Raw genomic sequence first — 144,179 nt, forward strand, 5'->3', positions numbered from 1 at the left:
ATAATAGGAAGAATGATTAGGATGAAAATAATAATAAGAAATGACACATAGCATAACCAAAAGTAGGTTTACTTTTTTCATTGATGGATCTAGGAACTAATCAATGAACTAATGTTCTCTAGAGATGGAAGCCCTTTAGTAGGTCCAATGACATTTAACTAAACTTGAAAGAGAAGTTAGTGCTATCATAGTAATGCCTTTATGGATGATTCTAAAATGAACCAGGTTAAAAAGTTAAAAACTCTTATATCTAAGCCCTCCTAGGTGGTAAAAATGACAATATCCACTACAACGATTTAGGCCCATAGGTGATCATATTGACACATTTTCTGAACTTTTTGAAAAAAAAAAATTAATGTGGTAGATAATATTATAGTGTCAAAAAATTTAGGTATTTACAAAACTGGCCTAAAGCCTTGTGGCTAGAAAATTCTCTCCAAGAGCCTAAAGGCTATCTTATAGTAGTGCACCTTCTTCTTCAAAATTCCAAAGACTACTAGGGAATCAATCCTAACAGTCCAAAATAGATCGGTTTTTTACCACTTTTTTTCTTTCTTCATGCCTACTCTATTTCTATTCAACCAAGTGTGATTCATGGTCACCGCCCTATCACATTCCAAATCTTTAGTGTTTCCTCATCTAACATACCCTACACTCTAAAAAGAATTGTCTTCATCTTCACATCATCATTTAGACATGCTTGTTTAACCCAATCCTTTATCTTCTTCCACAGTTCCATAGCCTCTTTGCAAGTCCCAAAAACATGCTTGACTGACTCATTTTGAACACAACACAATGGTTGCATGTGCCCACTTCTTGCATCCACTTACCCAATCTATCCCTTGTGGGTAATTGCATAGCCATCACCTTCCACAATAGCAAAATCAATTGAAACTTGGAGGAGAAGACTAGTCAAAGCATAGAAATCAACCCTCAATAGGAAATTTTTAAAAAAACTTTTGAGTGTGTCTAACGTCATGCTTAAGCACCCATCAAGGGACCAACGTCCATTGTCATGCATATTTCACAAAAGACAAACATAATTTTACATAAGCTTTTATCCGCAATACTACTACAATTTGCACATTACTTTAAATATGAATTTATATGTGCTATGGTTGTATTTTCACGCGTATATAAATACATATATACACATGCTATATACTAGCAAAAAAAAACCCATAGAATTATTGATTACAGAACTATGGCTCTAGCCCACAACTCCAATCAACAACTCCCTTTTTTTTGTTCCTTTTTGCATGCTCATTGGACATTGTTTTTTCAATACTTATGCCTACACTATAACAAAATCAAAGAAGAGACATTGGCAGTTGATGCGATTTTATATTTACATTTGTAAACCTGTGAAAAATAATGTTCAAGTTTGTGAGGCTAGTCAAGACCCTGGATAAAAACAAACAAGAGGGGAGAGAGATGAAGCACTCAAGATTGCACACACACAAAAGCAATATAGAGAGATAGTACTGAAATATTCATCTTCTTCTTTCTTCTTCTTCAACACAAAAGAACTAATTCTACAACATGATAAAAGACTAGTATGAAAGTACCACAACATATGTACATGCAATCACTAAGTGTGAATCCACTTGGAAAAAGGAGGTATCACAATAAATGTGCCATAACCAAGGATGGACTACGTGGGTGTAGTCCAAATGTAGAATCAATGGCATATCTTCATGTCAATCACCTAACACACCAATGGATAGTATTATGTCACAACACCAAGGCACATAGTGGATGCCAACTCATGTAGAGCTCAATATCTCAACACTTCCCCTCAAGTTCAATATGAGCTCGTGAAATTCAAGCATAGTCCTGAAGCGTCGAAGCTTCTCAGTTCCCAAACTTGTGAAAAAAACACTTCGTCTTGAGAAGGGGTTCCTGGTAACTCCCTTCTGAATGCAAAAAAATTCAAAGCAAATCACAAAACATCACTCTCAAGCTCTCATTTGTCTCCCTTTCTCCTTTTCTCATTTGTCTTTGTCTCTCTCTCCCTCTCTCTCTTTATATTTTATTTAGTAATTAACTTATAAATTATTAATAGTTAATGTATTAACTAAGTAATAAATTAAGTAGTACATATGTATATGTACCTCTTTTTTTATGTGTATGTGTGCGTGTGTGTGTGTGTATCTGTTTGTGTGTGGAGTCAAAAAAGAAAGAGAGAATATATATATAGATACAACTTTTTAATGAGAGAAAACAAAAGATAGGAAAGTTTTAAAATAATGCTTGATGAGAGAGAAGAGATTAAAATATAATTACTAGCTAAGAATATTATATTATGTGTGTATTTATTATATATTTTAATGTGAGACATAGTATATTGATACTTTATGAATGAACTATATGGAAATGTTTGGATATTATGAACAAAAAATAGTCCTTTCTTTTGGAATTCTTTTCTCATAACGTAGAAAACTAACAACTAATATCACTATAATGGCTATTATCTTTGCATTACGTATTTGAAAAAATAAAAACCTTATCAAATACTTAAAATTTTTTATTATTGAGAGCTAAATTTTGGGACCCGTTTTTGAAGCACTGGAGCCCATTTTCAAAGCAAAAAAGTGGCCAAAGGTGTCAAATGCCAAATTTTCATGCAAAATTGAATGGTTGTGGATAGATGAGCTAGAGTTTTCTTAGATGGAGTTTGATACCAAGAGCCCAACACAAGTCTTGGTTCGTCGATCGGAGTTCGTTTGACCCCCCATTTAATTCCCTCAAGGTTTCGTATTATGAAGCAACTACATGATTTGAGAGCTGAAAAGTGCATAGCGGGTCCCAATTTTATACATTTTGACGTCATGAAGCCACCTGATTAGACAGATCTCGAATCCGAGCTTGTTTGCCCCTCCAAAAGTGAAAAATCCACTTCGGTTGCAGTGTGAACACAAAGAGATGAACTAGATATTTTAAATATTAAAATCTTAATCTTAATTAATGAAAGAAAACTCAAAATTTGAGTCATGAGGAGGGAGGGGGCACAAATTTCTTTTGCACCCATTTTTTGGGAGATCCATGCCTCTCTAATGCTGGGATTGATCACCGACTGCACATTCTTGATCTACTCCCTCAGGGCTTTGTTTTGGTCATAAGCACGTTGATTTTCATGGAGGGAATCAAAATTTTGATTTTTAGCATTTCTATCTCCTCTCTCCTCTAAGGGGCTGATCACACGCAAAAAATCAAGAAGGAAGGGGGATGAAGGAATCTTGTCTGGCATGGACCGAATTGCTCCAGGATCAAAAGGAGGATGAGAGGCAATGTCCAACACTATTGGGGAACTGATCATGGGTCCGTTGACTACCCAAAACTATTTCATAAAAACACGCAACACGCAAATAAGCGGTATGCTCATTTTTTACAAATTAAATTGCATTGTTTTGATGTTTGATGGATTTAATGATGTGCGCATGGAAAGAAAATTTTTATGAATCATGTTTGAAGTATGTTTGAGGGTTGTACATGATAAAATGTAGAACCCGTAGTCATACATAGTCATAATTAATAATTTAAAATCCAAAATGCATCTTAAATGAGAAAAAATGAGGGTTTTTTTCGTTGTTTTGGGTTGGGGAATGAAGTTCATATAGGATTAAAACTAAAAAAAACTAGTGTTCAATCAAAATGATCAGTCAAGACACATAAATAAAAAAATACCACATTTTTATGAACAAATAGATGGAAAAAATAGAGAAAATAAGGAAAAAATAGTTTTTTGCACCTAAAAATTTAGAAAAAAATAAAATTTATGTTTGTGAGCATATAACAAGGTTGGAGCATGAGGATCAAGCCTCCAAGCCTCAGTCAAACCTTGTTTCTATGTTAGAGTATGTTTTTATCGATTTTGCATAGAAATTTGCATAAAAATGAACGTTATACCTATCCAACGAATGCAAAACCTAAACTACAGGAAAAAAGAGGATTTGTGAAAGTGGTTAGTTGCTGAAAATGATTCAAATTCTGATCTATTTGTCTATGCATAACATATAGGACAGTCTACATTTGAGTTAAGGAGACTAATAGCACAAAGAAATTTGGTGATAGTCTCTATCAACAGTGCACGTATGATTAGTTGGAAAATAATTGAAGGGTTTTTTTTACACTTCACCTAGCTGGTTTCCAATGATAAAATGCTTGAGCACAATGGTCATCCACACTTGCATTGAGCATAGCATGGTATCAAACCTAGACGCATTGCAATTGTTTTCCAAACGTTGACTTACGTGGAGTGTGTGAGGAAACCCAAGCTGTAGGCTAGACGATCGAATCTTTGGAAAATTGTCAAGTGAGGAAATTAATCTTGGAACATTTAAAATAAATGACAGTGGAGTGTGTCCATATGTGCTTTATGTTAGAGGAGTGCATCGAGGGGTCAATCCTCTCGGTGTAGGAGAGCTGCAGTGGGGCTATAGCATTCAATCGGAGGGGTTCCTTCTTTATGTTTGTATTATGTTGGTGTACTACACCAAGATGTGTGGGATCTCCCTCTAAGGAGTAAGAAAGGGCAATCATTGGACTACATTCTACTACAAACATGATATTTATAGTAGTGATTAGGGCAGCCTGTCCCTTGGACACTCCTAGCCATTGTCGTGCCACTACGCGGACACGGTGTGAAAAACTCTAGAGTGAATCATCATCCGACTTTCTTATTAATGTAGAGAGTCAATGTGATTTGAGTCATTGGTGCTAGTGTTTGTGGCATGGATTATCCAAAAATACTAGATTTTTGGATAATTTTACCCTATTTTTTATCTTATTTATTGTAAAAATCTAAAAAAGTTAGAAAAACTTCTAGATTAGGATGGCATGCAAAAAGCAAGTTACTTTTTCAACCAATTATTGGATTTTTCATAAAAAAGAAAGATGGGTGAAATCGCGCGCATCGCGATTGCTGTTGACATGCTAAAAACTGCACTTTGAACTGGAAGAAGAAGAAGGAGTGATCCCTGATCAGGTGTCCTAGGTTTTTTACCCCCTTTCGAAGCCAATGGAGCCATCAGATTTGGGTTTTGAGTGTAGCAAAGAAGGAGCTGTTATTTTGATGCACGTTTTTGTTCAAAGAAGGAGCTCTAGGAGATCTAATGCCTGGAGATTATTTCTGAGTAGTGCAAGACAAAGGATTTCAGGTTCTGTCAATACATATTGATTCAATTCATTGTGCTTTATCTTTGTCGTGTTTACCTCTTCTCTATTCTTTTTCTTCTCTTCCGTCTCCTATCTCTACTTCCTCCTACCTCTGATCCCCGGTGGATTTGACCTTTCGACAAAAACCCCTTTGACATTGGTGAACCAGACATGAAAGGTCATCAGAAGAAGGAAATACAAGATGGGAGAACCTTTGAACATAATCTCTAGTGATGTTTTGCAACAGTTGGTGCAAAATATAATATGCTTATATAGGTACAACAATAACAACATGTGATGCAAGTTCTGCTCAAACAGAAAGTGTTGTGATGAATGCGCTGCAAGCAGTTGAGTTTGACATGAAGTTATTCAATGGCAAGAATGTGTCTGCATATGTACATACCTATGGTCAAAATATGGAATTCTTTGGGGTGGCTCAACTTGCATGGAGCCACTATTTTGTACATGTTACTGTACATGAACTGAAAGTGCGGATTACTGAATTATACATGCAAGATACTAACTGGGTAGCTTTCAAGAAGACACTCAAGGAAGAATTTTACATTGAAGATACCAGTTTGATTATGCGCAAGAATTTTCAGGAGTGGGTTTTACAACCTAATAAGGGTCTTGTGGCTACAGAATTGTAAAGAGAATTTGAAAGTCAATTTGAGTAGTTGGATCTTGCAGAACAACAAGCTCTTGCAAGTCAAAAAATTGAATTGTTTCTACAAGTAGCAGATCTTGAGCTTCAAGAGAAGCTTGATGATTTTCTAGAGGATCAAACTACAGAGACAGGTCTTAAAACAGAGTGGAGACATGTCAATGAAGCTGTTAATGCATTGGTGAAAAAGCAAAGAAGAATAAAAAGATTGCATACATCTAGCTTGTCCACTATTATGGGCAAAACAGTTGATGTATTCAGTAAGCCATCCACTTATGTGGCTAATCCTATGATTACACCTGATGTTCCCAATGTTAGGGAAAAAGATATATTAGATGAATTGGTCAAAGGCATGTGGGATCTTCAGTTGAAGGTTGTAAAATTGGATGAAAAAGGACAAGAGGAAAGGGGATGGGTAGCAGCCCTTAAGCCAGGAAAAAGATGTATGTTGTGTGATAGTTTATAGCATCAGAGAAAGGATTGTGCTACCTATTAGGAGGTCTTGGCATGACAACTCATCTTTTGGAAAGATGTCGAGATCCATGCACAAGAAATGGGATTGCCTCTTGCTTTGAATTTTGGAAAGGGAGGTATGTAGAAGTTGTTGGAAGACTTGGCTATTCGAAATGCTTATGCGGTGATACATGCTTCTACTTTTGGTCTACAGTCGGATAGAATGCATGGCCAAGTGATGGTTGGTCCAAAGGCTAAAATATGGACACATGCTTTGCATAAAGCTGAAAAGAAAAAAGTTATTGATAGTGAAATATCTCATGTAGGGTAAGAAATTGGTGATATAACTAGTTGGGAATCACCGATAGATGCATATTTAGAAAAAGGGCAAAACATGGAGGTACTTGTGGAAGAGAAAGAGAAGAGATGAAGATAATGTAGGGATATATAAGGAAGTGACAAGAAGAAGTGTGGATTTGTCTAAAGCTGCAAATCAGCCACCTCCCGAGCATGATATGGAAGAGATTGAGCAGGAGCAAAAACATGATAGCAAGCAAGAGGGCAAACAGTTGGGATATAAGTTGCAGTTTGATATTGAGATAACCACAGATACCTTGGAAGATCATGTACTGGAAGATTCAGCCATTACACATATAGATTTTCTTAATGCATCTGAAGAGGTTTGTGAAGATAATATTTTACTTGATATAGGGACTCAAACAGAGATTAGTGACTTGTTGGATGCACATGATTTGCAAGATGATACAGTTATTGTTTCTGAAACTTCATGAGCTCGAGGATTTGCATTTACAAGATGTTAGATGTAATGCTTTACAGTTGGAAAATGTTTTGGATGCTTTGACAGAGGCCTTGATTGACAATTCTAAGATGCTTCAAGATATGGATTGTTTCACTATTTTTGGTGATGGCAATGGACTTTGAAAGAGTAGGCATGTTGCTATGTATTTGTTGATGGGTGTATTGATAGCATATATATGGAGATTCAACAACCTCAAGTGTATGATATGCACCCAAGGCCTTATAACCCTAGAGAGGGTACTAAGTATGGCTCAAGAGTTGTACAAATGCAAAGTATTTTGATATATGATCCATGGGGATGCTTTCTTATATGCATGATAAGCAACAAGTTGACATTATGGGTGTTTGACCTGGGTGGTGCATCAGTGGCACATACCGGACGATGTGCAGATTCAGCGAGGGTGGATGTCATACCACTATGTGGATACGGTGTGAAAATCTCTGGAGTGCATCATCATCCGACTTTCTTATTAATGTAGAGAGTCAATGTGATATGAGTCATTAGTGCTAGTGTCTGTGGCATGGATTATCCAAAAATACTAGATCTTTGGATAATTTTAGCATATTTTTGATATTATATATTGTAAAAATCCGAAAAAGTTAGAAAAACTTCTAGATTAGGATGTTATGCAAAAAGCAAGTTGCCTTTTCAGCCAGTTATTGGATTGCTTTGACAGAGGCCTTGATTGACAATTCTAAGATGCTTCAAGTTATGGATTGTTTCACTATTTTCGGTGATGGTGAGAATGTGTTGAATGCAAGTGAGACTCAATTTATGTTGGATGAGGAGCAAAAAGTCTATCAGAAGCAACTTCCCACACGATGGACTTTGAAAGAGCAGGCATGTTGCTATGTATTTGCTGATGGGTGTATTGATAGCATGTATATGGAGATTCAACAACCTCAAGTGTATGATATGCACCCAAGGCCTTATGACCCTAGAGGGGGTACTAAGTATGGATCAACGACAATGCATTTAAATTAGAATCACCCCAACATTGGAAAATCCATAATACTTTTCATATCAGTTTACTACGACCTTTTAGAGGCCAATTACCTATCCACCATGTATATGAAAACCCTCCTTTGTTAGAAGAAGAAACTGAAATCCTTGAACTTAAAACTATTCTAGACACTGACTTTATGACCACTAGAATTGGCCGTAGATATTTGGTTAAGTTAAAAAATCATCCTGTTAAAGAGGCCCTGATGCCAGGAGGCATATTTCATGGTGGATTTCGTGCCACGGTGGATTCCGTGAGGTTTTACAGTGGATTCCGTAGACTTTGTTGACTGGGGCTCATACACAAAGTGGATTCTTTGTGCGAGAAGTTGATGGGGACGCCTATCCTTTTCGGGCGTTTCATTAATTTAGTGTGTACATGGGTGATTCCATAGCGGGTGATTCCACAAAATGCATATTAAATTAATAAGCGTTTATGAGTTTAGAGTGCGCACTCGTAATAAATTAAGATTAGGATTGATTTCTAACCAGTTGATTTATTTATGTAGGTGAAGACTGCTAGGTATTCACTTTTGTCGGTTTAATTGTATTATTTTACTAACGATTGTGAATGCTTCAGTTGATGTGTAGAGATAACAGCAGTGGCGAAGGAAAGCATTGGAGGATAGCGAATATTCGATTTATCACTTATATTTTGATGGGCGCATACCTTAGGCATGGCGCCTATATTTTGTCGTGCCTATTTATTGAGGCGTTGGATATTTATTTATTATTTTGTATGCGCATGGGCGCACGATTATGTTATTTGTACTTGGACATTGTATTGGGTACGCTTGACTCTTTGGGCACCGCCCATTAGCTTTATTTCTATTTTGTGCTAAAGCAAACTCAAAAGCTAAAAGCTTGCTATTTTGTAATTTGGGCTATTATTTGAGCTTGAAGATGATTAATACATAAAATACATGCTTTGTGGAGCGCTCACACAAGGCATGGGGGGAGATTGCACCCAATTGGTCTCTTGTTCATGTTGTGCATGCTTTTTACCTTGAGTTTTGTGCAAAAAGTAGAGTTCTTTTGTTCTTGGGGACCTTCCGGCATTCACTACGCGAGCGTACATCATCCGATCTGCGCACCAGTGGTATCAGAGCGAAGCTGAGATCGAGAGCTTCCAATCGCTACCCATCTTGTGCGAAGGCGGAGCTCCTGGAACGATCGAGCTCTACGGACAATCTCATCGCGAACGGTCGATACGGGTGGATTCCTGGCGATCAAGAACCTCTGTTTCCATCTTCAGATCGCGAAGGACCGGCCTGCAACAGCAGAGGACCACTCCTACATCCTCTTCTCTAAGTCATGGTTATACAGAGATAAGTCTCAAAAATTTCATAATCTTCATAAGCTTAATAAGCTTAGTTTAAGCTTAAAAAGCTTAAACTATTCAATTCGTTAATTCGGCGCCTCAGAGGATGATTGCGAAATTTCCGCCGGGCGAAAACCCCCCCCCCCCCCCCCCACCCCAAAAAATTCGTCGTTTCCATCCATACAAGCTATAAGCTAAGTCTCCTAAGTTTCCAATCACACAAAATCTCCCAAGTTCTGCAAGTCTACAAAGTTCAAATTCTGCAAGTCTGCTAAATCACTCAAGTTCTACAAGTCCTGGTACTCTGCAAGTCACATAAGTCTGCAACTCTGCAAGTCAGACAAGTCACCTGAAGTCAGAACTGACTTCTGTTCAAAACTCATAGAAGGGATGTTCCTGCGCAGAAACTCTGAACTGCAAAGTTGTTCATTGGAAGGTACTGTTCGCATACGCGGGTTTGCTGAACCATTTTCAGCACACGTAGAAGGTCAAAACACAGATTTTTCAAAGATTACAAATCTTACAATAGCCAAAGACGAAGATTGTGAAAGCCACACACAAAAATATATAAGCCTTGTACACCCGATCTTGAGCTACGCTTATCCCGCTAATTGGATTTTGAGAGTGTGAGGTCTTTTGAAGTTTTGCAGGATGACAGAACCACATATGGATGATTTAATGGATGAAGGCGATCTTCCTGAACCTACGATGGAGCAAAAGCTGGACTTAATTATGATGCAGTTGGATGAAGAACGACGAGCTAGGCAAGCATTACAAGTTCAATTGGCTAATTTACAAAGATCGACTACCGACAAAGAGGAACCACAATCTGAAGACCTTATTCGACGTACCATCGACGCGACTCTCGAAGCTCAATCCATCCGCAAGGAAACAAAGATACGTAAAAGAAATTTCAAATTTCGTACTTTCAATGGCACCCGAGATGGAAAAACTGTTCTTGCATTCATCAGTCAGTTTGATGATTACTTTCATGAGGAAACATATGCAAAAAAAGATAAAATCAAGTATGTCACTAATCATTTAGTGGATAGAGCATCTCTTTGGTGGACCGTGGTTCGTAAAAGTATAGATTGTCCCACTACCTGGGAGAATTTCAAGAAGAAGTTTATGCAGAATTTCCTTCCTCCACAATTTCATGAAAAAGCCATTAAGCAATGGGACCTTCTTCAGCAACGAGATCGTGAGCCTATTCCTCAGTACACCGAACACTTTTGGAATGCATTACTCCAGTTACACATGCTTGAAGACGTACCTGAAGCGACACACAAGCGCAAGTATATGTCTCGACTACTTGGGCATTACTATGCTGAAGTCGATATGTTCAAGCCTGCAACTCTTGAAGATGCAATTTCATTAGCTCATGACACTGAAGACAAGCTTCGAGGAAGAGACAAGCATCCACAGCAATTCCAAACCAATGCTAACTATGGATCTAAGTAATTCAACTCAAATTTTAGAAGATTTAATCAAGGTCGTTTTCCTTCATCATCTTTCCGTAAAACTTGGGCAAAACCACTTGCTTTACCATCGAATACCAATCAAAACCACAAGCCAATTCCACAGCCAAATCCTAATATCCCTAGACTTCCTGCCATTGCAAAAAATGTAACCAAAGCCAAACCTATAGTATGTTATAAATGCCACCAACTTGGACATCTAGCAGCAAATTGCCAATCGAAGAAGCCACCTGTCCATATCAACTACCTTGGAGCAATGGAAGATGACGAACATGAAGAAATGCCTGATTTCACGGAAGATGAAGACGACATTATCCCTCCTTCGAATACTTTACCAGGTATGCCAAACCCACATTCTTTATTGACAATGAAATGTTTAGTGCATGGAAAGGAAAAGATTATTTTGCATGATGATGGTAGTACTCATGATTTTATTTCTGCAAAGCTAGTAAAAGAATTGAAATTACAAACTGTACCTACGCATTATCGCATTAAAGTAGCATTCTTAGGCACTAGGTATAATGGAACACAGGAAGTGCATGATTTAGAAATTCAAATTGGTGAATACACTAAAAGAAGAAATTTTCTAGTTGTACCATATTCAATTTCAAGGAAAACATATTACATTGTATGGTATGCATGCATCTAATGCTTTTCCACTGCTTTCGCATACTCAAGCTAAACGTGCATTACGCAAAAGTAGCAAATCTTATCCCATTTGGGTGAATGAACTGCAAATTAAAGAAAATCATATGCACCCTAGGCATAAAGAATTTCTTGCACACTTTAAAGACTGTTTTGCAGAAGATCTACCACCTGGTTTACCTCCTTCACATCTAGAAGACCATAAAATAGATTTGATTCCTGGTACACAACCACCTTGTAAAGCACCATATAGGCATAACCAGATAGAGCAAAAAGAAATTCAAAATCAAGTTGAGGAATTACTAAATAGAGGATTGATTAGACCTAGTAGTTCTCCATTTGGTGCACCTGTTTTGTTAGTAAAGAAGAAAAATAATACCTATCGTATGTGCATTGACTATCGTGCTTTAAATAAGATCACAGTAAAGAATAGATATCCAATTCCTAGAGTCGATGACCTCATGGATAAACTGCAAGGTTCTGCCATATTTAGTAAAATAGACCTTAAATCTGGTTATCATCAGGTGAGATTAGATAAGTCAGACATATTCAAGACTGCATTTAGGACACAATTTGGTCATTATGAATTTTTAGTGATGCCTTTTGGATTGACTAATGCACCTGCTACATTTAGTAGAATGATGAATCGTATATTTTTAAAATAGCAGCATTGTGTTATTGTATTCTTTGATGATATTTTAGTGTTTAGCCAAAATGAGAAAGAACATTATGAATATTTGTCCTTGGTTTTTAAGTTATTAAAAGATAATCAAGTGTATGCTAATCCGGAAAAGAGTGAGTTCTTTAAAACAGAAATTGAATATTTAGGTCATATCGTATCATCAGATGGTATTAAGGTTGACCCTAAGAAAATAGAAGCAATATTGAATTGGCCTATACCTAAAAATGTGCATGAGTTACGATCATTCCTAGGTCTTGCTAGTTTCTACAGGAAGTTTGTGCGTAATTTTTCATTACTTGCTTTGCCTCTGACTAAACATTTAAAGAAAGGTATTGTTTATCATTGGTCCGATAATCAACAGAAATCCTTTGACTTATTGAAACATGCATTAACCCATGCTCCTGTATTACAACTGCCTGATTTTAATAGACCATTCTTTTTAGTAGTGACTGATGCTAGCGGATCTGGAATAGGAGCCATACTTATACAGGACAATCATCCTATAGCCTATTCTAGTTGTAAACCGAAACCCTCCGAACTTAAATATTCCACATATGACAAAGAATTATTAGCTGTAGTATAGGCTTTAAGACAATGGAAACACAACTTAATGGGTTCTGAATTTATGATTAAGACCGATCAACAAAGTATTAGACATTTACTTAGCCAACCTCAAATATCTAACCGACATATTAAATGGACAGCATTTATTCAGAGTTTTCATCAGATTATCCAATATCAACTCGGTAAAGAAAATGTAGTGGCCGATGCATTAAGTAGAAGACCCACCATTCATAATATTTTTGTTATCATTTGATTCTTTAATTCCTACGAAAGATACTTATCATCAGGACATTACTTTTCATGCTGATTGGAATAAATTAGTTAGCAATAACTAGATTCCTATTGATTCACTGTCTTATAATGATGGATTCATGTTTTATGAAAAGAGATTATATGTTACAGTTCCATTCAGATCTTTTGTTTTAAATGAGATTCATTGTCCTCCATATCAAGGTCATAGAGGTATCATATCTACTTTACGTACATTAACTGAAGATTTTTATTGGCCACATATGGACACTGATGTATCTAACTTTGTTTCTGAATGTTTAGTTTGTCAAAGAGTTAAGAGACATCATGGTAAACAGTATGGATTACTTATGCCTTTATCTATTCCATCGAGACCATGGGAACAAATTTCTATGGATTTTATTACTGGTTTACCTAATACTAAAGCTAACTATGATATGATTTGGACAGTAGTAGACAGGTTTAGTAAACAAGCATATTTCATTCCATGTAAGAAAACTTTAACAGCATCATAGGCAGCACAATTGTTTTTGAAAACTGTTTTCACTAACCATGGATTACCAAAAGTTATTATTTTTTATCGTGATTCTAGATTTTGTAACAACTTTTGGATTACTTTGTTTGCTAACCTAGGCACAAAAATTGATTTCTCATCTGCATTTCATCCTGAAACTAATGGACAAACAGAAGCCACTAACAGTACTATTCTAGATCTTTTACGTGCTTACACTATTTCTAAACCACAGACATGGGACACACATTTGCATTTATTACAGTTTGCATATAACAATACACCACACATATCTACAAAGAAAGCACCGTTTGAAGTGATTTATGGTTATAGATTGTCTACACCTGTTGCATCTTTATCAAATAGAATTCAGAGTGCTGATGATCTTGCTAGTATACATGCTACTATTTTTGATGAGGTTAAAGACATGATTGCCAAAGCCCAGCAATCATATACCAAACAAGCCAATAAAAAAAGACAAGCAATGAATTTCAAAGTTGATGACTATCTTTGGTTGAGAATAGAAAAACGTAGATTATAAAGTGTAGATAGACACCCAGTTGTGAAATTAGCACCTAGATTCTATGGACCATTTAAGATCACTCATAAAATTAATGACAATGCATTCAAGTTAGAATTACCACCTCACTGGAAAATTCACAACACATTTCACATTAGTTTATTACGACCCTTTAGAGGCCAATTACCTGTACACCCTGTTTATGAAAACCCACCTTTGTTAGAGGAAGAGACTGAAATATTTGAACCTGAAGCTATCATAGATACTGACTTTATGACCATTAGAACTGGCCGAAGATATTCTAGATATCTAGTCAAGTTTAAGAACCATCCTGTAAAAGAAGCCCAATGGATGCACGCTAGAGACTTAAATGCTTTCCCCACTCTGCTAGCTCCACATTGAGCTAATAGCAATTGAGGTCAATTGCTATCCCACCCTGGGGGTATGATGCCAGGAGGCATATTTCACGGTGGATTCCGTGCCACGGTGGATTCCATAGACTTTGTTGACCGGGGCTCATACACAAAGTGGATTCTTTGTGCGAGAAGTTGATGGGGACGCCTATCCTTTTCGAGCATTTCATTAATTTAGTGTGTACATGGGTGATTCCGCAAAATGCATATTAAATTAATAAACGTTTATGAGTTTAGAGTGCGCACTCGTAATAAATTAAGGTTAGGATTGATTTCTAACCAGTTGATTTATTTATGTAGCTGAAGACTGCTAGATATTCACTTTTGTCGGTTTAATTGTATTATTTTACTAATGATTGTGAATGCTTCAGTTGATGTGTAGAGATAGCAGCAGTGGCGGAGGAAAGCATTGGAGGATAGCGAGTATTTGATTTATCACTTATATTTTGATGGGCGCATACCTTAGGCATGGCGCCTATATTTTGTCGCGCCTATTTATTGAGGCATTGGATATTTATTTATTATTTTGTATGCGCATGGGCGCACGATTATGTTATTTGTACTTGGACATTGTATTGGATACGCCTGACTCTTTGGGCACCGCCCATTAGCTTTATTTCTATTTTGTGCTAAAGCAAACTCAAAAGCTAAAAGCTTGCTATTTTGTAATTTGGGCTATTATTTGAGCTTGAAGATGATTAATACATAAAATATATGCTTTGTGGAGCGCTCACACAAGGCATGGGGGGAGATTGCACCCAATTGGTCTCTTGTGCATGTCGTGCATGCTTTTTACCTTGAGTTTTGTGCAAAAAGTAGAGTTCTTTTGTTCTTGGGGACCTTCCGGCATTCACTACGCGAGCGTACAACATCCGATCTGCGCACCAGGCCCAATGGATGCATGCTCGCGACCTAAGTGCTTACCCCTCACTGCTCGCTCCACATTGAGCTAATAGTAATTTGAGGACAATTTGCTATCCCACCCCAGGGTTATGATGCCAAGAGGCATTCCACAGTGGATTTCGTGAGGTTTTGCGGTGGATTCCATAAAACTATATTTATTTGTCGGGGCTCGTACACAAGGTGGATTTCTTGTTCGAGAAGTTGATGGGAACGCTTGTCCTTTTCGGGCGTCATGTTAATTTAATGTGCACGTGGGTGATTCCATAGTCGGTGATTTCACAAAATACATATTTAAATTAATAGATGTTTATGAGTTTAGAGTACACTCGTATTTAATTAAGGTTAGGACAAAGTTCCAACCTATTTGATTATTTTGTAGCTGAAGACTACTAGATATTCACTTTTGTGGGTTTTATCTTATTATTTTCTAACAATTGTGAATGCTTCTATTGATGAGTAGAGTAGGCATTGGTGGTGTTGGGAAGCAATGGGCAATGGCGTGTATTCAGATTACCTATAAGAAATTATCATTTTTGATGGGCGTGTGCCTTATAATTAAAGGCGTGGTGTTAATATTTATTTAGGCACACTTATTTATTAAAGCACTTGACAAACATTTATTATTTTTTATGCACATAGATGCTCGGTTAAAATATTTAATTATTAGATATTGTATTTGGGCACAACCCGATTTTTGGGATGCCCAATTGCTTTATTCTTTATTTGGACAAAAGCAAATACAAAAGCCAAAAAGCATGCTAATTGTAAATTGGGCTATTTTTGAGCTTGGAGATTAATAAATTTATAAATGCACGCCTTGTGAAACGCTCACAAAGGCATGGGGGGAGATTGTGCTCAATTTGTCTTTTTGTCTCATGTAGTGCAAATCTTTCTTCTTACTTTATGAGTTTTTGTAGAGTTCTTTTTCTTGGGGACCTTCCGACGTTCACTATACGCGCATACAACATCCGATTTGTGCATCATACACAATGCAACTTTATGAGTGCTATGCATACATAGCTTCGAATGCATTTTATGTAAATATATATTCCTTAAAATTATACTTTCCAATAATTAGGAACTCTTAAAGTTCCATAAGAAAATATGATAATTTATAACCTATTCTTGTGTGCCAAATATGGCAACATCTTTTCCATATATTATTTTTAGGTTTGCTTTGGTGATCCCAAAGTAAGGAGAAACCTACCCAACCTATGTGGCATAAGGGTAAGCTAAGCCAAAGGAAGGAGAAGACTTCCAAACCTATACATCAGGGTGGTGCTCTCTCTCTCTTCTCTCTCTCTCCATGTATTGAAGGGTAATGTTTTTGCTAACATCAACACACTAACATTCACATGACTCCAAACCTCATCCAAGCAAAATTTGATACATGATCTATGTGTGTGTGTGTGAGTGCTACCATAAGTACACATATGAGCAAGAATTGAAAGTTTGTCTAATTGATGTAGCCTTATTTTGCCAAGCTGAAGGAGATTATCTGTCTCTTTCTCTCTCTATGCATGCAATCATCGAGACTTGGCATTAAGTAGTAGTAAAAAAAAGGGTAGGTGAGGCAAGTGAGCTTGGTTGGTAGCCTTTGGAGCACCCAGTAGTCCAGTGGCATGACGAGCCTTGCAGGCGGATGGCTCATAGAGAGAGAGAGAGATTTATTAATATAAAACCATAATAAATTAATATTATTGTTAAGTTTAACATATTAATGTGTATAACATATTAATGCAATTTAATATTCATGTGTTAGTCTTAATTACATCTTAGTCAACATTGAATAATGATGATCAAGAGCACGGATAAGAATTATAGTGGTGATGGTTCTCATGAGGAGAATCTTTATTAGAGGATATTGATTGAAGGATGTCATGGTATTAGTTATCAACAAATTATCAAGTTGATCCTCGAACATGTAATTGGCTATGCTATTAATATCCATGTATTTGAAGGTCCTATTTACAAGTTAGTCATGGTATTGGAGGTCTATATGAAAAGGCATTCAATGGTCTTTCAATATACATAGCATAGATATAATGACATCTGGCCCTTTCCTCGAATGTTTCCAAATCAAAGAGTTCAATAGCTTGAACTTTTTTAATGTCAAGAGTACACAAGGCATGACTTATAAGAGTTTAAAAGGTACATGTAAGATTTGGAAGGATAGGAGTCTCTTAGGGATCTCTTAGTGCATCAAGAGCTCAAACTATTTAGACAAGAGTGTCCATACGTTGGGCTATGATAGGGGCAAATTGCTCTACATGCTCAAAAAGCTTTCATACCATAGTGATTGACACCAATTATAAGTTGTTATATACATAAAAAGGGTTAAGGTCAAAGTGTAGGAATGCATAGTTAATGGCCCAATTGAAAACCATGATTACTAATGAAGAATCTTTCAATATTTAATCATACATCTTGGCTAAGTGTATGTGGGAGGAAGAATACATGAGATTTACTGTTGTATACATGCACATTCACTTTTGAATTGAGAAGTACATTCATAACTTATACTTGAGTCTCTTATGTTGGTGCGAAACACCGAGAGAACATTAACACAAAACGTATGCAAAATCTGCCTAGTTTACCTTTTAACAAGGATGGGCATTGGAATAATCTTATCTTATCTTAATATTCTACAATTTGTTTTGCTAGGACAAGAAAAAACCATGTTCTTTTTGTTATTATTCTTTAGCTACACGTGTCTACCTAGTTTTTGTTTGAACGCTTTCTCATAGTTTCGTTCATTAGGCGCTCCGCGCCTAGGTTTGCTCCTTCGCGCTGGGGCGGGCGCGATTTTTGGGGGGGGGCGGGACGGGTGCTGAGGTGGGGGTCTGCCACGTGGCACCTGGCCCCCACCTTTCCTTAACTAATAGTATAGATATGCTACCCCTCCTATCACCGTAGATGGCTATGGTCATTTTCGTTTATACCCCAACCAACTCATAAGCTACACCGTATTTCAAAAGCACACAAGTGAAAACTGTGAGCAGGTTGTCTTCGTTCTTGTCTGTCTTCTCTTGATGCAATTCATCGTCATCGTCTTCGTGCTGCCGGTAAAGAAAGTGCCGAGCCGCCTAGTCGTTGCACTGTGTAAGTGTAGCTAAGCAACCTGCAGTCTGCCATTTATTATGTTTGAATGCATTTTCTGAATGTATTCGTAACTCCCAAAGCGCTGCCGTTGTGCAAGGTTCGGTTGTTTTCTGTCTCCATCACAGGATTTTTCCATGCGTAAACTTCATTGCATCAGAAAAATAAACGGGCCGTTCTTAATGCACAGAAACAGGAAATTGTGTCCAAGAACATGATCACTTAGGGGGCGTAGAATGCTTTTCCCTGTGATTACGGGGTTTTTACTCTGGAAGAAAAGATACTAATTTTAAGCTACCTTTAAAATTTCATGGCTGCTTTTGCTGGCTGCCATTTTATGAAACTGATTTATCTTTGTTGCATGTAATGATATCGAGGATTATGTTGTTCGCTCATATGTAATAATAATAGCTTTTCGAATGACATCTATTGTTTCTAGTGGTATGTCAGGAACATTCATATGTCTGGATTTTGTTAGCAAGGGGGTATTGTTTCTACTGGTATATCAGAGACAATCATACGTTTGGACTTTTTTAACAACCTCCTTGCAACATGGTCCTTTTGTTAATATGTCAAGCTCCACATTGAGTGACCTGTGGCTGGTCGGTTAAAGGAAGGGGGCATCTCTTGGTGTAGTTTACATTGCCCTAGCATCAGAAGTTAGAACACTAGGAATAACAGAGAGTGCACAGAGATTTTAAACAAATTATGCTTAGAGAATTTAATGATACGATGCGCTGAGTAAATAAGTAAGGTAATGAATACAATGAAGGAGTGGAAGGAGTCAATTCCAATGTAGTGGGAGCTGAGAGGGAGGTTAACTGCAGAGGCTACAATGAATGCTCAAGGAGTGGAAGGAGCCAATTCCAATGTAGTGGGAGCTGAGAGGGAGGTTAACAGTAGACGCTAAAGAAAGGCCTACTCAGGCCATTGCCACTTGATGGTGTAGGCTGAGGGGCTTTAAAACATGATGATGCTGCAAATCAATAGGAGTGTGTCGTATTTGGTTGGATATTTTGTTTTGAGTCTTGAAACACTTTAAGCTATGATGATCTGTTTTTATAAGGAATTCATTGCCTAAAAGATGATGGTTCAATATCTTCAAAGCATGAATCACAGCTAAGGGTAACAATCAGGTTGCCAAATAATAGTAGGACAGTTGGCCCTGGGAAATCTTGGCAGTGTGGGGTGGAGTTGAAGGCCGATGGTGATGGGTTGAGGATGACGGTGATGGGAGCTGGAGTAGTTTGGGAGGGAAGTTTGATAGAAAAGGGATGAAGAATGATTGAGTAATTGGGGTCTTTTTACAGGACCCTTTGAGCCAATTGTCTTACCAAAACTTTTGAGGCGTATTTCAATTCAAATTGTAGATGGGCTAGTATTTGAGAACTAATTTTGGCCTAATTCTTTGTAGCTTTAACATGCTAGACTCATAAAGTAGTTGCATCACAATATGGGAAGGGAATTTAAGTAAGTAACCACCTCTAACATGTGATTATTGGCCATTGCCGTGAGTAGCCATGTAAGTCAAGATGGCTCAAGTAGTCCTCTAGAGTTAAAATAGACTTTTGGCAATACTTTGCATGTTTGATTGTCAAGAGAGTATTATGAGTAGAACCATTCTAGAAAGATTCTACGTCCAGGGAGGATGCTATGAAATTGAAGCACACTCCTGAGTTATTGGGGCCTTGTGGCACATAAGGGCCCAATTAGAGAGATGGATTATCTATTGTTCAGTTCATACCTCATGGTTATAGAAAGCCTTATTCTCTCCAACCTGTTTGAGGTTTGCCGAGTATTGTGATGAGCTAGCAGCCTTGTGTATCCTGCATTAGTGGGAAGCGAACTCGTGATGCTATTCCCGGCAAGGTTTCGAGGCATTCTTTAGCACCCTTGGAGCTTGTTTCTATACCAATCTTTGTGGACCGATGAGGTCGGAACCCCTTTGAGGGAGCTTGTATTTTATGCTAATTGTAGATGATTACAGCAGGATGGCATGGGCTAGTTCCTTGAAGTTGAAGTCGGAGGCTTTCTTCAACTTTAAGGATTGGTTGCTCTTTGAGGAGAATCGATTGGGCCGAAAACTGAAGACCTTACGATTGGAGAATTTGTTTCTAATGAGCTTGCTTGTTTTTGTATAGATCGTGGTATTCACCAAGAGTCTGCCAATACAAACATCCCTTTGGAGAATGGCATATTGGAGTGGAAAAATTGCAGTGTGATTGAAATCGCCTATACCATGATCGAGCATTGTCGGATATCTCAGTGTCTATGGGTTGAGGCTATGGCTCCTGTAGTTCACATCCTTAATCAATACCCTACTTCTGTTTTTGGTATGAACTCTTATGAGACGTAGTTTGGGTCTAAGCTAGATATTTTTTATTTCAGGGTTTTTGGGTGTGATGCCTATGTTCACATCCTGAAGACACAATGTGATAAATTTGAAGCAGCTTCCAAACGATAGGTGTTTATTGGCTATAGCTCGCAGTCTCAAGGCTACCGATCGTATGATCTTGTTAAACGGGATGTCTACACAAGCTGTGATGTTCGGTTCGTGGAAGTTCCAACTTCAAAGGGGGGTGAGGAACACCTTGTTTTTGGAGATCTCGGTGATAGCCAAGCGCCTGCGACTGTTCCTTTGGAGCTTGTGCCTCTTGAGGACTCTTCTTTGGATGAGGAGCTTAGTTCTTAGCCATCGGACTCACTGATTGTGCCCTAGCCATTGGTGGACCTTTCAGAAACTTCAGTAGATGGTGAGCGACGAGGCGAGATCTGGCCTCCTTCCCGTTGGGCTCATGACACTCTTCGTGATGCAAGGATTGAGGGGGTCCCTAAGGAGTGGTAGCCACCGTAGGATGGCCCGCGACATTCTCGGAGGAATGAGGCATACCACACCGAGCTTGTGTATACGATTTAGTGTTTGATGACTCGTGTCATGCAAGATTGGGAGCCCACCTCCGTGAAGGAGGTTGTACAACATGATCATTGGGGAAAAGCAATGGAGCAGGAGCTAGAGTCAATTGAGAGGAATGTCACTTGGTATTTTGTGCCAAAGCCTCCTCATAAGATCATTGGAGTTAAATGGGTCTTCAAGTCCAAGTATCGCAGTGATGGCACGTTTGTCAGAAGTGGAGCAGTTAATGGAAGCGTAAACATATGCTGTAATAAACTGTTGAACACAAGACAAAAGAGAAAATAAAACAATGCAGATGAGAACTCCTATATATGCTTAGAAAACGGAATCCTTATATAAAAAATGAGACAATCACATACAACAATGAATCGTTGGTTGTGTGGGCATTGGCATTGACTGCTCTCTCCACGAGACCTCTAGGTAGTGAATTGATAGACTGAGGAGGAGGAGCCCAAAATATATAGGCATGAATAATGCCATAAAATATGCCGGGTCAGTTAGCATTAATGCTGGCTGATTGGCAGCAATAAATGCTATAAAGCATTGAAAGGAAAGTGGAACCCAGGAGGAAGAAGCTTGGCGGTGAGAGCTATGGTGGATGGAGAGCAAGAGCCAAGAGAGAGAGACTCAAAAGTGGGAACTCCAACAACCATAATGTGTGGTCGGGCCTTTCTTTATTCAAATTGTCACTAAAAGAATAAAGAATAAGTGATTGTGACGCGCGCCCGCCACCTGCAGTGTGCAGTGGTGGCGGGTACTGTCAGTGTAGTAATATACAGGCGGCTAGGTAGAGGCGCCTTTATCCCCAATAACCTTCCACTTAAAGGCGAATCTGCCCTAGTGAGAGAAAAAAGAAAAGACAGTACAACATGTACACATGTACAATAGGATGAGAAAAAAGACGTCATCTCATCCAATGCCCATCAATCTCTTGAGGAAGGCAAAACGCTTGGTAGTGAGGCTCTTCTTGAGCGAGTCTGCAGGATTCTTCTCACTCGGAATCTTGACAAGGTCAACAGACTTGTCCTCAACGACTTCGCAAATGAAGTGATACCTCATCTCAATATGTTTCGTCTTCGCATGGAAGACCGGATTTTTGGCCAGGTGAATGGCACTCATAGAATCTGAATGCAGTGTAGGTATAGCATCTGTCATACCAAGGTCAACAATCAAACGGCCTAACCAGATAGCCTCCTTGCAAGCCTTTGTGGCTGCAATATACTCAACCTCTGTAGTAGAAAGGGCCGTACACTTTTGCGCCTCGGACATCCAAGAGATAGCCCCTCCAGCATAAGTGAACACATAGCCAGAAGTGGACTTCCTACTATCTGCATGTCCTGCATAATCAGAGTCAGTGTTGTCAGAGTGCAGCAGTGCGGAAGCGTAGGACTGAGAGAGAGAGAACGCAGAGAGAGAAGAGAGAGAAAGAGACAGTGGAAGATGAAGATCTGCTGTATAAAGTGTGCTGAATACAAAGATATGCAGATATATACACGGGTGCAGTGCGCTGGATTGCGTGTCTCCACCTCGACGATGCAACCTCCTGTTCACCTTGAAGTCCGCTGCAGTTTGCACTGTCTCCTGTCTGAAATCTGCGAACAGAGACGGAATCTGCGCGTGTCACCGGTCTGTAATCTGCGAGCAGAGAAGTGTCTGAGACTGTTGGAGATGTCGGCTATTTATAGCCAGAAATCTGGGAAAAGAGGGCGCCAGAAAACTGCCTGTTGGCTGCATTAAATGCAGCCGACTGCCTGCACAGGTCGGACTGCCACGTGGCAGTCCGACTGTGCAGTTCGACTGCATACTGCGGCTGCCAGTCCGACTGCACTGGCCTGACCTGCCTGGCTGTGCTCTAACACCCCCTCTCAAAGCCTGGGCAGGGCAGAAGCCTGAGGGATCTGGAATGTCTCCGAAGTAGAGCCTGGGGAAGTGCCTTCGTAAACAAATCCGCAAGATTGTCCTCCGTCTTGCAGTTCTCCACAGTGATGGTCTCATCCAGAAGCTTCTCTCTGATGAAGTGGTACTCGATCTCTATGTGCTTCGTCCGGGCATGAAAAACAGGGTTCTGTGCCAAGGCAATGCAACTCTCATTGTCACATTGCAGCAAAGTAGGACGAGTCTGGGGGCACCCAAGCTTCTCCAATAATCTCCGAAGCCACACAGCCTCACATGTGGTGGAAGACGCGGCTGGATACTCCGCCTCAGTAGACGAAAGGGCTACCGTGGGCTGCTTCTTGCTACTCCATGAGATCACACCTGCACCCAAGGTAAAACAGTAACTTGTAGTAGACCGCCTGTGGTCCACATCACCGGCCCAATCCGAGTCGCTTCAACCTGCAAGTACAAGATTTGAACCAGCTGTCCCTGCGGGGTAATGAATCCCTAAATCAGACGTCCCCTCAAATACCGAAGTATCCTCTAAGCAGCCTGCCAATGCACCGTCTTAGGTTCACTCATGAACCCTGCCAAGAGCCCAACAGCAAAACAAAGATCAACCCTAGTGTTGAGAAGCCAAATCAAGGACCCAATCAACTGACGATAGCGGGAAGCATCCGCCATAGGAGAAGCTGAATGGAAAGTGGCCTTCCAGTTCGGATCCATAGGAGTAGAAAGGGCCCGACAATCCTCCATCTCAAAAGACACCAAGAGCTCCTGTAGATATCGCTGTTGAGAGATGAAGATCCCCCTCTGAGACTGATAAATCTCATGGCCCAAAAAGAAATGGAGTAGACCCAAGTCCGTCATCTCGAACGTCCGATGTAAAGCTGACTTCGTCTCTTGGACCTGTTGTGCATCATCACATGTGACAATCAAATCATCAACATATAAGACAAAAAGCACACAACCATCCTCGGAAGTGTGAACATAAAGCGGCGGATCGGCCTTGGAACGCCGATATCCCAACTTAGACTGGAGGAACGAATCGATCTTCTCGTTCCATGCACGCGGAGCCTGCTTGAGGCCATACAAGGCCTTTTTCAACTTGTAGACTTTCCCATCTGAAGATCCAAAGCCAGGAGGCTGCTCAACATAGATCTCCTCCTTCAAATCACCATTGAGGAAGGCCGACTTCACATCCAATTGGTAAACAGGCCATCTCTTATGGCCAACCAAGGCAAGAACAACTCTAATGGTCGCCATACGAGCTGTGGGGGCAAAAGTATCATGACAATCAATCCCGGGGCATTGTGCAAAACCTTTAGCAACAAGGCGAGCCTTGTGCTTATCCAAAGAACCATCGCTAAGGTATTTGGTCTTAAAGACCCACTTGACGCCAATCACCTTCTTATTCGGGGGGCGGGGCACGAGTGACCAAGTGCCATTCCTCTCAATAGCCTCCAACTCGGCTTCCATAGCTTTCTTCCATGGTGCGGACTGTAAAGCCTCCTTCACGGAGGTGGGCTCTCGATCCTGTATAACACGGGTCATCAAACAATAGTTAGAGCATACAAGCTCCGTTGAATGTGCCTGGTGCCGCCGTGATTGCCGCGGACCATCCTGCGGTCCCCACTCCTCAGGAACCCCCTCGATCCCTGAATCACGGAGTGTGTCACGGGCCCATCGAGGAGGAGGCCGAACCTCCCCTCGTCTCTCTCCATCAGCAAAAGACTCTGGAATATCCACCGGTGGTAACTCCACAGGGGTGTCCGGTGGAATAGTAGACTCTGTGTCAGAAACAGAATCATAATCAAAAGGCACGGGCTCCAGTGGAACTGTAGAAGGAGCCCAACTCTCCCTTGGATCTCCAAGAACGGGATGCTTCTCACCCGTTGATATGGCCGGAACCTCCACAAACCGCACATCGCGGCTAGTGTACACATCCTGCTTGACGGGATCATACAATCGATAGCCTTGGGACTGGGAGCTGTAGCCAACAAATACCTGTCTTCGGAAAGCTGCTTCAAATTTATCACGGTGAGCCTTGGGAATGTGAACATAGGCATCACACCCAAAAACCCTAAAGTAAGAAACATCTGGCTTCGTCCCAAAGTAAGCCTCAAACGGGGTCATCCCTTCCACGGCCGAAGTAGGGGATCGATTAAGGATGTGAACTGCAGTAGCCACAGCCTCGGCCCACAGAACCTGAGGGGTCTGTCGGTGCTCCATCATAGTGTGCGCCATCTCGATCACACTGCGGTTCTTCCATTCAAGAATGCCATTTTCTTGAGGAGTGTTGGTATTGGCAAACACCTAGTGAATTCCTTTATCTGCACAAAACCGAGCAAACTCATTAGAAACAAATTCACCGCCCTTGTCGGAGCGCAAGGTCTTCAATTTCCGGCCCGGTTGGTTCTCCTCAAAGAGGAGCCAATCCTTGAAGTGTGAGAAAGCTTCTGACTTTAATGCCAAAAAACAGGCCCATGTCATCCTGCTGTAGTCATCTACGATCAGCATGAAGTACGAGCTCCCACGCAAGGACTCATTCCTCATAGGGCCACATAGATCCGTAGAGACAAGCTCCATCGGTGAAGTAGACCGCCGCGAAGCTGTGTGGGGAATGTCATCCCTATGCTGCTTCCCCCGAATGCAGGAGACACATGGCTGCTGGCTCACCACTATATCCGGCAACCCTCTAACAAGCTGTCCATGTGACGCCCTCCGAAGATAATCATAGTTCAGGTGACCAAACCGAGCATGCCATAACTCTGACTGTGACTGAGAGGTAAGAAGAAGAGTAGAGAGGGCGGTGGAAGACTTCAATTTATAAATGCCGTTCTCCTCATATCCGGATGATAGAACCTTCCTCGATCCACGATCAAGGACTCGCACCGTAGTACTGTCAAACTCCACCAAAAGGCCAAGGGAGCAAATCTTATGAACTGATAGGAGATGATACCCTACGCTTGGTACATGCAAAACCTCTGAGGTATGGGCACCACCTCGTCCATCTGGAATAAGCTGCATCTTACCCCGACCTGCAATAGATACTGAAGAGCTATCTCCAATGAGAATCTGCCCACGCGAGGGTCGCAACTGGGCAACACCATCTGATGAAGGAGTCATGTGCCGGGAGGCACCACTATCAACGATCCACTCTCGAGCCTGGGGAGCCGTCATCGCAGCATCAGAAGCATTTGGTGAAGCGTCCTCAATGACAGCTAGATGAAGAAATGCAGCTGATGAGGGTGCAGCCACCGCTCCAGAATCCTTGGTGTCCTTCTTGTCTTTGTCAGGGCAATCCTTCTTCCAATGGCTAGTCTTTCCGCAAATATGGCATGTGGATTCTTTGTCCTTGTCCTTCTTGGACTTGTTATCCCCCTTCTTCTTCTTTTGGTCCTTCCCCTTCTTCTGAGAAGCTTGACCTGTCAGCGCCTCCGACTTGGAAGCATTCTGTCCCTTTAGCTGTTCCTCTTGGTCCAAGACCATAGGAACCAACTCTTCCCACCGAAGAGTAGACTCTCGCCCCGAAGCAATAAGGGTAGAGTAAAATGTACCGAATCGTGGCGGCAACTGGGACAATAGTGTGATCGCCATGTCTTCGGAGGAAATCGGCTTCCCCGCATTCTGAACCTGCATCTGAAGCTGCCTTAGCTTGTTAATGTGCTCCCACAGCGAAGAAGACTTGTTTACGGACAAGGTCCGCATCTGTACCTCCAAAGAAACCCGCTTCATAAGGGTCATCCGATTGTACATCTGATCAAGCTCCAGCCATATCTCCCGAGCCACTGTCAAGTGCTCGATGTGAGCGATCACGGCTGTAGTACATGATAGAAAGAGAAAGGAACGAATCCTGGCATTCAGTTTGTCCCAATGAGACTGAGCCTTGGCCAACTCTGCACGAGCATCGGAAGAGAGTTTGGACTCATCTCTTACCGAGGGCCGGTCGATCTCTTCCTGTACCAGCTCCGCCAAATCATAGGACTCAAGGATGGCCAACATCATAACGCGCCAAATGCGGTAGTTGTCGCCGTCGAGCTTCTGATCTGCAAGAAGAGCTGGTAAGACAGGCACCTTCCGGTCCATAATCGACTGGAACTCCAAGTCAATCTCTGTAGACATCTTCACCTGTAATGCCTTCACAAACGCAAAAGCAGCCCCCTCTGATTGTGAAAACTCAGCCTGCTAAGGCTCTTCCGCGTCCTGAACCTTCTTCATCCGCCGGAGGCGATGAAAAAGCAAAACCTGCACTTGTAGGCTGAAAACTCAAACTTCCTCCGCATCAAACAGCAGTAAACAGCAGCAAATCCACCACCTGGACTCCTTTCCTGTACGCCCACACTTGCTTCAGCCTTGTTCCAAGGCGCAGCCCTCCTGTCTGCCCTCAAACGCAAAAAACGCAAATTTGTGTCGCGATAGAAACTCCTCTTCAGGTTGATTCTGCGCTCAGTCAGCCCTCTAACACTGCTCTGATACCATGTCAGAGTGCAGCGGTGCGGAAGCGTAGGACTGAGAGAGAGAGAACGCAGAGAGAGAAGAGAGAGAAAGAGACAGTGGAAGATGAAGATCTGCTGTATAAAGTGTGCTGAATACAAAGATATGCAGATATATACACGGGCGCAGTGCGCTGGACTGCGTGTCTCCACCTCGACGATGCAACATGCTGTTCACCGCGAAGTCCGCTGCAGTCTGCACTGTCTCCTATAGCTGTCCCTGCTAAAAGTATGCCATCCACATAGAGTACCAAAATCTGTAAAGAACCGTCACGGGCTTTCTTCGTGTACAAGCACGGATCCATAGCACTGCAGCTGTAGCCGTGTGACTGCATGAATGCGTTAAACTTATGGTACTATTCCCTAGGTGCTTGCTTCAAGCCATATAGACTCTTCTTTAGCTTGCACACTAGGTGTTCCCTGCCAGGGTCTGCAAAGCCCTTAGACTGCTCCATGTAAATCTCATCATACAAGTCCCCATGTTAAAAAGCCGTCTTGATATCCATTTGGTAGAAGTCCAAGTCAAGCTGTGTAACCAAGGCCAAGATTAAGCGTAGGGTGGTCATCTTGACCACAGGAGAAAAGACTTCATCGAAGTCAACACCATGCTTCTGCTTAAAACCCTTAGCAACCAATCGAGCCTTGTATGCCGGCTTGGGGTGTCCAGGGGTACTTTTCAGCTTGTACACCTACTTGCATGGCAAAGCGTCTTACCCTAAGGCAAGGAAACCAAATCCCAAGTCTGATTCTTATGCAATGAGTTAAGCTCAGATTGCATAGCCCTCTCCCAAGAGTGACAATCACCCTTGTGCATAGCCTCATCATAAGTGAGAGGCTTTCGTGCATTTGTAACCAGTATATAATCCATAGAGGGCGTAAAACGGTTAGGAGGTCATTTATCTCTAGTAGAATGCCTCAACCCAGGCTCTGCTGCTTGACCGACATCCTGTCTAACATCAGTATGTCTAACATTTGGGCCATGAGCATTAGGTGATGTTGCATGTTGTCTAGCGGGCCGTGGAGCGGGCTGAACGGGAGCAGGTAGCTCCTCTTGAAAGATAACTCTGCATACCTCAATCACTTTCTCAGGCTGCATATGCATTTTGTCCTCATGAAAGATGACATCATGGCTTCGGATCACTTTCTGCGCTTGCAGATCCCATAGACGGTAACCCATCTCTCCTACATCTCCATAGCCAATGAAAATGCATTTGACACTTTTAGGATCCATCTTATTGCGTTTGTCCTTGGGCACATGGTAGAATGCCTCACATCCAAAGACACGCAAATGATCATAAGAGGGGGGCTTGCTTGCCCATACCTCCTCTGCAACTTGAAAGTCAATGCCACTGTTAGGCGACCTATTAATGAGATGTACTGCAATAGTAACTGCCTCGGCCCAAAAGTGCTGCGGTAAGCCAGCCTAGCTAAGCATGCTACGGACCCTTTCCTGAATGGTCCTATTCATGCGTTCAGCCATACCATTCTGGGGAAGGGTGTAAGGGGCGGTCAACTGACGCTTAATACCCCGCTCATCACAAAACTGCTTAAAAGCACGTGATACATACTCACCCCCATTATCTGACCTTAGGCATTTTAGTCTTTTCCCAGACTGGTTCTTTGCCAATGCACGCCAACGCTGAAATGTGTCTAAGACATTGAATTTTCTCTTTATGGGATAAGCCCAAACCTTACGTGAGTAATTATCTATGAAAGTAACAAAGTACTTTGCCCTACCAAGTGACTGACAGGGCATGGGTCCACATACATCTGAGTGTACAAGAGCCAAGGGCTCACCCATGCGTTTCTTACTAGACTTTTTATGTGTATTTTTAGTCTGCTTGCCATACAAACAATGATTACAAGAATCAAAATGCGAAGAGTCAAAAGGCGGAAGATACTACAAAGCATGGAGCATTTTCATTCCTTTAAGAGACATATGTCCCAAACGAGCATGCCAAAGGGATACATGGGGAATAGAACCCATAGACAAAACATGATCCAATGTAGCTCTAGATACAAGTAAGGGATAGAGGCTATCAGACTTGGCACCTCTTGCAAGCACAAGCTTGCCGCGAGTAATTTTCCATGCAAAGTCTCCAAAAGATACAAAATACCGTGCATCATCAAGCTGTCCAGCTGACATAAGGCTGCGAGTCAACGCAGGTACATGGCGTACATCATGCAAAACAAATGAACTACCAGAAGGAAGTTGTAGCCTAACATCTCCAATGCCCACAATATCAAGAGACCTTTCATTACCAAGACGCACAAAACCAAACATGGTACGATAGGTATGAAACCAATCTCTATAGAGTGTCACATGAAAGGACGCACTTGAATCCAAGAGCCAGCACTACGCATACGTAGAATGTATCTCAGAAGCTTATAAGGCATCGTATGAAGAAGCTTTAAGTATATAATCATCATTTGAATCAGTGGCTTGTATAACATTAACCTCTTCTATCTTCACACTGGACTTTGCAGTTACAATATTGCGCTCAGAAGACTTTTCCTGTACTTTTTCTTTTCCCTTTTCCTTGCTCTTATCATCGCGCATTTTATGGCACTACGGCCTAATATGTCCTGCTTTCCCACAATAATGACAGGTAAGATTAGACTTCCGTCCGCGAGACTTACTACGACCTCGTGACTTGGACCTGGACTTCTAAGAGTCCCTGCTCTTATGATCATTATCATGCTTGCCATGTCTGCCACCTCTAATGGTCAATGCATGTGAAGAGCAGGAAGCATCATTGTCTCTCCTGTTGATTTCCTCAGTCAATAAAGTACTCTCAATATCTTTGATTTTCAGCCCATCAAGCTTGTTCGTGCATATGGCCGTATGAAAGACATCCCATGATTCAGACAAGGTGGCAAGTAGAAATAACCGGTGCAAGTTGTCTTTGAACTCAATACTCTGTGACAACAGACTCTTCATGATTGCATTAAACTGATTGAAATGAGATGATAGGGATGTCCCCTCCTTCATGCGAAGGTCCATTAACTGCTTCAGCCAATACATCTGTGACGCAGGACTCTGCTGCGCATAGAGCTTTTGAATCTTCTCCTATAAATCCTATGTACTCTGATTCTCATCTTCAACAACATTATGATGGACCTCTTCTGAGAGTGACAAGATAATGGTAGACTTGTATAGCTCATCAACTTCCATCCAAACATCATCATCCATATCCTCGGGTTTAACACCCTTGAAACGCAAGGGTTTAATCTGCAATTTCTGCACCAAAACCTGTCATATTTGGGACTTTCAATACCCATAGTTGGTATCATCCAACTTGGCAATGTTAAAGACAGCTTTGTCTTTTAGATGACCAGCCACACTGTCCCAAATCAAAGCAAAAAAACAAAATTGTAGGTTGCCGTAATTTGCAGAAAATGTACTAAAATCACCGTTAAAACTGGCTGAAAGAATGGATATCACCAAGAGAAGCACCTGTCCACCAAATATGACCAAGATAACATCAAATAGTAAGCATTACCCTCATAGAAGTGCTCAAAATCTGCAGATTTTAGCTTGCTGTAATAAATGACAGCAGTATATAAAGCTGTCCCAAAATGAAGCAATCACTAATACATATGTCACTGCAATTGCCAGGTAACAAGATACATCCAATAGTGAGTGTCAAGGGGCAAGAAGGTACCAAGAATTGTCAAACCAACAACCTGTCAGGTAAGAGACATCTCATAGGTCTAGAAGTCATGCATGTAATGGGTCTCGGGGTAAGAGAAGAGACCAAGCACAAGCACAACTGAGAGAGCAAGAAGCTCAATGCATAACCATCCAAGATTCATACAAAACTGACAAACCTGTGATAGAGATAGGTGCTTGTCCCAATAGGCGTATCAAATCAGCCCACTACAGACTGACTGCAGACATAAAGCTCTCAAGAGAGCAAATGCATGTAACTGTCCCACAAGCTCAAGCTCAAGTGTAAGTAAAACTGTGTGTACATCCGAATATGCCAAGAGGCTCCCACTGGAAGTAAAGTCAGATGCAAAGAGAGCAAGCAACGCTCTAATACATCGAATACATAGCATCAGACATGCCAAATCCTAGTAGGGTACATCCAGAACATAAATCCCAAGCTATCTCAGACCCGTAAAGCATAAGCCTGAAAGCATTCAAAGAGCATGTAATTGACAGCCAAATGTAATGCCCAGTAGATCCAAAATGCTCAAATACATTTGAAGATGAAGCTCCAAGTAACTGTCAAGCATGGGCAAACCAAGTGGCATCCATATCTAACCAAAGCATAAATGCAAGAAGCCTAAATGTCAAGCAGTGACAATAGGCATAAACCAGTTTCAAGTATGCCAACTGAAGCGAAATGCTAGTGATGACGACCAAGGCGGAGCCTATTCCAAGCTCAAAAGCATTCCGGAACCAAGAAGAAGCATTTGACAACCTCTAAATACATCGTTATAATCATTCAAACCTCCAGTAAGCACCTCGTATCCATGAACCAATGCATACACTAAGTAAATGAGCTTCAGTCCATTGTATTACAGCAAATAATTTACTGATAAATGAAGCTCAAACGGTGCTCAAATCTGCTCCAAATTAGTCCCAAAGCATAGACATAGCATCCCATAACATCCGGGCATCACCGGGCATCAATAGGCATCAAACGGGCAATGCCAAGAAGCATCAAATAGTAAATGTCAAGTGCTGCCTTGTTTTGACAATCTTGGGACTGTGTATACAGCAATGGCTGAAGGGGGAAGCACTCGAATCGATCATCGGGAGCCAAGGATTAATGCCGGGGAGCTGAACAATGATCGGGAAGGTTGCCAAGAGTACCGGGAAGCAGAGGAAGAGCAGGGAAATGCCAGGAGTAGGTCAGCCCAGCCCCCTAAAAATGCGCCGAAATTTGCGTTGGCTGTTCTTGGGGGCTGGGGGGTTTTCAACAGTCCTCGGGGCACTTGGCAATGTCAAGGGGCTCCAATGCAGCCCGGGAAGAAGCGATGAAGGTCCGGAAGCTCGGGGAGGAGGCGAGAGATCAAAACATACCTGCAAATGAAGGTGCCATGGCTGCCATTGAAGCTCGGGTTGAAGCTCTTCAAATCCAGGTTGAAGAGAATGCCGGGCAAGCTCTAATGCCTTTGCTCTGATACCAGTTGAAAGGGAAGTGGAACCCAGGAGGAAGAAGCTTGGCGGTGAGAGCTATGGTGGATGGAGAGCAAGAGCCAAGAGAGAGAGAGACTCAAAAGTGGGAACTCCAACAACCACAATGTGTGGCCGGGCCTTCCTTTATTCAAACTGTCACTAAAAGAATAAAGAAGAAGTGATTGTGACGGGCGCTCGCCACCTGCAGTGTGAAGTGGCGGGTACTGTCAGTGTAGTAATACACGGGCGGCTACACAATAAAAATGCGTAAAATATCTACATAATATGCCCAGCTCACAATGCATGCTCAGACTCACTCATGAGTTGATATGCTCTGCTAACACCCTCTCTCAGATCATGGGTGATGTGATACAATACAATGAGAATGATAAATGACTCATCATAGTCCATACAACATAGAATCACCAAGTAGAACCATGGGTACCTAGGCAGTGGGTGATTAAGCCACCACCAAGGTGCCTCGGAGAAAACCTGATGTCGATGTCGATCGTACCGGCTCTTGAAGATAGAGAAGATCATAGCAGCTCTCAATGTTTGTCAATACTGACTTTGATGTAGCACACGTAACCATCTTGTCACCAATGCCACATCGCATAAATGACCATGGATCCCCCTTCTTTGGCCAGGTCACCACAATGTCCCCTCACATGAGCTCTTGATGAAAGCTACTCTCTCTCGGTCAAATAACCAGCCTATCATGAATCAAGCCTAGCTCTAGGATTTGAACCTACTAGACTTGAATCAATGTATCAGGGAAGTTCCTCTCTCTGTGGATCCTGTGCATTTGTATAGATATATAGATGAGGTGCGGCTACCCCATCTCACCACCCTCTCACACACCCTCTCTGGCACTGGAGAGTCCTGAGGGATGACTTCATCACCACCATTAGAAAGCAACTGAGAAAGGGGCCACCAAGTCTTTCCCATGATCCGATGAAGAGGATCCATTTCGCGCCTTGAACTTCACCTTGGTTGGAGGATCTAAGTCAGAATTTTTTGAGGCAGATGATAACTCGTCGGAGGAGTCTACATCGCGCTTTGTCTTCTGCTCCTTTTTCTTCTTGGAAGTCGCTAACTCTTTGCAATCCTTGTGTAAATGACATTTTTTTCCACAATGGTAACACTGGGTCTTTGACTTTTTCTTCTTCAAACCCCTTTTTGAAGTTGCAAGAGCTCACTAGAACCTGATGAAAGCCTCCCTTGTAATCGCAATGATGCCTCATGTGCAAGTAGCATCGAGGTCATATGTGTAAAACTGACAGGAGTCAATGATGTCCGCATCCTCAAAGCATTCGCTACTCGATCAAACATTGAAAGAGTTTGGAGAGTACGAGTCCAATAAGATGAGCTTTTAGAAGGGTAGACTGTAGTTGTTGAAGCTGGTCTTGGATGTGGGTCACATGAAGTAGAAAAGATTGGATAGTATCTTTGGCCTCGAATGAAATTTGCTGGAGCTGGCCAGAAAGAGTAACTGTCCTCATGGTGGAAGGTGTTGCGTACATCAGTTGTGACTTCGTCCATACTACAGAAGATGTCCTATGCAGGAGATAACCGCCGGTAGGACTTCTTTGGAAATACACCAAAGCAAGGCCGAGTAAGCACAAGCATCGTTCGAATCCCATGTAAGCACCGCTTCCTCATGGTTGTCTTCATCAAAACCAACTGGAACATCAGAAGGCCACTGAGGATGGTCTATAGCATCGCAAACCACGTACTGTAACCACTTCTGTACAAACCAAGCCTTCATCACACTCCATGTGAGATAATTAGGTCTATGTAACTTGTCATTAGTGGATGTGCACGGAGGGGCCATTTGTATAGGATTTAGAAGAGAAGTAGAGAAAAAAAGGTATTTGGAGAGGGAACATAGCCAAACCACAAGCACAAATTGCGGAAAATGAGAGTTCACATGCAGTATTTACCAAAATCTGACCAAAACAAGAAGAAATCTGCTGCAAAAAAGTAAAAAATCAGTTAGAAACTGCCTTAAACAGCAAAACCGGCCTGAAAATGCAGTTGCCTAGCCAGGAGGAGATGCAAAAACACCAAAACGCAGGCTGGAAGTGACAGGTAGGCAATAGAGGGGTTGACACAGGCTATACAGATGCTGATGTCAGCAAAAAACACAGGTAAAACATGCCACTTGGTTGAAGCATCAGTCGCCTGATTAGGATTGGTCAAAACAGTCCTAAAATCAACAAAGAAAATACAGCAGGAGCATAGAACTTGAAACTTGATACCATGTCAGAAGTGAGATGTATTCTCGGGAAATGGAATCCATATATCAGACACGACAGTCGCATACAACAGCGAGTCATTGGTTGCATGGGCATTGGCACCAGCTCCTCCTCTTCGTGGGACCTCCAATTGGTGAACTGACAAACTGAGGAGGAGTAGCCCAGAATATATAGGCATGAATAATGCCATAAAATATGTCAGGTCGGCCAGCAATAAATGCTATAAAGCATAAAATGCTACACAATAAAAATGCCTGAAATATCTACAGAATGTGCCCAGCCCACAATACATGCTTAGACTCACACGAGTTGACATACTTTGCTAACAATGTTGGACAAGCACAAGGCCCATCTTGTTGCTAAAGGTTTTGCATAGCTCCTAGGCATTGATTCCCATGTTACTTTTGCCCCTACAACTTGGATGGCTACTATTCGTGCAGTTATTGCCTTGGCTAGTCATAAGAGATGGTTGGTCTATCAATTGGATGTGAAATTTGCCTTCTTGAATGGGGAGTTGAAGGAGGAGATCTATGTTGAGTAGTCTCCAGGCTTCGGTTCTTTTGATGGTAAGGTGTGCAGGTTGAGGAAGGCTCTCAATGACCTTAAGCAGGCTCCTTGTGCTTGGAATGAGAAGATTGACTTGTTTCTCCAAGAGAAATTGGGGTATCGGTGTTTCAAAGCTGATCCCCAGCTTTATGTTCACACCTAAGGTAGCGGTTGTGTGTTGTTTGTCCTTTATGCGGATGACTTGATTGTGATAGGTGGCCATAGTCAGATGGTCGAGTAGACGAAGGCAGCACTTCATGAGAAGTTTGAGATGACGGATATGGGCCTTCATTTCTTTCTTGGTCATGAGATCTATCAAACTCTGAGGGAGGCTTGCTGGTCATTTATGACAGCAAGAGCAATTGGTTAGCAGGAGGAGATTGAAGAATCTGGAGTTGTACTCCTTTCAATCGAATGAAAGCTAAAGAAATACTGCAAGAGGCGCCAATTTTGGGGCCGACAGGGTGTCTATTGTCCAAGAATGTTATGGTAAATTGTGTATTTCATTTTATGTGCATTTATTTATTGCTGTAATTAACTCTTAAATTAGGTTATCACCACCCATTCCAAGAAGGAAGGCTGGTTTCAGGGAAACTTCATCGAATCCTCTAAGATTCGAAAGTCAGCCACTTTCTTGAAGGGAAATGCATTGCAGTGGTGGTCCACGCTCTTGATGCAAGGTAGAGTACGGTTAACATGGGTACAATTTAGGCGAATGTTTGCATCGAATTGGTTGACTAGTACCTTTGAGGTGGACATCATGACAACTTGGAACAAGCTTGATGCAAAGGAATGCAAGAATTTAGAGCAATACAATAATAAGTTTTGGGATGCATCGCTGCCCATCACTTCTTATCGGTCAGTTCCCCTTCATGAGCAGGTGGAGAAGTATGTATGTGGTTTGCCTGAAGGAATTAGGGATTTTTGCATTAAATCCACCGTTTCAAGCATGTCTCAGCTTATAGAAACTGCTACTACAGCTGATACATTGCTGCCTAGAAAGGATGCCGGCTTTCAAGACCATGATGAGTCAAATGTCAAGGAAAAGAAGGCTGAGAAAAATGGCAGATTTGAAAATCAGGCTGAAAAGAGGCAAAAACAGCAGCAAAGACCTTCGAAAAGTGTGGCACAGCGTAGGGAATTGAGGGCTGCTAATAAATGTTACATATGTGAGCAGAAGTAACACATTGCTAGGAATTGTCCTAATCAACAACAAGTTGATAACGATGATAGCATATGAGAGAATCAGTGATGTATGGAATATCACACTGGGTTGCATGTGATGAAAGATCGGACATGCATTGTATGTTAGCAAGTGAAGCATGGTAGGCAAAAGATGCCACAGTTTATTACAGCTTATGTAAGGATAAAGTATGCGTTTCAGAGAACTTAAGGAACGTAAAAGGGAGCAGCTGATCACCATGGATGTGTGTTGTATTTCTTAAAGGGTGATTATTATTGTTGCGTTTTGAAAAGTCAAGGCTGAAAAAAATGAAAGGGAAAACGAGAATGTATCTGCAGTTCAGAATGAGGAACTATGGACCTTTCCAGGTGTTAGAGAGGATCAGTGATGTGGTATATCGGCTAAAATTGCCTCTACAATAGCAGATACACTATGCCTTTCATGTAAGCTTGTTGAGGCCTTTTTATGGTGATGTGCCTAAGGATGTATCTGCTGAAATTCAGTCCAATGTAGAGGAGTTGAATAAGATATTGGTATGTGAGCAGATTTTGGCACATAAAGAGAAAAGGTCAAAGGTAAAGCTTCCATAAGCTATTGGGTGAAGTTTCACAATTGTTTACCAATGGATGCCAAATGGATGGAAGAGGATGACTTGGCAGACCATTCTCAGTTGTTGGAGCTTTACCTTAATGCCTTTCAGTTAGAGCCGACTTTGGATTGGGCTCTTTTAGGTTCAGCAGGGCAAGGGTTCAGAGTACCACTTGATACTCAAGGGGTAGGTATCACTTCCATTCCTCCAGGAATGGATTGCTCTCGTTTATAGTGGATCTCGGATGTATTCGGCATGCATCCAAGGTACTGTGTTGACAGTATGTCTACCATGAGGTCACTATTCAGTGTACTAGTCATTGTGGTATGTATGCAGATGGGTATGGTTTTCACTGCAGCTCTGAAACTGTACATTTGCATCAAGTTATGATCATGAGAGACTGATTACGGAGTGCTAGTTTTCAGTGTATGATCATTAGTTTCAGTGGTATTCAGCTGGTTCTATGGACAGCAGCATGTATACTGAATGCCATTGACAAATCAGCCATGGTTTCGGCTCGGTTTATGCTTTACTATGGTTGTGTAGTCAGCACTGTTGAGAAACAAGAGTTTCGGATGCATCCGATGAGTTTCTGGCAACAGTTTTGGACTATTGTTGAGCTTTATGCTATGTTTATGCTGGCTGGAAATTTTCAGCAAATGGTGGGCATATGAGATAGTTAGCCAGCAGTGGCCAATGTTGTGTTGACTATGATGCCTTGTGGAAATTCCAATGCAGTATTGTTTACTTTGACACATTACAGTGGAATCGAGGACGATTGCAAGGATTTCAAGGGGGTGGTTTGTCACGAGGACATGAAAATTTGATGCTTTGCTTATGTTTAATTGACATTTGATTAAAGGATTAATCAAATGTGCAATTAAAAGATGCACGTGTTGCACATGTGAGGTGCAAGCTACTTTTTCACAGTTGAAGGTCGAAGGACCTTGTGAAAAAGATGGGTGTCAAAGGCAAAAGTTGTAACAAGTTACACTTGTTAGATTCTAGGTGAATTTTGGTGTTAGTTTGCCCCTAGGACCATTAATTAGCCATTAAATGTCAGTGGTGACACTAGGGACTAGGCATTAATTAATGGATTGATGCTTGTCCAAGGGTCAATTAATGCATGGGATCACTTTGAGTTGCAAATGGCTTAGCCAATTAATTTTTGGATGGGCAAGGTCAATTTTTTGGGCATGGATTAAGGGCTGAAAAAATTAATTAAATGGCTGGACATTGTTGAAAATGGATTAAGAAAGCTGCCACTTGGCAAAACTTTCCCATGCAAGTGGGGGAAAGGCTAAATAGGGCTGAAGGGAGAGGGAAATCTCGTTTTTTTCATTTTGGAGCTGTTGGGAAGAGGTGTTGGACTGTTGCTGCCAGCTTTTGGGGCCATTTCCCAGCCATTGGAGACCATTTCGGTGATGGAGATTGCATATTCTTGACCTTGGGAAGCTGGCAATTGTAGCTGATGCACTTTCTCCTGAAGATCACAGTCTCTGATGCTCCTATTGTTGTTGGTGCATCCGTTTGGGGCTGGTACAGCAGGGCAGCAGCTGATTTTGATCAGTTCTTTGCGACCAATCTCAGAATTTTCTCTCTCTACATCATTCTCTCATCTCCTTCAGCCTATGTTCAGCCATTCTCAGCAATTCTCAGCCATTCGAAGATCTCAGCCATTTTTGGTGGGCTGATATGTAATTTCTACAGTAAACCCTAATTTACAGCAGAAATTAGGGTTTAGTAGCCACCTTGGGATCCGTGCCAGAGATTGAAGGCTCAAGGGACTGAAATCAGCAGCTGATAATTGAAGATTATCAAGGGATTTCAGGAGCCAGCCCATCCCAAATTGATTTGGGGTAGGATTTGGCAAGCCAATGGTCAAATTGGAGAAGAAGTCTTGGGTGAATCAAGGGACAAATGACCCAAAAGGCTTGCTGGTCATTTATGACAGCAAGAGCAATTGGTTAGCAAGAGGAGATTGAAGAATCTTGAGTTGTACTCCTTCCAATTGAATGAAAGCTAAAGAAATACCGCAAGGGGCACCAATTTTGGGGCCAATAGGGTGTCTACTGTCCAAGAATGTTGTGGTAAAGTGTGTATTTCATTTTATGTGCATTTATTTATTGCTGTAATTAACTCTTAAATCAAGTTATCACCACCCATTCCAAGAAGGAAGGCTGGTTTCAGGGGAGACTTGCACTTACAAGCTTACAACGATTTAGATTGGGCTGGTAATTCAAACAATAGGTAGTCTACTAGCGGACACTGTTTCTTTTTTGGCCCCACTTATGCATTTGGTGGCTAAGTAAGAAACAACCTACAATGTCCACCTTGTCTTGTGAGGCTAAGTATAGGGCAGCTGTGAAGATATGCTAGGGCTTGCTCTAAGGAAACACGATATGTGTGACCAAGATTGAAATAGAAAGACTTAGACAGAGATAAATAAAACTCAAATCCTAAACATAAAATGTAAAACTCAAACCCTAAATGCAAAATGTAAAATGCAAAACGCAAAAACTCGAAACTCAAACACAGAGACAAACATAGAGAGAAGAAACTTTGAAGTGAATGAATGGCATAAATGAATGTAAGGGTGTACAGAATTCCCAAGGGCAGAGCAAGGCAATGTCAGAGAGTGACATCCACCAAAGACGAATCCCAAGTGCTGTGACTACTAGTTAGAGTGTGGAAGTCGAGGAAAATACCGAACGTTGATCATCGAAGGGTTAGATGATTGAGTTGACAATAGGGAAGATGCCTAGAGTAGAGGGCGGCAGTTGGAAGTTATAAACACAGTTGTAGAATGGTTGCCGGTAGGGAGAAGATGGTCACCAATAGGGAGATGATGTTGCTAGCTACCGCTTAGTGGTGGAAAGGCTAAATGCATACTGCAAGGATGATGCTTGATGACGAAGGAGGGCTGCCACCTGTCACTTGGTTGATGATGAGTCAAACACATGAAGAAGGAGATAGTTTGTGGACTGGCAATGGTAGATGGATCAAATGCAGCAGAGGAGTGAGAACCTACATTGAAGGGATTAGATTGAATGGTGGGTAGCATGCCTATTTATAGATGTTGAAGGGTGTTCCAAAAACTGGGGTTTTGGGGGACCATTGATACTCTCTTGAATTGCGTACCAAAATTGTGTTTTTCATTAATTAAGTGTGTTTTGGGGCTGTTTAAAAATGCTAATCAGCTATAAAGCATGTTTTAGCTCAACAGCAATCTTCACAGCAACAGTAAAATGTGTATGGTTGTGAAGGTTGTTGGTTGATCTATAGATTTCTTTGGAGGGTCTTACACCTATTCTTTCTGATAGTCAAAGTGCTATTGTTGTGCCACGGAATTTTGTGTTTCATGCTCGCTCAGGACATATTGAGGTACATTACGATTATATCAGAGAGAGATGCTATGCAAGAGCGGTTAGTTTGATGTATGTTCCTACATACGAGAATCTTGTTGACATTTTTACCAAAGCACTTCCTCATGAGAAGTTTGAGGCTTTTTGAAAGCCCTTGAACTTGCTACCCTTTGGCAATTGCTCTTTCTATACTTCCATCACATTGGCACTGTAGGAAGGGTGTTAGAATTTGCCAATCCTATGGGTAATGCCCAATGGTTTAATCAATTAGTTTGTAGTGTGAATACAACTAAGTTAATAAGTTGTGTCACTACATTTAGAGTTAGTTCTAGAGTTAGCTAACTTCAGTTGGGTTAGGGGTTTAGTCTACCTTAGACCTAAGGTTGTACTTTCATTCTATCACTTTTAATTCAGCAAGTATACTCTATTGTTGTAGCTCACACAGTCTACTTCACTATCTACTCTCCTTCTCTTGTTTCTCTATCTTCCATAGTTGCTTTAGTTTTCAACACTATGGAGCCCAAAATAAATAGGTAAAAATAATGCTTAGTAATGCATAAGGTCAGTAGCATTAGGATAGCCTAATAATAAAGTCGGCTAGCAAAAATTTTCCAAAAACCCTAAAAATAGACACAAAAAATTGCCTAAAATAATCGATTGTGCCCAATCCACAAATATAAATAAATAAATAAATAAATAAATATAGACTCACTCATGAGTTGAGTAATCTGCTAACGCAAGCATTGCCAAGTAAGAAATATTATCACTAGTGAACACTCGTGTTAAAATATCGTGCATAGGGTAGAGGGGCCAATAGAGTGCCGCCAAACTTTTGCCCTGTTGGAAAATCTCTCTGCTTGATCTTCTCGATTTCTGTTGTTGCTTGTAATAAAAAGGAGTGACGGTGCCGAGCCAGAAGGAGGACAAAAATCTGTGCTCCTTACAACCAATCACAAGCAGGCGTTCAAATTTTTGTCCAATCCATTGCTGAGAAGCTTGGGAAAAACTGTCCATCTATTGGAGGTGAGTGCGTGTTGCTTTTGGGGGGCCGCTACTCTATTGGCCCCCGTACCCTAGTCATTATTTGTAAAAGCATGCAAGAAAACAAAGGTGTTGAAACTGGTCTTCCTTCCATGGATTGGTGGTAATTTTTTGATTACAATTTAGTTATAGTAGCAACATTTATTTAAAAAATAAGAAATTCAAATTAACTTACAATCTTGATAATGGACACCCTATTGGCTCCAAAACTGAGAACTCTTTCGGTTTTTCTTTAACTTAATTGAAGAAGAAGTTGATGTGCAATGGGATTTTCCCAATCACTTTTGGTATTCTAACTCCCCTTGATGTCCAAAATGACTAGCAAGTCTTCAATTTGATTTGCCCCTTTATTCGGGTGGTCAAATGGTCTTCATCCACTTTGATGGAGATGAAAAGTGCTCCAAATTCATTGATTTGCTGGTTCCTTCACTTGAATTTGATTGAATACAGCTTCACCCCTATTAAACCCAAGAGTTGGAGCTTTCGATTTTTGGCATGCTTCCCTAGGTTGTTGCTAAACCCTAGTTATTGCTGCAAGTTGGGGTTTATAGCAGAGAAATCTGGAATTTCTTAGTCTTGGGTGATCTCAATGTTGTGATCTTTGGGGCAAGGCTGTAGAAAGATTGGGAGACGAGAGAGAATGCTGAGAAGAGAGAAAATTCAAACTTTCTTCGCGAAGAACTGAAGAAAATAAGTCATTTACTATTGCTGCCTTGTCTCAACAGCCTATAGATGCTGCCTCCTACTGTTGATTGGTCTTCTTCTACCCTTGGCTGTCTCAGAAGGTTCTCCAATGGCTGCAAATCAGACTAGCAACATCTCCTCTCTCTTCTAGGTTGAATGCACTAAAATGCCTCTCCAGCTTTTAAAGACGTTTTTCAGTCTTGCACGAGTTTTTTTACCAAGTGGTAGCCTTCCCAAATGGTTTTTCCAGAACTATCCATAATCAAATATTAATTTTCCGTCTTTAAGTTCTGAAAAATTAATCTAATGATTATTTCGGTGCCAAAAAAAAAAGTGGCTGGCCAATAATTAAATTGGCTAGGCAACTTCCATTCTCGAGTGTCTTTGTGCCATCTTTGACAATTAGATGGGCGTTAGGTACTATTAAACATTACTTCTCTATTGTCGCCAATTGACACTTACGACCAAATGAACGACCTAAGGCAAGAATTGACACCAGATACCACCAAGTACCTGTGCAACATAACTTAAAGCAACTTTTGCCTTCGACATCCCGTGATTTCCTTGGGTCGATGCTTGCAAATTTACTCTAATCCCAATTACACCTCACATATGCAACATTTACTTTAGCCATCTCCCTTAAAATCCTTGCAATCGTCTTGGATTGCATTGCTAGGTGCATCAAAAGTAAAATAGTGGATTGGAATTTTCACAAGGCATCATAGTTAATATAACATTGTGCACTATTGCTCAATCCTTCCATATGCCCAATACATGCTGAAAATTACCAACCGATCATAACATAACATAAGACTCACGAAGAATCTCAAAAACATACCAGATTATGATATGACATGTCTATTTCTCATGAGCTCAACTCATGTGTCAAAACCAAACCATAGCATAAACCATGGCTAAAACATCAATGGCGTCATAATATATGCTGTTGTTCATGGAACCACATGTAAACCATTGAAAACTGAGCATAATCTGATCATAAACTAATCACTTGCTGATTCAAAAATGATCACAAATTGCTGCAAATGTGACCCAAAACTGATCACTTACTCATCGCAAACTGACCAGCAATCAGTTCAAAAACTGAGCAATGGCGTCATAACATATGTTGTTGTCCATGGAACCGCATGTAAACCATTGAAAATTGAGCATAATCTAATCATAAACTGATCACTTGCTGATCTGAAAACAGATCACAAATTGCTGTAAGTGTGACCCCAAATTGATCACAAACTCATTGCAAATTGACTAGCAATCAATGCAAAAGCTGGTGCAAAACTGATCCCAAAGTGATCATAAACGGTTCTCAAGCTGATAAAAAACTGAGCTGAAACTGGTCAAAATTTTTGTCTCAAAAAAATTCATGCTAAGTTGATCGTAAGCTGATGCAAAAGTATAGTTCCAGTGTTTGGGTGAAACTCATACTCATCTACATATATTCTATTGCCTCTATCTTTGCAAGGTCCATGCGAATACCAATAGAGTTGATACAATAGCCCCAAAAAGTGGATTTTTTGCAAGAAGAATTTACTTTTCTTGTCATTGATAACCAGCCTATGCTCATGCAGTTCATTGAACACAATGTTCAAGTGTCTTCTATGCTCTGTCTCGTTCTTTGAATAGACAATCATGCCATAAAAGAAACTGTCCACAAATCCTCTATGTGGTTTGAAGATGCGATCCATCATCTGATTAAAAGTGGCATTTCCAGCCATACCCAAATACATTGGGCCTTGCATACCATGCATTGGTTGCTGCATACCATAGGGATTTATGCATACATTCCTGTATGTGGTCCTGGTCCAACCATAGCATAAAAAATCATACTTCCACCAAAATATTCTGGCTACCCCATCATAGCATGCATGCCTCACTGTCCAAAATCCATTGGATTAGCACTTCTATGATGGCCTTGCATTTGCAATCCTTGCCTCGTAAGTATTAATTGTTTTGTTTCATTAGCATCTTTGGGAGCTTCAAATAAAGGGTTTAGCATTATCTTTGGTGCTTCTTATTATCTAGAAGGTATAGAAGACATTTTCTTCTTCTTGCCTTTGCAGGTTAGGTTTTACAGCAGGAAATTTGAAATTTCTTAGCCTCTGGTGATCTCAATGTTTTAATTTTTGGAGCAAGGTTGAAGGGTTGGAAGATGAGAGAGAATGCTGAGGAGAGAAAAAATTCAGACTTTCTTCGCGAAGAATTGAAGAAAATCAGTCATTTATTATTGCTTCCTTGTCTCAATAGCATGTAGATGTTGTCTCCTATTGTTGATTGGTCTTTTTGTGCCCTTGGTTGCCTCAGAAGGTCCTTCAATGTGGCTGTAAATCAGACCATCAACATCTTCTCTCTCTCTCTCTTTTGCAGGCATGCACTAAAATGCTTGTCTCAAGCCTCTAAAGATATTTTTTAGTCTTGCGTGGGCATTTTTGACAAGTGGCAGCATTCCCAAATGGTTTTTCCAGCATTATCCATAATTAAATGTTAATTTTCAGTCTTTAAATACTGAAAAGTAATTTAGTAATCATTTCGGTGTCCCAAAGTTTGATTGGCCAATAATTAAATTGCCTAGGCCATTCCCGAGTGTCTCTGTGTTATCTTTGACCATTAGGTTGATGTTAGTATCATTAAACGCCACTTCTCTAGAGTCACCAACAGACACTTATGGTCAGATGAATAACCTAGGCCAACAATTGGCACCATATACCACCAAGTACCTATGCAGGATAACTTATAGCAACTTTGCCTTGGGCATCTTGTGATTTCCTCGGGTCTCGAGCTTGTAAATTTACTCTAACCCAGTTACACCTCACATGTGCATCATTTGCTTTTAGCAATGTGATTAAAAATTAATCCACATGTTAAGTGAGGTTTCAAAGATACATGTCATCATGTGATAGGTGTTGCAAGGGTAAAACGTCCCCAAAGTCTGTGTGCCTCTGAAGTATTGGAAGATATACTTAACTGCTTGCCAATGTTGTGAGCTTGGACTATATATAAATTTGCTCAATCGGGATACAATATACTGAATGTCTGGCCATGTATTGCACAAATGTATCAAACATGCAACTACTTACCAATAAAGAGAAGTGTCCAAAGAATCACTTGCATCTTTAAGAGAAAAACAAAAGTCTTACTCAATCGGAGTAGAGATAGGTTTGTAGTTCTCAAATTGAAAACGTTGTAGTAATTTTCCAATATTCTTGGACTACCTCAAAATAATACCCTTCTCAACAATTTCAAACTAGATATCAAGATAGTAGTGTAAGTGTCCAAGATCTGCTACAGCAAATGTTTGTTATAAATCAGCCTTAAACATTGTAATTTTTTTGTTCATCATCCGTAGCCAAAAGCGTATGATCAACATACAAGATTAGAATGAGGAGATCATTTCCCTCTTGTCTAATATAAAGGATGCTCTCAATTGGGGGGTTTTGAAAGCCTAGGCCAATCAAGTTAGAATGAATCTTTTGCTACCATGCTCTTCATCGAGTGTTTCCACTCCTAACCCATCCCCTTAGTTTTTTCCGTGGGGTATTGAGCTGCTAGAGGGGGATTTCTCTCCTTTTGATCAAGGGGCTGTACCTTTATTTAGTGAGGAGTCATCCTTATCGCGAACAAATGCATTACAGGTTTCGGAGGCCTCTGGGTCTCCATCGCAGTAGCATGAGCTTGTCATTGTTCCACGGTGTATCGACATCTTATGCAAGATAGATTCGAGAGCGACTCACTTTCTTGAGACACCAGTGGGCCCATGTAGATTTGCCAAGATACATGCAAATCAAGGTAGTTCACTATGTGAATTATGCTCTTATGCCACGGATTTTATAGGATCATGAGCCTATCACTCTTGATGAGGCTCTTGCATAGGATGTTCAGTGTGCTTCTATGCAAGAGGAGCTCGATTCTATTGAGTGACTTGGTAGTTAGTTTTGCATCTAGGGAAGTGGAAGGTGATTGGTGTGAAATGGTTTTATAAGACCAAATATGTGGCCTATGACAACTTGGACAAGCACAAAACTTGGCTTATTGCCAAAGGTTTTGCTTAGAGGGTAGGCTTAAACTATTCAAAGATGTTTTCACGGATAATCCACGTGTCTACTATTCGGGCTATCTTAGCTCTTGCAGCCCATCATCGATGGCTGGTTTTCTATATGGATGTTAAGTTTTGTGTTCTTGAATAGTATTCTTGAGGAGGAGATGTATGTTGATCAGCCTCTTGGATTTTGTGTGCAAGGGAAGGAGGATCATGTCTACAGGTTGTAGAAGGCTTTCTATGGCTTGAAGCTGTTGAGAAATGTGCAATCACGTCCACCAAAGTCTCTTTCTTTAGAACAAACAAGGCAAAGAAACAGACTACAAATAAAGCCTTAGACTAGGTCATGTATACATGGTTTATTAAAACCACAGTTGGTGAATACCATGGTCACTTTCCACCTATCTTCACTTACCAATACCACCTATTGCAATCCTATAAAAGGTGTACTCATCCCCACATTCATTCCATCAGTCATTATCAATCAGTTGTACTTGCATTATGCTTGGATAATATTAGTTGTTTTTCTTTGTCAATGTTTTTGCCTCATTAGTGATCCTCCATAGCATGCATTCTCAATATTTTATCATGGTATCAGAGCTTTGAGGTTGAAGGCTATGTAGTCTGTATTAGGGTTTCTGGGGGCAGGTTGGTTTTTCAGCTTCTGTGAATTGAATAGTTGATCATTTTCAAAACTTTCTTTATAGAAATGAAGCTTAAGAGAGATGCTATCAAAACCCTATGATACTCATCAGCATCGTGATATATGTAGGTGGACCGAATGATACGAATGACAGAGGGCGCAAACTGGCCTGTGACTGAGATTCCACCCAATGCTGGACAGTAGAACCACCAATGTCAGGGTTTGATGTGATGGGCAGGAGCACCCTGAGCCAGGGAGTATTTGCCTAGAAGAAACCACGAGCTGAAACGGCGTGGAGAGGGAGACTCAAGTCCTCCACTGAAGGTGGGTAGCTATGAAGGTAGGTGAGAGATTCATGGAAAAGTAAAGGGAGCCAGAAATTCAAATTGGAATGACTCAATTAGTGGCTTGATGACTCACTAACTTAAAACCTGATTCAATGGTGCTGGATTCCATACATGGCAAACTAGGATCAAACTGATCCTAATGAAGAAAGGCTTGTGGTCAATCACAAGTGGTCAAGAAAAGAAACCAAGGGAAGCTGCAATTTCAGTCGTATGGGATAAAAATGATGATAAGGCTCAAGCTATTATCAAGCTCGAACTTGATGACAGCTATATTCATCATGTTGATGATTGTGAAACCTCTTATGCGACATGGGATTGATTAGAAACCCTGTTTGGAGCTCATTCAAAATCCTCCAAATATGGCTTACTAATTGAATTTTTTAGGCTCGACATGCAAAGTAATACCTCACTTGCAACTCATTTGAATTATATGGAAAGCTTGTTGACACAACTTGCTGGAATCAACTTGAAGATGGATGAAGACATTTGCATTGAAGTGCTTCTCAAGAGCCTTCCACTTGAGTTTGATAACGTGTCTACCACATTAATCAACATGCCAAAGACGAAACTTGTGGACATCAAAGCCACTCTCCTGGAAGAGGAAAAGAAGATCAAGAACAAGGGAGAAACAAGCATCCCAAGAGGAGACCAACAACTCCTCCATGTGAAAGGGAAGAAGAGCGTAGTCTGTGATTTTTGTAAGAAAACTGGGCATATTGAGAAATTTTGCTATGCTAAGAAAATGTCTTAATGAGCATATCTTGCTACAGTCAAGGAAGATGAAGACAACATTGAAGAAGAAGGAGAAGAATCCCAAGAACAAAAGGATAGGACTCACCAGTCTCTCTTTTGTAGCTCATTTTCTGATAGACTTTTTCAAAAGGTTAAAAATGTGGACTTGCCTAATGTTCCCACCATAAGCTCCTATACTCATGTAATCTCTGCACACTATAGCCTCTACACACGTAGTGAGGTCTACTCACGACAGCCTTTGTATACTCAGTGTCTTTTTCGGTTGTGATTGAGGAGGGGTGTTGAGAAATGTGCAATCACATCCACCAAAGCCTCTTTGTTTGGAACAAACAAAGCAAAGAAACAGACTACAAATAAAGCCTTAGACTAGGTCATGTATGCATGGTTTATTAAAACCACAGTTGGTAAATACCATGGTCACTTTCCATCTATCTTCACCTACCAATACCACCTACTGTAAGCCTATAAAAGGCACTGATCCCCACATTCATTCCATCAGTTATTATCAATCAGTTGTACTTGCATTATGCTTGGATAATATTAGTTGTTCTTCTTTGTCAATGCTTTTTCCTCATTATGATTGGTTATTTGCTCATTAATGATCCTCCATAGCTTGCATTCTCAATATTTTATCAGAAGCAAGTTCCTAGGGCTTTGAAATAGTGGATTGATTGGTTCACTTTACATCGATCATACCATGACCCCAACCTTTACTATAAGGTCAAGGGCAACAAATGTGTTTTAGTTATTTTGTATGTAGATGACGTGATTATTACATCGAGTGACTCATAGTAGGTGAATTGGACTTGTTAGATTTTGTGATAAGAGTTTGACATGATAGACCTTGATATCCTTCACCTCTTTCTCGGTCTTGAGATCTATCAATTGACACATGGCATTTTTATCTGTTGTTTTATCTCCTAGCATAGGTAGGTAGCTTCTCTCGGAGGTTGACATAGCTAAGGGTTAGCCTATTTTTTGCCCCATGGACCCATAGTCCAAGTTGGTTACAACTAGAGATCCCCTACCAAATGCCACTCAGTATAGGTGCCTTTTTGGCTCTGTGATTTGGGTTATTTGCACTTGGCTAGACATTTTCTTTTGTGGCTGTATTATTGTCTTCTTTCATGAAGATTTCTACGTAGGCTCATTGGAGAACCACCTTGGGTGTGTTGCACTGCAAGGGACGAGATCCTGTAGGATTATGTATGGAGAAGGCGCCACTCTCGTTGGATGGAGTGACTTGGATTGGGTAGGGGACGTTGACTCTCGATGTTCCACTATGGGCTTTTCTTTTTCCCTTGGATTCAAAGCTATCACATGGAGCAATATGAAGCAGCCTACCATTGTCGTAAGACAAAGTGCATATAGCCAGGAGACATAGAGTCCGTGAACATGAAGTCTAGTAGAAGGGGAAGTATCTTTAGGGAAAAGAGAAGCGAGGTGTAGGTATATATCAGTAGTTCGAGGTTCTTGATTCAAAGAAATAAAGGCTTTCAAAATTCAGAAAGTGGACATGTACATTGTCTATGCATACCGGTTTTCATCCTGGTTAAAACAATGCTTCTATGTACAAAGATCTAACCCTAGAACAGTCCTGAAGTAGAACAGCCCCAATACCTTCAATCAGCCCTGTTTTGGAGTGAATTCGGCCCACAATATCCCTTCAATACCTTGCACAAACCTTTATGACAGCATACATACATGTAGACATCAAAACAGTCCATGATTCTTCTTCAAACAAGCTTTCTGGAGAGTATTCAGTAGTGATTCTCTGCATATATTCAGTTCAAAACAGGCCAGGCCTCCCTCATACACCTATGCTCCTTATATACATGTTCTTGCCTTGCTTTACCCACCCAAAAGCTTGAGTTTCTTGCCTTCCTTGCCTTCTAAACACAAAAGCATTGTTAACTCTTTTCACTCTCCTCCTCCTTGGAGTTGTGGCAGCCCCTAATGGTGCCAATATTCAGTGTGTTTTTTCTCCCTTTTTGTCCAGGATCAGCCCCTTCTCTCAAAAGCATCAAAAGCATATTAAGAAACTTATGTAAAGTGGCCCTTTGACTCATGCATGTGGCCCCCAAGTTCTCTCAAGTTGGGCACTTCAAATCTCGAACATAATCTCAAGGTTTTACTTAAGTGAGACTTCTTGTCTTTTGGGCATGTGGGACATTTGTCAATACCTCCGTATCATATCTTTGTAGTGTCTTCTCTCTTCATATAGGACAAATAATATCACATATTCGGTTATTAAAGTTGTCATGTAGGCGGACTTTCTTATGACTTTCATTCATTGAACATGTAACCTCATAAAATCCGAGTAAATAATATCCTATACGCATATAGATGAAACATCCTGGTAAACAGTCTTTCCTACGCATATAGATGAAACATCCTGGTAAACAGTCTTTCCTGTGATTTCCATGGGGGACAATGCAATGGACCTCTTTACGAAGCCTTTGTCTTAGGCTTCTATGCTCCATCACATGAGGTCTTTGGGTCTTTAGACACTCTCCGAGGTCTGAGAGGGGGTGTTAGCCTATACTTTTTGAGTTAGGCATCTCTTGGTCATGAACTCCATCAGAATCTGACAACATAGGACCTCTGATTGTTTCAGCTCATTTTTTTCTTGTGTATTTCTTTTTCAGTGAGTTTTGGATGTGTTCACATTGTCAGAGGTTAGGTTTCAGCCTCATGCATTTCTTTTTCAGTGACTGGAGGACCTGTTTACACTTGACATTGGGTGATCAACATTATTTTATTGTGATCTGCATTTCTTGTGGTGACTGCATTATTTTATTCATCAAAATGCAGTTGGCTAGAATTTTTGGCCTCAGTTTGACCATGTGGGCCAGTTGTCAGGATTTTTTGCTATTCAGAGCATGTCACTTGGCTGTTGCCATTATTCACAGGTGTTCTTGTGCAGATTTTGGACAACACACTCCGACTTCAACCTCTCCTTTGTCTCCGATGCTGGTGTTTGATCTGGTGCCCTCACTTACGCCTTGGGCTAGGTGCAAGGATTGGCTACTCTTTATATTCAGCTTCCATTCAGATTCAATGTAGATTTGTCACTTTATTTTCCTTCTTTCTTTGAAGTTTTTCTCTTCTCTTCTCTCTTCTTTGTCCATGTTCTTCTTTTGTTGTGCAGTCTCACAATTCCAGAATCTTGTAGTAAAGTAGGAGCAAAAGAAGAAGGAGGAACAAAAGTAGAAATGTGTGCCTTGCACTGGAGTAGATGGATTAGGCTGAAAGAATGGAACATACTAGGTGTTTCTTTCTTTAATAGAGGTGCCCATCCTAGTTGGAGGCTCTAACAAACTTGCAACATCTTTAGTCGAATACACATCATCTAAAGGCAAAGAATCATATTTACCTCAAATTGCTTGTTGGGCTTGATACATAGTGTGACATACCCCTAGCTGAGCCAAGAGAGAGGATGTTTGGTAGTTACTCGGACACCTTTCTTGAGTAGTGCCGTCCAAACCCCTTAGGATTTACAAACTTAGCTGGTCTTGTGACTTTTGAGTTTGTCCCATAGTAGAACATTCAGCCTTGATCCACTAGGATTGACTTGAGGAATCTATGACCTATCAGTTTGTATTGGCATTCTAGCACCCAACCAAGAAGGATTGCTTTGTAATCAATGAAGGTTGAGAGTGGACTATTACCACACTTGGTTCAAAGAGAGCGAGAGACGAAGGGGAGTTCAGCTTAACCTCTTTGCTTGATTCCCTTTCGATGAATAGCGCACCTTTTGCCCTTGACTTAGGATTGTCCTATCTCTTAGGATGGACTAATCCATGTCTAATTGTTGTTCATGTGGAACCGTTCCTCACATCGGTGAGGCACGTATGCTTTTAATCAGCCTTTGAGTCATTCACACACACCTCTAAACCATGTCCTTCTTTGTGTCCTTGAGCTTCTTGGTAGACCATGTCATGGCCATCCTCATGTTGCATCTCTTTGATTTATATATCTCTTTTCCAAATTCATGGTATGGGATTTGACATTGCCTCTTCAAGGTAAGACCTTTCCATTTTCTTTTTCTATATGTTTCATGTCATGAGTTTAGTCACCCATGACCCAAAGAGGGGTTTGTTAGCTTTGTTTATTCTTGTGTATGAACACATTATCATGTGTAAAAGTGCGTGTCTAGGTGTGAACACCTTTTATAGAACTCAGCATTAAATAAGTGTCAAAGGATTTGCTACATGCTTAGCTTACATGTTCATGTCCTATCACTTGTACTTGCATCTCGCTTATTATTATCAATCTATCTTCCTATTTATCTAAGTGGGCGCCCCCCTGGGCGGAAAAAACAAGCTCAAAACCAAACCAGGCTCATCCACCGTGGCCTGCTGGTCACACATGCAAGCTCCATGTCTAGGTGCAAGAGTTCTCTCTCTCCCTCCTGGGCAGAAAAAAAAAGGCCAAAACCAAACCAGGCTCATCCACCGTGGCCTGCTGGTCACACATGCAAGCTCCATGTCTAGGTGCAAGAGTTCTCTCTCCCTCCCCCCACCCATGGACTTCCATCAGCCTGCTGGTCACACACACGAACTCCATACACAACAACTTTCTCTTTGTTGTGTGTTTATCTCAAATCTGTTATCATTTTTGTGTGATTATAGCAAGTGATGTTGGTCTCAAGGTAAGGAGTTTCCTCTGTAGCATCTTTCTCTAATTTGGTAAAGTAGTCCCCTCTTCTAAGTTTGTGCATATGATCTAAGCATACTTATATATGTACACACACACACCCCACACACATGCACATGTGCACTTGCATGCATGTGTGTATTATTGCACATATGGGCTATGAGTATGCTGTTTTCTACCATTGCTTAAGTTGCCAAGTTCTGCTATGGATTAAGTTCTTGCTTTATTGTTGAAGTGTGCAGGCTGGAAATCAGCAAGCTTTGCTATTTTTGCTGTACTCCTTTCCTGACCATTGTGTGAACTTGCACACCTTCCATAGAGCAAGGTAGGACACATTGCAGTTTGACACAAGATCTGCACCTGACCAGTTGCACTAATACAGAAGGTATATGTTGACAGGCTGCAGAAAATTCACGCTTCTGTTATATGTTGGTGGAAAATGCTAACAAAGGGCTGAAAATACTGCTTTTAGCTTCTACACTTCTACAATGCATGGTTATCAGTTAAACTCAGAACGAGCACTGGTGGCATTGTCTGAGATGCACACATATAAGAATCCTTGCGAGTGATGGTTATCAAAATGAGCGGGTCGCAACGACGTTGTGTGTTTGGTATGTATTTTAGCTTTATTTTTTCTGGTCTTGGTAGTGGTGCTTTGACACATTGTAAGTGTAAATGATGCTGACAGTTTCGAGGCATGTCATGTTTTTAATCACAAGTACTATATGTGCCACTCATGTTGTGTTGTGTTGTCTAAGTCAGTACCTATTGAATTAACCACAGGTAACACTTAAGTTAATTCTTAGAACATGGTCAGAATCCCACATCTATGCTCTTGGAAGAGAGGATGAATACAATACTAAAAGTCAATAGAAGTGCAATATGCAGCCAAGAGCTAGGGCCTACCTACATGTGCCATATGATGATCTAAATGTCCTTATGTGGAAACATTAACCTGTAGCTGCAAAGGGCCTGGAGACATAGTTAAACACTATGAAAATGGAGACAATGAACAACCTCATCATGAACGATTGTGCCTAAGAACTAGGAATTAGAATGCCCATCAAACCACCTTAATACAGACAGTCATTCTAAGAAGCATATTGACACAACTTAAAAAGCGCATTGACATATCTTCACAAAGTTGAGAAAATCAACTAACTAGAACTGTAGACATCAGTAGTCAAGGAAAACAACAATGCCAACCCTTGATTTAACATGCTCTTGACCTGGCTATCTATCTGAGCCTCAATTGAGGCCAACCGTTCTGTAAGCTTTGAATAAGTTTCTTACTTCCAGGCTATGCAAAAAACCCCAAGTTTGCTGGGCGATCATCAACTAACAAGAAGTGGAGTGATCCATGAAGTGAAGGTGTACTAGGGCCACAAAGATCCTTGGACTAGAACAAGAGCATTTAAGCCTTGAAATGTGGTCTCTCTATAGCAAATATTGTGTGGTATAGCTTGCCTTCCAAGCAAGCCTTGTAGATACCCTTGGTTTCCTTAGTGGAGGCAAGCATGAAATAGTAGACTTAGGATAAAGCATACTCAAACAGGTGGATAATGAAAGGTGGCTATGCCATAATATGGAGAAATTTGGTATATCCAAGAATAGATGGAAGAAGTAGAGTCCTTAACTTGAGAGAGGTGTGAAATGAGTTGGACCAGGGTTGCATTCCATTCGCATATAGTATGTTTTGTATGGTACAGTATTGTATAGGTTCCATGCATTCAAACTGTATTAAAAAAAAAACTCCATTATAAAGTGGCTATTGGTGCTTTTTTCCAGAAAAATGACCCCCTTTTTTTCGCTATTGTAACATCAAACTTGTAAGTTGTCTCTTCTTTCAAACCTCATCTACTCTTTCACACTCCTCCCTCATTCATCTCACAAATCAGCCTCTCTTGAGCTCAGGCCTCCATTTGAAATTTATCAACCTACTCTCCCTCTCCCTCTCCCTCTCCCTCACTTTCAAGTTTTATCCATAAATATTACACTCTCTCCCTCTCCCTCTCCCAAATCCCTCTTCCTCTCTCTCTCCTCCTTTCTCCTCATTCTTCTCCACAATGCTAGGCCTCTTCCATTAGAGAAAATGAGTAGAGAATGCTCCAATTAGAGAGCCCGAGTATGATGATGATGGGAATGTCATCACTGATGACGACTTTGATGAGCCGTCAGAGACATCTTCTAGTGAGGGCGGGCTCTTCACCTTCCAATGCATCTAGGCTTGATGATGAGGAGTCCTCACATGAGTCATGAGTCATTTTGTCTTTTGCCATTTTGAGTCCTTATATGAGCATTGAGTTATATTATGTGCCAGGCAGATTCCCTTTTGTATATTTTTGGAGTACTCAATAGAATATGTTACATGACTCTAGTTTTAACTCTTATATGCCCTTGTAATTGTTTTCTAAACTCCAATTCATGGAACTTTGTGCTTTCCATAATCCATCTTTAAGTTGCACATTTCATATGTGTGTAGGCTGACTTTATATATATTTTTATATGTATTTTTTAAAATGAACGTACAAAATAACATATTTTATTCTTAAAATTTTTGTGTTTGAACGTATCGTACTAAATGTACGAAGCCACCTTGATGAGTTTGTTAAGGTCCCCTCATGCAACCCTATAGTAGTAATCTCCCTTGATTGAATGCCAAATGATCTCAATGGAATCCTCATCAAAATGAAAGGCCTTCCCAAGCCGGGTAAGATAATGAATTGAAAGAAGATTCATGAGATGTTGGTTGTCATAGGAATCTTGGAGTGTTCCCTCCATCAAGTAGATCAGCAAGCTTGCTATTTTCACATGTGATTATATGAAGAAGCATTACAATCAAATCAATGATGGTTAGCAGAGCTGTCCACCAATCAATCATCCTCTGTAATAGGCTTTGTATGAATAGGCCCAATATGATAGGCTGAAAGCTACCTCAATAGGAGGGTAGTGAAAATAACATTGCGTGTCAAGCTCAATAAAGCCACAAACGCCTAGTTTGGTGAGGAATCTTGGAGTGTTGCCTCCATCAAGTAGATCTGCAAGCTTGCTGTCTTCGCATGTGATCATACGGATAGAAGCATTATGATCAAATCAATAATGGTTAGCACTATTATCCACCAATCAATCATCCTTTTGTAATAGGCTGTGTACAAATAGGCCCAATATTATAGGTTGACAACTACCTCAATAGAAGAGTAGTGAAAATAACATTGTGCATCAAGCTCCACAATGGTGGGGTATCCTACTCAAAAGAATAGGTTGAACAATCGTGCCATGAGCTTGTTGTTTATGAGCTCCATGTCCATACTATGGCATTCTCACCAGTGTATAGTTCCTTACACTAGATTCACTCTCATCCAAACAAAGGAGTATAGGGACGTAGAGTTGATGTGGCAAACTCTCGTGCTTTTAAAAGATATGCCCATGGATGCAAAAACCTGACGAACATAACCACCTTGCCCAAAACATGGAAAGTGCAACTCCTATCGGGAAGGAGTTTTCAAGAATGGACTCACATTTCTCACATCACATGCTTCTCAACATGCCAACCATCAAGAAACAATTGTAAGGCACGTTGTATACAAAAAATCATTCTGCTATGTGTGAAAGTACCATGCTCAATTTCTTTCAAAACAAACTAGTCCACATTGTTTACAAAAAATCATGTATTGCTATGTGTGAAAGCACCATGCTCAATTTCTTTCAGAAGAAACCATTCCATTTAGACTAGTTTGAATTCAGCCTTACTCTCTCCAACAAGATGGAGTAGAAGAATGCAAGATCGGTCTCCTATGGAGATTTCGAGTTTGCATGCTCTCAAGAGTTGTTACACTTGTGTTCCTTCATAGTTCTAGTGTGAATGCTCCTTTATCCACGGGCACTTTTTACCTTCTAGGTGGAGAAGAGTTTTTTTCCCTATGTGAACACCTGTTAGTGGGTGTAGTACTTTAGTACCTTAGGAATTGTACTTTCATTATCATTCTCACATAATGGATGTGACCTAGCAACTCTCTCCTCTCTTGCTATTCACTTCACCGTGAGTGCGTGTGCGTGTGTTGCTAAATCCTAACCTAACAACAGTATTAGAGTCATATCTTCATTTCTCCACTTAGCTTGTGAGCCATTGTCACTACAGCTGTCATTGAGCCATAGCTCGGTCTCCTCTCCTCTTTTTAGGCATCTTAGCCATTGAGCTTCTTAGTTGGTTGTTGGTTCTTGCCATTGCTCACAATACTGCCCTATTGGAGAGAAAACCTGCCTACTTCTCTTGACTCGCCACTGGCAGCACCAATAGCGCTTGGTTTGCCACTTGTAGCTATAGTAGTTCTAGCTGCAAACATTGCCTATATCTGACATCTGTCATTCTGTGGTCCTCTGGTCAGTTGGAACAACAATGTTTCCTTGCTCATAGAAAACACTAGTCTCTGTTGATGGGTTTGGTTTTTGCCTCCTGCACATGATCTCGCTTGCCTCCCTAAAGTGTCATTGAGAGAGTTGTCCATCTCCATTTTGGTATTCCCATATTTTGTGTCTTATATTCGCCCGTTTAAGTCTACCAATTATGGCCCACTTCTGTCCTATTATAGGGCATCCACTTATTCACACCCCTCTACCACTCATCCATTGTAGAAAGTGATGTTGAATGGAAGGAACACATTCTTGGAATGGGGGATCATGTGACTATTAGGAATGGGGAATGTATTCTAAGAGGTAAATGTTTGAGCTCATGTGTCCGGTAGTTGTTCTTTAGTTGGAATGTCCCAATCTCGTTCCCCTAATAGGGAATGGATAAGATTAATCCTTTATTTTAACCTTAGAGGGGATCATTTTGCACCCATGCTCCTTGATACTTATGGCCTGATTTTCCTTGTAGTACCTCTCTCGAGCCGAGACTTGACATTGACACTTGTATTGGCCTTGGTGTTATAGGGACGTGAAATTTGAGTGCTTTGCTTAGCGTTTGATTAATTTAATAATCAAATGTGCAAAGTGAGATGCACATGTGATGTGCAAGCAAGTTATTTCATGGTAGCAGGCCAAGGACCACAAAATATAAGCGAGTGGTAAAGGCAAAGTTGTAACAAGTTATACCTGTTAGGTTCTAGGTGGTTTTTGGTGCCAGATATTGGTCTAGAACACTTTAATTGTGGTGAATTGGAGACTTGACATCACTTAGCTCATTAATGCCAATCTAAGGCTAATAAGTGCTCTGAGATACTTGGGGGAAAAATTGGCCTAGCTAATTTAATTAATGGCTGGCTAGATGTTTTTTCTTGTTGTAGAAGTAATCATTAAACTAATTTTCTGAATTTGTATTCTGAAAATCAATCTAATGGGTTGGATAATGCTAGAAATTCGGTTTAGAAGGGTGCCACTTGGCAAAACATGTCCATGCAAGTTTGGAAAAGTTGAATTGGGCTTGAAGAAAGAAGGAAATATTGTTTTTGCAATTTGGAGCTGTTGGAAATGTAAAAGAGTGCAACGGAAACATAGAGACAAAGGAATAGAGAGAGGAAGAAAGAATGCTGATACAAATGAGAAAGCGGAAGGAGATCGATCAATCTGTGCGCATAGCCCATAGCGTTAGTGAGGGCACCAAATTAGGTTGATGATGATGGGAGTACCAAGCACGGAGGAGATGGAATGTCGGAGTGTGTATCTGCCAAGGAGAATAGTAAGACTTGAGAGGATGGATGCCAAGTGTGGGAGGGGCATGCTATATATAGCCAAGAATCCCCAAATTTGGTTGATTGTGCCATGTTGCTGGTCTTGGCACAATAAATGCTAGAAAGAAAATACCAAAGGCCACAAAAAATCCCTACGGGCAAGGACAATGTCTGACAGGTGGAGGTAGACTTGGAAATGCAGAACTGACCTAGAAATGCACCATGATGTCGACAACTGAAGAAAATGCACAGAAAGTCATGCTCAAATAGAGCTACCTCCTCCATCAAAACACTTGATAAACATGTTAGAGCTCCTGATGTCCTCGTCTGACTCCGATTGAGACTCACAGGCAGGAGATGACAAGGTATGATAAACATGATTACTAACAGTCCCTCTCAGATCCTAGATGTGGTGGAAGGCCAAGGAAGAAATGGATCCTGTGGTGGCAAGAGGAATGCCAATGTCTAGGAAGTCTGTCAATGAAGACTGCCAATGAAGAAGCTTCTCATGATCTTGAGAAACCCTCTCTAAAACACTAGGGGCCGGGAAATCCAAAGCCGCATCACCGAGATCGTCCTCCTTTGAAAGGGATGGGGGGTACGAGGGAACCACTAGAGGAGAGGATGGGGGATGGAAAGAAACTTGTGGAATAAATGGTGCACAAGCAAGAACATGTGTAGCAATAGACAACTACCTTGGAGAATTCAACATAAGAGAAGGGAAATTGAGCCTATGAAGCTCGCTCTCATGGCAACGTGTTGGGATATCAACCCCTATAGAAGAATCCTCAATACAAATGCCTTGCTCGGTGAAAATAATTGGGGTACCAGGCCTAGTAAGGCCATAAATGGAGAGGAGGGGAAGGCCCAAGTCTAGAACATAAAGGACCTGTAGAAGGGAGCTTAATGTGTGGTTGGGAAACAAAGGAAAAATATTGATACCACTAATAGGCAATGATACAATGTCACCAACAGTGATTGAACCCTTCGATGGATGGAGATCTTGTAACAAATCACCTCGTAGAGTCATGACTCGAAGCACCATTGTTCGCTAACCAAGGATGCTTAGAAGACACGACAACCATTGAAGAAGGCTCCTCCCTCTAAAGCATGGATAGGAAGGAACACAGACTCGTGTAACATGTTGGGGAGCTCAGTTGGGAATGTGTAGCAGTAGTTCGTGGAGAGTGTGAGAGTGACAGCTGGTCAGAGTCAGAGAGGGAGAGTGAAGTACGATTAGATTTTTTTGAGTGTACCAACAATCTGTTGGTACACAAAGAATAAAATGTATTTATACTTAGGGCACGGGCATGTAAGGATGCATTCACATGTACAATGTGCGTGTACTATACACGCAGGTTAAACCGGGCCTTTATTCCAACAACCTCCCACTTAAAGTTCTGAGGTGAACCTCTAATCAACTCCCACTAGTCGAATGCAATGCTCATGCTGAGCTTTGCTTAGACTTTTAGTGAGAACATCTGCAGGGTTGTCCTGTGTTTTGATCTTGGTCAATGTGATTTGACCATCTTTCAGAATCTGTCTGATGAAGTGATATCGTACATCTATATGCTTTGTGCGTGAATGATACATGGCATTCTTAGCCAAATACAGAGCACTCTGGCTATCACATCCCAAAACTGCAAAACCCATAGACATGTTGAGATCCTTTGCAAGTCTGCTCAACTATATAGCTTCCTTAGAAGCTTCAGTAGCTGATATGTATTCAGCTTCAGTGGTACTCAATGCAACGATGTTCTGCAACCTGGAACACCAAGAAACAGTCCCACCAGCAACTTAAAGACATGCCCGCTGGTGGACCTATGAGTGTCCAAGTCACCTGCCATGTCTATATCACAATAACCTTGCAAACTAAGTGCACCCTACCCATAGCAAATACACTTTCTTTGTGTACCCTTTAGGTATCGAAGAATACACTTGACAACCTCCCAATGTGTTTTGCCAGGATTTGATATAAACCTGCTAACAACTCCCACTGCATGAGTAATGTTTGGACAAGTAGCAACCATAGCATACATAAGAGAGCCACAAGCTGATGCATAAGGGACTCCCTTCATAGCATTTGCTTCCATGTCATCTTTTGGGCCGTTGGCTTTACTAAGCTTAAGATAAGGAGGTAAGGGTACCCCAAAAGGCTTAGCTTTAACCATATTAAATCTGTCCAGTACCCTTTCAATGTACTTTTCTTGAGATAAAGACAACAATTTCTGCATTCTATCTCTACGAATCCTCATGCCCAAAATACGCTCCACATTTTTCAAATCTTTCATGGAGAAAGCTGATTTCAACTGATTTTTGAGAGCATCCAAGCTAGTCTTTCTTTTCCTAGCTAGCAACATATCATCCACATACAAAACAAGTATGATGGGGTTGCCATCTGTATCCTTTTTCATGTACAAGCAATGATTTGCATGGTTGCATGTAAACTCATGAGATAGCATAAAGGTGTCCAACTTTTTGTACCATTACCGTGATGCTTGCTTCAACCCATACAAGCTGCATTTTAGTTTACACACCATTTGCTCTTTTCTAGGAACTACAAAGCCCTCGGGCTGTTTCATGTAGATTTCCTCATCAATGTCACCATGCAAGAAAGCTGTTTTTATATCCATTTGATACAGCTCCAAGTCCAATACAGCAGTGAGAGCAAAAAACACACATAGAGTGGTCATCTTCACAACAGGTGAAAAGACCTCTTGGAAGTCAATCCCTTCCTTTTGTGTATACCCTTTGGCAACTAGTCTTGCCTTGTACTTGGGTTTCCCATCAACTATCTTTACTTTGTACACCCATTTGTTTGAAAGTGGCTTCCTGCCTTTGGGCAACGACACAAGATCCCAAGTATCATTTGCATATAGAGATTTAATCTCTTCTTGCATAGCTAGCTCCCACTTATTGCTGAACTTACATGACTTAGTCTCTTTGTATGTAAGAGGCTCACCCTCATCTGTAAGAATCGCATAATGCAAGGAGGGGTCAAACCTATGTGGTTGCTTTTTTACTCGTGTAGACATGCGTACCCAATGATCAACATTTTCAAGAATTGGGTCTACATGTGGAGGTATATTATTTTTAGCATTTATTGGCTGCTGTAAGCCATTTTCAGCATGCTGTTCATGCTGTACAGCACCTTCATTTTCATTACCAGCATGTGCAATTTCATAATCAGCAAGCCTATCTTGCTGTCCATGACCTCTTTGTGCTCCTATTTGCTATCCATCATCATCTGGCTCAAAAATGACCAGCCTGTGGTACAACACCACAAGGCTCATTTTCTAAAGTAATAGGTGGCTGCAAACTCTGAAATTTGACCTTTTTCATATCTTTATTTGAGGCTAAAGTACCTTCCAGCAAATTTTTCTCATTATACACAACATTACGGCTGCGAACAATTTTCTTGGACTGAGGTAACCACACTTTATAGCCAAATTCACCCTCATCACCATAGCCCATGAAGATGCCTTTGGTGGATTTTGGGTCTAGTTTGTTCCTCAACTCATCTCTAAAATGCACAAAAGCATCATAGCCAAATATGCGCAAATGGTCATATGAGGCCGATTTGCTAGACCAAACCTCCTCAGGGATGCCATTATTTAAGGACCTGTTCGGAGAGTGGTTGCAAATGTGAATCGTGGTTTTGAGTGTCTCTTCCTAAAATTCATGAGGGAGATTAGCAGTGGACAACATGCACAACACGCTTTCACATAAAGTCCTACTATATCTTTCAGCCACCCCATTTGAAGAAGGGCCGTAAGGGGTTGTAAGCTCCCTCTTAATACCATGCAAGTCACAAAAGGACTTCAATTCAGCTGATGTGAACTCCCCCTCATTATTAGTTCTCAAGCATTTAAGCTTTCTACCTGTTTGAGTGGTCACGAATGCATGAAAAGTTTTAAAAATAACAAACACTTCACTTTCTTTTTCAATAGGTATATCCAAATCTTTTTGGAACAGTCATCAATAAAGGAGACAAAATATGCAGCACCACCCAATGATTTCACGAATGTACTAAGTCCAAGACATTGGACTTGCGAGAGACACTCATTACAAAGTGGCTGCTTTCCAAAGTGAATTTTTTATTTGCTTTCTACTCATTACAAAAGTCAAGTTTAGAGCCTTTTCCATTAACCCTCTTTAGAGAATAAAGGACATCAAGTCCTTTTTGGCTCATATGCCTAATCTCTTATGCCATAACTCCAAGTGGCTGCAAGTTTCAGCAACTGCAAGAAACTAGCCATTCATGGCTTTATAGTGCAAACAATACAAAGTGCCCTTCTTGGTTCCTTTTGCAATCATCATGGAACCCTTTTTCACTTTCCACAAACCACCACCAAACAATGTAGTGTAACCATGCAAGTCAAGTTGACCAACAGATAGTAAACTCTTTTTAATGCCAAGCACATATCTGACATCTTTCAACACAAGCTCTTGACCATTGTCTAAAGACAAGTGTATGGTGCCAATCCCATCAATGCTGCAAGCATGGTTATACACCTTTCCATAACTGCCCGCATTGAATGTAGCAAAACACTTCAAGTAAGGAGTTACATGGAAAGAGGCACCGGAGTCTACAATCCAAGTTTGAGTGACACCATCATCAATTGACAAAAGTGCATCAATCACATCAGCCTTCGTAATGTGCATATCTTGCATATGACATACAAGGGCATCATAATCAACTTAACATAATATATCAGTCTCTGTATCTGAAAGCTCCTCTATGACCACACTAGAGGTTACATTGGCCTTTTCCTTGCCTTTGGTTGCCTCAAATGGATCTGTCTTATCCTCCTCCTCCTTTTTATCTCTTGCAACTTATCATCAAAGTCCAAATTTGCATCTTTGGGCTAATTTAGAATTCCTGTAAATCCACTCAAGTGCTCAACTGCAGGCTCTGACTCATCCAGTGGCATATTCACCAACTTGCGCATTAAAAGCACCTGATTAATAGGTATTGTGATCTCATAGGTAGTTTTCAGCTTCTCCCATATTGCATAACCTGTATCTAAACCCTTAAGGTTTGCCAAGATGTCATGAGTGACACCCATCTTTATGTAAGCCACAGCTTTTTTATTTACTTTGGCCCAGACATTAGTGCGGGTTTATCTTCCTGCAAAGCATCCTTACAATCCTTTAGGAACAAAATGCCCTGCATACGGTCTTTCCAAAGGTCAAAGCCATGACCATCAAACCGTTTGATTTCCATCAAACTCTTGATGTCTGGAATTGGAAGAAGTTGCAGCCATTTTATTGCAAACACAAGAGTAAATGCCCCTAAACCGTAAAAGCACAAGCTGAACCAGCAAACACACTGCTGTTCTTCCTCAACAAGGAATAAATCTCTGTTGTTTGTACATGAACCAGCCACCACACGGGCAAAAAATGCAGAAATTTACCAAATACTGCACAAACCCCCAAAATTTCAAGTCCAAAATTGCATAAATGTCAGCCAATCTAACCCAACTGAGCAAAATTTTGACAATACATGAAAAGCCCCAAATTTATGGGATCCAATGTCAAGAAATTTTACTCTAAAGAGTAAAATTCCGACTAATTTGGCAAAATTCCCAAATTAATTGAGGTCACCACACACAATGTTTGCAATTTTTGACTTGAAAATCACTGCCAGGCATAAACAAGGTTAAATTTGGGAAAAGCCCCAAATTTTCGGGCTCGAATTTGCACAAATCTGAGATCTGTGCCTCCAGTGCGTGAACCTTTGCCAAGATAAGGGGTAATTGAAAAATTAAAGAAAATTTTTATTTCCTTTTGAAAAAGAAAAAGAAAAACTAACGAGGTCCGTTGAATTGCCGCATCGTGTGATTGACGCGACTGACGTCTTTGTCGTTGGTTCGTTATCTGCCGGTCAACCTACTTCCCGCTCGATGCCTTGCACACGTGGTTGCTCGCTGGGCCCCCTCTGTCATGTCGCCTAGTCGCTCAGTTGCTTGCTTGACTTGCACGCCACACGTTGTGCCTGTTGGCCGCTACTGCTTGGTTTCTCTGGCGCCTAGTCAGCTGGACCCGACTGACCTTTTGCCTTGGGCTGGACTTAACTGGCCTTTTGCCTCAAGCTAGACCCGATTGGCCTTTTGTTCGGGAAGCATGCAGAACCTTGGGCTCTGATACGAGTTGTTGGGGAGCTCAATTGAGGATGCGCAGCTGCAGTTCGAGGAGAGTGTGAGAGTGACGGTGGGTGAGAGTCAGAGAGGGAGAGTGAAGTACGGTTAGTTTTTTTTGAGTGTACCAACAATCTATTGTTGCACAGAATTAAATGTATTTATACTTGGGGCACGGGTACGTAAGGGTGCATTCACATGTATAATGCGCGTGTACTATACACGGAGGTTAAACCTGGCCTTTATCCCAACATAACAATGGGGGTGGAGGTAGTGGAAGGCTTTGATGAAGATGCTCATTTTGCTCATGGACGAAGGTGAGGGTACTTCTTCGATCATTTCTCCTCACGATGTGTCCCTTTCCATAATGTGGGCACTTTGGCTTCTCTGAATATGAGTTAGAGCCCAAAGAACTTGCCTGCTTCTTTGCCTTTGACTTCTTCTTCTTTTGCCCTCCTCCCAAACCTGCAACAAAGGCTTTAGTGGAGTCAGAGCCATTAGCACTAACCTCTCGAAGTCACTTGTCATGCTCCAAAACAAGCGGTGATAACTCCTTCCATAGAAAGGTCTCGCGGGTCCTAGATGTGATAAGGTTTGTATAGAAGTCATTGAATCAAGGAGATGACAGCTGAGTTAAAAGGATCCTAGTCATGTCTTTAGAAGGCATCATCCGACCAAGAGAGGCAAGCTCATCCCTCATATCCTCGATCTTAGTGATGTGCTCCTTCATGGAAGATGACTTAGGAATATTGAGCATCTGCAACTTCTTTTCAAGGGAAACCTTGTGGGAAAATGTCTTCTGCTAATAGAGAGATGCAAGCTTGCTCTACACTTTTGTGGTGGTCTTCAATTTGTGAACATGTACAAGGACAAAATCTTGCAAACTCGTAAAGGGGAAGGATCGGGCCCTAGAATTGAGTCAATCCCATAAGGTTGTGTGATCTAGAGATGTCCCATTTTTGGGATCCTCCTTAGGACGGAGGATAGTTTGAGAAACAAGCTCCCAAAGATTGAAGGAGTCCAAAACACACTCCAACTTACATGACTCTGGGTAGCTAAGGAAGGATGGGTACCTGAGTAGAGGGTACCAAGGGATTCTTTTTTTGTGAAAGATGGATAGAAGGGGAATGGGTATGAATAGAAGAGTCCTGCTGATGATAATCGTGATAATAATCATACATTTGCTTGGAAGAGCGTTGAGAATGACGATCCCCATACGAGTCATCAGAGCTTGAAAACGGAAAAGACATCTTCCAAAATCTGTAATCACCCACAAAAGAAGACCTGTGTTTGCAAGAGACAGCCCTAGAACAAAAGGAATCGACTCTAGGATACCGAGATCTTGATGTAGAAAGTTTGCATGTGGGGAAAAGTTTGTCACTTGCACACAAAATGCTGTTACCTGCCACCAAAAAGATGTAGAAACACAAAGTGATGATGGAGAGCCTGTCACTTGAGGGTGGACATTGTCACTTGGCCAAGGGGAACTGTCGCGTGCAGCTAGAAGGCTGGGTTTTCAGCAAAACAATGATCAGAAATTGCTATGTGGTACTTGGAGAAGGTTGCGTCCACATAGAAGTGATCTACAGGGCTCCAGATGATGTCACTCTTGCAAAAAACTTTCAAAAATGGCTGCGTTTGCAGCAAACGTCAGACTGAATACTTGCGTTTTGAATGTGGATGGTCTCCTATGCAAGAATTAGGTACTCTTAGACAATGATACCGTGCTTTAATACCATGTGAGAGTGCGCAAGGGAATGATATGGAAACACAAAGACAAAGGATCAGAGAGAGACTGCAAGAAAAGAAGAATGTAATCTGCACTGAACAATAAAGAATGCTGATACAAATAAGAAAGTGGAAGGAGATTGATTAGTGCATGCAGCCCACAACATCAGTGAGGGCACCGGATTAGGCTGATGATGATGGTAGCACAGAGGAGATGGAGTGTTAGAGTGTGTACTTGCGAAGGAGGATAGAAGATTGGAGAGGATGGATGCCAAGTGTGGGAGGGGTAGGCTATATATAGCCAAGAATCCCCAAATCTAGCTGATTGCACACTATAGGTGCCAAAAAGGTGGCCGACCAGCATTTAATGCTGGTTGTAGCACAATAAATGCTAGGAAAAATCACTACATGGCCACCAAAAATCCTGATTGGCAAGGACAATGTCCAGCACGTGGAGTAGATTGGGAAATGCAAAAACCGACCTAGAAATGCACATAGGATGCCGACAACTGAAGAAAATGCATAGAAAGGCACGCTCAAATAGAGCTACCTTCTCCATCAAAAGACTTGATAGACATGTCAAAGCTCCTAAGGTCCCTTTCTAACTTAGACTGAGGTCACAGGCATGAGATGACAAGGGATGACAAACATGACTGTTAAAACATGAAAGAGGTTGGACTGCTGTTACTTGCTTTTGGGGCCATTCCCAATCATTCGAGATCATTTTGGTGAAGACCACCGCATATAATTGACTAGAGGAAGTTGGCAATTGTAGTTTATGTACTTTCTCTGGAAGATTACAACCTTTGATGCTCCAGCTCAATTTCACCAAATTCTCACAAATCTTTGAATTTGCTCTCTCTACAGTAATATTTTGGATGTTAGTTTACTTAATAATTCTTGCTCAAAAAATTTACTTTACAACCCAACAATTAAATTGACTAGGCCAATTTGTAACCCAAGTATTCCTAAGCATTATTAGCCCTTGAATTGTAATAAATTAAATAATCAATGCCTAGTTCCTAATGTCACCACTGACATTAATGGCTAATAAAATGATGTGGGCCAAAACCTATAACCACGTACCACCTAGTGCCTCTCAAGTGCGACTTATTACAACTTTTGCCTTTGACACTCTTTGACATCTCGGGGTCCTTGGCCTGTTATCATTTACACATTTGATTAACACTAAATCAAATTCTAAGCAGAGTATTAAAACTTTACATCCTCGTGACAAGGCACTTCCACTTTTCTAGTGATGGATAACTTTCGTGTATAGTGGATCTTGGATGTATTCAGCATGCATCCATGGTATTGTGCTAACAGTATGTCTGCCACGAGGTCACTATTTAGTGTACTAGTCATTGTAGTTTGTATGTAGATGGGTGTGGTTTTTATTGCAGCTCTGAAATCATATGCTTGCATTGGTTTGAGATTAGTTTATGCTTTGTTCTCAATGGTATTTAGTTGGTCGTATGGATAGCAACATGCTCAATGGATGCCATTGATAATTTAGCCCCTACTATGGTTGCTTAGCCAAAACAGTTGAGAAATATGAGAAATGGATGCATCCTGTTAGATTTTAGTAATAATTTTGGATCGTTTTTCAGTTTTATGTTATTTTCATCCTGGCTGGAAATTTTCAGCAAGCGTTAGGCAGCAGCATTGGCCAATGTGTTGTTTTGACTACGAGGCCTTATGGAAATTCTAGTGTAGTATACTTTGCTTTGCCACATTGTATTGCGATCGAGGACAAAAAATTTGTATGCTTTGCTTAGGGTTTGATTAATTTAATAATTGAAAATGCTGTGAAGAAATGCTCTAAACACAAAAACACAAAACCAATTGTATGACCAAGCAAAGACTGATAAATACAAAACACAGCTAGGGTTAGGGTTAGGGTTAGGATAACTTAGAGACAGTGAACACAATGAACAATAAAGTGGATGAATAATGAATGTACAGTGCTTATACATAGATTATTATGCATAACAACAAGCTTATACAGTGGCTCTCAAACAAGAATGAGAATCCAAGTAGCAGTTATGCTCAAACAAATCATTATGGTGATGATTAGTGGAAGATCTACTTTTGAAATGTTGTTGATGTCCTCATGATTGAAAGACTTGAAGTACATGTGGAGTCAACTCTATGGTTGGAATAACAAAATAGAATTTGGTTGCCTCCATAACTTTGATAGTCTTCATTTAGATGTTGAAAGCCTTGCTTATCTTGACTCATCTGTTTCTTTGAAGTTCAACTGATTTATAGACTTTTTAGCATTGTGGTAGCTTGACAGAATGATGACAGAGAAAAAGATTAAGAAAGATGGAAAATGGAAGCTTAGACTGCAAGACTATGTGAAACTCTAGATATGGCCGCCAGAGGAGCTTGAGTAAGAATGTTTTTACATGCAGTAGAGAGAGAATTCCCAGAAATGGTTTCAAGCTGGATTTTGGCAAGTATTAGGCCTGCAAAAGCCCCACAATAGCTCAGGGAATAACGTGCCATGGAGGGAGCATGATGTGTACGACAGGACTTAAAGAAAACTATGCTTGTTTTGAGAAATTGATTTGTGTTGCTGAGGTAGAACACCTAAACCAGGAAGATGCCTACAATAGGGGATTGTAAATGAAATGGCCAAACTTGAGATATGAGCCCTCCATTGTAGGTAGGTAGGTGCAGAAACTAGGTGAGAAATACTAGGGATTCAAATTTGAAAAGAATAATGCTACTACTCATGCATGGATTAGGCTTGGTATGCTAAAGGTGACTCTAGACTTGCTAATGAGATCTACTGGCTCTAATACCATATTGGAAATTACATGGATTTCAATTGATGAACCAAAATGGACACATCTTGCACGTAGAATGAAAACAGAGTGAGACCAAATTAAAAAGAAGTAGAATGCTTGTTTCCTCATGAGCTGAAGCCCCTTATATAGGCAGATACAAAGTGTAAAGGCCCAAACCAGCCAGCTACCAAGCAGACCACCACTAATCAGATCCACTAGCTATCAAACCAGTTTTACCCAATCAGGTTCCTATTTTCCACCAATTTAGAGCAGGTTCTGATGCTAACAAGTGCTAAATTTGGGACCAGATTTCCAACACTGTCTGTCCTCTTGCGTTGATGGCAGACAGTGTCCTTGTTGACTACCTTAACCATGGCACCATGAAGTGCAGAATTAACAGTTAGGGACTTCATATGCAGTTGCACTTGGATCAGTATTTCAGGATATCCGAGGTTGCATTCATTGAGATTCCTATTGTGATGTAGGTAAATGTGGCATGCATACTATTGCCTAGAATCTCTTGTATAAGGAAAAACTAGTTATTAAGAGAAACTAAGATATATTCATTTCAAAATGATTCTGTATGCTGATTGATATCTGCACTAAGTCTAACTGGATTTCAATGCCTATTTGTTGCAGTTGGAAATATACCCTATGATGCAACAGAGAGTCAGTTAGTTCGTATTTTTGAGGAGATTGGACCAGTTGTTTCATTCCGGTGGGTCTAAGTCACTCTTTATGACAAGAGATCACTGACATGTTATTTTGTTGAAAAACAGAAAAACTCAAGGTGGCTGTATCAAACTAAGCCACTATTGTTGTGAACTTCTAATTTTACACATGGTTATTCTGCCCAGTTTAAGGATGGAAGCTAAACTATATTGTTGTTATGTACTTACCACGTCTAAGTCATTGCATTCCATCTTGTCTACTCTGTAATGTAGAAATTTATTGAATGCCCTGTGCTTTTTAACAGATTATGATACTTGGCAAACGTAGTATCTTTGTTAACAAGTATGCTTCTTTTGGTGAATTCTCCACATATCTGATTTAGTGTTGTGCTAATATTCTGGCATTGAAAAGCTTTCTTCTGTGGTCATTGAAAGTAGATATTGTTCACAAAATGATAAGACATATTTTATGTACCAGAGCTTTTTGAGGGCCCTTTTTCTGGGACTTTTAAATGCTTTGAAGGTAAAGCTAACTGGTGGCTAAGAGGTTTGACAGTTTTAAAATTATGTCTTCGCTATTTGAGATCTGAAGCCCCCTATAATCATGTATGACATCTTAGTGTCCCATGCAGCTTTTGGATTTTCGGATTGTATACTGTATATTCCCATGTTTCATTAGGAGTCTCATTGATGAAATGAAATAGAATCTAGCAAGTGCGTGGGCTTGAGATACCAAGTTTCTTATCCGGTCCATTTCATTGCTTGAGGTTTGCAATTGAACCCAATTCAAGTTGTAGTGGCCTGAATTGCATGCTATTAAGTGCATCTATTGTGAAAACTGCTCAACCAGACGTGAAGTTGACGGTTATGTTGAATGACAAAGGCATGATATGTCCATACTTATTTGTTTTACTTGAAGTACGACCTGTGAAGTGGTTATGTTTAATGGCAACATAAACAAGTTCATTAAGTGCTGATAATAATTATGATTGCAAGAAGTTTATAGTCCCACTGGAAAATTTGACCTTTCTCTACAAAGAGAGATGATCTCCCCTTGTACATGCATGCGGTTTCAAAAGAGAGATTGGTTCTACAAGTGCATGTGCCGTGCTTGTGTGTGTGCACGTGTGCGAATGTGAGACTTTTGAGGGTAGTGTCTCTGATTTCTTCAGAAGGAACTCGCACTTTGTCACTCGAGGATTGGTAGACCTCTTTAATGTATGAATTATTGTGGCTTCACTGATCCAGATGGTGTAGAAACTTTATACATTGGTAGTTAATACAATAATTGACACACACATGGGTGGGGGGCGTAGGGAGGGAGTGCGCACGTGGACAGCACACAATTGCACCTTCCAAACATGATTTAGAGCAACCAAAGTTATTAATCAATTAAGGGAACTCTATTGCTATTATGATTCTGATAAAAAAGGTACTACATTGACTTAACGTCAACCTGTTTGCATAAGATGCTTGAGTCCCTCGACATATTGAATTTTTAGTATCATGTTATGGCAAGGAGGCAACTTTATTGCTCGTTTTTCCCTCAAAATCAGCAGTTGTGGAACAACAGCATGTGGACATTGAATTGCTACCCATGATTAGGAAGTGGTCTTGGGCCCTTCTAAAGGGAAAATCTCAGGCTGCCCTCATTCAACATATGTGAGACAAGATTGGGAAAAGGTCATGCCATGTCCAGTACCACCTTTAGATGGAATATGAAAAGTGTACATTGGAGTGCAATTATTGATGAAACCATTGGCAATCCAAGAGCTTGTAAGGCTTAAATTGGTCTAGACGTGGCTTGAAAGGTGTTGATGATGCAGTGGACATGTGCTTATTGCAATTGGCATGCATGATAAGTGCAGCTGCATCAAATGAACATTGAACTATACAGACATAAGGATTGGAAAATGAAAGGAATCATTTTTCCAGTCTCCTTTTCCAAATGGAATTTCTTTCATCATGCTTTAACTGCTTACTGTAACTCCTACACAGGTGGATGAACTTGCTGATACTCTTGGACACATGACCGTTTGAAATGGTGGAATTGCAATGAAAGTTTTGAAATCATGGAAACTGTATCTGATTAAAATCTGGAAGCAAATGAGTTGCCTTCGAAACAAAAGGGATTTCTTTGATGTTTGAATTGGAGTGCTTTGTTGGATGAAATTATGCCCCCGAATTTTCCCATTGTGTAAGATGCTCACATTTTGCAGACATAGGTCATAGGATGGAAGTATCAGTCAGAGCAGATGCATGCTAGGCTTCCTGCTGAAGTTGTGAAAGAACTTAACTTGTTTGGCATATTGTCTTCTAGATTATCAGTGTCCCAGGCTCTTCAGTTGGATTAGATATTGGTGGCTTTGGGAAATATGGATAGAGAGGAAGCTTGCTTTACTTATGTGGCAGTTGCTATATTGTGATATGCATATTTCTCATATGGGGTATGTTTTACCACTGTTTCTGACATTTTTCAAATTGTGCTTGCTTCAAAGGACTATCACTTTGTACAATGGTGAATTAATGGATGATAATTGACAAAAAATCAACCCATTTGGCAAGAGATATTATTTCTTCTCTTTGATCTTTAGCCAGAGCTGCCTCTTTAGAGGGCAGACTTAGGTAGCGAAGCATCTACATCACATGTAATGAGTTCATCTTTACTTAGAAATCCTTCCCTACTTCATATACTTCAAAAGGCGGCAAATTCTTGAGAATCACATACAGAGATCACTAGGATAGGGGGTGCTAATTTCCAAAACTTGAAGTGAGTGGAGCAAGAGGCATGTGAACATGTCAATGTGATAGATACTGGCCATGCCACACATTTAAAAAAAAAAGTAAAATGTGGCTGATTATATTACTCAAAAAAACTGATTACAACGGAATGCTGTATCGCCATCTGGGGCTGCCTGCCTGCATCATGAAGAACAGGTCCTGGCCGCCCCAGGTGCACATGAAGTGAAAATGGAGCTCTTGACGAGCTCGAGACTCGCCCTGCACCTAGTCCCATCAGCCGTAGAAGGAGTGGATGATGGAGGTCCAGAGCTCTACCAAAGTCACCTGTACTGAAAGTCTCTCCTTGCCAAAAACCTCCTAGCAACACGCCTTCTAGATGTGCCATCCAGTAAGACTCCCTACGATCTCCCGTACCTCCAAGTGGTCTGCTGTGGGCTCCAGTACCAGCCATGCCACACATGGCCTTATTAGGAGTGGGATTGTGGTATAGGAATGGCTAAAAGGGCAAGAGCCCCAATGTGGTGGTGGGCAACTGCCAACACTGTGGTGCCTGTGCCACTGCCACCAAAATGCAGCAGCTAATTGCTTGGAATGTTCATACACTACAAAGGTTGAAGCACATGAACTTTGAATTGCTTGGCCATACGAGTCTAGATAGGTTGTCTGTGCAACTACATGGTACATTTTCAGAGAGCTCTGGTAAATGCTCTTGGGTCTGCAATGGTTGGTTTGCTTTGTTTGTTTGTTCCACAGACCGACCTCCCGAACCCCCACAGCTAACTTGAAGCCCTATCTTTTAATACTTTTTTTGGTAACAATCTCTTCAGGAAATAATCAATTTTGGTGACACGTTTAAGAAAACAGAAATGGATGCATGTTCCCACTGTACCTGATATCTATTTGTTGTCTGTCTTGAATAGAATACATTTGTACATCCCTTTCATTCAAGGGTGGTGGTCTGACCAAAGATGTGTGCCTGTGTGCATGTTTGTATCATTTATTCACAACCCATTGCACACTAGAAGACTGGCCAGAAAAATGCAAACAAGTAATGTGTGTGTTTGGTTTATGTTTTCTTTAAAGGCGATCTTTGTATTTATTGCTATCTGAAAGCCTTGTGATATGCAATTGAATAGACCTTAGTATCTCATCAGTGTGTGTGTTTTCATGGCTGTGCCTGTTTAGATTGTTTGGCCACTCTATATGTCCATATGTTAATAATGGATATGATGTAGCTTTTCGTTAAAAAAAGGGAAGCAGATAGTTTAAGTTCACACAGTAGCCCTCCATTTAGGCAAATAAATATTTCCTGCTTGTGCAGGTAATGGGTCTAAGTGCATAACGAGCAGTCCTTAAGAAAAATGTTACAATGGATCTTCTGTGCATAAGGCCACGTCCAATTTAGAGACCAGAAAAAAATTTATATTCTAATTCAAAGAGTCATCAGTACAATGCATAACTATGCTTTGAGTTTAAAAACTACTATAGGAGTGTAAAATTCTTGTGTAAATGTCGTCTATACTAAGTCTCAGGTTCTGTATTCCGAACTTATTCTGAAAACAGAACTGCACTGGTTGATACCTTCGTTTACAGCATCATCTCATCTGAGCTTCGTGTTACTTTTGGAAATTTTGATAACAAGGGAATACTGATATAGTCCAGCCGCCTTGCTAGCTCTGATACTGTCTGGGCATAGAGCATAGTCAAAGACAAAAGTCCCAATTGGCTCTCTTCCCAAAGGAAAATTTGGACCTGGGCTTATATTTCAAGCGAGAATAGCCCAAATCGAAGGATAAAAAAGTTGCAGTGGAAATTGAACTTTTAAATGAATGATGTCCAAGATTGTGATAGTTGTTTTATGATGTTTTTTTGTCAGATTGGTACTTGACAGGGAGACTGGGAGACCAAAAGGTTATGGATTTTGTGAGTTCAGAGATGATGAGACAGCCTTGAGTGCACGGCGGAATTTGCAAGGATATGAAATCAATGGACGACAACTGCGTGTTGATTTTGCTGAAAACGAGAAAGGAAGTGTAGATCGATACAGGGAACAGGTATAAAGAATGAGATAACAATTTGGCTGTCTTTTTGGAACTGTTAAAATGTGCAATATTTGAGGGAAGCAACCCTTCAAAGATCAGTTAGTTCAAGGCATTCAAGGGAATTGTCATCTCTATGATTTCTGTTCCATGTTCATCATGCTCCTTTTTGTTTACTTCACGCTTGTTATGCTTTACAGGGGCGTGCAGGAGCAGGTGTGGGATTGGCACAACCTACTGGTATGGGACCGGCTTGTTACAGGATGAGTTAGGATCTGATTTTTCATTTTGATTCAGAGTTTGCTTCCTATTGAGCATTGCATGAAAAATTAAAGACTTGTATTAGCAAGTAGAAAACTCTTGTTTAACAGATTAGGAAGACAGTTTTTGCATGATCAAACTGCCTGCTGCATTTTTTGAAAAGATGAGTTGTTTAGATTCTAGATGCTTGGAGATCAGGGAAAAAATGGGCTTTTGTGAATGTCCAATGTGGTTGACATACCCTGGATCAGTTGTTCTTGTTGTGTCAGTCTCATACGCCATTTTGGCCTCTAGTAGATATTGATATGACTTCCTTTCCTTCTCTTCCCTCCTCCCCTCTCTCTCTCTCATGAGGAGGGCAGCTGGACTGGCGGACAAAATGGTATGTAGCCTTGAGTACCTTGGGGTCTAGGTGTGCTCATATGCAGTTTAAGGAGCTAGATGGATGGTGCCTAGCTCAACTTGCTCTCGGGTGAAATGAAAATGTGATCCAATGTGCTTTGTCTTCGAACTAACAATGGGGTTATTAGCTAGTGCAATGGCACTGTAGTTGTCATAGAAGATCACAGTTGAAATGTTGCATGGAAACTGAAGCCAACAAGCTCCTTAAGCAGATCGCCTGTTTGGTGTCATCATTGAGAGCTTGATACTTGGTCTCGAAGTGGAGGTAGCCATTGTCTCTTACTTACAGCTTGACCATATAATGGGAGTCGTACTACGTAGGGAGAAAATGTAACCATTGTGAGAATGCCGGGTATCAAGATCTCTTGCACATTTAGAGTCAGTGTACTTGTGCAAATTCAAAACTTTATTATAGTGTAAGCCAAAAAAAACAAATATATTGAACATATCTCAATATATGCAAACAAGCAATCCGATGTGACATTTTTGGTGCATTGAAATATTGACTAAGCAGTGAAGTTGTGTATGCAAGATTTGACCTTATGCATGCATGAGAATCCTTAGAAAGCTTCACGGTAGGATCAAGAGGAATGGCCAGAGGCTATGTTTAATTTGTGCAATACTGATCCACTAACTGAAGAGCATATTTTTGCTATGATATAAAGGTCTCATTTCCATGTCTATCTATCTCCATGCCTAGGAAATAGGATAAATGACCTAGTTTAGTCATCTTAAATGCTGAATAGAGCTTGAGCTTGATATCTATAATGTCGCAAAATCAGGGCCCGTGATCAAAAGTTCAATAACATATAGCAAGATATAGCTAATTCCTTTTGAAGTAGTTTTGATATATAAGTTCAGATCATAATTTCTTCCAATGTGAAGAACCTTTCAAGGCATCTTCATATTGCTACACCGGTTCAAATTTGTGTACCGTCCATCCCACAAGTTCTTCCTAACCCTCCTTTGTCTTCTCTCATGGTTCCCTCATACCCCTTGAAACATCCTCGTAGGATTTATTTGCACACGAGATATGACATAAGCCACATTCAGGAATATAAGGGATTGGACATGAGACCCACCTCCTAGCCATAGAGCTAAACAAGCTCACCCTTGAGCATGGGAGCTAGCAACATTGTAGGTCACGACCACGTCCCAAGGACTGGCATCCCATACCATGAGTCCACACCATTCGGGTATACGGATACGTCGGCCAACATGGCTAGAGTCTAGGAGTGGTGATCACACAAGGAATGTGCACAATATGACCTTGAGTCCAATGAATAGGATTCAGTTGCTTAACCTCAAAGTGCCCTTAATATATTTACACTAATTCACTTCTTGACCACTTTGACCGATTTTGCCAGCACCCATTTGGATGTCCAAGGATCAAACATTTTCCCCCTTATGAATGGTTACTGTTCTTAGCAATATCCTTAGGGTTGAAATGGAAAAAACAACTCTTCAATGAATGTACTAACTCCTAAGCAGTTTCCGTCTCTAGGTGGTTTTTTGGCTTGACCTACTTGGCATAAACAGTCCAACGGGATCGTTTAGTCCTAAGGTTGAGAACTAATTCAGGTTCGAGTGCCATATATCAAGTGGTGTTCTTGAGTTGTAGAACTTACCTTCATCAGAATAATTAGTTCACCTTGTTTCAATTGTTTGTTTGAATGACTAATGTGGAACACAGGGTGAACTCGGATTTCTGAAGGTAAATTCGGTTTGTAGGATATACTACCTATCTTCTTGATAAACTGAAATGACCATAATACCTTGAAGAGAACGTTTAACATTTGTTGGTAGTTATTGAATCAGAGTTCTTTGGGACTTTAAGGTAAACCCACATGCCCTCCTAGAGCTCTCGAGGAACATGATGTTTTTGAGCATAAAACATGGCACGTTCTTGGGTCATTTTAATGCTTTCCTTTGCAATTGTCAACATTTTTTTATAGAAAGTCGATTATGGATTGCATTTTCACTTCCTTGAGCTTGACGACAATCGGTGGTTTTAGCTCATAACCATACATAAGTATAAACAAGCTATAACTAGTTGGCCGAATGCTTAGCACTATTATAAGCAAACTCAATTTGAAAAAGATAACACTCCCAATCAGATTGTCTACGAGAGATACATGCATGCAATATATTCTCCATAGTTTGATTTGGCCTTTCAATCTATTAATCAATCTTAGGATACTCCAAGGACACCATGACCAATCTAGTTTCCAATTTTTGAAAAACTGCTTGTCAAAAATGGCTAGTCAACTTGGAATCTTAGTCACTAACCATTTATCAGTCAAACCATAAAGAAAGGATGTCCAATAAAAAAGAGACTAGGCAACTCGTGGCTTTTTATAGTTGTCTTTGTAGGAATGAATTGAGCCATTTTCGTCAATTGGTTGACCATAGCTCAAATTGCATCACGATCTTGATTCGTACAAGGTAATCCAACCACAACATTTATAGAAATGTTGCTCCACTTCCTATCAAGAATTTGGAAAGGATGTACCATTCCCGCTCGTTTGTACCATTCAGCTTTAATAAGTTGACACTGTTGGTATTTACACATGTTAAACTCAACCATAATCTTGATGTGCGGGCGATGAAAGTAGTGAGCAAGAGAGGCCAAAGTTCATTGTATGCTAGGGTGTCCAACACTTTGTGCATCATGATACTCATACAAAATTTTCTTATAGATATCCTGATCACTCTGTCTTGTTTAGAAAGTAATCCATTGTGAATGGGATACTTTTTTGCCATCTCTCTCTTAGTAGTGAGCTTTTGGGTATTTGGCTCACTAAAGCTTCCTAGGGCTACTAGGTCCCTCTTGAACTAGTTGCCAAATCTTATTGAAGTGAAGATCATTTTGGTAACGCCCTTAGAGAGAGAGAGAGAAATTAGTTGAATTTTGGAGAGGACAAGGCATTAGCTTTGAGAATTCAACTAGGAGTGTAACCAATCTTTCTCCTTGGATAGGGTGGTAAATAACTTGATTAAGCACTATTTACAGTAATTAAGAAATTCACAAAACTGAAGTGCACACTTTACCATATAATCTTGGACATTGGACACCCTGTTGGTCCCAAAATTGGCGCCCCCTTCGGTATTTATTTAACTTAATTGAATAAGAAGTTGATGTATAATGGGATTCTCCCAATCCCTTTTGGTATTCCAACTCCCCTTGCTATCCAAAATGACCAGCAAGTCTTCAATTTGGTTTGCCCCTTGATTTGCGTAGTCAATTGGCCTTCACCTGCTTTGATGGAGATGGAAAATGTCTTAAATTTAATGATTTGCTGGTTCCTCCACTTGAATAGGCTAAAAAACAGCTTTAGCCTTGTTGAATCCAAGTCTTGGAGCTTTCAATTTTAGGCACGCTTCTCGAGGCTTTTGCTAAACCCTAATTTGTGCTGCAGATTAGGGTTTACAGTAGAGAAATTTGAAATTTCAGCGCCTCTAGTGATCTCAATGTTGTAATCTTCGGAGCAAGGCTATAGAAAGGTTGGGAGATGAGAGAGAATACCGAGGAGAGAGAAAAGTCAGACTTTCTTCGCAAAGAACTGAAGAAAATCTGTCATTTACTGCTGCTACCTTGTCTCAACAGCTTGTAGATGCAAAGAATTGAAGAAAATCAGTCATTTACTGCTGCTTCCTTGTCTCAACAACTTGAAGATGCTGTGACCTGCTGTTGATTGGTCTTCTCCTAGCCCTGGCTGTTGAGAAACCCTTCATCCTTCACTCGCAGTTTGCGTTTTTGTGTTTCTGTGTTTTGCGTTTAGGGTTTGCAGCCCCAAAAAGGGGCGCCATCCTAGACTGACTCTACCTATTTATAGGCCACTTTCTCATTCATTCCTCACGGCTGATTCATTTAGTCCGTCACCTCTTTTCTCCAGCCTCTCCACTACCCTCACACCCCTTCAGGAGGACATTGCGGTTCGTGGTTCGTGGCTGTCTTCATTATCTTCCTTGTGCTACGGCAGCTTTGTTCCCTTGTATCACATTCACTCCATGATTCGGAACTTCATCATTCCATTCATCAGAGTTTCTTCTCTCTTCTCTTCTCTTCTCCATGTTTGCCGAGTTCACTCCTTGTTCCTCCCCACCAACCCTACTGTCTTGCTGGTACGCCATCTTTTGATACTAGCTGCCTTAGAAGGTCCACGAATGGCTGCAAATTATGCATTTCTCTAGCCTCTAAAGACGTTTTTAGTCTTGCATGGGCATTTTGACAAGTGGCAACCTCTGCAAATGGTTTTTCTAGCATTATTCATAATTAAAGATTAATTTTCAGTCTTTAAATACTGAAAATTAATCTAATAATTATTTTGGGTGCCCTGAAAAATAATTTGATTTGCCAATAATTAAATTGACTAGGTAACTTCTGTTCTCGAGGTCTCTGGGCCATCTTTGATCATTAGATTGACGTTAGGTACCATTAAGTGCCACTTCTCTAGTGTCACCAATTGACACTCATGGCCAAATGAACGACCTAGGCTAACAATTGGGATTAGATACCACCAAGTACTTGTGTTGCATAGCTTATAACAACTTTTGCCTTTCACGTTCCGTGATTTTCTTGGATCCCAAGCTCGTAAATTTACTCTAATCCCAGATACATCTCACATGTGTAACATTTACTTAACCATGTGATTAAAAATTAATCCACGTGTTAAGCGAGGTATCAAAAATACATGTCCTCATGACAACACTCTTCCTTAAAATCATTGCAATCGTGCTCGATTGCACTGCCAATTGCATCAAAAGTAAAATAGTGGATTGGAATTTCCACAAGGCATCATAGTTAACACAAACATTGCGCACTATTGCTCAAACATTCCATATGCCCAGGACATGTTGAAAATTACTATCCAATCATACGGATCATAAGATTCACAAATAATCTCAAAAACATTGTCAGATTATCATGTGGCATGTCTATTTCTCATGAGCTCAACTCATCTGGCAAAATCAAACCATAGCATAGTATAACCAAGCATAAACCATGGCTAAAACATCAATGGTATCATAACATATGCTGTTGTCCATGGAACCAGATGTAAACCATTGAAAACGAAGCATAATCTGATCATAAACTGATCACTTGCTGATCTGAGAACTGATCAAAATCTACTGCAAATGTGACCCCAAACTGATCACAAACTCATTGCAAAGATTGACCAGCAATCAATGCAAAAACTGATCTCAAAAGTGACTATAAACGGTTCTCAAGTTGATCAAAAAACGAAGCTTAAAACGATTAGAATTTGTCTCAAAATTGAGGCAAAATTCATGCTAAATTGATCATAAGCTGATACAAAAGTATAGTTCTAGTGCTGGGGTGAAGCTCATAGTCATTTGCATACATCTCACAGTGACCAGTACACTAAGTAGTGGCCTCATGGCAAACATACTGTCAGCGTAGTACCTTGGATGCATTGTGAATACATCCGAGATTCACTACATACGAGAGTTGCACGTAACTGAAGGAGTGGAAGTGCTACCTCACCCTTCAGCATCATGCAATACTCCAGACCCTTGCTCTGTTGAACCTGACAGAGCCCGGCTCTAGCTGAAAGGCATCTAGGTAAAGTTGCGACAATTGAGGATGGTTTGCCAAGTCATCCTCTTTCATCCATTGGTGAATAATTCTGCAATTTCACTAAATATCTCTTGGAAACTTTACCTTTGACTTTTTTTTCCTGAGGTGCCAAAATTTTCTCAGGGACCAAAATCTCATCTAGCTTCTCAACGTTAGGCTGAATTTAAGCAGACATATCCTTTGACACATCACATGAAAAGGCCTCAATAAACTGACATGAAAGACATTGTGTATCTGGCAATGTGGAGGTAATTTCAGCTGATATTCCACATTGCTGATTTTCTCCAATTCCTCGAAGGGCCTGTAGTATCTCATACTCAACTTCGGATACAATCTTTCTCTTCCTTTTATCTTTTTCGGCCTTGCCTTTTCAAAACACAACAATACGTTATCATCCTCGGCAAGCTGCAAAGCATATTTGTGGCGATCAACTACTCTCTTTTGCTTTTCTTGCAATCTCTGAAGTGCATATTTTATCTTTTCATAGTCTACATCCAAGTTTTCCACATAACGATCAACCTCAAAGATCTTATCCTTAGTTTGCAGAATAGATGGTACTTTCTTGCCATCCTCAACCACATCAAATGTAGCTTTGCCCGTAGAACTATGCATTGTGTTGTTGTAAGCAAACTCAACCAAGGGCAAATACTACTCCCACTGTGTCATGTGGTTTGAAACATAGCATCTCAAAATATCTAACACTGTGGAATTTGCTTCTTTAGACTGACCATCTATTTGTGGATGGAAGGATGATGAGAATTTTAGCGTGGTACCCATATTCTCAAATAACCCCTTCCAAAATAAATTGGTTATTTGGGGGTCTTGATCACTAATGATCGACTTTGGCATACCATGATACTTAAAGATGTGCTGCAAAAACAATCGTGCCATATGATCAACCTTTATTTTCTTCCTCACCGGAATGAAATGGGCTTGTTTGCTAAACCTACAAATGATAGTCCCTATCACATCATTCCCTATAGGTGTCTTAGAAAGCTCAAAAGTAAAGTCCATTGCAATGCTTTGCCAAGGCCTATTTGGAATAGGCAAGGGTTGTAACAAAGCCGACATCTTTTGCCTATCATGCTTTACCTTCTGGCATACGATGCATGTCTTAATAAACTGTTCTACATCATGCCTCAAAACTGGCCAATAAAAGAAATGCTCCACTGCCTTGATCGTGGCATCGATACCCCTGTGTCTTGCATATGGAGGAGCATGACTTTCAGTGATAGCTCTAGGCCTTAATTGCTTTGTGACACAGTTGTCCATGCATCACTAGAAATGCATCTCTTAGCACAAAGTGTTCATGCCTTTGGTCATTGCAAAGATGTTCATAAACATAAGCAAAGTCTGAATCAACAACATATTGCTCTTTCATGGCGTTCAACTTAGTGTGATAAACCATGTTGACGGCTGAAATTTGTGGCTTAGGTGATAGTGCATCAGCCACAACATTCTTTTTACCATTAATATGTATAATCTGAAAATGAAACATAGAGCGAAAATTTGCCCATCTCATATGCTTCTCTGACAACTTTGTCCGTGTCAGAAAGTACATCAAAGTTTGATGGTTTGTTTGCACTGTGAAATCAGCCCCCAACAAATAATGTTTCCACGTAGACAGTGCATGAATTACAGCCAAGAGCTCTTTCTCATAGACTTGCAAAATTTTTTCTGCATCGTGGAGAATTTGACTCTCATAAACCACAACACGGCCGTCCTGCATAAGAACAGCCTCAATGCTGTTACCACATGCATCGCATTGAACTATGAATGACTTCCTTAGATCGGGCAATACAAGCACCGGATCTAAAGTCATCTTTTCCTTCTAACTTTTCAAATGCTGAAATCTCCACTACTGTTCCTCTAAATAGCACATTCTTCTTCTGCAAGGCATACAATGGAGATGCAACTTCAGCAAATCCGTATACATACTTCCTGTAGTAAGAACATAAACTGAAGAAGCTGTGGATTTCATGCACATTTCTCAAAGGTGGCCATGATCGTATTGCCTCAATCTTTGCAGGGTCCATGCAAATACCATCAGCCAATACAATGTTCCAAAAAGTGGATTTCATGCAAGAAGAATTCGCTTTTCTTGTCATTTATAACTAACCTATGCTCACGCAATTCATTGAACACAATGTCTAAGTGTTTTCTATGCTTTGCCTTGTTCTTTGAATAGACAATCATGTCATAAAAAAAAGTGCCCCCAAATCCTCTATGTGGCTTGAAGATGCGATCCATCACTGATTAAAAGTGACAAGAGCATTGGTAAGTCCAAAAGGCATAACAAGAAACTCATACAATTCAAAAGATGTCTTAGCCACATCTTCCGGTCTAATGTGTATTTAATGATATTCACTTTTCAAATCTATACGGCTAAATATGGTTTTTCCTTGCAAGCTATCCATAACATCATTGATCCGAGGAGTCAGAAAGTGATTATTTATTGTAATCTTATTCAGAGCACGATAATCAATACATATATGCCATGAATCATCCTTTTTTTGCACCAAAAGCACTAGAGAACAAAAAGGAGATGAGCTGAGTTGAATTAGCCATTTTTCTAACAGCTCATTTACCTGACTCATAATCTTCTCCATTTGGGTTGCACGGACTCTGTAAGGTGGCTTATTAGGTGGGCTACTTCCAAGGATAAGATCTATGCCATGATCTTTTGGCCTTTCAGGCGGTAGTTGCCCTCGAAGTGACTAAGTAAAGCAATCAACATACATTTTCAGAAATGACATGTGATCCTTCTCTAACTTAGACATGTTTCCAACATTCTCACTATCATCTTTATCCTTAGTAAAAACCAAGTATGCTCAAAGATGATTTTTCATTACTTTAGAAATGGCTGTTGCAAATACAACAAGGACAGATTCACCTTTTAACTTTACATCAAGTGTGAGTACTTTTCCCTTATGTTGAATAGTGATCTTTTTTGGATGAGAATCAATCACTGCATGCATACAATGACACCATGGCATACCAAGCAATACATTACAACCCTCAAGTGGAGCAATGAAGAACTCTTCGTTGTCTACATATCCTTCTATATGCAAGTTGAAGCTTTCCAATGAGCGGTGTGATGGACTCTGCATGGCCTTTACATGCCATTCCAACTTCCTCCATGGGTTCCATCTCATCCTCTCTGATGCCTAGACAAGTGGCCATGTCAACAGAGATGATGTTGGCTCATGCATCATTATCAAAGGAAATCAATGCATGCTGATTCCTAATTTTGCCCCATGCTTTGCACAACTTAGTAGCATCATCATTGGGCTGATTACTAACATTGGGCACTAATCCCATTGATGTTTTGGAACTCTTCTTCTTTAGAATCTCCTTGATTTTTTGATGTTCGAGCTTGCTGCCTATTGTGATAGTGCCTTGCAATGTGACCTTGCTATTCACAAATAAAACATTTATTTGCAGTCATTAATTCTGTATGTTGTGCCAATGTTTTCGAGTCCTTTGTTTGTTGTTTTGGCCTTTTGTTAGGTTGATTTTCAGATCTGTCCCTTTTCTCAGCCCATAGTTGCATTCGTACTACATACGGACTAGTTCATTCCGTACGGTTCGTACGGTGCGATACGTATCCGTACCATTTCATACAAAAAAATAGGCTATTTTTTGGCCTCTGAAGACTAGACCATACAATATCTTCCAACTCCTAAGCCTTATGTTTATTATCATAATTCCAAGTCTCTCTCACACACACACACATACACACACACTCTCTCTCTCTCTCTCTCTCTCTCTCTCTCTCTCTCTCCCAACTTCCAAGATGAGTATGCAATCCCAAGAGCATCCCTCAAACCCCCCTCTCTCTCTCTCTCTCTGAATTGACTGCCAAGCCTCTCTCTTTCTCTCTCTCTCTCTCTCTTGTCACACACACACACACACACACACACAAAAGAATGAAGAGCCTGTTTGTCCATCCACCCTAAACTTTGCTTTGTTCTTTGAAGTTTGATGTATTACATATACACTCCCATTTGTCTTCTAGTAGACGTTGCGCATGTTGTGCATGAGGTTTTTCCTTGTTATCCTCATGTATTCATCGTGTTAACTCAAGTGACATTGCTATTTTAGCCCTAAACATGTTTTCTATTATCTATAATCCAAAATAACCAAGTTTTTTTTTTTCGTACTAATATTGTACCGTACCTTATAAAATCATAAGGTACCAATTAGTACCGTATTTTATCGTACTATACCGTATCATACCTTTCATACTTGACAACCCTGTCTCAGCCTTAAACCACCTTTTATTTAGCCTCTCCCCACTCCCTAGGAAGCCTGAATCCTTTCCATGTAGCAAAGCATTGGCTGTAGCAGCAGTCTCTATGAGCTAAGACATGCTAGACATGGTGGGTTTAATGCAAAAATCCCTGATTCCTTTGGGCAGCTCACAAACATATTTTTCCACTTGCTCATGAAGGGGTACGGGGCGATAAGAAGTAATAGGCAACAATGCATCCCAAAACTTCTTATTATATTGCTTTAGATTCTTACATTTCTTAGCATCCAGCTTATTCCAAGCTGTCATAATGTCCACCTCAAAGGTACTTGTCAACCAATTTGATGCAAACATTTTCTTGAATTGTATCCACGTTGACGGAGCTCTAGCTTGTATCAAAAGAGTGGACCACCATTGTAATGCATTCCCTTTCAAGAAAGTGACTGCCTTTCAAATCTTTGAGAACTCCGTGAAGCTTCCCCTTGAATAGGCTGCATCAAACTGCTGAATGAAAGTCAAAGCTTTTAGCCTATCTTATACACCGCTGAAGGACTCAAACTTCATTGCTTTTCCACCCTCATCATAGTGTTTTGTTGCCTCTTTGGGTGTCAAGTTGTTATACATTGGCTGCTACAAAAAGGATGCATTTTTTGAATTTACAACAAAACCAATATCAAAGGGAGCATTTGCATGACCAACATTCATTCCTTGAGCCCCATAAGCATTCGGGGGTGCAGATGCAGAACCAAACATGCTACTTTGTGCCCCACGCATAAAGCCAGTGCTGTCATACATAGGGTTTTGCATATTTCCAGCCATGCCCAAATACATTGGGCCTTGCACATCATGCATTGGTTGCTGTATACCATAGGGATTTGTGCCATACATTCCCGTATGCAGCCTTTGTCCAACCATAGCATGAAAAATCGTGCTTTCATCGAAATATCCTAGCTGCGCCATCATAGCATGCATACTTGGATATCCAAAATCCATTGGATTGGCACTTTCGTGATAGCCTTGCCTTTGCATTCCTTGCCCCATAGGTACCAAACTGTTTTACTTCATTAGCATCTTTGGGAGCTTCAAATGAAGGGTTGGCATTATCTTTGGTATATCTTGCTGTCTCTAAGAGGTGTAGAAGACGTGTTTTTCTTCTTGCCTTTCCTGTGCTTCTTTGGAGCATTCAAAAATCGGATAAATTGAGGATCCTTTCCTAATTCAGCAAAGAGATTTGCTGCTGTCCTCATTGTTGGGTATCTCACACGCCTTACTTACGCCTACGCTCATATGGGAGTGTGCGGGTGATCACTAGGACACTGGGGCACTTTTTACTCTCGGTAGGAGAGGTTTTTTCCCCCAGATTATGTGTACTATTTTGTATGTGCTTGTGGTGCACACTTACGGGCACTTACTGTGTTCGGGTGTGAACAGCCCCTTATAACCCTAAGGTATAAGGGTTATCATTTGTACTTTCAACATATACTCTATTCAGTACTATTGCATTGGGTATCGTGCTCAACTCTGTCTCTCACTCTCACACTGTCTACTGCACTTCAGCTGCACCTCGATCCTCTCCCATCTGACATTTGGTATCAGAGCTGGTCAGCAGCTCTGTTCGGTTCCCGAGGACTTGCGTCAGCACTGACAGCTCGTCAGTACCTGTCTGGTACAGCACGTGCAGCCTGTACCTTCGTCAGCAGCCACGTCACTTGCAGCTCAGTCCTGCCCGTCATCAGGTCATCAGTCACTCAGCGCCACGTCACTGCTAAAGGCCACCCGCCACCTGTCTATCAGAGCCCCCGCCTCTGCCGCCTGTGCCCGTCACATCCTGTGACCCCGTCACCTCCTGTGTGTCGCCTGCAGCCCCGCCAACTCCGCCAGCTGCGCGCCACCTACAGAGGTCGCTGCCACCTGTGCGCAGCTCCGTCTGAGCGCCTGCCACCTGCTCAGCCTGACGCCGCCTCTGTCCCCTGCTGCGCCCCTGGACCTGCACGCCTGTACCTACACGCCACCTGTGCAGGGCCGTCGCCTCTGCACTCTGCTTCCGGCAGGCGCCAGCTCAGCCAGCGCCACCTCCCGTGGAGTCCGCCATTTGTGCAGTACCCTAAGGCGCCGCCGCCTCTGACGCGCCACCTCGAGATTCGTGCTAGTCTCGGGATCCATGCCCGTCTTCGACCTGCAGAGGTAACATTTCTGCATTTTTTATTTCCACACAGGGATTCGTGCAGCAGCAGCAGGTTCAGTTTTCAGCATTGGGAAACGTGCTGTGTCAGTCTGTGACACATTGAATGCACATTTTGGGGCTTTTGTAACAGACATTTGTGACAGAAATTTTGGGCAGAAAATTTTGGGGCTTTTGATGTTTTAGTGCTGCTGAGCACTAATTGCACCTTGGGAAGCGTGCATCAGTGACAGTTTTTTTGAAAGATTACCCTTTGCACATTAATTGCAGACTTGTGTTTGCTGCAATTTCTGGAAATTTGCAGATTTCCAGCCCGTACTGCATTGACATTGCTCTATTGCCTTTTGGGAAATAATGGCAAATCAGGGAGGAGATGTATTCACCTATGTGTCCAAGGAAGACCGATTGGATGGGAACAATTATTCCCTTTGGTCTTTCATGATGAAGAATGTATTAGTGGCCAAAAATTTGTGGGATTATGTCAGTGGAGAGGAAGCACGACCGGGAGTTGTGGCTCCCGCTACTCCTCCTCCAGGAGGACGTGCAAGAGGGCAACCTCAGCTCCCTCCACCTCAGCCCGCTCAGCCACTTCCCCCAAGAACTGCAGCTCAGAAAGCTTGGGATACACGGGATGCACAGGCTATGTCGCTGATTGCATTGGTAGTTCAGCGTTCTATCATTCCTCATATTCGTTCAGCAGCTTCTTCACAAGAAGCTTGGTTGACATTGGAGCAGATGTTTGCAGGAAAGAATGAGACTCGCATCTCTTTCTTGAAGAAAGAGCTAGAGACTCTAAAGATGAATGAGGGTGATTCTATGCAGGATCATCTCAACAAAATTCAGGACTTGCGGGAGCAACTCATGAATGTGGATGAGTACTACTCAGATGCGCAGCTGATTTCTACGACATTGAATTCACTGCCTCCCTCTTACTTGGCTTTTCATACTGCCTTGAACCTCACTATGAGGATTTCGAAAGAGCCCATCACTTTCATTCAGCTTGTCAGTTTGCTTCTAGAGGAGGAGCAAACTAGACGGAACAGTGGTGTGGATGGTATAGCCTCTGAGCAGGCTTTTATGTCAAGGCAGAAGGGTAAAAACAGCCAAGGGAAAAATGCTTCGCAGAGTTCTGGTAGTAGTAGCACTTCACAGACAAGTCAGAAACAGGGGGGCACGCAAGCCAAGAAAGGAAAATGCCATTACTGCAAGAAGCCTGGCCACTATATCACTGAGTGCAGGAAGCGCATCGCCAAAGAGAAGAAGAAGGAGTCAGGGATGTCTGTTTCTGCAGCTCCTTCCACTGCTAGCGAGTCCGCGTCCTTTGTTGCAGCCAGGGACTATTGTTTTTACACTTGCAGTTATGATGTCTCTTGGGCTGATAGAGCATTTAGCTCTACAGAGGATGCTGACACTTGGTTCTTTGACAGTGGTGCTTCACGGCATATCACATCTCGTAGAGATTTGTTTGCTTCTCTTGGTGCACCTCCCGTTGGGAAGTCTGTTCAGTGTGCTAATAATGCATCATACCCTGTTCGTGGTATTGGGGAGATTCAGCTTACAGCCATTGATGGCTCTATTCTCCGCCTACAGGATGCTTTGTATGTGCCTGGCATTAAGAAGAATCTGCTTTCCATTTCTTCTATGGCACGTTGTGGTTTGCAGGTCACCTTTGATGATGACCGTTGCATGGTCCGTGACAAGGAACACATGACATTGGTCTTGACAGGTTCTCTGTGTCATGGGTTATATGAGTTGGATGCTCTTTCGGTAGATCAGTCTGCATATTTGACATCCACTCTTACTCCTGCTATGTTAGAGGCAGAGTTATGGCATGCTCGTTTGGGGCATGTAAACTATGGCAGCTTGATGCTATTACAGCGTACTCAGATGTTGGATGGATTACCTCTCTTGGAGAGACCTCCTGAGCATTTATGCGAGGGTTGCATTTTGGGGAAAATGCATCGTTTCTCTTTTCCCCGTGATGTTGCTTTTAGAGCAACAGCCAGATTGCAGCTTGTGCATTCGGATGTTTGTGGGCCCATGCAGACACAGTCATTGGGTGGTTGTTACTATTTTGTAACATTTATTGATGACTTTACACGTTTTTGCTGGGTCTACTGCTTGAAAAAGAAGTCAGAAGTGTATGATGCATTTTTGGCTTTCAGTGCACTTGTGGAAACTCAGTCTGGTTGCCAGATTAAGACTCTCCGTTCGGACCGAGGGGGGGAATACATGTCCTCTATGCTGAATTCTTATTTGCAGCAGAAGGGCATTATCCATCAGTACACTACTGCATATACTCCACAGCAGAATGGGGTAGCAGAGAGGAAAAATCGGTCACTCATGGAGATGGCCAGATGTATGCTGAAGGCAAAGAGTTTGCCTCATAGTTTTTGGATGGAAGCCGTCATGTGCGCTTGCCACATTTTGAACAGATGCCCTACCAAGGCCTTGAAAACCGTCACACCTTTTGAGGCTTGGCACAGCCGCAAACCTTCTGTTGGCCACTTCCGTACTTTTGGGTGTCTTGCATATGCCCATATTCCACAGGTACTTCGAAAGAAGTTGGACAACAAGGCTGTAAAATGCATCTTTATGGGATATAGCAGCGAAAGCAAAGGCTACAGACTCTATGATCCCGTGACCAAGAAGGTTTTTGTCAGCAGGGATGTTGTATTTGATGAAAAATCAGAATTATCCTTGGCTGGTTTTGATACATATCAGGCTGCCCGTGATGTCTTTGAAGGGCTGCTGCCCATCACATTTGGTGATTCAGCTGGTACTTCAGCAAATGAACCTAATGTTCAGCCAGCTGCTCCTATGGAACATGCAGTAAATCAGCACATTGCTGAAACTGAAATTCAGCAGGAACTTGTACACAGTCAGGAAGCAAGACAGGTGCCTAGATGGTACACGCAGACTATGAGAGATAGTCATTTGGAAACACCCTTGGTTGGTCGTACTCGAAGGCAAACTCGACTGCATGATTCAGCACATTCCATGGAGTTTGTTATGGCAGCATGTACTCATGATAATGAGGAGCCTGAATGTTTTGAGGATGCACGACATAGTGTGCATTGGATGGCAGCCATGCAAGCTGAATTGGATTCTATTCATAAGAATCATACTTGGGATTTGGTGTCTTTGCCAGTTGGCAAGCGTGCCATTGGTACGAAATGGGTCTACAAATTGAAAAGGAACGCAGATGGATCCATAGATAAGTACAAGGCACGGCTGGTAGCTAAAGGCTACGCACAGAAAAAGGGCATTGACTATGAGGAGACCTTTGCTCCTACCTCCCGTATGACGACCATTCGGTCTATGATTGCCTTGGCTGCACATTTTGGTTGGAAAGTGCATCAGCTGGATATAAAGACTGCATTCTTACATGGGGAACTTCAGGAAGAAGTGTATGTACAGCAGCCCATTGGTTTTGCAGTTGAAGGCTCAGAAAATTTAGTATGCAAGCTGAAAAAAGCTCTATATGGTTTGAAACAAGCTCCACGAGCTTGGTACGCAAAGATAGATGCTTTCTTGCTTAGTCAGGGGTTTGTAAACAGCCCATCTGAGTCTACCCTTTATGTACATAAAGAGGGGGGATCCATGCTGATTTTGTGTCTATATGTAGATGACCTTTTGCTCACTGGAACACATGCTGATCAGATTTCAGCATTCAAAAATAATTTACAGCAAACTTTTGACATGTCTGACTTGGGTATTTTGCACTATTACTTGGGCATCCAGTTTGTACATGATGCTAGAGGCATTGGATTATGTCAGTCAAGGTACATTGGGCAACTTCTTGAGAAGTTTGGCTTACAGGATTGCAAGCCAGTTTGTACACCCATGGAACCTGGGCTCAAACTGTCATTACATGATGACAGTGATTTGTTTGATATCCATACTTATGCTCCAGCAGTGGGATGTCTCATCTATCTATGCCACACTCGGCCAGACATACAGTTTGCCGTTTCAGTTTTGAGCAGGTATATGCATTAGCCTCGTATGTCGCATTGGCAAGCTGTGAAGCGTGTGTTTCGTTACTTGCAGGGTACTAGAGCTCTTGGATTGCTTTATGCCAAGGGGGGACCACTGCAGTTACATGCTTACAGTGACTCTGATTGGGCTGGTGATTTTGATACTCGTCACTCCACTAGTGGCAATTGTTTCTTTCTTGGCTCGTCATGCATTTCTTGGCTTAGCAAGAAACAATCCACTGTTGCCACGTCGTCATGTGAAGCTGAGTACAAGGCAGCCTTCACTACTGCAGTTGAGTGCGTATGGCTTAGACGCTTACTTGCTGATTTGGATGTATCTATTACGGAGCCTACTCCTTTATATACTGACAGTCAGAGTGCCATTGCAGTGGCACGGAACCCTGTGTTTCATGCTCGCACGAAACACATAGAGATTCACTACCACTTTGTCAGAGAGAGGCTACATGCAGGTGATATCAGCCTTGTCTACTGTCCTACCACCAGCAATGTGGCAGACATCTTCACCAAAGCTCTTCCCCGAGACAAATTTGAAGCATTTCGCGATGCTTTGAATTTGACGCCCTTTGGTGGCGGATGATCCTTGTACACTTGATCACTCTTCACTCCAGGGGGGTTTGTTGGGTATCTCACACGCCTTACTTACGCCTACGCTCATATGGGAGTGTGCGGGTGATCACTAGGACACTGGGGCACTTTTTACTCTCGGTAGGAGAGGTTTTTTCCCCCAGATTATGTGTACTATTTTGTATGTGCTTGTGGTGCACACTTACGGGCACTTACTGTGTTCGGGTGTGAACAGCCCCTTATAACCCTAAGGTATAAGGGTTATCATTTGTACTTTCAACATATACTCTATTCAGTACTATTGCATTGGGTATCGTGCTCAACTCTGTCTCTCACTCTCACACTGTCTACTGCACTTCAGCTGCACCTCGATCCTCTCCCATCTGACACTCATCCGATTCTTGAACTGGTCATCAAATTCCTTTTCACTTTATTGGTCATCAGCCTCCTTATGCCTTGAAGGCTGTGCATCTTGCCCAACAACATTTTTAGCTTGCTCTCCATGGTCAGAGCCTTGTCCAAGGTCAAGCATTGCATTTTCTTAATTCCCATGTGAATGTTCATACTGAGAGGCATCATTATTGCTTGAGTCCATCTCATTGTATGAAGACATATTGTTGTAATTCTCAATTGAGACTAAAAATCAGCACTAGTACAAAGCTTTGGCTTGCAATTGGGTGCCTTGGGCCCATCAAATCAAGGGATTGAGTGGTATCCCGGCAATGGAACCATGAAACCGGCCTTCCTCCTTAGATAGGGTGGTAAATAACCTGATTAAGCACTATTTACAACAATTAAGAAATTCACAAAACTGAAATGCAACCTTTACCATATATCTTGGACATTGGACATGTTGTTGGCTCCAAAATTGGCTCCCCTTTTGGTATTTATTTAACTTAATTGAAGAAGAAGAAGATGTATAATGGGATTCTTGGAATCTCTGTCGGTATTCCAACTCCCCTTGTTGTCCAAAATGACCAGCAAGTCTTCAATTTGATTTGCCCCTTGATTCAGGCAATCAATTGCACCTGCTTTGATGGAGATGGAAAATGACCCAAATCCAATGATTTGCTGGTTCCTCTGCTTGAATAGGCTAGAAAACAACTTCAGCCCTGTTGAATTGAAGTCTTGGAGCTTTCAATTTTTGGCATGCTTCCGGAGGTTGCTGCTAAAACCTAGTTTTTGTTGGGTTCGCAACAGAGAAATTTGCTTTGATAAGGAGTTAGAACCATGAGGTGTTGAGTAAGTGGAGTAAGATGGATAAGGAGGGGGTGGTGGAGGGGAATAAGTAGGAGGCGGATGAAGTGGGTAGGTAGAAATAGGTTGAAAACGTCTCGTGGGTGGCGATTGATGTGGAGGCATTGAAACATGAAAGTTTTCATAAAGTGCCGGTAGAGTTGGTAGCATTGGGATACGTAAGCCCTGTCCAACCATTGGTAGGGGCACAACGAAATGACCTAAAGGCTCGATAGGTAATGTCATGGAGACAAAATGTGGTACCAACTGATCCACACTCGGTGGTGGTTTGGTGGCATTCTCAAGCCGCGAAAAACCTGAAAGTGTGTAGATGGAATGATGAACCTCCATCATGGAGACACCACCTTGCTAAGAAAAAGATGACGTCCTAAAGGGCATGCCTAAAGGTGAAGGACCCCTTAGTGTGATATGTGTGGACATGGAAGATGCACTTAATGGAGGTTGAAAGGAAGGTGTAGTAGAACTAGTGGGTGGGACATTAAATGGATTTGCCATTTGTGTAGTTGTGGGAAATGAGTTATGTTCCTTTTGTCCATTAAATGCAAATGATGAAAAAGATGATTCACCAAAATCAAATTGACCATGGGATGTAGAAGCTAAAGGAAAAGGAGCACTTACCAAAGATCCTCTTAAGTTTTTCTTATATTTTTTTGAGTTCAAATGGAAAAGTTCTTTGGGGCTTATGAACCAATGATTGGTATAAAGAGTTTTTTCATCCTAACCATCACCAATATCTTGTGGAAAAGATAAAGTAAATTCAAAAAATTGAGAAGCATTAATATGCGTACTTGACATAGGAGTGAAAGGAGGTGGAGACGTGTATGGAAAAGATAAAAGAGGTAGTGATGGAGATGATGGTGGTAGAGAGGAAAATGGTATGTATTTCATGCAAGTTTCCACATCAAGAGAGCCAGTCCTTTGTGGAGCTTTCATTCTCCTTGTGAAATCATTAGATCAGTGTACCGAATCTAAAGGGGAAAATTCAAATTTACTGTTAATTTGTTGTTGAGCTTGATACATCAAGATGAGATCATATTTGGCTTTGAGATTTTGTATGGTCTATGGACTCCATGGTTGTCTGAATACTCTCTAGCTATGTTGGAAGGAGGAGCAAGCTATGAAGCCCACTTTGTCTCATGTCTTGATTGCTAGACTTGGGAGCATCATGATGATGTGGTGAAGATGTGTTTGAAGTCATCTTGCCCTCTTGTTGTTTTTGCTTCTTGTGAAGAGCTTTCAGATTAAAGGTCGAGGTTTGGAAGAGAACCTTGCTCTGAAACCATGTGAAGAAATACTCTAATGTAGAGACATAAATGCAAGTATATGACAAATCATAAACTCAACAAAACACAGTTAGGGTTAGGATAACTCACAGAGAATGAACAAAGTGGAAATTTGAATGAATGATTGAATATTGAATATGTAATGCTCATGCAACAAACAAATCATGGTAATGGTTATTTTAGCTCAACATGTACAAAGGTCTTGTGGGTGCCGATGACAGCCTATGATTGCCGTGGAGTGGTAGCTCCTAGGCCTTAATCATTGACAAGCCACTGAAAGAATTTCACAAAAGGAATATAACCATGCACTTATCTTAAACACAAGCAGTGGACAAGTTGTAGACATTACACGACATAGTGGACAGAATCTGAGCAAGGAGTAGAGAACACATATCAAATATGAGAAGAATAGAGAGTGCTTTAATTTCAAACGAATTGATATAAAGATGGCTTTGTCCACCCGTTGTGCTTCCACTGTGATGCTTAGACGACGATCGAGATAGATGATAGGTGAAGAGCTTAGGGTAGCTGGAAGAACTTTGACTAGGTGAAAGATATATTGACGATGGCTTTAGAGGGGTTTTTCTTTTATAGCCCAAGAAGGTAGTTTGGTTGGCAAGTCTGACCATATTATGAACCTTCCCTAGTTGGCAAGGGAATATTCCCTTTACCATCGGGTTCGGGGCGTTGCCCTCGAGCCCCTATCAGGGGGGGCCATTGGTCCCCTTGAGACTCCCTTAGCTTGGGGCTACTTCCACAGCCCTTGGACCCCACAATAGAGGCCCTGATAGCTCCTTCAGCTTGTAACTCCATGCATTATATGTCGAGTTGTTACCAGCTTAATTACTCTATCTAATCCAATGGCTAGATACATAAAGGTCACCTTTTTGTCATTTGGTCCCATAGACCTTTTCTGATATACAAGTCAGGTCCCACCCAATGTTTGTGCTTACACATGGCTTCTTCGTATAATGGGGGCCTTACAACTTAGAGCACCACGGATCATCAATGGTACCTTACGAGGGTAGGGCATTGAGTATATCTAACACCCCCCCTCGATGTCCACCCAGAGGTGAATTACATTCTTAGCCCAATGTCAAGTCTTTGAAGATGAATTGGAAGAAGATCCTTCGTAAGAGCTTTGGTGAAGATATCTACTCCATTCTTCTTTGTTGGATAGTAGACCAGCTCTACTATCCCATCCTCAATCAAGTCAGGCACATAGTGATACTGGATTTCAAAATGTTTGGTGCGTGCATGAAAAATTGGATTTTTGGCAATGGTGATGGAACTCTGATTGTCACATCTTAGCATTGTTGGATCTTCATCCTGTACTCCCATATGCCATAGGATCCTCCTTAACCATACTGCTTCACATATAGCAAAGCAAGGTGTCTTGTACTTTGCTTGAGTAGAAGACAATGCCACGGTTGGTTGCTTCTTACCAATCCAAGAGAAAATTCCTGAACCTAAAGAGAAACAATATCCAAAAACTCATTTTCTAAAATCATTGTCAGTTGCCCAATCTGAGTCATAGTTCCCCATAAGAGCACTTCCGAAATTGTATGTGATACCATAGTCAAGAGTTTCGTTTAAGTATCTGCGTACCTGCATCCCAACTTTCCAATGAATTTCTTGTGGTTTGTTTGAGAACTTGCTCAAAACACCAACAACAAAATTGATATCTGGCCTGGTGTTACACAAGTAGATGAGCCTGCCAACCAACTTCTTGTACCAACCGATGTCTGCTAGTGGTGATGTATCCTCAATGGATAACTTCACATTGACCTCCATAGATATAGCTATCTCCTTATACTCAATCATGCCTAATGCTTTTAAGATCTCCCATGCATACTTCTTTTGAGAGATGAAGATTTTGCCAAACTTCAATCCTTGAACAGTAGTGCAACAAGCCCAAGAATGGCATTTCAAACTTAGACCTCAAAGCCTTTCGAGTCTGATGAATCATATCTTTATAGTTACTTGTAATAAGAAGGCTGCCCACGTATAAGACAATCACTATAGACTTTTCACTATTCCTGCAACATACAAGTTAGCATCTGAGACACATCTTTTGAAATTCAAACCTAGAAAGAATTTATTTATCCGTTGGTATTATGCTCTAGGGGCTTATTTCAACCCATACAATGCCTTCTTCAGCTTACACACTTTGTTCTCAGAATGGGGGACCTCAAACCTTGGTGGCTGAGCCATATACACCTCCTTGAGGTCACCATTCAAGAATATTGATTTGACGTCCATTTGGTAAACTGGCTGCTTCTTATGAGTAAGCATTGCAAGTACTGTGCGAATAGTGGTCATTCTAGCAGTTGGAGCAAATGATTCTTGAAAATCTAATCCTTCAACTTGTGAAAATCCCTGCGCAATTAATCTAGCTTTGTACTTTTCTAAACTGCCATCAGCCTTGTACTTTACATTCTAGACCCATTTGGTGCCAATAATCTTTCTCTTTTCTGGCTGATCCACTAGCTCCCAAGTGTAATTTTTCATGATGTTGTCATACTCAGCTTGCATTGCTGCTCTCCATGCTAGATCAACAATTGCTTCTTCCAAGTTTGCTAACTTCTTTACTTCCCTTATACTCTTAGCCATCAAGGCCATGTTGACTATGTGAGCAGAAGCCTTTCTTTACTGCTCTATTCTTAGTGACCTTCTTGGTCCATTTGCCTTTTCCTCAGTTGTGGTAGGCATAGGATTGCTGCAATCATAGAGCTGCTTCACCCATTGTGGCAATGGCTTTTGTGGTGGTATGATTGCAGGTTGGTGAACTTTGTCCTCATCATCCGAAGACGATGCTTTCTCCTCCTTGAGAATAGGAACAACTCTTCGGATAGATTCATAGTGGACTACTCCTTTGCTAGATGATAAAGTGGAAGAACTTATATTCTCCTCCTCCACGGTATGTGGCTGCTCCTTGAACACCACATCCCAGCTTGCTATGATCTTCTTTGCCTCTTGGTCATACAATTTGTAAGCCTTTTGCCCATCACTATGACACAAGAATATACATTTTGTGCTTTTTGGATTTAACTTGTTTCTCTTATGCTTTGGAACATGTGCATAACATTCACATCAAAAAGTTCTAAAATGTAAGATAGATGGCTTCTTACTAGAATAGGCCTCATTAGGAGTTTTGGTCTTAAGGACCTTTGTGTAACTCCGATTGACAATGTAGACTGCAACATTAACGGCTTTTGCCCAAAACTTGTTAGGCAATCCCTTGCCCTTAAGCATTTACCTTGCCATTTCCTTAATGGTGCGATTTGACGTTTAATAATGTCATTCTGTTGAGGTATATGAGGCATCATCAATCGACGTATAATCCCTTTGCTCTTGCAAAAGTCTTCAAACTCTTTTAAGTTGAACTCACCACCACCATCTGTTCTAAACTTCTTTACACTTTTTTCTATTTCATTGTCAACAAGTTTCAACCATTCTCTAAACTTACCAAAAGCTTGAGCCTTATTATGAAGGAAGAACACCCACATCTCTTTACTGTAGTTGTTGATGATCAACATAAATTAAAAGGATCATTCCAAGGCTTTTGTAGGCATTTTACTACACAAGTTAGTATGCACAAACTCTAGAGAAGCCTTTGCTCTATTCTTGCTTTCTTATGGAAATGCCTTTCTCCATTGCTTGCCCTTTATACAAGCTTCATATGGTTTTTTCATTTCAGTTGCTGTAGGTAGGTGAGCAACCATACCTTGCTTATGCATCTCCTTTAACACTACAAAACCGATGTGACTAAATCTTTCATGCCAAAGTTTACTTGTGCCCACACCAGCGGTGGCTGTAAGAGCACTTAGCTCATACAAGTTGTTTCTCCTTTCTCCTTTGCTGAGAACTTTGCCAGCATTGTCAATAATTTCTGCACTTGTCTTAGTGAACCTCATCTCAAGGCCAAGATCAGCTATAGAAGCTACAGATAGCATATTTCTCTTAATCGCTGGAACATACAACACGCTTAAAAGATTTTTGAGTTTACCATTTGTAGTAACAAAGGAAATAGTACCTGTGTCCTTAGCAGGGCATTTTGCATCATTCCCAACCGTCATAGTGATGGATTCTTGCAGAGGCTTCATAGAACTATATAGACCTTTCTTATTGGTCATGTGACGGGAGACACCACTATCCAATACCCATGAGTTAGTGTTAGATATTTCTTGCGCTGATGAACACACTTCCTCAATGGTCACCATGAATAACTCCAACTCTGCTTTAATTGTGTTGGCTGTTCCTTTTCCTTTAGTCTTCATGGTGCCATGCTTTTCATCTGCCTTCTTGACATGACAATCTATAATTGCATGTCATTTCTTCTTGCAGTAGAAGCACTCTTCTTGAAACTTTTTCTTACCACCCTTTTTCTATTTGTCACAATTGGTAGAGAAACCACCTTTGCCTTTCGCATTGGTGGAGAATGCAGCATCTTCATTGCTGCTACCTTCTCGGGCTTTAAGTCTCAACTCCTATTTCTTAAACGTCAAAGCTTGGGGTTTCACATGAGTATTTAGGGCAATTACCAATCCATCAAACTTTGGTGGACAAATCCGAAGACACCTTCGAGTCTTTTGTATTCTAACACCAGCCATTTGGTTGCGTAGATTCTTGATCCGAGTGATGAATGCTTCAACTATCTCTTTTTTGGCAAACTTATCTGCTGCTAGTTGATTCTCCAAGTTTTGAATCCTTGTTTGATTTTGCATTTCGTATTGACTCCTTAGTACGTTCCAAGCCTCTAATACCTTGGTTGAGTGCTGAATCAAGGTTAAAACACCATCAAAATAGCTTGTAACTAAGGCACGCAATGCATTTGCGTTCCTTCGTTTCCAAGCTTGTAGAAGATCTGCATTTGGAGGAATCATAAGACTCGAATTTGATGGGTCGGGGGTGGGTTGTGGTTCTGGGTCATTCTTCAACACCGTCTCTAGAAGCTCATAAGAATCAAGGATAGTTGTGATTTTAAACTTCCACAAAGTATAGTTTGTACCATCTATCTTGCCTTCGCTGAAGTTTGGTGGACGAATTCTCAGTGTTCGAATCATGAGAGTGTTACATGGAGTTGAATGACTAGCCAGTGGTTGGAACATTTTATGGTTTGCATGGTTGGAGCATGTGGGATAGTAGAGAAAGGAGTGCTCATGATACTTGGATGTGTGCAGGAGCTGGGCACAGCACAGTCTTATCTTGTTGTGATTTCTATAAATCACGAGGATGTGAGGTAGTCTTTTTAATTATTGGCCACATGTCTTGTGTGTGGGCCTTAGTTGATGTGAGATGTTCTGCAATATGAGGTGTCTCTGGCTGTTTATGCTTTTTTAAAGTGTGATGAAGGGATCTGGCTTGCGTGTTCGTATTTTTGCTTTTGGTTTGGGGTGGATGACTGTTCTACACTTGCATGTGGGCGTGGTCCTGCAGCATGTCATGAACCCTCTCCCATCGTATCCTGAAGTCAGCAAGGGATCTGGCTTGCGTATTCATATTTTTGCGTTTGGTTTGGGGTGGATGACTGCTCAGCATTTGCATGTGGGCTTGGTCCTGCAGCATGTCATGAACCCTCTCCCATCCTATCCTGAAATCAGCAAGGGGCTCCTATGCTATTGGGATCAGAGTTATTGAGGTGATTGCTTTATGATCAGATAAAATGTTTGCATATATTGTTGCTTCTGAAACATGTAATCCTACCCTATAAAAGTCAGTAAAAGTTTGAGCACAAAGATGTAGATGATTTTGGAAGGTCCATATTCCATGGAATAAATAAGCACCTTATGAGACTGACAATTTTGGCTAAGCATGCAGTCCCTAGGGGTTTCTAGAAAATTTCACTCATTTTTCTTCAAGTTGACCATTTGTATTTTTATTGGACTAAATCACTTATCTTCTGTAGAGGCTCCCAAGCAAGTGAATGTACAGAGATCAGGAAGGGATCCACATCTTGATGAACCTGTGGATCTAGGAGCAGCTTTGGGGCCCACTTCAATGACAGGAATCTTAAGCACTGCTCAGGTGTCTACTACAGCTGGTCAAGGAATCTTAAACACTGCTCAGGTGTCTACAACAACGAGTACAGCTCAGATGTCTACTATGACTACTCAAGGAATCTTAAGCACTGCTCAGGTGTCTACCACAACTAGTCAAGGAAATGTGGGTAGCACCACTCAACAAAATGGTGATGGGACAGCTTCTGGGACTGACGCACTTACCAGTCATCTTGCTGGAATGCCAAAGCATCAGCTTTATCAGATAGTCTCTCAAATGAAGGTAAGTGGTTTATAATATATGCAGTTCGTTGAGATTTTGATGCTCCAGTGATGGCCACACATGTTTTATTGAACAGGATCTCATCCAGCAGAATCAGCAGCAAGCTCGAGAAATCTTAATAGCTAACCCACAGTTGACAAAAACTCTATTTCGGGTGCTGCTAATATCCATCTTCCTGCTCTGTGAAGAAACTAGTTCCTGAAAACATCCAATAATTCTTACAAAACTTAGTATATTTTCTATCAACTTACATAGTGTGGTTTTTGTTGGACTGAGGATATTTACATTAAGAACTGAATTTCAGCTTAATTTTGTAAGGTATGTTCTCTCATATTTCTCATTTTCCAGGCACAAATCATGCTTGGTATGGTGCGGGCACCAGACACAGTAAGAAACATTGGTTGATTTATATGCTTGTTTGTATTGTTAGCAAAACTGAACTCCACATTCATTGTATCTCAAACATTTCCTTGCTTGTACAGGATTCCAATCAAGATATACCAGCACAAACTCCACAACAATTACCAATACAACCAAGTCAGATGCAGCCCACACAAGTGGCATCACCTGTCCAGCCGGTTCAACTAACAAACATATCCCAGCAACCAATCAACCAAACACCTCAAACAGGACAGCTCCAAGAGTCTGCTGTGCAGATGCAGCCACAGATACAAAGTATTGAGCAGCCTCAGGCTGCTCTAGCAGGCCTTGTGCAGCCTAGTCAGTTTCAGCATGCAACACAGCAGCATCAGGCGGCTAACGTGTGGAGCGCAGCAATATTATCTCACTCACAGTCAACATCACAACCAAGCATGCAGCCTCAGCCACCCCCACATCCCCCCCCATTGCCGCAACAGCCTCGTCCACTAATACCTCCAGCTCAGTTGCAGTCGCAAAATACACAGGCTCTTGGTTTTCATGCAGCCCCTGGTCCCCAGCCATATCTTTCTCAGCCTCCATTTCAGGTGAAGATCAAACTTCTCTTGCAATGTGAGGTGTGTTTACTTTTTCACTGATGATAGTCCTGAACCATTGCTTCTCTGTCAGCAGCAACAGCAGCAACATCAGCAACAACAAAGTGCAATGCTCCAGGCAAGCGCAGGTTTTCCTTTTCAGATGCAGCCACCTTTACCCAGTCAGCCACCACCACAAGCTTATCAGGTTGTAAACTGGCACATAACTGAAGTTAGGAAATGGAATGCATAGGTATATTAACAACTGTAATGCATATTGCAGTTGCAACGGAGTGCAGCTGATTCTGGTGGTGTTTCCATGAGTCAAGGTGGTGTTTTGGGCATGGGTGGAACAGTACAAGGTGGAAGAGGGCCTAGCATTGGAGTCCCCAGCATCTCCGGCCCACACATGGCATGGAATCAACAGATACCATCAAGTGGACCAATGGCTGGGGTCCCTCAGGCAATGGCTTCAGGGGGTATGACTGGTCATTTAGTATCTGCCCATCATCCCTTGGGTGGGGGCAATGTGTTTCCAGCGGGTGGCCTAACGAGTGCTGGACCTATGCCAATTCAACAACAAGCAGGACCTGGCTTAATTTATTCTCAAGGATTCAGTCAACCTCTTGCACCAACTCAGCCCCCACTGCAGTCACAACAGCAAATTCAGGTCTGCCTTCTGCTTGTCAAGCCCACCTTTTCTTTTTCCTTCTGGAGTTTTGCTGAGTAGTTAAGTTTGTTCCAGTCAAATTGGATAAGATGATTTGAGGTTGGAATCGATTGCATGTTGGGACAATCAGGATCTCTTTCAAAAGATAACTCAGTTAAGAAGATGAACAATAATGAGTCAAAACATGACTTTTCAGACAAGTCTCTATCTAAAGTTAATGCATCATCTGATTTGGTATAGATACCTCTTGAGTTGGAGCAGCAGAAAGCATTGCTGCAACAAGTGATGAATCTTACACCGGAGCAACTGAATCTGTTGTCTCCAGAACAGAGACAACAGGTGTTTCAGCTACAACAAGCATTTCGAGCTCAAGCTACTTGACACGCGATTTCTATTTGTGAATGCTTGCTTGATTGATTTCTGGTTTGGCTTACAAGTTTGCTGGATGTCTCATGGCATCCTCAGACAGCCACATGTATGTTGGATTCCATTTATGAGGTGAGACCTTAAAAAATTCAGTTTATAGGGCAGGAATTATGTACTAGTCTCTTGTTGGATTGTGTTGGAGGCTGGAGGCCTAAAGCTTTTTTGTTATGAAAATGTTGTGGAAAGGCATACCTCAGTTACAATTGGGAGCTTTGCTGTTGCTGTTGCATTTTATGCTTATGCAGTCTGTTTTTGAGAGGGCGAATTAAACGTGCTTTTTGCCTCTTCATTCATAGAAAGTTGGTTTTAAATAATTTAAAATGCCTTTGTGCTAACCGCCACTTATCCTACATGATAATCTCTTGATAAGCTTAAAAATTGCCCATAAGTAATTTCTTTTCTTTGTACTCTAGCAGCTGAAAGACTTAAGATGAATGTGCAAGTGCTCTGTTTTTACTTGTTGGTACATGTGTGATCATGTGCACACTCAGTCACTCTACTAAAGTGACATTGAAACAGGCTTTTTTGGAAGAAACAAGCATGTAATGCAAAGACTTGCATTCAAGGATAGAAGCCATCAGAAAACAATGTGTTTATAGCTATGGAGAGAGAGAGAGAGAGAGAGAGAGAGAGAGAGAGAGAGAGAGAGAGAGAGAGAGAACGACGAACGTGATGGCAGAACATCGAGGTCTGACGACCGACGGCTGAACATTGCGGTCTGGCCCTGGCGACTTGCCCTGTACAGCGGGCACGCTTCCTTGCCCCGTGCGCAGCAACCTGAGATCTTCCCTCAGGGCTGCGCAAGTTCTGTTTGGCCCAGTGTGCAGACGAAACGCGAGAGAGAGAGAGAGAGAGAGAGAGAGAGAGAGAGAGAGAGAGAGAGAGAGTCGCCTGCAGCTGCCCTCTTGCCGTTGCCCCCAGGCCGGTTGCCTGCATCTGGCGGCCCGTCAGCTGTGTCTCCAGCCCTGCTGTCGCCCGCTTGAACTGCGGGTTCTGCGCCTGGTTCGCGCCCATCCGCCCTGTGCGTCAGGGTTTCTGCCCACGCCTAATTCCTGCCCTGCGCCGCCGCCAACTCTCCAGTCCTGCCGTCAGACCTGGGCCCTGTTGAACGTTGCCCCGTCCCTGCCCTGCTCTGTCGACTGTCCAGCCCTGCCGTCGTCTGCCCGCCCTGTGGTTCGCCCTCCTGCACCTGCACTGTCAGGGTTGTGCCCTGTCACTCGCGTTATTGGGACAGGCCACGACTGAAGCCGCTAGTCCAGTGCAGGGCCCGTTTTGCCTGAGAGAGAGAGAGAGAGGCCTGTGCGTTTCTGCCTCCCGTGAGCGCTTCACTTGGCCTCTGACTGGCATACGCAGTGGTACAATATGGTTGGTCTGGATCTGGCTTTTATAGACCAAATGGTGGCGGCTCTTGGTCCGGATTCTGACACCGAGGAACGAGAGGATATGGTTCTGTGCACAGAAGAGATGCCCCCTGGTCCTGACTTCCAGCCTGCGGGCAAACGCACCAAGCATACTTCGGAAAAGACAATGGATCCTCAGGATCGTTCCTATGCTCAGGTTGCTTCTGACTCTGTGGACTCTCAAGATGTTCTGGAAGCCACTGTGGACCCGAAAATTGTCTTGCGCTCCTTTTCAGTGTTCTATGAACGTGCTGTGATACTCTTCTTCACTGGTAGGATCCCACAACTTTCCCGTATTCGCCAGGGGCTGCACAATCTGCTTCAAGGGGAATGTGTTGAAGAGGTTTTTGTTGGGCCCCGAGGCTTTTTTGAGGTGCTGCTGAAATCTGAGGCGCACCGTGCTGCTCTCCTGTCCAAACTGCCTTTGTTCTTTGATCGCCGTTTGGTCCATGTTGTGCCATGGCGCCCAATGGCAGATTTTCAGCGCCTGTTGCAACGTGAATGCCCTGTGTGGGTTGAAGTGGAAAACTGTCTGGCTGTCTATTGGCCACTGTTAAAGGACGCCATGGCCGCTGTGGGCACTGTTCTAGTCCCCCCAAGCCTAAGGGCCGTGAATCGTAACCGTTTGTGTATGTTATGGGACACTGCTAGAAAAAGGCCTGCTTGGTTATGTCTTAATTGCTTTGGCATGCATCCTCTACACTTTCGTTTGAAATGGGGCAACTTTGCAGGACATTGCTTTTCCTGTGGAAAATTGGGGCATTTTATGGCCGAATGCCCAGAGAAGCACCACACTTCAGAAGCTGAGCATGTTGCGATGCCCATGGAAGATATGGTGTGCGATGCTCCGTCGCAGGATGCCACCCAGCCACCTCAAGGTTTGGATAAAGGTAAACAACTGGTTTCGGGTTTGGATTCCTGTGGCAATGACTGGGTCGATGTACGCGCAAAAAATGGCAACAGGCTTGTTGCTAGCATGGTAGATACGGTGCCTACTGCCCCACAAGATTCCATGCGTACTTATATGCGCAGGAAAGAAATGTTGTCTTCAGAGCACTCTGCTCCTGCTATGGTTTCCTCTGCTCCCCGTCAACAGCCCACTAGGAGAGTGTATTCGGATGGTCCAAAGGGTCCACCTGCTAAGCTGGCTTTTGATACTAGAGGTAACGTCATCACCCCATGGGATCGTCGTTATCCCCGTTCCATCCCCAAGACAACGGATATGCCGTCTACCTCCAAATCTGGCCGTCAGAACTCTTTTGCCGTGTTGGCTGATTTTTTGGATGAGGGAGTCCTGGACATTCTTGCAGAAAAGGTCAAATCGAGGCAAGCTGTGCCTCGTACCTGATTTTCTTTTGAATACACATGAAAATAGCCACGTGGAATGTGTGAGGAATTTGTTCTCGCCACAAGCAACATGCCATGTGGACTGTATTGCATGAGAATCAGTGGGATGTCTTGTGTGCTGTTGAGCATAAGAGTCATGGTGAAGCAGGAAAAGTTGTGGATTGCCATGGCTTTCGTTTGTTCTATGCAAGGACACATGCCATGCATTGTTCTGGTGTGCTCATGATTGTACATGAAAAATATCAGCCTGTTCTTATTAAAAATGATGTGCATGGCCGCTTTGTGGTGATTGAAATTTTATTTGAAGGAGAGATCTTATGGTTACTTGGCCTCTATGCTTCGAATGATCCTCTATCTCGCCGGGAGCTTTGGCATACTTTGCAGACTTCCTTGTCACTTGGCAGACGGGGTTTTTTGATGGGGGATTTCAACATGTGTGTAGATTCTTCGTAGTCCACATCGGAGCATTTGGTAATGGACGTGCCGGAAAGTCGTAGGTGGCATGAGTTGGCTCTTGCCATTCTTAAGCAAGATCTCTGGTCTTGGTTACACCTTTCTTCTACAGGGTTTACTTTCCATTCTGCCTAGTATGCAACAACATGGTCTTGGTTACACCCTTCTTCTACAGGGTTTACTTTCCATTCTGCCCAGTATGCAACAACATGGTCGGGGTTGGACCGCATATACATCATGCAGAATGATGATTTCCTTCCTGAGATGCTCGAAATGAAAGTGTTGCAGCAATATCCCTTGTCGGACCATTTCCCTCTACAGCTTGAGCTGCTTACACAACCCATTGCACCTTTTAAGCAATTTCTGGAGAGACTCCCTTTGCGTTTCAACTCGTCTTATTTGAAGCATGCAATCTTTCAGGGCTATATGCAGCAATTGATTGATAGATTCTTATTGGACTTCTCCTCTCAGGGCACTGCTTCGTTTGAACGATTGCTCTCTAATGTGCAGCGGGTTGCTCGGTAGTATGGGATCCATCATGCCTCTCTTTGTCGGTGGCGTCGACAAGCAGCGGAGGACTTGCTGGCTTTGGTTCATTCTCTGTTGGTGGACACTCCAGATGATGAATTTTTGCTGTCCCTGGCAATGCGTTTGGCTGATCTTATTAAAGAGTTTCAGTTGAAATCTTATGAGCAGGCCAAATTGCAACATCTGACGGAGACTTTGCAAGATAGTGCTTGTCAGACTTTGCAAGAAAGTGCTTGTCAGACTCATAAGGTCTTTCGAGCTCTCCATGCTTCTCTTGCTCGAGAGAATATGACTAGACTCTAGGATGCAGAAGGTCAAATGGTCCATGATCCGCAGACTATTGTGAATATGTGTAGGAATTATTTCCTCGACCTTCTTGGTTCCACTTCTCCACCTTCAGGCCAAATTACTCATGCTCGTTCAGTTTTTTATGATGTGGTCCGCAATCAGGTTCTGCAGGACATGCAAGCTTCTATCGAGTCAGATATTTGTGAGGCGGAGGTTATGGATGTTTTGTTACACTTGCCAAGGATAAAAGTCTTGGTTGGGATGGTCTCACCAATGAGTCCTTTGAGGTTTTTGCTACCTAACTGGCGAAACCATTGACGGCTTTGTTTCAGCAGGTGTGGGAAACGGGGATCATGCCTTCCTCCTGGAAAGAAGGACTTATTAAGCTGCTTCCAAAAGTTCGTTCGCCGTCTATGTTGAAACACTGGTGCCCAATTTCTTTGATGGGTTCTATGTATAAAATCTTTTCCAAAGTAATGGCGAATCGGCTCCATAAGCATCTTCCTGCCATTGTGCATCCTCTCCAATATGGATTCATTAAGGGCCGGAACATTCTGCACAATGTATTAAATGCACAACTGGCGATTGATTATGCAAGGCATTCTAATCAGGAGGTCGTACTGATTCAATTGGACTTGGAAAAGGCTTTTGATTATCTGGACGGGTCTTTCATTGCAGAACTTATGTCTGCTATGGGCTTTGGTGCTCGGATGTCTCGTCTGATTTACACCATCAGTGCTGCGGCGTCTTTGCGAGTCATGCTGAATGGAGGCGTTACCGAGCCATTTGTCCTTGCTCGGTCTGTCAGACAAGGGTGCCCTTTGAGTCCTCTCTTCTTTGCCCTTGCGACTCATCCAGTTCTTTCGATGTTATCTCATATGGCAGCTTCTACTCAGTTGGCTGGATTGTCGCTTCCTTCTGGACAGCACTTCATTAGTCAATCCTTGGCTGATGACAGCTTCATGATTCTGCGTGCGGACAAGGATAACCTTCGCAAAGCACTACTAGATGTTTGGGCTCTCTTTGGTCAGGCTTCCGGCCTTCGCATCAATACTTTGGAATTAGCCATTCTCAGCTGCACGGAGTCGGACTTGCAGTCATTGGACTGGCAGGGTATGGTTGTTCCCCGTGGCTCCATTGTCAGGCATCTTGGGTACCCTTTGGGTATTGATGTTTCCCCAAAGCAGCTACTACAGTGGATTTCACACAAGCTGGCGGCTAAGTTTCTGTATTGGAAGTCCCAGGCCTGGCCCTTCCATGTTCGCCTCAAAGTAGCCCAGACAATTATGTTGCCAATGCTCACATATTTCTTGCCATTGCTGCCCTGGACTACTACTACACTGAATGCTCTTACTCAGTCTATTCGTTTCATGTTGTGGAAGAAGGATTCCTTGCATGAAGGCATTTCCTGGATTTCTTGGTCGCATGCGTGCACCCCCAAACGCATGGGTGGAGGGGCTATTTTAGATGCCCGAACTCATATGCTGGCGCTCTGTTGGTCTCTTTTCCGAGCCATGTGCTCGGATCATTACCCATGGGTCGTTATAGCCCGTTATTTTCTTGAGGATCACAGGCTTCTGCATGGTAATACCCAAATCCGGAGTTCTTGGTGGCATGTTCTTAATGCGGATTCTCGGTTCTCTAGTCCTTCTTCATCTCTGCTCGCCCATTTGGTATGTTCCTGGAGACTGGTCCTCCAGAAGGCTCAGTGGCATCCAACGGAGGATCGCTTTGGCTACTAATTCTTTTCAATTGGAATTGTTGGCAGTCTCGCGGTTACTTTCGTGGGAAGTTAAACATGAGCTTCGACCAAAATTCAACCGCATGGCACGTTTGGGCTTAACTTCAGTCGCGGATGCAACCCTTACCAGTCGCAATGTGTTGATATCCTTTCGTACAGCCAGGAGACTTTTCAGGATCCCTCGTGGTTACAGGCATTTATGGGAACAGCTTTTGATGGTGCTCCAGAGCAGATAACCCTTTCCTACCCTTGCTTCGGATCGTCCCTGGCAGGACTCGGACTTTGCAGGCAGGCTGCATTTAGAGAAGGCTTCAGCTAACCAGATGTATCATCTTCTGATTAAAGATCATCAATGGCTGGTTACTAAAGCTAATACTCTATGGGGATTGCATAAATCCCGGTCATGGTGGAGGGCAACTGTGATGGAGGGCTGGTTGAACAAGACACCCTTCAAATATAAGGTCTTTCTTTGGAGGGTGATGATTGGTGGTCTTCCGCTTGCTTTAGCTCTTTCCAAGCGTCGAATCTCCAACGGCAACTGTTTCTTTTGCACCACCAGTGTGGAATCCGCCCGTCGCCGATTTATTTCTTGCCCCATCGCAAAGAAAATCAGGTCATTCTTGTCAGTCGTTTGGTGAGCGGTGGTTGGTTTCTTGCTACACCCGTTTGATTGGGTTTTTGTGCAGCCCAAATACCCCACACCGACACAGTCACATATGAAGATCGTGTTTCACTTTCTTCGATATTGGGCTGTTGGCATAACTGGACCATTCGGAATGCTTTTCTTTTTGATTCCGCCTATAATGTTCAACGGCATATTGCTAGGCTTAAGGTCTCTTGTATTGGCAGATAGATCTTCTCCGGCACTCTGACATGCTCTCTTGGGACGACTTACGTTCCTGGCATATGGTAATTTCCTCTGCGTCTTTGCCATGACTTTGTAACTCTTAGGTCGTCTGGTTATTGTAGAGAGACAGTGTGTTCTTTACACACGATGGGGTAGAGCCATCGTGTATCTTGTAATCATGTAAACTTGTATTTTTTCGTAATTAATACAATTACCTTTTATGAAGAGAGAGAGAGAGAGAGAGAGAGAGAGAGAGAGAGAGAGAGAGAGAGAGAGAGTCGGAGACATCTGATAAAATTGGAACGATACAGAGAAGATTAGCATGGCCCCTGTGCAAGGATGACACGCACAAATCGAGAAATGGTTCAAATTTGAGAGAGAGAGAGGGGTCCAAATTTGAGAGAGAGAGAGAGAGAGAGAGAGAGAGAGAGAGAGAGAGAGTTGTTGGGATGCCGTCGCGAATGGTGCTGCCAGTTCTTGTCGCCCTGCGGTCGCCTGGTACTGCACACCCTGCCATCGCGTCGCCCTGTGCCGTCGAAGACTGACGACTCGCCTGTCGTCACCTCTCGCGCGCGTCAGCACCGTCGTTGCTTGACGTTCCGCCTCAGCCTGTCTGTTGTTCGCGCCCTGTCTGCACCGTCGACGCCTGCAGTTCCGCCCACCTTCGCCCGCTGTTCGCGCCCTGTCCTATGCCGTCAGCAAAAACCCTAGAGCGATTCAGTCGTTGTTCCTGTCTGCGAGTCCTCGTCCTCTGCCCCTGAACGTCCCTCTGCACGTGGCCGCCTACCTGTGGAGGTGCGGGCTTCGCCGACGCCACCCGTGCTTGACAGGTTTGAATCGTCCCTGCCTCTTTTGCAGCGTCAGAGCGAGAGCCGTCGTCTCCTGTTTCGCCTTCTGTCCCGTGTCCTGTCCCTTGCCCCATCGCGTTGCCACGTCACCAGTTGCCCCGCTGCCTTCGTCTGTGCTCCCGTTTGCAGCTCAGCCTGCCTGTGCGTGTCCTCTTCTGCCGAGGTGTCCAGCTGCTATGAAGCCCCATGCTTGTCGACTGTCAGAGAGACAGCGTCTCGGCCAGAGTGCCCACTGATCTGTTCAAAGAAAAAGAGAGAGAGAGAAAGAGACTGCAGCTCTTCACTCGGCCTCGGACCGGCATCCGCAGTGATACAATATGGCTGGTCTGGATCTGTCTTTCATAGACCAAACGGTGGCAGCTCTTGGTCCGGATTCCGATACTGAGGAACCAGAGGATATGGTCCCGTGCACAGAAGAGGTGCCTCCTGGTCCCGACTTCCAACCTACTTCGGAGGAGCCAATGGATCATCAGGATCGGTCCTATGCTCAGGTTGCTTCTGATTTTGTGGACTCTCAGGAGGTTGACTGGGAGCACTTGCTGGAGTTTGCCAACACTCTGCTTGGCGATTATGTTTAACATAATCAGGAAGCCTTTTCTAATTTTGCAATTGAAGATGTTCTGGAGGCCACTGTGGACCCGAAAAATGTCTTACGCTCCTTTTTAGTGTTCTATGAACGCGCCGTGATTCTCTTCTTCATTGGGCGGATCCCACAGCTTTCCCGTATTCGCCAGTGGCTGCACAGTCTGTTACAAGGGGAATATGTGGAAGAGATTTTTGTTGGGCCCTGAGGTTTTTTTGAGGTGCTGTTGAAATCTCAGACGCACCGTGCTGTTCTCCTGTCTAAACTGCCTTTGTTCATAGATCGCCGTTTGGTCCATGTTGTGCCATGGCGCCCAATGGCGGATTTTCAGCGTCTGCTGCAACGTGAATGCCCTGTCTCGGTTGAAGTGGAAAACTGTCCGGCTGTCTATTGGCCACTGTTAAAGGACGCCATGGCCGCTGTAGGCACTGTTCTGGTCCCTCCAAGCCTGAGGGCTGTCAATCGTAACCGTTTGTGTATGCTATGGGATACTGCCAAGAAAAGGCCTGCGTGGTTACGCCTTAATTGCTTCGGCATGCATCCTTTACACTTTCGTTTGAAATAGGGTAATTTTGCAGGACATTGCTTTTCATGTGGTAAATTGGGGCATTTTATGGCCGAATGCCCAGAGAAGCCCCATACTTCCGAACCTGAGCATGTTGCGTTGCCCATGGAAGATATGGTGTGTGATGCTCTGTCGCAGGATGTCACCCAACCATCTAAAGTATTGGATAAAGGTAAACAACAGGTTTTGGGTTTGGATTCTCGTGCCAATGAATTGGTCGATGTACGCGGGAAAAAAGGCAACAGGCCTGTTGCTGGCATGGTGGATATGGTGCCGGTTTCCTCACAAGATTCCATGCGTACTTATATGCGCAGGAAAGAGATGTTGTCTTCAGAACACTCTGCTCCTGTTACGGTTTCCGCTGCTCCCCATCAACAGTCCACAAGGAGAGTGTATTCGGATGGTCCAAAGGGTCCACCTGCTAAGCTGGCTTTTGATACTAGAGGTAACGTCATTACCCCATGGGATCGTCGTTATCCCCGTTCCAGCCCCAAGACAGCGGATATGCCGTCTACCTTCAAATCTGATCGTCCGAACTCTTTTGCAGTGTTAGCTGATTTTTTAGGTGAGGGGGTCTTGGACATTCTTGCAGAAAAGGTCAAATCGAGGCAAGCTGTGTCTTGTACCTGATTTTCTTTTTGAATAGACATGAAAATAGCCACGTGGAATGTGCGAGGAATTTGTTCTCGTCACAAGCAACATGCCATGTCAACTGTCTTGCATGAGAATCAGTGGGATGTTTTGTGTGCTGTTGAGCACAAGAGTCACGGAGAAGCAGGTAAAGTTGTGGATTGCCATGGCTTTCGTCTGTTCTATGTAGGGACACATGCCATGCATTATTTTGGTGTGCTCATGATTGTCCATGAGAAATATCAGCCTGCTCTTATTAAAAATGATGTACATGGCCGCTTTGTGGTGATTGAAATTTTTTTCGAAGGAGAGATCTTATGGTTACTTGGGCTCTACGCTCCGAATGATCCTTTATCTTGCCGGGAGCTTTGGCATACCTTGCAGGCTTCCTTGTCACTTGGCAGACGGGGTTTTTTGATGGGGGAATTTCAATGTGTGTGTCGATTCTTCGCAGTCCACATCGGAGCATTCGGTCATGGATGCGCCAGAAAGTCGTATGTGGCATGAGTTGGCTCTTGCCGTTCTTAAGCAAGATCTCTGGTCGTGGCTACATCCTTCTTCTACAGGGTTTACTTACCATTCTGCCCAGTATGCAACAACATGGTTGCGGTTGGACCGCATATACATCATGCAGAATGATGATTTCCTTCCTGAGATGCTCGAAATGAAAGTGCTGCAGCAATATGCCTTGTCTGACCATTTCCCTCTCAAGCTTGAGCTGCTAGCACAACCCATTGCACCTTATAAGCAATTTCTGCAGAGACTTCCTTTGCGTTTCAACTCGTGTTATTTGAAGCATGCAATCTTTCAGGGCTATATGCAGCAATTGATTGATAGATTCCTATTGGATTTCTCCTCTCAGGGCATTGCTTCGTTTGAAAGATTGCTCTCTAATGTGCAGCGGGTGGCTCGGTAGTATGGGATCCATCATGCATCTCTTTGTCGCCGGCGCCGACAAGCAGCAGAGGACTTGTTGGCTTTGGTTCGTTCACTGCTGGTGGACACTCCAGATGATGAATTTCTGCTATCACTGGCAATGCGTGTAACCGATCTTATTAAAGAATTTCAGTTGAAATCTTATCAGCAGGTCAAATTGCAGCATCTGACGGAGACTTTGCAAGATACTGCTTGTCAGACTCATAAGTTCTTTTGAGCTCTTCATGCCTCTCCTGCTCGAGAGAATATGACTAGACTTCAGGATGCAGAAGGTCGAATGGTCCTTGATCTGCAGACTATTGTCAACATGTGTAGAAATTATTTCATCGACCTTCTTGGTTCCACTTCTCCACCTTCACGCCACATTACTCATGCCCGTTCAGTTTTTTATGATCTGGTCAGCAATCAGGTTCCGCAAGATATACAAGCTACTATGGAGACTGATATTTGTGAGGCAGAGGTTATGGATGTTCTGTTACACTTGCCCAAGGATAAAAGTCTTGGCTGGGATGGCGTCACCAATGAGTTCTTTGAGGTTTTTGCTACCCAACTGGCGAAACCATTGACGGCTCTGTTTCAGCAGGTGTGGGAAATGGGGATCATGCCTTTCTCCTGGAAAGGACTTATTAAGCTGCTTCCAAAAGTTCGTTCGCCGTCTATGTTGAAACACTGGCGCCCAATTTCTTTGATGGGTTCTATGTATAAAATCTTTTCCAAAGTAATGGCGAATCGGCTCCATAAGCATCTTCCTGCCATTGTGCATCCTCTCCAATATGGATTCATTAAGGGCCGGAACATTCTGCACAATGTATTAAATGCACAACTGGCGATTGATTATGCAAAACATTCCAATCAAGAGGTCGTACTGATTCAATTGGACCTGGAAAAGGCTTTTGATTATCTAGATTGTTCTTTCATTGCAGAACTTATGTCTGTTATGGGCTTTGGAGCCCGGATGTCTCGTCTGATTTACACCATCAGTGCTGCGGCGTCTTCGCGAGTCATGCTGAATGGAGGCGTTACCGAGCCATTCGTCCTTGCCCGCTCTGTCAGACAGGGGTGCCCTTTGAGTCCTCTCTTCTTTGCCCTTGGGACTCATCCAGTTCTTTCGATGTTATCTCATATGGCAGCTTCTACTTAGTTGGCTGGATTGTCGCTTCCTTCTGGACATCACTCCATTAGTCAATCCTTGGCTGATGACAGCTTTGTAAAGCATTAGATGTTTGGGCTCTCTTTGGTCAGGCTTCTGGTCTTCGCATCAATCCTTGGAAATCGGCCATTCTTAGCTGCACGGAGTCGGATTTGCAGTCATTGGACTAGCAGGGTATAGTTATTCCCCGTGGCCCCACTCTCAGGCATCTTGGGTACCCTTTGGGTGTTGATGTTCCCCCAAAGCAGCTACTACAGTGGATCTCACAGAAACTGTCGGCTAAGTTTCTGTATTGGAAGTCTCAGGCCTGGCCATTCCATGTTCGCCTCAAAGTAGCCCAGACAATTATGTTGCCAATGCTTACATACTTCTTGCCATTGCTGCCCTGGACTGCTGCTACACTGAATACTATTACTTAGTCTATTTGCTTCATGTTATGGAATAAGGATTCCTTGCATGCAGGCATTTCTTGGATTTCTTGGTCGCATGTGTGCACCCCCAAACGCATGGGTGGAGGGGCTATTTTAGATGCCCAAACTCATTTGCTGGCACTCCGTTGGTCGCTTTTCCGCGCCATGTGCTCGGATCATCATCCGTGGGTTGTTATAGCCCGTTATTTTCTAGAGGATCATGGGCTTTTGCATGGAAATAGCCAAATCCGGAGTTCTTGGTGGCACGTTCTCAATGCTGATTCTCGGTTCTCCAGTTCTTCCTCATCCCTGCTTGCCCATTTGGTATGTTCTTTGAGGCTGGTCCTTCGCAAGGCTCAGTGGCATCCAACAGAGAATCTCCTGGCTACTAATTCTTTTCAATTGAAATTATTGGCAGTTTTGCGGTTGCTTTCGTGGGGAGGTAAACATGAGCTTCGACCAAAATTCAACCGCATGGCACGTTTGGGATTAACTTCAGTCGCGGATGCCACCCTTGCCAGTTCGGAATGTCTTGATATCCTTTCGTACAGCCAGAAGGCTTTTCAGGAACCCTCGTGGATACATGCATTTATGGGAAGAGCTTTTGATGATGCTCTTGAGCAGACACCCCTTTCCTGCCCTTGCTTCGGATCGTCCCTGACAGGACTGGGACTTGGCAGGCCGGCTAACTTTAGAAAAGGCTTCAGCTAACCAGGTGTATCATCTTATGATTAAAGATCATCAATGGCTGGTTACTAAAGCTAATACTTTATGGGGATTGCGTAAATCCCGGTCATGGTGGAGGGCAACTGTGATGGACGGCTGGTTGAACAAGACACCCTTCAAATATAAGGTCTTTCTTTGGAGAATGATGATTGGTGGTCTTCTGCTTGCTTCAGCCCTTTCCAAGCGCCGAATCTCCAGCGGCAACTGTTTCTTTTGCACCACCAGTGTGGAATCTGCCTGTCACTGATTTATTTCTTGCCCCATCGCTAAGCAAATTTGGACATTCGTGTTGGCCGTTTGGCGAGCGGTGGTTGGTTTAGCGCTACGCCCGTTTGATTGGGTTTTTGTGCAGCCCAAATACCCCACACCGACACAGCCACATATGAAGATCATGTTTCACTTTCTGCGATATTGGGACTGCTGGCATAACTGGACCATTCGGAATGCTTTTCTTTTTGATTCCACCTATAATGTTCAGCGGCATATTGCTAGGCTTAAGGTCTCTTGTACTAGTAGATAGATCTTCTCTGGCACTCTGATATGCTCTCTCGGGAGGACTTACGTCCCTGGCATATGGCAATTTCCTCTGCGTCTTTGCCATGACTTTGTAATTCTTAGGTCATTTGGTTCTTGTAAAGAGATAGTGTCCTCTTTACACACAATGGGGTAGACCCATCGTGTATCTTGTAATCATGAAAACTTGTACTTTCTTCGTAATTAATACAATTACCTTTTACGGAGAGAGAGAGAGAGAGAGAGAGAGAGAGAGAGAGAGAGAGAGAGAGGGAGGGAGGGAGGGAGGGAGGGAGGGAGGGAGGGAGAGAGAGAGAGAGAGAGAGAGAGAGAGAGAGAGAGAGAGAGAGAGTTATATTAACGTCTACAACAGGCCAAGTTGGCCTATGAGACCAAAATGTTGCATACAAAATGTCTGGGAGATTTCAAAAGTCCCAGTGAAGCTAACGTTTATGCTATGTTGAACTGAATTGAGTAGGTACAAAATGATATCTAGACTAGATACAATCTAGAGGTTCTCCCAGTGCGGTGTGGAACTGCTCCTGGAGTGTTCATCCTAGGATGTCTCGCATGGGTCGGTTTAACATGGACAGACTAAAGCGGCGGGGCAGGGCCCTCCGATGGCAGCGTAGTATCCCTTGTATTTGCGACATGTGTCTTCTGCGGGGCCGGGGGCCGGCGGGGCGTGGGCGCCGGGCTTTGCCTCTCGCTGTGGCTATTTCTAAGGTGGTCTCCCGGGGTCGGGAGGCCGGTTGGGCTGGTGGGGGCTCGGTGGTGGGGAGGGTAGCTGGTATTTGGTAGAATTCGTTGAGTGTGCGTTGGTTGGTGGCTCCTTGTCTTTGCTCCGTGGTTCGTAGGAGGTGGTCTCTGTGGCGTCGTATTTCCAGTAGAAAGAGCCTGAAGCATCTCTGGTCTTTGAATTCCATCACCTTGGAGAGTGGTCCGAATCCTTCGCTGAATAGGCAGTGGAAGCGTCCCCGGATTTCGTAGTACACTGGGCATCTACAGATATAGTGTTCCTCTGTCTCTGGCTCGAGATGGCAGAGCTGACAGATTCGGTCTTCTGGGGGGAGGGGGTTGGCCTCGTATCTGCCCGTTTCGACCCGTAGTTGGTGTGAGGACGTGCGGATCTGTCCGATGGCACTTCTGACCCCGTGAGACAGGTGTGTGTCCGTGTAGCTTGGGCGGGTGATGAAGCCATCCGGGGAGATGTGCAAGAAGTGCTCTCGGTAGAAAGCCTTCTTGGTTCCTAGTTCCGACGTGGGGGTCACCCATGTCCTGGCTGTGTTTGTCTGGATGATATCCATTCTGATGATGTGATTCACCTCCTCTCGGCCGAGCTCCAGGTGTGGGCAGTCTATGCTGTATTGTAGTGGGGGGAGGTGGTCCATGTGCAGGCCATGGAGCCGTAGCCAAGTCTCTGTTCGGGCATACCAGCACTGAGTGTCCCCTTGTGTTGCTAGCTATTTGGATGACTCCAGGGCGAGTCTGGGGTACGGGTGGCGGGGCAGGTCCCATATTCGGTGCAAGAAGGTCACGGTCTGGAAGAGGGCCTCAACCACGAGGGACGGTGCCCCCAGCTCTGCGCGGATGACCTCGTGTGGTACGGAGGGCTTGCTTCGGATCATCCGTGAGATCATAAGTATTAAGGGTCTCTCCATCTGCTCCCATCCCTCATAGGTGGCCTCCTCCTTAGGCAGTGGTTGGTCCTGTGGGGCCCTCCGCGTGTGGTAGAGACTGGACCCCCATATGGGAGCCCCATACAGGAGGGCTGGTGTGACCAAGGTGTCAAAAAGCTAGAGCTTTGTCCGGGGTTCCTGAAACTGTATGCGGGCACATTGGTTCTCCATTGACCCGAGGGCTGCATAGCCTCGGGTTAGTCTATCTTCTGCTGCTTTTCTCAGGGTAAATCTTGGTCCAGAGAATGTAGTTCCCAGTTAGACGTATCTTTGGACTACGTCCACGGTCTCTCCGCCGTATGTGAAGGGGGGTACCGACCGTCGGAGCCATTGGGTTGACGTGTTGAACACCATGACCTTGGTTTTCCCCAGGTTCACCGTTAGGTCTTTGTCTTGGCAGAAGGTCTGTAGTGCGTCCAGTTGGCGCTGTAGCCCTTTGGATGTGCTGGAGATGAGGACTATGTCGTCCGCATATAGTAAGATGGGTATCAGTGTCCCTCCCAGGCTCGATCCCTCCTCGCCCAATCTATCTATGTACTCTGAGATCTCATCAATGTAGAGGCCAAATAGGGTGAGTGAAAGTGGGCATCCCTACTTGACTCCGATGGTGCTAGTTATCTCCTTTGACAGCCCTCCTGGTGCCCGGACTCGGCCCGTTACCGATTCGTATAGTGCCAGTATCCCCCATCGCATTTCGGTTGGGACCTCCAGTACCTGTAGTCTCTGCGTGAGCCTCGCTTGTGAGACTGTGTCAAAGGCCTTGCGGAAGTCCACGAAGCAGCAATACACCCGTCTTCCATGTGCTTTGCCCTCCTCTATGATGGCTCTCAGTGTGAGGATATGGTCAAGGGTGCAGAAACCCCTCCTAAACCCTGCTTGTCCTGCCGCTCGATGTCGGTGTTGCTTTGCCCACTTGCTCAGTTCGTGGTCCAGTATGGATCCATAGAGCTTGGCTAGTACATGGCCAACCACGACTGTTCGGTAGTTCGTGGGAACCATGGGTCTCCGGTCTTCAGGATAGGTATTATGGTGTTGGCTGACCAGCTGGCAGGGAAGCTTTCGCGTAGGGCTCTGTTGAAGATGTGTGCTAGGAGAGGTGCCAGTATGTCTCTAGCCTGGGTCAAATGCTCTGCTACCAAGCCTTCGTGGTCTTGGGCACGGCCATTTTGGAGTCTATCAATGGCGTCCCGAGCCCGCCCCGTGCTGAAGAATGTGGATGATCTGGGTTTGCTCCCTGGGGGCCAGGGTAGCTGGGGCTGCTTGGGTACTTGGTATAGTGAGGTTGCATATGCGTGCCAAGTGTCTGGGGAGGTGATGGGCGTCTGGGCTCGGGGTTCCTGAAACGCCTTCCATGCCTCTCTGCTGTCCTGTCCTAAGAATAGCTGGTAGAATTCGTGTTCCACTTTGGAGAGGTAGGCTCGTTTCTTCCGTCGCACTAGACGACGGAAGATCAAGTGTGCCTGTTTATGCGTGTGTACTCCCCGTGCTTCGTCCTGTTGAAGACGGAGCTGGGTTTTCCTGCACTCTGCGTCGTACCAGCTATTTTGTGGGACATTCTTGTTCGAAGGGGTGGAGTGGGGGGATGTGTGGGGGAAGTATTCAGTAGCCGAGGTGTGTAGTGTGCCCACCAACTGTGGTGTGACCTCCTCCAGGGTGCGTGGGGGTCCATTTCCTGCAGGCTCCAGTAGAGATGGTCGGAGTATGCGCTCGCAGTTAGCCTGGTAAAGTGGTACCTGGGGAATCTTGGGGGGGGGGGGGTTGCTTGCTGGGGGGGTTAGGTCATACCTGCAGGTTATGTCAAATTGCAGGTAGGCATGATTGGCAGCCAGTGCGAGTGGGCGAGGTGATATTTTAAAGGACTGGATGTCGGGGGCCAACATGACATCCCCCAAGTTGGAGTAGTGCATGAGAGAGAGAGAGAGAGAGAGAGAGAGAGAGAGAGAGAGAGAGAGAGAGGGAGGGAGGGAGGGAGGGAGGGAGGGAGGGAGATATTAACGTCTGCGAAAGGCCAAAATGACCTATGAGACTATGAGTTAATGAGAATGTAATAAACAGTACAAGTGGGCTAAGGTCTATAAGTAAAGAGAGCTCTAGCTGACAAGTAAAGAGTTCCAGCTGATATGACCTCATGGGGATGTTGAAGACGTTTTTTTTTTTGCAAATAGAAAGTGGCTAATAAAACCTTTGAATAGAAGGAAGTGCTCATGCTCAATAGACTAGCTGGAGCTGATGCAGAGTCACAAATATATCAAATGTACAAGCTTCTCAGGGCGATCTAGGGGGGATGGGGGCAAGAAGCCATGGACTCCTGCTTGCATCTCGAAAAACAGGTCCTGGCCGCCCCAAGTGCGATGAGATGACAACGGAGCTCTTGACGAGCCTTGAACTCGCCTTGCACCTGATCCCATCGTCCGCGGAGGAAGTGGGTGATGGAGGTCCAGAGCTCTGCTAAGGTCGCCTGTACTGAAAGTCTTTTTCTGCCAAAAACCTCTTGACACCGCGCCTTCCATATATGCCATCCGATAAGACTCCCTATGATCTCTTGTACTTTAGAGCAGTCTATTGTGGGTTCCAATACTTGGCGGATGGGTAGAGCCTCCAAATTGACCACTGCGCACCACCCTACCTTGATAATGAATATTGTGTCCTGCATCCCGGCCTCAGACAGAAGGTGGCGGCTCTGGCTCACTGCCTGCCAGCAGAAAGCTTCCCAAGGGATACATCCAAGGTTGGGAGCCATGCGGCGAAGAATGCGGCATGCTCCTCTCCACACTAGTTGTGTCGCCTTGCATGACTAAAGGCAATGTTTTGGGGTTTCCAGAGGTTGTTGTGTGCAATGCTTACAAACTCCCTCCTTTTGTATCTAGACAAGCCAACTTCCCATTTCCAAGCCTCCATGTGTCACCAACCATAAGAAATACGATACCCTCCTCAGTCTCCAGCTATCCCATAGGCGGCGCCAAAAGGTTCGTCCGAAAGGCTTCGTGATGCTGTGCTCCACCCAGTGCCTACTACGCGATGACACCCTATCCATATCCTCCTGTATCAGTACGTGTCTGCCAATCTTGGTAGTGTACTCCAGGGGCCTTGGTGGCTTCTTGGCAATTGCAGTGGCCGACCATAGCCACTCCCCTAGGTCCCACTGTAGCTCATCAAGTGGCCAACCCTCCTAGATCCAAAGGCGCCACTCCCATAACTCCTCCCAGAAGGCAAAAGGGTGAAGCCGCCATGTCTTCCCCTGAAGGCTAATCACTCGGATCCTCCTTCATGAAAGGACAACAATCCCCTCATCTTGTTGGCCCTTATCAAGAGCTAGACGCTCCCCCTCCTGCACGGTGAAGAAGATTCTAGGTGGAGCGCCGCCCACTCTACCTGCCACTTGGAGGGGGATGCCTGCTGGTGAAAACCTAGCGGCCCATACCTCTCCGGGCTTTATCGGCTCTCGTATTGGGGGGGCAAGCCACTTCTGAGGTATTGCTGCATCTATCTCCCTTGTCCTCAACTCTACTCCTCTCTGACAGCCTAATACTTGCTGCAACACCTCCTCGTCCACCAACCTGTACACCTCTTGCCATGTCCTGATGGTACAAGCCGGCCCGGGCGGGCCTCCTACCTAGCCACATTGGATGTGGGGGCGCTCACCTACTTCCCGATCTTTGACCTGGGGGTTCTAGATTACCGGCTGACGGTCTATCTCCTCCTGGCAGCTTGGGGGGCTTTGGATTAGGGCATAGTTACCTCGAACGGGGAACGGGAACGGGAGCGGGACCCCCTGGAACGGGGGGAACGTCCAAGGTGGGGAAACGAGAACGGGGGGGGGGGGGGGGAATGGCACATATCTTAAGTGCCCTAAATATGCCCTGCATGACCAAGTTGCTCCAAAGAATGTCCCTCTAATTGCCCCAATACCCCTCAATGCTCCAAATTGACCCAAATGTCCCGATTACCCACACAGCTCCAAATTGCTCATGAATTGCCCCAATTATTCTAGTTTCCCTTGAAATTAGACAATATAAATGGATGATAACCTTGGAATTGAGAATAGGCTGAAATTTGATTGTGATTTGCAAGAGTTCATAATGCATCAAATTTGAGCTTTGCATGGACTCCTAATTGGCTTGTGGGTTGTCTTGACACTTTGAATATGAGAGAGAGAGAGAGAGAGAGAGAGAGAGAGAGAGAGAGAGAGAGAGAGAGAGAGAGAGAGAGATTAGTGTGTGCACATTAGGCAATGGAGATAGGTGAACATGTAGTAGAAGGAGTGTGATATAAGCAAAAAGAAAAAACGTGAAAAAATGTAAATTTTTGGTCAATAGGCCTGGAATGGCCGTTCCAAACAGGGAACGGCAGGGAACGGTAGGGAACGGCCCAGGGAACGGCAGGGAACATTCCCTGGCCGTTTCACCTCCTCCAAGGATCTGGAAGAGCTCCTTTATCTCTCCCCTGGGATATGTAGTCAACAATCTCATCGATTTAAAGACCAAACAATGAAGGAGGCGTCCTTGCTTCACCCAATGGTGGAGTGAACAGGAGCTGAAAGGCCCTCAGGTGTTCGTACTTTGCCACCAACAGCCCTCTCATACAGTGCTGGGATCCCCCAACTAAGCACCTTGGGTACTCCCATAGCATGTAGCTCGTGTATCAATCTATCTCTCGGCACTATGTCAAAGGCTTTGCGGAAATCCACAAAACAACAATAGATCCATTGGCCGTTAGCCCTACCCTCCTCAATGATCTCTCTGAGTGAATGTGATCTAATGTAGAGTAGCCTCTTCCTATGCCAACATGTCCCTGTGCTTTGAGCCCCACATCTCTACCCACCTGCTCAACTCCTTAAGGATGGAGGCATGTAGTTTTAGCCAATGTGCGTCCAACCATAATAGTCCGATAGTTACTGGGTAAAGTGGGATCTCCTAACTTGAGGATAAGTACAATGGTGTTTGTGCTCTAGCTCATTGGGAGGCTCTCACGCATTGCTTTGTTAAACATCTAAGCTAAAAACTCTGCCACCAAATCTCTAGCATGAATCAAGTGCTCGACTACTAATCCATCATGGTTGTGTGCCTTACCTTTGCTAAGTCAGCCAATGGCCTCACGGAGTCTTCTCCCTATAAATCGCACCCTCCAGTAGTTTGATGAGCTCTACCTCCTATATATCCTTTGTCTCTTTAGAGAAGAAGTACTGCAAATGTTGGTGGGCTGTAAGCTAGGTTTGTACATAAGTAAATTGCAAATCCACAGGGAAAGGTAACCATGATCCACTACTACTCTGAGGAGATCTGGTGAGATTGAGAGATCCTAGATATAGGGCATAAGCATCGGTGGAGCAAGTACATAGCCTATTGTGCTAGCACTATGCAGATGGGGGTAACATGTGAAGGAGCTTGATGGGGGGTATCTAGCTAGGCCATTAAGGATAGCTAGTCCATGTGCCGTACCCACCCACAAGATATCTCATCCTTTCGATTTGTAATTCTGCCATGTCTTGCTCTCGTAATATCTCTTTAGCTGTATTGAAGAAAGATACTTGATGGAAGGCTGTCGTGGCATTGAAGTCTCCTAATAGGATGACATCTCCCTCCCTTGAGATCTCCCCAATATCCTTGTCTAGGGCTACATATGGTGATTTTCCCTTGGGTGGGGTGGAGCGAGATGTCATAGGAGGGAAATAGTATATGGCGATGTATAAAGTGCACTCCTCACTCTGTATTCTCACCCACATATACCTAGATTGCTCATCTCTACGAACCACGTGGATCATTTGTTGGAGCTCCTCTCTAAAAAGCATTGCTACACCTCTTGACCCCTTGCTACTCTTGTCTGTGCATGTCTCCTTCCTGGTTGGTGATTCCCATCCACATCTAGTCTTGGGGCTCTATTACAATTCCATGCTACTACTACAAGGCTGATCCCATAGGTTTTGCACTATCGTTTGGTGTGTCTCTCCATGACCACCACTTTTCCTCCTCTGTAGAGTAGAAGGCTAGCTTGCCTTCCTCCCTAGCTGATTCTTGGTATATATTCCCTCATGTGGGCAAATTGGGTTGGTGTGAGATCATCCCCTAGTGGTGCGCAGATCGGTCGCAGTATGCTCACGTAGTGAATCCCGGAAGGTCCCCAAGAACAATGAACTCTACCTTTTTGCATAAAAAACAATGTAAAAGTATGAACAACAAGAAGCAAGAGACCAATTGGGTTCAATCTCCCCCCATGCCTTGTGTGAGCGCTTCACAAAGCATGTATTTTATGTATATTTCCATCTTCATGCTCAATAATAGCCCAATTTACAGAAATATGACAAGCTTTTAGCTTTTGAGTTTACTTTCTACAAAAATAGGAAATAAAGCTAATGGACGGTGCCCATGGAATCTGGCACGCCCAACACAATGTCCCAAATAGAAATAACATATCCGTGCGCATAGGCGCATACAAAATAATAATCAATAATGGATGTCTCGATAGACATGACAAAATATAGGCGTGGCGCCTATCAAAATATAATCCATAGGTCGAATACTCGCTAGACTCCAATGCTTTCCTCCGCCACTGCTGCTATCTCTACACATCAACTGAAGCATTCACAATCGTTAGTAAAATAATACAATTAAACCGACAAAAGTGAATACCTAGCAGTCTTCAGCTACATAAATAAATCAACTGGTTAGAAATAAATCCTAACCTTAATTTATTACGAGTGCGCACTCTAAACTCATAAACGTTTATTAATTTATCATGTATTTTGCGGAATCACCCGCTATGGAATCACCCATGTACACACTAAATTAATGAAACGCCCGAAAAGGACAGGCGTCCCCATCAACTTCTCGCACAAAGAATCCACTTTGTGTATGAGCCCCGGTCATCTAAGTTTACGGAATCCACCGTAAAACCTCACGGAATCCACCGTGGAATATGCCTCCTGGCATCATACCCCCGGGATGGAATAGCAATTGATCTCAATTGCTATTAGCTCAATGTGGAGCTAACAGAGTGGGGAAAGCATTTAAGTCTCTAGCGTGTATCGATTGTGCTTCCTCTACAGGATGGTTCTTAAATTTAACTAAATATCTAGAATACCTTCGGCCAGTTCTAGTGGTCATGTAGTCAGTGTCTATGATGGCTTCTGGTTTAAGTATTTCAGTCTCTTCGTCTAATAAAGGTGGGTTTTCATAAACAAGATGGATAGGTAATTGGCCTCTAAATGGTCTCAATAAACTAATGTGAAATGTATTGTGAATTTTCCAATGAGATGGTAATTCTAACTTGAATGCATTATCATTAATTTTATGAATGATTCTAAAGGGTCCATAAAATCTAGGAGCTAATTTGACAACTGGATGTCTATCTACACTTTGCAGTCTACGTTTTTCTATTCTCAGCCAAACATAATCATCAACTTTGAAATTCATGGCTTGTCTTTTCTTGTTGGCTTGTTTGGTATATGATTGTTGGGCTTTAGCAATCATATCCTTAACCTCATCAAAAATACTATTATGCATACTAGCAATATCATCAGCACTCTGAATTCTATTAGACAAAGATGCAACAGGTGTAGATAATCTATATCCATAAATGACTTCAAAAGGTGCTTTCTTTGTAGATGTGTGCGGTGTATTGTTATATGCAAACTGTAATAAATGCAAATGAGTGTCCCATGTCTGAGGTTTAGAGATAGTATATGTACGTAAAAGATCTAGAATGGTGCTATTTGTGGCTTCTGTTTGTCCATTTGTTTCTGGATGAAATGCAGATGAGAAATCAATCTTTGTGCCTAGATTAGCAAACAGTGTAATCCAAAAATTGTTACAAAATCTAGAATCACGATCTGAAATGATAACTTTTGGCAATCCATGGTTAGTAAAAACAGTTTTAAAAAATAACTGTGCTGCTTGTGATGCTGTTAAAGTTTTCTTACATGGAATGAAATATGCTTGCTTACTAAATCTATCTACAACAGTCCAAATCATATCATGGTTAGATTTAGTATTTGGTAAACCAGTAATGAAATCCATAGAAATATGTTTCCAAGGTTTAGATGGAATAGACAAAGGCATTAGTAATCCATACTGTTTACCATGATGTCTCTTTATTCTTTGACAAATCAAACATTCAGAAACGAAATTAGATACATCTGCATCCATATGCGACCAATAAAAATCTTCAGTTAACATACGTAATGTAGATATGATACCTCTATGACCTTGATATGGGGGACAATGAATTTCATTCAAAACAAAAGATCGGAATGGAATAGTAACACACAGTCTCTTTTCATAAAACATAAATCCATCATTATATGACAATGAATCAACAGGAATGAAATTATTTTGAATTAATTTATTCCAATTAGAATGAAAAGTAATATCTTGGTGATATGTATCTTTCATAGCAATCAAAGAATCAAAAGATATGACAGAAATATTATGAATTGCAGGTCTTCTACTCAATGCATCAGCAACTACATTTTCTTTTCCAGGTTGGTATTGAATGATAGGATGAAAACTTTGAATGAAGGAAGCCCATTTGATATGACGGTCAGAAATTTGGGGTTGGCTAAGTAAATGTCTAATGCTTTGCTGGTCGGTCTTTATCATGAATTCTGAATCCATTAAGTAGTGTTTCCACTGTCGTAATGCTTGTACAACTGCTAATAGTTCTTTGTCATAGGTGGAATATTTCAGCTCAGAGGGTTTCAGCTTAGAACTAGAATATGCTATAGGATGATTGTCTTGCATTAGTACGACTCCTATTCCTGATCCGCTAGCATCGGTCACAACTAGAAAGAATGGTCTATTAAAGTCAGGCAACTGTAGAACAGGGGCATTGGTTAATGCACGTTTCAGTAAGTCAAAGGATTTCTGTTGATTTTCAGTCCATTGATAAACAATTCCTTTCTTGAGAAGTTTGGTTAATGGTAAAGCAAGTAATGAAAAATTACGTACAAACTTCCTATAGAAACTAGCAAGACCAAGGAATGAGCGTAACTCATGCACGTTTTTAGGAACATGCCAATGCAATATTGCATCAATTTTCTTAGGATCAACTTTAATTCCTTCAGATGATACAATATGACCTAAATACTCAATTTCTGTCTTAAAGAATTCACTCTTTTCAGGATTTGCAAACAATTGATTTTCTTTCAATAATTGAAAAACTAATGATAAATGCTCATAATGCTCTTTCTCATTTTGACTAAACACCAAAATATCATCAAAGAAAACAATCACACAATACTGATATTTCAAAAAGATACGGTTCATCATTCTGCTGAAAGTGGCAGGTGCATTAGTCAATCCGAATGGCATGACTAAGAATTCGTAATGGCCAAACTGTGTTCTGAATGCAGTCTTAAATATGTCAGATTTATCTAGCCTCACCTGATGATATCCAGACTTAAGGTCAATTTTACTAAATATAGAAGATCCTTGCAGTTTGTCCATAAGGTCATCAACTCTAGGTATAGGATACCTATTCTTTACAGTGATCTTATTTAAAGCTCGGTAGTCAATACACATACGATAGGTATTATTCTTTTTCTTGACTAAGAGTACAGGTGCACCGAATGGAGAACTGCTAGGTCGAATTAAACCTCTATTTAGTAATTCTTCAACTTGACTCTGGATTTCTTTTTGCTCTATTTGATTGTGCCTATATGGTGCTTTGCAAGGTGGTTGTGTGCCAGGGATCAAATCAATCTTATGGTCTTCTGGACGTGAAGGTGGTAAACCTGGTGGTAGGTCTTCTGCAAAACAGTCCTTAAAATATGCAAGAAATTCCTTATGCCTAGGGTGCATATGATTTTCCTTTGCTTGCAATTCATTCACCCAAATGAGATATGATTTAGTACTCTTGCGTAATGCACGTTTTGCTTGAGTATGCGAAAGCAGTGGAAAAACATTAGATGCATGCATACCATATAATGTAATAGATTTTCCTTGAAAATTAATATTCATTGTGTGTGTGGAATAATCTATATTTGGATTATGCTCGTGTCGCCAAGGCATTCCTAAAATAATGTCACTCGACTGTAATGGAACAACTAAGAAATTTCTTCTTTCAGTGTATGAACCAATTTGAATCTCTAAATCTTGTACTTCTTGTGTACCATTATACCTAGTACCTAAAAATGCAGCTTTTATGCAATAATGCGTAGGTAGAGTCTGTAATTTCAATTCCTTTATCAATTTTGCTGAAATAAAGTCATGAGTACTACCGTCATCATGCAAGATAGTCTTTTCCTTTCCATGCACCAAACATTTCATAGTCAATAATGAATGTGGAGTAGGTATACCTGGTAAAGTGTCGGAAGTAGTAGTAGTATCATCCTCATCTTCAGTGAAATCAGGCATATCCTCATGTTCGTCTTCGTCCATGGCTCCAAGATAGTTGATATGTGCTGGTGGCTTCTTTGAATGACAATTTGCTGCGAGATATCCAGGCTGGTGACATTTATAGCATACTATTGGCTTGGCTTTGGTTACATTATTTGCAATGGCTGGAAGTCTGGGTACATTTGGATTTGCTTGTGGAATAGGCTTAGGATTTGGATTGACATTGGATGGTAATGCAGGTGGTTTAGCCAAATTCTTGCGAAAAGATGGTGAAGAGAAACGACCTGGATTAAACCTTCTAAAATTGGAATTGAATTGTTTAGATCCATAATTACCATTGGCTTGGAATTGCTGTGGTCGTCTGTCTCTACCGCGTAACTTATCTTCAGTGTCGTGAGCTAGTGAGATGGCATCTTCAAGGGTAGCAGGCTTGAACATGTTCACTTCAGCGTAGTAATACCCAAGAAGTCCAGACATATACTTCCGCTTATGTGTCGTCTCTGGTACGTCTTCAAGCATGCGTAGCTGTAGGAGTGCATTCCAGAAACGCTCTGTATACTGAGGTATAGGCTCACGATCCCGTTGTTGAAGTAGATCCCATTGCTTGATAGCCTTCTCATGAAATTGCGGTGGAAGGAAATTTTGCATGAACTTTTTCTTGAAATCTTCCCAAGTAGCAGGACATTCTATGCTCTTGCGTACTACAGTCCACCAAAGTGATGCTCTGTCTACCAAATGATTAGTAACACACTTGATTTTATCTTTTTCTGGATAAGTTTCCTCATGGAAATAGTCATCAAACTGACTAATGAATGATAAAACAATCTTTCCTTCTCGTATGCCATTGAAAGTGCGAAATTTGAAACTTCGTTTACTTATCTTTGATTCCTAGCGAATGGTTTGAGCTTCAAGAGTGGCGTCGATGGTTCGTCGAATCAAATCTTCAGCTTGAGGTTCTTCTTTGTTGGTAGACGCTCTTTGTAATTTTGTCAATTGCGCTTGCAATGCTTGCCTAGCCCTTCGTTCTTCTTCCAATTGTAGCATGATTAGATCCAGCTTTTGTTCCATGGTAGGCTCAGGTAGGTCGTCTTCAGCCATAGGATCATCCATATGTGGTGTCGTCATCCTGTAAAACTCAAAAGACCTTTCTCACTCAAAATCAGGTTAGCGGGATGAGCGTAGCTCAAATTCGGGGTTACAAGGCTATGTGTTTTTTGGTATTTCTTTCTCAATTTTCAGAAAATCTGCGATTTTTCCTTCTTCGTATGTTGAAAATACTTCAGCGGATCTGTGGATGGGTAGAATACTTTGCTACGAACAACTTTGCAGTTCAGAGTTTCTGCGCAGGAACAACCCTTCTAGGAGTTTTGAGCACTAGTCAGTTCTGACTCCAATTGACTAGTCTGACTTGCAGAGTTGCAGACTTAGCCGACTTGCAGAGTTGCAGACTTGCAGAACTTGATTCCAGTCGACTTGCAGGACTTGACTTCGGAAGTGCAGGATCTGAAGTTGCTGACTTGCAGAGTGGAGATTTGTCTTGCCTGACTTAAGTAATGTAACTTAGCTTTAATGGATTAAACTATAAGCTTAATCGTTGAATTTTCGTGGGGGGGGGGGGGGGGGCGTTTTCTGCACGGCGCGAAAAACGCGGACACCTCTTGAGATACCACGATGACGATTTGATGGAGATAAGCCTTGTTAGGCTTCTAATCAAATTGGTTAAGTATTAACTTGAAGCTTTGAAGCTTAATGAAGGAAAAAGTTACTCTTTTTGTCTGTTATCCACGATTTTGGTGAAGGAGATGAATGCGTGGTCCTCCGCCTGTACAGCCTGGTCCTTCGCGATCTGAGAGTAGAAACAAGGGTTCTTGATCGCCAGAAGTCTGCCTGTATCGACGGTTCGCGACGAGATTGACTGCGACGAGATTGATTGTAGAGCCCGATCGTTCCAGGAGCTCCGCCTTCGCACGAGATGAGTAGCGATTGGAAGCTCTTGATCTCAGCTCAGCTCTGATACCACTGATGCGCAGATCGGTCGCAATATGCTCACGTAGTGAATCTCGGAAGGTCCCCAAGAACAATGAACTCTACTTTTTTGCACAAAAAACAATGTAAAAGCATGAACGACAAGAAGCAAGAGACCAATTGGGTTCAATCTCCCCCCATGCCTTGTGTGAGCGCTTCACAAAGCATGTATTTTATGTATATTTCCATCTTCATGCTCAATAATAGCCCAATTTACAAAAATATGACAAGCTTTTAGCTTTTGAGTTTGCTTTCTACAAAAATAGGAAAGAAAGCTAATGGACGGTGCCCATGGAATCTGGCACGCCCAACACAATGTCCCAAATAGAAATAACATATCCGTGCGCATAGGCGCATACAAAATAATAATCAATAATGGATGTCTCGATAGACATGACAAAATATAGGCGTGGCGCCTATCAAAATATAATCCATAGGTCGAATACTCGCTAGACTCCAATGCTTTCCTTCGCCACTGTTGCTATCTCTACACATCAACTGAAGCATTCACAATCGTTAGTAAAATAATACAATTAAACCGACAAAAGTGAATACCTAGCAGTCTTCAGCTACATAAATAAATCAACTGATTAGAAATAAATCCTAACCTTAATTTATTACGAGTGCGCACTCTAAACTCATAAACGTTTATTAATTTATCATGTATTTTGCGGAATCACCCGCTATGGAATCACCCATGTACACACTAAATTAATGAAATGCCCGAAAAGGACAGGCGTCCTCATCAACTTCTTGCACAAAGAATCCACTTTGTGTATGAGCCCCGGTCATCTAAGTTTACGGAATCCACCGTAAAACCTCACGGAATCCACCGTAGAATATGCCACCTGGCATCACCTAGAAACACATCTGTACCTTTCAATGTGTTACGTTGAGCGAGAGTCTTGCGTCCATGGTAGGGAAGCGAAGAATGAGAGCACTCTCCTTTGAAATCTCCCCTTCAGTGCGCTTCTTACCCACTCTCCAAGGTGAGGTGTGCAGGTCCTTCTTGATATTCATCAATGCATATAGCTCCTTGGTGTCCTCTTCCACCTTCTCAAGCATTTTCAGCTGTGTTACCTAAACATGCAATGCTCTCACTTTCTGCCTTTGTTCCTCCTCTAGTGTGTGATTAATTATGGTTGTAGGGGATGCATGTGTTAGCTGTTTCCCTTTCTTTGCCACTTCAATCCATTGTTCCATTTCTCTACTTGTCTTTGAGTCTTCTTGAGCATTTCAACCCAAGATACAGCTTCTTTGGTGGTCTCCTCTTCCTTCTTTTGGAGACGCTGCATTTCCTCGTTAATTCTAGCAATCTCCTCAACCATGTCTGGTTGAATTTCTCCCTCTTCCAATCTATGATTGAGTTGTGTTTTCGCTAGCTCTTGTTTGAGTAGTTTGATTTCTTCATCTTGGGCCTCAATTTTCAGCTCAAGTTTTTTGATGTGGTCACTCAATTTCCTGTTAACTGTCGTCAATCCATTGTCATATTCTCTTTTAATTTTGTTGATGGCATTGGTGATTAATAGCTCTATCTGCACCTTTGCCATTATGACAGGTTAGTGCTTGAAAAGAGCGCTCAGGTCAATCAGCCATGTTGCTGTCAAATAGGTGCAGGATAGTGGAGCAGGAAGCTAGCAGCTGACAGGGTGCAGGGGACAGAAATGAAGGTGCCAGGGGCAAGAGCCAGGGGGAAGGGATCTGGAGGGGATTGCCAGGAACAGGCAGGGACTGCCACAAACTGATGGGGTGCTGGCGAGTTGGTGATCTTATGGATGCTTCAGGCGTAACATGGCAGGCGGGTTCACCGCTTCCTGTCCGTTGACAAGGATCACGGTCAACATTGGGAGTTGGTGCAACATGTCACATCAGGTAACGCAAGCAGGGGGTGCTTTTGAGAGAGAGAGAGAGAGAGAGAGAGAGAGAGAGAGAGGAAAGGGGGGGGGGGGGGAACAGGGAGGGAGGGAGGGAGGGCTACAGGCTTGCACTGCTCTTAGCCCGTAGAGAGGCGCGCACTGCCTGATTGTCTTGTTTTGGGGTGTGTTTCATGTATTCCAACCCTGCTTATGGGGCCTACAGCCTTGCATGTGCTGCTTGCTGTGACTGGAGTATCACCTGTGCTGTCACAGGACCTTCAGACCTGCCACAACATTGTAGTGAATTTGCCATGACGATTCTACTGAGGGGGGACAAATCAATTGCATCAGACGACTTTGTTGATAGAGGGACAATTGAATGATTGTTGTGCGAGCCAAATAGGTCGTGAAAGTTCAGTACTGCAATTGCAACAGTTCTGTGGTGTTGTGACAGTCTTGTGGTGCAAGAGATTTGCATTTGTGTCAGTCCTCTAGTGTCGTGGCAGACCTGTGGTACTCTCCTGAACTGCAAATATTGCATGTTCAAACTGTAAACAACAATCACATCTGAGCAATGGTGCAGCCACATCAACACCTGTGATTTGACTAGTGTGATAGCAGGGATCTGCACCCTGCCGTAACAGTCTAAAAAGGAGATACAAAGAAAGAAGAAGAGGCAGAGAGGATGCAGAGAGAGACCTGTTTTCATTTAAACCTGCAGAGGCACTGCTCTATAGTAAAACCCTACCTGTAGTAGGTCGCTTTTGTAACAGTAGACAGGCACAGACAGCTAGCATGCATAATATCTGCTTGCTGAACTGTCTATCAGCATGCAAGATCTCTGTGTGGATGTCTTTAATAATGCAGTGGTAGACGCATTGCAGTCGGAGATGGACGCATTACAACTTTTGCCTCTGGCACCAATTGATAGCTTGCGACCTTGGGTCCTACAATGCGGAATAATTAATTTGCACCTCATATATGTAAGTCACATTTGCACATTTGATTAACTTTTAATCAAATGCTAAGCAAAGCAATGAAATTTGATGAGTGGTAATGACATGCTGGCTTAACAAAATGTCTTTCTAATCCAAGGCCTTCCTTTGGTGAATATTGATCGGTGTACTTCGTCTTATCTTTGCACTCTCCAAGCAAAGGATTTTCAATAGTTGCTACTTTGTCAGATGTAACCCAACACACACACCCACACACCAAAGATACCTTTCTTGCCAAGTGGTATGAAAGGTTTGGTCACTACTATCGGCAATGTGGTTTTAAGTGGTTGGGCTATCGATGCTTTCAAAGGATTGGGCTTTTGGGCATCCCAAGTTTGTGGACCTTATGTAGATTAATATGAAAGTGCTCTTTCCTTAACGCTTTTGGGGTGGTCGGCATATATGGAGCATGAGGAATGCATTCATCTTTGATGCTTCATCAGACATGCAGTTATACAGCTTGCGTGAAAGGACTCCATTGACAATTGGACTTCATTGACTTAATAGATATTCTCCCTAGACATGATTTGCTTTCATGGCACATTGTAGTTTCTTCTACCCTCCTTTAGTCACTCTACTTCCTTTGTACCTTGACTTTGATGTCTTAGATTTTATGCATGATGCCTTAAAGTCGACTTATATCTTGTTTATACTTTTTTGTAATTAACACAATTGCCTTTTGAGAGAGAGAGAGAGAGAGAGAGAGAGAGAGAGAGAGAGTGAGTGAGTGTGTGTGTGTGTGTGTGTACGCTAGTGGATTTTGTTAGCATGGTCGCATAAATTTTTACTTCACACATGCATGCACATGTGCACACATTTTGACAAACACATAGGATTAACTCTCCATGTTGATTTGATATTGCTTTGTTGTCCATGACTTTCTTTGTTGTCTACTTGCATGTTTGTAGGTGTACATTTTGTCTTATTTGGAATATCCTTTCTAAAGAAAAATGCTTGTCTGAATGAACCTTGTATTGATGCATGTAGTGTATACTGTATTATCACATTCAGTGTCAATATCAATGCATGCATTATGACAAATGGTACGAATATGCAATCTATATTTACCTTTACTATACTTGTTGAAATCATATTGTTAATGTTCTATGTAATAAGACGTTAGCTCACTTAACATGTTATCTTGATGCATTGTGTGCATTTGTATGATAAGTAATAAGGATTGTCCCAAAAACAACTTTCATGCTTGGTTCTTACGAATGGTTTAAGATGAGATGCATATTTTGAGAATTGTGTTTGTTTTTCATGTGAAGCTTCTCTATTTTTGGTTGTCTCAATTTATCTTCATTCTTTCTTATTTTGCAATAGCATTGGCTTCAACGAACAAGGGACACCTAGATACTGTGCTTTAATTTTCGTGAATGATAAGAGTAAGGTAATGGAGAGAATGGTTGGGGGTGTTCGCATTCAATGTTAGTAGTATGCCAACGTTGCTTTTATGGTCAGGGTCCTCTCATTCAATGTTAGTGGTATACCAACTTTACTTTTTTGATGCTAGTGGATAGACGTGAATTAACTCTTGTAGAGGGATAACAAACCATGGAAGAAATAGGTGAAAATATTGAGCAAACTTGTTGGGCACCAATCTATTCTAACATCTACAAATGATATGATGGCAAGGGTAATTCATCAAGTAGGATTGTGCCATTGTGACATTATCAAACTGTCTTGGAAGCATCTCGTTGTAAAGTGTAAGCTTTCTATTTGGTTAGCTTAATTAGAAGTCCCAAGGAAGTCCATGTAAAATGAAGGTCTAGGTGATTGAGGCTTTGGAGCAAAAGATTGTTAAATCTCACAATTGATATAAGTAAATATTTCCTTGCTCTTTTGCATATACATGGGAGATTTTTGTGAATTGATACCTTGCATGCTATTTTGGGCCTATTGGAATTGTGTCATGGTACATATAAGCCCTTTGCTACTATGAAGTTGAACAAAGCTAAACCAGACTTTGCTCATCTACCTTCATGATAGTGTTGTGTCACTTTGGTTGCAGTTTCCATGCATCCTAGGACTTCATACTTAGACCAGCTTTTCTAATGCCAAAGAGACTTGCATGCTTCACCAAAAGCCTTTCTCTCATTGGTTCCGCTATTTTTTGATGTGTGGATAGAAGTCTTGATGAGAGAGTTAATGGTGTACATAGAGTTGATCCTCTTGAGGCTTAGTTTTGTTGAGACATTGAAGTTACACCACAAGCATATTTGATTTATGTTTATCGTGTCTTTTGCATGACTCCTCCAAAGTCTTCCTTGTGGCCTTCTCTTGTCCACGATAAATAAATAGTAGGGCCTCATCCACCTTTGTATTTGAGCCCTAATAAATTTTTTCATTTTGTCGTACTACTATTTTTGAGCATTATGTAGATGTCTTTATTTCCTCTCATGTTGTATGAGGTTCTCCCTCAATGTGTGACTATGACTCTTCATCTTGTCCTAAAGTGGTTCTACTCCCTGTGGGTTGTCAAACACTAGCGGAGGAAATGCCATTCATGGGAGTTTGAAGGGGACTTGAGAAACTTTGCCCCATTGTGTGGGTTGGATGCTAGATATAGGGGGTTACGTGAAGATGTAGGCATCTAAATTTTCATGTCCAACTCGTGGTTGCCTTAACTTGAAGATTTAAGGTGTTTCACCAAGTCTTCTTGCTCATAACTAGGTGTCTTGATTTCTCGGCCAAAGTCATGTAGAAGAGTAGGTGTGGCTAAGTGTAGCTTCACTTTTAGGTCTTCGGCACAATTAGACATTGGTTGTGCGACACTAAGGAGGGCCTTCAAGTATAGATAGTCTTGTATGATCTCCATGTGATTGTAGACTAAAGCTTATCTAAATGAAGGATATTAGATTCATTATGTCCTCTTTTCATACTTGCTCCCTCTTTTACATTGTTTGTTGGACTATCAATGAGCTCCCAATAGTAGACAATACCATTGGGGGAGTTTTGAGATTAATTTTTGGGCCTGTAAGAAATTGAGAGAGAAAGTACTATGCAATGTATAAAGTGCACAATTGAGAAAAAAAATTGTAATTCAAGGGAAAATTTTCCTTGGGTGGGTAAAAGCACAATTTGGTGGTAGAACAAAAGGACCAGTTTTGTTTGTGCTCGGTTGGTGCTTTCATTAATTCTTAATTTGGATTTTGGAGGGAAATTCATGGATAAGAAAAGTTGAAAGTGTATAGAGTTTTAAGCACGTTGTCGGCTTAAATGATGTCAAGCCATGATATACGTTTATGGTGTCATTATGATGTATGGATGGAGTTTAGTCAAGTAGGCTAGAGTTTGAACCAATGAGAAATGTCCTATCTCGCAAATGAATCTCGCCATCATTCAATGGATGGGGTATCGGAGACGTGCTAAAGCTTCTTGTTCTAGATACAATGCGAGTCCCCTCCAGCCATTAAGCTCTCAACACAACCCTCTGGGCTCTTTGTTGTGCCGCTCAAAGTCGCTTCTCAGTGCTTTGCATCTAGTTTTTCAATTTGCTTGTTGCCATGATGACTCCATCAAGGGGGCCATTAAAACCACCCCAGTGAAGCCCCCAATGATGAAGTGAAACGCTTTGACAAAATTTCCTCACAGTATCAACAAGACAAGTGTGGCCTGTGGCGGAGGAGAGGCAGACCCCAACCATTGGTGCAAGCAAGGATAGTTGCTTCATGGAGCAATCTAAGAAAACATTAGTCTTGTTTAATGATGAAGACAAATCCTCGACGAAACCTAGAGATGAGCTTCCATGGTATTGCTTTGTTTGGGATTCACTTTGTTTATTCTGTGTTGTTCTATATTTAGCTAGGACTTCATGCAGTTTGTTATATTGGCACATGTTGAGAATTGCGTGGTGGAGGGACTTGCTTGAGAGCTGTTGCGTCAAATATACGCTACACATAAAAGGAAGCTCACTCTAGAATACAAGAAGAGAGATGGAGACCAAAACATTTTCTTGCTAGTTAGTTTTTTTTGTTTCATACATAATACAATGTACACAAAAGAAAAAGATACAACATAAAGGAAAGTGGCCTACTACGTCAAATAATGCATATCTGGCTATACTAATCAATTGCCATTATAACTATGTTAAATGTAGGTAGGTGCAATAAACTAAATATACTAAGTGATAGATCAGTGTGACCATGTGAGGATCATAATGACCAATGACATACTAAGTATAGATATGTGGATCTATCTAACCAGATGGTCCATTGTTAATGTTCGCATGTGTTGAGCTTGCCATCTTAACACTTCCCTTGAAGCTCAACTGTATCTTTGTAACTCTAAGTAAGCTTAGAAACTTTTGAAGCTACTCTGCATCCATTGCCTTCGTGAAAATGTCAACCATCTGATCATGTGTATTGGTGTATACCAAGTCAATCTGTTTTGTAAGTACATTCTCTTACACAAATTGGTAGTGTAAGTCAATGTGTTTTATCCTAGTATAGAATATTGGGTTCCTAGCTAGTTGTATATTGCTCATGTTGTCATAGTGAATGACAAATGGACCATCTCCTTGCATATCCAAATCACCCAATAACTTTTTCAGCCATACCAACTCATATGCTTTCATAACATCTTTATACTTAGCCTTTATACTTAATAAAACAATTGTAGGTTGCTTTTTATTGCTCCATGTAAATGTTGTACTACTAAGGGAAGAAATGAATTTGCTAGATCTTCTGTTTGATATGCTACCAATCCACTCTGGATCTATGTATTTAAACACATGTACATCCTTAGTTGCCTCATAAGAAAGTCCATAGTATAAAGTGGACTTCACATATCATAATGTGTATCTAACTGCATCCAAATGTGGCTTTTTAGGCATCTGCATGAACTAATTGACAAGGCAAATCACATTGGCCTTGTGATATGTAAATCTAACTTCCTACTATTCTCTTGAATATACTAGGGTATTTTATCTCATTTTTAATATCGACACTCAATTTCACATTTCACTCTAATGGCGTTGAAAGATATTTATACATTGTCATACTATAATTGGATAATATATCTAAGCCATATTACCTTTGGGATAGCCATATATCATCATCACATCTAATCAACTCAAGACTAAGAAAGTATCTCAATTTATCTAAATCTTTCATTTGAAACTTTTTCTTTAAAAAGTTCTTAACTTTAACAATCTCAATGTCATTATCACTTATAATAATCAAGTTATCCACATAGATGACTATGATAACCAATTTTGTATCTCCCTTTCTTACATAAAGTGAGTGGTCAGTATCAGAAACATAAAAGCCAATGTTGTCAAGATACTCTCCAATCTTGTCACATCATGCTTTAGGTACTTACTTTAGCTCATAAAGCACTTTTTTTAACTTGCATATATATATGGGATACTCTAAATTATCATAACATACTGGTTGCTCCATATACATCTCTTCTTGTAATTCACCATGTAAGAAAACATTCTTAGCATTCATTTCTTGCAAATTTTAAACTTTGGTTGTTACCAAAGCAATCACACATCTACTAACAATTGTCATCCTAACAACTGGACTGAATGTCTCTTCATAATATATACCATATGTTTGCACATAGCCTTTTGGAACTAGCCTAGTTTTATACCTACTAACCAAACCATCTGCATTGTGCTTGATTTTATGAATCCACTTACAACCAATAGTTTTCTTGCCCTTAGGCAAGGGTACGAAATCCCAAGTCTTATTGGCTTCTAATGCAGCCATCTCCTAATCCATTGTTGCATCCCAATAATGAACATGACCATTGAAAAACAAATCTTTTAACAGGATATTTGACCCTACTAGACTTGCGTACCATTATATATGTTTATGGAGCATTTACATTACTATGTACTCTTTGACACCTTGTTTTCTGACTAAAGGAATATCAAGCTCATAATCTGAACTCTCTAAACCACTAGAATCTTCATTAAATCCCAAATGATTAGTAGATACATCATTACCATACAACACTTTTTTCTTTCCTTTGTCTTTACTTGCAACACTTGTAGATCCACCTGAAGATGTGGGGTTATACCTTAGTCTTCCATACCAAGGGTTAATTATAGACCTAATACTAGATGATGTTTTTTGTCCACTAAGGTTTCACGATTCTTGCTTTTCTTTTTGCACATAACTCTCACGATCATTATCATTATCTAATACATTACCAATGGATGCACTTCAACTATCCATCTCATAAAAAATAATGTCTTTGCTCAGTTTGAACTCATATGTGACAGGGTTATAACAACGATAATCTTTTTGCTCTAAAGGGTATCTAATAAAAATACATTTTTCAACCTTTGGATTAAGCTTTTTTTGCAATTCATTTGGCACATGAATATATGCAAGAGTCAACACTTTCAAGTGTGACACATTGAGCTTTTTGCCTTTTATAAAGTATTCTTCGAGGGTCATCCTATGAATTGCAATTGTGGACGTTTTGTTTATAATATAGACAGCATTAGAACAACTTCAAATAAAAAATGTTTTGGAATGTTCTTTTTAGTCATTAATGTCCGTGCAAAATTTGTAATATGTCTATTTTTTCTCTCTATAACCCCGCCTTGCTATGGAGTATATATGTAAGTAAACCTTCTCTTTATCCCATGAGACCTCAAGAAGCTACTAAACTCATTAGAGAGGTATTTTCTTGCTCCATTTGATCACAAGCACTAAACCTTTATAGTATGTTTTTGTTTCAACAATAGCCTTGAAAGTTTTGAAGTGCACAAATACATCACTCTTTTCCTTCATAAAATACATCCACAGCTTCCTTGAATAGCCATCAATAAACGTGACAAAGTATTTGCTGCCATTAAGAGATACGTTTTGTGTAAGTTTTCAAATATCTATATACACAACATTAAGTATATTTTTGCTCACATCTTTGTGATGCAAAAAAGATTATCTTACATATTTACTAAATTGACATGCTTTACATACTTTGTGAAATTTTATAACTCTAAAAGCAGGTAACATGTAACTAATCCTTTAGACTATATTAATTTGAGTCTTTGCACATTTACATATGCAATATGTTTGTCATATTTCAATGTCTGTTGACTACTCCTTTCTCTTTAGCATACATAGTAATATTCATATCAATATTTTCAATATCTAACGTGAACATGTTGTCAATTTTACTTTCTTTAGCGATCAACTTACACTTAGTCTTCTATAAAATAACCTTTTGCATTAAATGAAATCTATAATCCTTACTCTACCATTTAGCCAAGAGACATTACATTCTTTGTGATTGATGGTGTATGTAATAAATCTGATCGACTCTTTGTTTGACCATTATGTAAGGATAAGTGAACCTTTTTAATGTGTGAAATTAGGTGATATGTATTATCACTTATTTATACATAACCTAGATTTTGTAAGTCTTAGATCTCTCTGAACCATTCAATATGTTGGGTCATATGATTAGATGCACTTGAATGAGTATACTATCCATCATGTGTGCTATTTGATATAACAACATTCGTCATATATTGTATAATAAATAAGCATTGATTTTTATCTTCATTATGTTGTGAAAACAATACATAGTTTCCTTGCTATAATTGACTATTGTATATATCATCCTTAGTATAACAATGGGTTGTAATATGATCTGCTTTGCTACAATAATGGCAAATAATAGCAGAATTTACAAAACATCTGTTTTGCTATCTATCTCTTTCTTTAGAGCTCTCGTTCGTGCTAAAGTTTTCAGGCCTCTTGAAACTTGTATTTTATCGAATTCTTGATTTAATGTATTTTATTGGTTATCACTAGCACATCCCATACAACGACCTCTTGAAGAGGATTTGCCATGTTCCCTTTCTAAACTTAAGAAAAATGCTTAAAAATATTTACACTTTTCTTTTAGATTAGTCATCTTATATATTGATCTCTTTGGTAATCCATGAAAAAGACAAACTTATTAAAATCTAGAAATGGCTTTTGTACATATGCAGAAGTAGCAAATGATTTTCAAGCCTTCTCATTATTAAGGCTACCCTAAGTAGATCAAACTAAATGATAATCATGAGGCATTGTATCAATCACTGTCAAAGCATTCACAATGCTTCTCACCTTTAAAACATACTAATTGATAGACATTTTCTCTTTTTCAAAGTATTGAAATCTTGGTTGAGTTGAGTCTTTTGTGTCTTTGTATTTACTGAAAACATATTCTCAAAAACTGTCCAAGCTATATGCGAATTTTTTGCATTTCTAATAGGTTCCAACATAGTATTATCAATGATTCTAGATAGCCAATTCATGAACTTTTTATCCTTTGCATTGCATTTTTTCCATGTCTTTAATGTATCTAGAATTGCAGGGTTACTCAGCTTTGGCTCATTTTCTTCACCTGAAATACCCTTTTCAATAAGAAAGTTTGTCACATAAAACTTTCACGATAGGTAGTTATTTTTGTGTAGCTCCTCAATGATAGGATTTTCATTGTTCTCTCTCATTATCACAAAAATGATACAAAACAAGTAAGTTTTTTGCAACCTTTCACAATAAGTGCATAGCAATACACTAAGCAATCTTTTTTATTGACTACTCAATAGTACATGTAAATTGTAATTTGTTTTCAGATAAAATTTATGTTTGCTTCTTAGCAAATACTTAAAAAATTATAGAATTAAAATTTTTAATATGTATATCCACTTTTAATCGGTATAGTCAAAATTGAGTATGCCTTGAAATTGTTGCCTCAACCTCGCGTATCCAAAACAAGGCTCAAAATGGCATTAGATGGCAAAAAAGAAAAAGCCATAAAGAGCTTATATGCAAAAAATATATAGTGCTCTGCTCGCACACCAAATCTCACAGCAATATGAGTTTTTTACTCTGCCTTGCTTATGGTATCTCTGTAGGCTCTATTCAAGAGAAAGAGTGAAAGAATGTGAGAGCTTCTTACTTATCACTTGCTTGAATACTTGCTTTTTCTCTTTCACTTTAGCCTTCAAAACTAGCCTCTCCCAGTAACATTGCTCTGATACCATGTTAAGAATAGCATGGTGGGGGGACTTGCTTGAGTTGTTGTGCTAAACACACAATATTCATAAGAGGAGGCTCACTCAAGAACACAAAAAGAGAGATAGAGGCCAAAACGTTTTCTTGCTAGTCTTTTCTTCTTTCACACATAATACAATGTGCACAAAGTACATATAAGATATAACATAAAGAAAAGCAGCATAGTATGTCAAACATTGCATAATTGACTATACTAATCGACTAGCACTATAATTATGTAAATGTAATAAGTCAGTGGGGCGATGTGAGGATCATTATGACCACTGACATGCTAAGTGTAGATGTGCTAACTATCTGACCACGCAATCCATCATCAATGTCTGCACATATTGAGCTTGCCGTCTCAACATCACATGTGGTCGATCTCATTGTTTTGATTTCTAAGAGCTTGTTGCTCGATCGTGATTGTTGTGTGGTTTAAACCCACAATGGATCACTACGAAGTGAGAAATGGATCTCTCACAAGGGGGGTGAGAGTACCATATTACTTGTTAGTGGTGATTCTTTTGTGCGATGAACCTTACATAGGTCAGCTCCAAATAGAGATCTCCATCTCAATGGTGAACGGCCCTCATCGCATGGTTGCGACCCTCGTATGTGGTGAGGGTGATAATTGTGTTCAAGAGGTGAGAAAAGCCTATAGATTAGAGATTCAAATAGTGCCAAAAATTATAATTATGCATGCCCTTTCCTTGTTTGCATAACCTTGCATATGCATGGCAATCAAATTGTAGCTCTTCCTTGAAAGGGAGAGAACGATCGAAGCTTGGACTCGAGAGCTATGGCGGGAGAGCAAGAGCAAGAGAGAGAGAGAGAGACAAGAAATGGGAACTCCAACAGTCACAATGTGTGACCGGGCCTTTCTTTATTCAAACTGTCACTAAAAGAATAAAGAATAAAGTGACCGTGACGGGTGTCCGCCACCTGCAGTGTGCAGTGGCGGTGACTGTCAGTGTAGTAATACACGGGCGGCTAGGCAGAGGTGCCTTTACCCCCAACAATCTCCCACTTAAAGGTGAATTTGCCCCAGTGAGGAGTGAAAAGAAAAAATAAAAAAGACAGTACAACATGTACACATGTACAACATGATGAGGAAAGACGTCATCTCATCCCACGCCCATCAACCTCCTGAGGAAGGAAAAGCGCTCTGTAGAGAGGCTTTTCGTGAGCAGATCTGTAGGATTTTGGTTAGTGGATATCTTGACAAGATCAACAAACTTGTCCTCAACGACCCCACGTATGAAGTGATACCTCACCTCAATGTGTTTCGTCTTCGCATGGAAGATCGAATTCTTGGCTAACTGAATAGCACTCATAGAATCCGAATGCAGTGTAGGGATAGCATCAATACCAAGGTCAGCAACTAAATGACCCAACCAAATGACCTCCTTGCAAGCCTCAGTGGCTGCAACATACTCGGCCTCTGTAGTAGAAAGGGCCGTGCATTTCTGCACCCTGGACATCCAAGAAACAACACCTTGAGCATAGATGAATACATAGCCGGAAGTGGACTTCCTACTATTTGCATGTCTTGCATAATTAGAGCCAGTGTACCCCACGACTCCTGTATCCTGGCTGCCATAGCATATGCATATATGTGCAGTGCCCTTCAAGTACCTTATGATACCCTTCACGGCATCCCAATGCTTCTTGCCAGGTGTAGCCATATAGCGTACCACAATACCAATTGCAAAGGCAATATCTGGACGAGTGGCTATCATGGCATACATAAGACTGCCCATTGCGGATGCATAGGGAATCTTGGCCATCTCGGCCTTCTGCTCTTCTGTCTGCGGACAATCAGCCTGTGATACCTTCACATAAGAAGACAATGGACAGCCAATAGGCTTTACGTCCTGCATGCAGAAGCGCTCAAGGACTTTATGAATGTACTTCTCTGTGACAAGTAGAGGAGTCCCTGATGCTTGTCGCATGTAATGCGCATACCAAGTATGTGAGTGGCTTGTCCCAGATCTTTAATCTCAGAGCTCTTCTTGAGTTGAGCCTTAAGAGCATCTAGCTCATCATGAGCTTTCCCTGCTATCAACATATCATCCACATAGAGTACCAAAATCAATAAAGAATCATCATGAGCTTTCTTCGCGTAAAGACACGGATCCATAGTACTCCGGCTGTAGCCTTGTGACTGTATAAAGGATAAAACTTATGATACCACTCCCTAGGTGCCTGTTTCAAGCCATAAAGACTTTTCTTCAATTTGCACACTAGGTGCTCCCTACCAGGTTCTGCAAAGCCCTTAGGTTGCTTCATATAAATCTCATCATGCAAGTCCCCATGTAAGAAAGCCGTCTTGACATCCATCTGGTATGAATCCAAGTCAAGCTGAGCAACCAAAGC

General features: G+C 41.9%; 1 protein-coding gene and 1 non-coding gene across 5 annotated transcripts; both read left to right on the forward strand.

Moving 5' to 3' along the window:
• The first annotated feature begins 18,315 nt into the window (after positions 1-18,315).
• LOC148036571 (uncharacterized) lies at positions 18,316-103,201 on the forward strand. 4 transcript variants are annotated; one of them, XM_087678560.1, is made up of 13 exons: positions 18,316-18,484; positions 53,252-53,341; positions 53,416-53,627; positions 69,988-70,066; positions 74,638-74,815; positions 75,001-75,040; positions 100,510-100,883; positions 100,960-101,037; positions 101,232-101,270; positions 101,366-101,848; positions 101,931-102,044; positions 102,120-102,506; positions 102,747-103,201. In XM_087678560.1, the coding sequence occupies exons 3-13, from the start codon at positions 53,585-53,587 to the stop codon at positions 102,885-102,887; spliced, it is 1,956 nt and encodes a 651-aa protein (XP_087534686.1). In that variant the 5' UTR covers positions 18,316-18,484; positions 53,252-53,341; positions 53,416-53,584; the 3' UTR covers positions 102,888-103,201. The 4 variants fall into 4 exon arrangements, with proteins under 4 accessions (XP_087534686.1, XP_087534684.1, XP_087534682.1 ...); XM_087678558.1 differs by having other exon boundaries at positions 101,934-102,044; XM_087678556.1 differs by having other exon boundaries at positions 53,259-53,341.
• A 6,612-nt stretch (positions 103,202-109,813) lies between these two features.
• Positions 109,814-109,911, forward strand: LOC148036572 (U6 spliceosomal RNA). Its single transcript, XR_015691041.1, has one exon. It is a non-coding gene; the product is annotated as a U6 spliceosomal RNA (small nuclear RNA).
• The last annotated feature ends 34,268 nt before the right edge of the window (positions 109,912-144,179 follow it).

This window comes from Lygodium microphyllum, chromosome 5 (genome assembly GCF_053477565.2).
Source record: "Lygodium microphyllum isolate KBCC chromosome 5, Lygodium_microphyllum_v1.1.10, whole genome shotgun sequence".
In the NCBI taxonomy this organism is placed as follows: Eukaryota; Viridiplantae; Streptophyta; class Polypodiopsida; order Schizaeales; family Lygodiaceae; genus Lygodium; species Lygodium microphyllum.

What these genes read in the sequence shown, in the direction of transcription:
- LOC148036571 (XM_087678560.1), top strand. Translation starts at nt 53,585, where the DNA reads ATGGTTATCAAAATGAGCGGGTCGCAACGACGTTGTGTGTTTG. An exon ending in TGACAAAAACTCTATTTCGG is followed by an intron (nt 101,038 to 101,231) that starts GTGCTGCTAATA and finishes CTCATTTTCCAG; the next exon opens with GCACAAATCATGCTTGGTAT. An exon ending in TGGTGCGGGCACCAGACACA is followed by an intron (nt 101,271 to 101,365) that starts GTAAGAAACATT and finishes TTGCTTGTACAG; the next exon opens with GATTCCAATCAAGATATACC.